The 144,179-nt window shown below is 39.1% G+C and overlaps 1 protein-coding gene across 1 annotated transcript; it reads right to left on the bottom strand.

Moving 5' to 3' along the window:
• Positions 1-50,215: 50,215 nt before the first annotated feature.
• On the bottom strand, positions 50,216-97,206 carry LOC134210006 (uncharacterized). Its single transcript, XM_062686032.1, has 4 exons — positions 97,090-97,206; positions 70,786-71,179; positions 50,863-50,962; positions 50,216-50,322 (listed from the first exon to the last, which is right to left on the bottom strand). The coding sequence occupies exons 1-4, from the start codon at positions 97,185-97,187 to the stop codon at positions 50,216-50,218; spliced, it is 699 nt and encodes a 232-aa protein (XP_062542016.1). The 5' UTR covers positions 97,188-97,206.
• Between the last annotated feature and the right edge of the window lie 46,973 nt (positions 97,207-144,179).

Raw genomic sequence — 144,179 nt, 5'->3', positions numbered from 1 at the left:
TTAAATGTTTATACTTCCATATCATTTCTTTTTATCTGTTTTCCAATCAATATGTCATCAGGTAAAACAGTAACACATTTGAAGTTTTTTTTTATCTAAATGACAGTATCTACTGTTGATAGAAGAGATTTAAACCTATAGAATCCCATAGTGCGCAAAGACATCTACTACGGAGACCACTGGCGTTCGAGTTGAGTGGTCTCAAATATTGACACTTGAGCTAGAAGGTTGTTGATGGCATGAAAGTACCAAGCTATTTTTTTTACTTTTCTTCTTGTCCATAATAGACTTTCCATAAAGTATATGAATGGTCGCACGAAAAGTACTTGAAGGTTGAAGCCAATGAACGATGCGATGTGAAGGTGAAGGACGTGCCAATCAATAGTTTACGACCCGTTAGCATCACGTTTCTTCGTGGAGAGTTTTTGAATATATAAAATTATTATCTGAATATTTCTAAAATAAGGCAATGTGTCATCCGATTGACACCTACATACGCAATATCTCCGTTGATTCTGTTACACATCATTTTTGTAACTCAAAAAAGATTTCAATTCTTGTTTCCCCACAATCAACTTGATGAAACCCGCTTAATAATCATTGTCATCTGAGTTCTCGTAAAACAGCACCCTCTGATTGAATTGTGAACAAACCCATAAGCTTGGTTCCATGAATCTTGATTTTCGCCCAGCTTCAAGCTTTCTTCACCTCCGCTGAGAAAATGTTTATTCCGAGGGCAATTAGACCATGAGAAGTAAAATTTCCGCGCGCTGATGTTGGCGGATTTCAAGGACGCTAAATGTGCTGCTGGGCGAGCATTAACTTTGTGCGGCGGATAAGGAAAGGGAAGATGTTGAGTGACTACGCGACAAGTCATATGGAACGAACACAGCCCGCTCTCATTAATCATTGTCATCTTCGTTGGTGAAAAGTTTACGAGGAAGATTTATTTGCCTGCCTGCCGAAATTGATTGTTCTTTGCGGGGTGAACTGACCTGGATAATTTGAAATAGAAACATTACTGGCAACTTTTAGACACATTGATTAGAATCAAGGATTAAGCTGGCGGGTACATGAATCCATATTGCTTCTTCACGCTTCATCTGACCAGCATATTTTCCCTATCCCCAGTGATGTCGCCTTTCTCGTTCAGCAAGGATGAAACGTCAAAAATCATCAGTTTACCCGTAACGGTGCTTTTCTTAATTATGACTATTAACAATAAACATATTATGGAATTAAAAAGAAAATACTGATAGGGAACACATTCCACTCTCATTCGACACATAGGAGTCCAGAAGCACAATTTCAACCAAGAAGTACAAGACAACATTGGAAACCACTTTAGCATTTAGTCTGTGCGTTGCTCTTCTTGTTCTTTGTTGGCATTACATCCCCCTACTGGGACATTATCGTCTCGCAGCTTAGTGTTCATTAAGCACTTCCACACATATTGTCACCCCTGTTGACGATTGTAATGATCAGCCCATCAATGGGATAAAGAATATAAAAAAAAAACAATTGGATTTGTGTCGTCAAAAACGAAAGGTGATAGCTGATTGTCGTGCTCGTCGTTAAATATTTTCCAGCATCAGAACCAGAAAACTACAACAAGGAAGCACACACCCAAACAGCGGATGGCAGATTTAAACACAATTCTGCATTAGAACCTTACAGAAACTGTAAAATAAATTGTCATGTACAATTTTGGAAGATTTCAATACAATCTCTCAATTTTTATACAATAATTTATTGCAAGATTTGTTTTTTGGCGTACATACACCCAAAAAACAAATCTGATATTAATTGTATAAATTCTGTAAGCTTTTTATACATATATTGTATTAAAACTAAACAAATCTGTAAGATTTCAATACAACAATTGCATTAAAACCTCCCGAAATTGAATATGCCAAATTATTATACAGTTTCTGTAAGGTTCTTAATCTGAACTGTATTAAAATCGGCCATTCGCTGGTTGGATGTTAAATCGAAGTAGTCGTAGTTCCAGCTAATTTTCTAGATTGAATGCATGGTGGAAAACTGAGACAAGAAAATACGATTTTTCTTTTTCCTTGCTTTGACCCTTGTTCTTTTCCTCTCAGTTGGAGTTTATTTTTGAACTTATATATTTATCATCAAGCAAATATAGACTATAAAATAACTTACATGATTAACTTACATTCAATGCATTATTTCATTGTATTTTTTTGTTCACTCATACTGATATCAATGACTTCACAATTTTGATTATATTGGGGCATCATTCAACTAAATAATTAATTTTACAAATGATTTGATTTGTATGTTTGGGCAAAACATACTTTTGCATATAAACGATAAAGACGGATCCATAAAAAAATGGAAAACGATCCATAAATAACATCTGAATGTTCCATAAAACGCTATCATAAATCCATAAAATAGCTCAGAAGATTCCATAAAGAATAATTTTTCGATCCATAACTAAGTCAAAATTTAGCAACTAATAGGGAAATATGTTCCATTAACATGGTCAAGAAAAACAATACAATTCCTGCTATTTTCCCATGAACGTATGATAAATGATCCATAATTGGAAAATTATACATAAAAAAATATTTTGATCCAGAAAACTACAAATTTGCGCATTTTTCATTGTGGTGATGTTCCATTATTTCAGTAATATGATCCATAACTTTAGTCATATGATCCATAATTCTGGCCATTCGATCTTGCCATTTGATCCATAACTTTGTTCAAATGATCCATAGTTTTGGTGATATGATCCATATCACCAAATAAATGATCCATAGATTTTATAAAATGCGTGGATCAATTAATATAGTTTCATTGGCCTTCTTTCCAAGCATTATGGATCACATTATCAAAATTTTGGATCATATGACCAAAATTATGGATCATATGGCTGAAATTATGGATCATCATTAGGATATAAATTGCGGATATAAATTTGAAATTTTATGGATCAATTTATAGTTTTTATGGATCATAAAAATATTCTTTATGGAATCTCTTGAACAATTTTATGGATTTAGCGTAGCGTTTTATGGAACATTCAGATGTTATTTATGGATCGTTTTTCATTCTTTTATGGATCGTTTTTCAACATTGAACGGTGCAAAGTAAGGGCCGCCGTATGTTTTGTATTCTGGTGAATGAAATCCCAAAAGTAGTGATGTTGTTTCAATACCATGAGAAATAATGGAACGTGCTTCATGATGGTAATTTAGTTTTCAAACAGCATTGAGAAGACATTTTGCTTTTCTCGTACACAAAGTATACGTAAAGGCTTTAGGATTATTCCAGCACCGAACTTTTGATACAAGGTCCTGAAACCCATAGCGTTATATATCAATCATAGTAGTATATATCAATCAACTCAGCTCGACAAATGGTAGTGATGTCTGTATGTGTAGTTATGTTATTCTGACCAAACAGCAAGGAGCTTGCCAGCTAGTAGCGTCTGATGATGGCTGAAGCGTAATAATCTGAAACGCGTAATAGCCTATTCAGATTGGGCTATTTATGACTTTGTTAAGTGAGAGGGTATCCAATTATTACGAGGTGTTCAGACTGCAGCAAGATAATATATCTTGACGTTTCCATGTTTCCTCATTTGCACGCTAATACAGGGTTGAATTCAAGGAGAGTTTTAAAATTTAATTTGCGAAATCAAGCATTTGTGTGGCGACAATCGAACATTTTTTTCTGAACAAAGTTTCTACGAAAAAAATATGAGAAAAAATATGAAAAGGGATTTTCGAAGAATATTTTAAGCTCTCATTAAGGATAATGAGCGAAGCTACATTCATTAGTTGGGTGCGCCGTTCTTCGGGGAATCAGACTATTCCTCAATTTATTTTTAAGTTTAAAAAGTATTTTGATTCTGTACTATGATCGAACGGAGATTTGATAGAAAAAATTAGATACTTTTGGGAATTCTCACAAATAAATAAAAAAAGGACGATTGTACCAATTTTCAAGAAATATTATCGAACTAAAATGTATTTCCATGTATGAAGGGCAACTCAGCAATTTATTTTTTTTTTCAAAAATGGAAACTGAACCATTGCGTTCTACTCGACAATCAATGATACAGCTTCTAACAAAATCGAATCGTTTGAATGTGATATAATTTAAACTGGATTTTGGATGAATTAATGCATTACCAATCCATGTTTTATTTAAGGTTATTCTACTTTATATATACATACATCCCATTCAAATCGTACAGTTGTCCCACGTGAAAAATGTTGAAATCCAAAGTATATTAAGCCATTCAAGGAGCAGAATTGAAACAATTTATGAAATCATGTTTATTCATCAAATATATTCGTTTTACAACCATTCCTACGTTTTAAATTGTCTTCCGTATTGGTCCTTGATCTTTGAAAATTTATTCGATTTGTTCTGTTAAATCTAGGTTTAAGTTAAATACTTCATGTTTATTCTAGAGAGGATCTGTTTTTTAAACAATTCATGTTGAATAAGTGGAGAATAAATAATTATCATCATTATTTTTCATCATATAAAATGCTTTCCACAAAACCATCACAATCCGAGTTATTCTTTAGCGCTCAGAAGATTTCCATCTAACATGCATTCGACCCTGCTGCGACAGAAAGAGCATGACTGTCAACTACGAAACGAAATGAAAACAGAGAGAATTTTCTCTCTGGCAAAAAGAGCGTGACGCTTGTCAGTTTTGTTTTGTTGAATTTCTCCCTGTATCCCAGTTAGAACGAAAGCTCTTTCGTAATAATTGTTCGTAATAAATTCTTCATGACTCTTTTTAGCGGGTATCTTTTGACAGCGCAAAATGTATGGAATATTACGTAAATAATGACATCATAAAGCGTATTTACCCTGAAACGCCAATTATTATGTCATTAATGGCGTAATCTGAATAGGCTATAACGCTAAGTTCCTGTCTTGATTTATTTTTCACAAAAACAACCAATTAGAACAACAACAACAAAAAACTGCTCATTTAGATAGAAAATCAAGCAAATATGGAACTGTTGTGAATTTATCGACAACTAGTCGACCCGGCAGACGTGGTCCTGCCTAGTAGGCGGAAATGCGTGTGCTATGAACTGCTCATGCAAAATTTCCATACGAATGTTAATTTTAGTTTTTCATGATTTACTTAACCCTGCCCATGATTTTCACATGAGGAAATGTCATATAAACCCGTCGGAAACTATAATGAACGTTTATGCTTAAGGAATAAAGAAAATCTATCCAGCCGTTTTCGAGCTATGCGGATACGAACACAGACAATTTCATTTTTATTATATAGAAGATGTAACCCATGGCTAACATATGACTATTAGAAGATACATGAACGAAGCTAGAACGGGAGAGGCTGAAGTAGATTTCATGTATGTATTCTAAATTCCAATTTTTTGTTTTCTCTACAACATACCTACCCACAAATTTCTCGCTTCAAGAACTTTTCATGGAAGTTCGTTTTCCTTTGCTCAAGCAATTGCTTGATCGATTGAAAATTAGGCTGTTGCATTTGAGACAACACTTTCTGATTCGCCTTTTATAGTAATCTTATGTGGCTCCAAAACTGATGAAGTATTCGCTTGCTACACGCTGAAAACGTATTATCTTACCATAGAACGATTTGTTTGAGTGCTTACAAGCATTGCAGAATCCTTTGTCAATTTATAATGAACGACGATAAACAAAAAGCATAAGCCTTTATCGGTCATAACAAGCCATAAAAACAAATTTATCTTCATCTGAATCAGGTCACGATTACATATGCGACTCGGATTCTGATGGCTTTTCCACAAACGTGACCTTTAAGTGGTCTTGTTTGTTGTGTAGGGGTTTCCAAGCAACCATGAAGCTATATATGCTTGTTAAAAATACAACCCTTAAAGTTAACTTAAAGTGAAAAAGTTATAAGTGCCCTCGAATTAATTATTCATTACTTTGACATGTGGAAATAAACCAACAGTAATGCATCGCTGAACTTGTAGTGCTGATTTAAAGTATCGTTTTCTGACAGTTGATAAATAAATGCAACTTCACATCGTTCAAACTGATCTAATGCAATAAGCATTTAGCATGCCGATTTGTGATTGATATAGGGAACTGTTCCGATCTCCATCTCACTGTACATATATCCATCTCATCGCTAAACAAAGAAATACGGCACCAAATTCGTCGCTCTTTTTGTCAACATGCGTGCTCACTGCTGAAAAAACCACAAAAATAATAAACAAATCAAATTCCTTTCCATTGCTTAGTTTTTGATGGGATGGAAATAGGAGCTATGAGATGAAGTGGCAAACCGTTCCCCTATGTGCAATAATGTAATGCTTGGTGTTACTTGGGTTATCACGCCTATCTAGAGAGTAGGAAGTTGAGGGTTCGAGTCCTTCCTAGACACGTGGATTCTTTTTCGCAAATTTCATAACAATTTGTCCATTTCGAAACATGTGCTGTGCATATGCACAGCCAAGATATTAAACAAATTCGTACGGCCAACTCGGCCGAATAATATGAAATTAAATGAGAATCTGAGAAATATTCTCCCCATTTATGATAAAGCGCTTCGTTCTAGTTCATATATGTGTAGGGGAAGTGGGTGTAGCACGCCCATAGGGGTTAAAACGCGCCACCCCTGAATAAGGTTAAATATCCCCATTTTGATTATTTTCAATAGTCTATACGATAAAGCAATGAAAAATATTGCCATTGGATACATATATTTCATGATTTTTCTCTAGTTATACATGAAAAACTCAAAACGATTTTTGCGTGTTTTGATGCAATTCTAGCTCGGTGGAATTTAGTCTTTCTGTCGCTGTTATACATTGATAAATTAATAATTGAGCCATGAGCCATGCTGCTTACTCGTGTTCTTTATGTTCCACACGAAATCGTCGTCAAAAATGGTTTTAAAACGATTTAATGGGCCTTCAAACTTAGGTCGGTGTGGGGCATTACGCCCATGCTCATTTCGTATGACCGAAACAGCTGAAACATTCGGTTAATTGCCTTAATGTAGGCAATTAAAATGAAAATCAGTACGATAAGCACATGCGCGTTTTAACCCATCCACTGGCGCATCTCACCCCGCATGGTTTCAAAATCTTTTTTTTTCGGGTGCTTTTTAAAAATCAAATTTCTGTGCAATAAAATGGACAATTAGATATCTGTTATCGGTAGTCAGTCGCAGATATGCTGTTCTTCAGTATGCGCTGATGAAAACTGGCTGAAATGGTGGTTTTCATTGATAAAAATGGCATTTTCCTTAACGTGGGCGTCCTACCCCCAGTTCCCCTAAAACTGCAAAGCCGACAAAAAACAGGTCGAAATGCATTATTAGCACAAGTTCCACAATTGGGGGTCGTTCAAAAATGATGGTTTTGAGGAAGGAAGGGGGTCTAAGATTAAGTGACACTGCATATACTATATATAATAGCCCTGTTTGTCTGTCCGGTGACTAGCCAACCAGACGCAGCACGCAGGGAAATTCTCACAAAAAATAGTAGTATTGGACACTTCAATTATTTTTTTACTATCAGATGCAGAAAACAAAACCAGTGACATCCTAGACCTCAGTATTTGATGAAAAAAATCACAGACAACAGATGTTGAAAATTTTGATTTTTTTTTTCAATGCATGAATTAATGAACCGTTTATATTGAAAAAAAAAAAAAAAAAACACTTGCCACGGGCGCCACAGCGTCCACAAATAAACTAGTGCTAGGTATAAAAAATAACGTGACAGAGAGGAGAGGGGGGTCTAGAAATCTCAAAAAGTAGTGGACGTCATATTTGAATCGCTCCTTGCAACTTTTCAAAAGAAATTTATGATGGAGAATGTCCCAGCCTCCCATTCTCATGTCGCACTTTTTTCTAGAGCGCACAATTGTCTAGAAATTTAATTGTAAGATAATCGTCAGAAAACCGTCGCTTGATGATCGTCAGAAAATCGCCAGAAAATAAATCACCAGAATGACAATCGCCAGAAAACCTGCTCTGATATTTCCGAAAATACGATGCAAATTTTGTAATCATAGTTAGATTCTCGAATTTTTCCATAAAAGCAGAATCTTTGTTTGCTTTAAACCGAGATTTGCTGTAAAGATAATGCAAAATAACGGGATGAAAAGTTAGCAACAAAATTGTCTTCTTTTTTGTTGCTGATAAAAATTTTCCGGATCTTTGTCATTATTATCTCCGACAAAAACAAAGCTTTGTCGTTGGTTCTCTTTAGTCGCTTGTTTCGTATGCGCATCCAAACAAAATGATTCCCTGGAGACGTTGGCTGCAAAAACATGGAGTCGTGCCACCCACCTGGTTTCAATCCGCCCAATATATGGACGAGAAGAATGCGGGGAAAAAATCATTTTCGGTGCAAAACATAAACAAACCGGCTGGCTCTCCCATACTAAAATCCAAGATGGCTGAATCGTGAATTTGGCAGATTGAAGCACCTACACGGGTAAAAATCCGTTCCCGGAAATGAGAAAATAATTCATGATTTCATGAATCCAACGTGTTTTCATTTTATGAAAATACACCATGAATATAGATCATGATTTCATGATTTATTTTCGCGTAACGCAACCAATGCGTTACGATTTGGTTGTTGAGATCGAAAAATAAAAAAAAAGGTTTGACAGGGGTTTTGAACTCGAGTACACCGTCCGAGTCCGGCGTGCTACCTTTCAGCCGTTCTCACTTCTTGGGAAGGGAGTGTTCGAAGTATAACCGGTTATGCATTTTGTCGACTGTTGAAGATTGCGTAGTACCATGAATAATGGTACGAGTTGAACCACACCAGGAGAGCACACACGATAGGAGGCTAGGGACCGACCAATTAGGCATTAATGGGAAAGGTGTAGAATGGTAGGAGCAAAGAGATAGGCAGACGATGAAAGCGAGATGAACACTAGTGTTTGTAGGGGAGAATGGTCCAAAATGCACCCCTTGGGCAAAATGGCCTCACTCATAAAATCACTCATATAATCTGTTGTAGTACATTTATGAACGAATATTACCATTACAATTCATAATTAGTTATCCCTCATTGAGCTCCATTGGAAAAAAAAATAGCAAAATCCCTTCATATTCACTCAAATTTAACGATTTACTATTTTTCCACCACATCCGTAAGATTGTAGTTTAACCCATTAAGAAAAAACAAACAACCATGCGTTCACCATCATTTTACATGCAATTGAGTCATTTTAGACCACCATTCGGGCGTTTTTCTAAACATTTTTTAAATGCGTTAGAAAGTCATGAAGTATAGCATAGTATAGTATAGTATATGTGATTGTACAAATCGTGGGTGGCTATACAATGCTCAGTTGAGCAATCTACTGTATATTGTCGCAAATTGGTACTTGGGATTAGTACCTTTTCCTATACAGTAGCAGTTGTATACCTGGCCACGTCCTTACAATCACGGAAGGAAGGGAAGGAATGTTAGTTCAACATCTACTAGTGAAGATGCAGGAACCCATACTACCTTCATAGATGTCTCGGGAAGGAAAATTTGTGTTAGTGGGAAAGGTGAATAATGTGGAGCTCTATTCGACAATATAGAGCGTTTGTCAATAACAGTATATGCTGTAAAAGTAATAAAATATATTCATCAATTTACTTACGAACCGTCCTAAGGGAAAAACAAAACAAAACACAAAATTTCGGCAAATCGCGCGATCGTTCTGCCGTCCGAAACAAGAGCCAACACGCACTGAACTAATTAACTTTATTACCGGCCGCGCAATGTAAAACACAAAATTTCGGCAAATCGCGCGATCGTTCTGCCGTCCGAAACAAGAGCCAACACGCACTGAACTAATTAACTTTATTACCGGCCGCGCAATTCAAAACACAAAATTTCGGCAAATCGCGCGATCGTTCTGCCGTCCGAAACAAGAGCCAACACGCACTAAACTAATTAACTTTATTACCGGCCGCGCAATGCAAAACACAAAATTTCGGCAAATCGTGCGATCGTTCTGCCGTCCGAAACAAGAGCCAACACGCACTGAACTAATTAACTTTATTACCGGCCGCGCAATGCAAAACACAAAATTTCGGCAAATCGCGCGATCGTTCTGCCGTCCGAAACAAGAGCCAACACGCACTGAACTAATTAACTTTATTACCGGCCGCGCAATGCCATGCGTTAGAAAGTCATGAAAACCTAATTTTTAATAGGAGATCATTGTGGAATGTAGCTGGGATTGTAAATTTTGCATCTATACGTTGAAATGGTTTGATATTTTTGTTAATATGGGCGAAAACATCGAAAAAGCTTATGGGGTGCCTTTTGGACCGTTCTCCCCTAAATTGAAAGCTCTAATAAATTCTGGATAGACGCTCCGTTGTATTTTTGATGTAGTGGAACGTTTCAATAAACACTACCGGCAATAAATATATGTACTCTACTCGTTATTTGTGAAGCTGATTGAAGATATTTAATGTAGTACATTTTTCTATGTAGTTTTTTTGTAGTATTTTTCTACTGGGAAGGTTGGCTCCGAAACCAACCGGGCAACTCTCTAATTCGACAGAATTGTGTTTTAGAGGTTTTTTTTGATCATATTTTTGATCGTGTGACTTTAATTTGCCACCAAAATCTTTGCAATATGTTTCAAAAAATCCTTAATAATTCCAAGAAAAATCACATGGTAATTATTATATATACGTTAAACATTTAGGATTGTTGCAAAATTGAGAAATCGTGTAAAACAGAATCAATCTTCAAACCCTTATTTTATTTTTACCCAGTCACAAATTTGAAGGATATCATTGTTGGAGGCTTTGTCAACTGAAGTTTCGACCACACGAAAAAAATATGTCATGTCCATTGTTCGGTAGACTAAAATAAGGCAACTGGAAATTTCAGTATATAGTTCCCGAATCTCGTCCCTTTCTTTGGTTCACGGTTGGATCAAACAACACAAAATTTGAGTTGGTTTAGATATGGCATATCATTCATTCCAGCAGTTGTTATCAAACACGGAGATAGAAAACTACATAAAGATAGCAGTTCAATGTGGAGGAAGCCAACGTTAGGTTTAACGGATTGAACTCAAATAGCCTTTCGGTACAACTTTGTTGCACGAGAAAGGCAAAACAAGTATTTTGGCCATTATTTCTAAAGTGATAGTCCTATCTGGTCAATTTCCATAGTCAAATCTGCCAAAGTTTTGATAGGAAACAATAGGACAGGATTCTGCGTCGAATACAACTTGTTGCAAGTAAATCGGTTGATGATACGTGCATTAAAAGACGCCTCCGGTTGAAGAAGGGACAATCTCGTCTCTTTGCATTGTACTGGGCAAACGTGCACATTGAGAGGGCATTATCTTCATCATTTTCCTTATACCAGACAGACGCGTTTTTTAAAAGATGTATTATCTTTTCTAGCTAAATTTGCGTACCGTACCGTACCGCGGAAAAAAACAGCGGGAAGTTTTTCGACGAAATGATACACCGCCTAGGTTATTGTATAAAAAAAACCAGATTAATCCACCTTGCGGTGATGGAGCCTTTTCCGTGTGTTGTAAAAATAGTATTATAGTATTTTGGCCCTAACTCCTAAACTTATAGTCCGATCTGGCCAATTTTCAATATGAAACAATGGGACAGGATTTTGCGTCGAATTCTCTATCTGCGAGCAAATCGGTTAAAGGTAAGTGTCTAAAAGTCGGCGAGATTTCTTGCGCATACACATCCCGGGTAGAAGTGAATAACAAACAAATAACAAATTTTGCTGTTATATCAGATTTAGTTATTCTTATGTTATTCATAAATAACATAAAATAGCATTCCAACAGCAAGTTTTGTTACAATAGTAAAATTTGTAATTTATATGTTATTGTAAGAAAGAGTAGAACAACAAATGAAGAACACATTTTGCAATCATAGCAAAGTTTGCTATTCATTTATCATTCGCATTTTCAACATATCAATAATAACTGATTTTGATATTTTCTTTCCTTCAAATATTTTGCTATTGGTTTGTTATTATAATAGCAAAATGAGTTATTAATGAGTTATTTGCTAGAGCAATGTGTGTTATTAGTTTTGTTTTTAGCAACTATATCAAACAAACTAATATCAAATTTTGCTATTTAGTTATTCATATATTAATAGTAAAATTTGATATTATTTTGCTGTTTTCTTCTACCCGGGATACTACGCGTTTCTGGCGTAAAAAAAGTATGTGGCCATAACTCCTAAGTCCGATTCAGTCAATCATATATTTTATAGCCCTGTTTGTCTGTCCAGTGACTAGCCAGCCAGGGAAATTCTCACAAAAATAAAATATTTGACACTTCAATTCTTTTTTACCTTAGGCAACCAGACACAGCATTTGATGAAAAAAATCACAGACAACAGACGTTGAAAATTTTAATTTTTTTAAATGAAGAAAAGATCTATCACTCTTAAAAATTGAAAAAAAAATTTACAGGGGCGCTATTGCGTCCACAAATAAACTAGTTTTCAATAGGAAATAATGGTACAGAATTCCGCGTCGAATGCAACTTGTTACGAGTAAATCGATTAATGACAAGTATCTAAAAAGTTGGCGAGGCTTTCACGCGTCAAAAATGTGTATTTTAGACATAAATCCTAAGTCCATAGTCCGGTTCGGCCAATTTTCAATAGGAAACAATGGGACAAGATTCCGCGTTGAATGCATTTTGTTGCGAGCTAATCGGTTAATGGTAATTCGTCGAACTGAGTCGATCGGTATATAATACTATAGGTCTCTGAGGCTCCTATAAAAAGTTCGTTTTTGGAGCGAATATATAGCCTTTACGTATATGTACTTAGTATACGAGAAGGGCAAAAATGAAAGACAGTTTGATGTGTCTCTTTTTAATTCCTTTTTCAGCTGTAAGAGCACATGTTTGCAAAACAAAGCGTTGAAATGGTTGCTTTATTTGTTTTTTTTTTTTTCGAGAAAAGAAAAATATGTTACATTGAGATGTATTTATGTTAATGAGAACTCTTCCCCAATTTCACCAGAACCAAATTGCTTATTATTAAAATTTTACCTAAGATATAACATCAACAATACTGTTGATTAATATATATTTTGATTGGGAGAAGAAATCTTTAAGGTCACTCCTGACGGAATCCAAGTTTCAAAGTGCTCGCGTTTTCGGGGGCACACCACTCGATACGGAGGCGGCGCACAACTGTCATTTTTGTTGATTTAGCTTTGCTGCGTCGCAGCATGCGTGAAACAATAAAAAAGACAGTTGTGCGTTGCTTCCGTGTCGAGTGGTGTGCCCCCGAAAACGCGAGCACTTTGAAACTTGGATTCCGTCAGGAGTGACCTTAAACGAAAATAATCAAAATTGTTTTTTGGAGAATGTTACATTCTGGGATTTTGTTTTCTGAGAAACGGTAGCGTATTTAATGGACGTTCACTTTAGGTAAGCAGACTTTCGGTTTAGTTGGTTTTGCAACGTTAACAATGTGAACACGTGACCCCTTTCAGCCACCAGATGAAAATCTTCCAAATTTTCCTGAAAATTTTGAATATTCAGGTAAAGTTTATCTGAACAGCCATGGAATATTTTATTTCAGGAGAATTAGGGGACTTCCAGGGGAAGATCCTCCTAATTTTCAGAGAAAATTTCTCAAATTTTCTAGCCGATTATTACTCTGATTTTTTTTTGCAAATTTTTCCCTAAATTTCCACTGGCAGTTCTTCCGCATTTTCAAAGAATTTCTTCTGAATTGCCACAGGAAAACAATAGAAGTGTGACTGTCACCAAATAGTTTGGAAGGACCTACATGTGAATGGTTATTTTTCATGTGATTCGTATAATCGCTCGCTGAGTTCAAATCCTGGTGAAGGCTAATATTTTTATAAATGCGTAAATAAGTCGATAAAGAAGATTTTACTATTTTGATCGGTAAAACAGTGATGGCTGCTAACGAAATGATAACTAATGTTGATATTGGGTTAAATAACATGTATAACTAATTATTGGTATCAATGATAACTTAATAAGGTTTCATCTAGTTATTTTAGGAACGAAATTCTTTTATCATTTTTGTTATGTTGGCTGTTAATTCATCCAAAATGAAACAAGTTCAGTTATCGAATCGTTAGATAACCGGATAATGAAATTTGTTATCAATAAGTTATTAATTTTTGTTCGGCCACACTGTCTTCTTTTTTGTTTCTAAGAGCACCTCTACGGGAGTCCCCATCTGGGTCCCTATCGCTATTTCCGGGCCCTTTATAGAGACCCACTTTAACACCGGCGGTATCTAAACGGGAATCTTATTCTTCTTCTTCTTCTTCTTCTTCTTCTTCTTCTTCTTCTTCTTCTTCTTCTTCTTATTCTTCTTCTTCTTCTTCTTCTTCTTCTTCTTCTTCTTCTTCTTCTTCTTCTTCTTCTTCTTCTTCTTCTTCTTCTTCTTCTTCTTCTTCTTCTTCTTCTTCTTCTATATACATAAAAATGAATTTCTGTCTGTCTGAACCTTATAGACTCGGAAACTACTGAACCGATCGGCGTGAAAATTTGTATGCAGAGGTTTTTGGGGCCGGGGAAGGTTCTTAAGATGGTTCGAGACCCCTCCCCGCTTTGAAAAGGGGGGCTCCCATACAAACGAAACACCAATTTCTTCATATCTCGAGAAATAACCAAGCAAATGGAACTAAATCTGGCATGTGGAGGTTTTGGAAGGAAAGATATGCTTCTGTGGTGGTTCGAAAACCCTCCTCCTTCTGGAAAGGAGGGCTCCCATACAAATGAAACAGAAATTTCTGCATATCTCGAGAATTAATCAGAGAATGAATTAATTTTAGGCGAAACGAAGTTCGTCGGGGCTGCTAGTGAAAAATAAGAACGCAACTCAAAATAAGCCGTGAGTTTCCAAATTTAGCGCCCCATACTGGGTTGCTAAATTTCCATACAGAGTTGCTATTTCGTGAAACGTCACTTTGGTATTGATAAAAAAATGGCAGAAAATCTGTTTTTCTTTTTCAGAACAATTTCGGCGTAAATTAAATAACAAGGGAAATATTCAATTGTTTTGATCTAGCGCCCCAGTTTAACTCCGCGAAGAAGTAATTACATTAGTGGATCAGGTATGAGGCGGAGCGATGCGCACGGACGACCGCTAGAGTCCGAAATTTTCATGGATTTTTCGCGATAGAAAATTCTACTGTTTTTCTTTTGCAAATTTTTCCAATAAGGAAGTATTCCAGAAATCCCTCAGAAAGTTGCTTTAGTAACTATTCAGTATGTTCTTAAAGTTGATCTTCCAGAAAATCTCCCGCAAAGCTTCTCTTTTCTGTCATTCATTTAAACATGATTTGCTTTGGAAATTCATCATAGGATCCCTGGAAGATTTCTCCGGGAGTTCCCAAGCAATCTTTGAGTATTTTTGAATGAATCTTTAGCAGTTGTCTCAGAATAGTTTTAGGATTTCTTCCAGAATCTAGCGAGATTTTTTTATTGGAACTGCCCTATAATTTCGTCTGTGGTTTCATTTGAAAACTTAGCAAGTTTGTCCAAGAGAATTCTCCGGATTCTTTCGGATGTTGTTACAAAATTGTCTGTCCGGGACATTCTTCAGAGAAAAAAAAATGTGGAAGCATTCTGCAGGTGTCAAGTCAAAAGATTCATGTATGAAAACTTTTGGGAATTGCAAGAGGAATTTCTTCGACTGCAACTGCAAGTATAAATCCCCGAAGGAAATTTCCAGGAGTAAGGAAGTCCAGAAGGAATAACGGTGATGAAAAATAAAAAAAAGGTTGATGATGGGTCTCCAGCTAGCCTTACGAGCAAAAGCCTAGAATTGCCCTCCTGATTCCCGATTCGGTCAAGAATGTTTCCAAGTGGGCTCCTTGAGCATAGTTGTCACACAAAATACATACTCATGCAATGGCGGGCACAGAAAAGCTTTCAATTAATAACTGAGGAAATGATTATAGAATACTAAGTAGAGCAGCTAGCCAAGTTCCAGTTGGAATGTAGAGCCATTGAAGAAGAAAATGACTACTTTTAGCAACTCCAGGTGAGAACTCAATATGTTTACGAAGTCGCTAATCCTAAAACAGAAACCACCGGTGGGAAGGTGGGGCGCTATCCTAAAATAGCACTGGAGAGGGAGCGCTATAATAAGAATAGCGATGAGGACTTTTGGCATTTCGAGACTGATTCGCGATTTTGACGTAACTTATTTTGTAAACAAACATTGAAAGGCAAATACCTGTTAAAAAAAGCATTTCCTGAATAAATCACGGTATGTGTGCGACATGATATGCTTTCCTGTATCAGATAAGGAAAATAGTTTTGGAGAAAAACGCTTCATTCTACGGAATCGATAAAACAATGTTTAATTACAAAATAAATTACGCCCAAATTTCAGATCAGTCCCGATTTATCCTTAGTCGATTTGCTTGCAAAAGGTTAGAACAGGAAATCCTGATCCATCGAATCTTATTGGAAATTGGCTGAATCGGATGATGGGCTAAGAGGTTATGGCCAAAATACTATTTTTATTTTAAAAAATCACTTTCGAATGTTTAGCTAATTTTGAGGCACGTACACTTATCCGATTTACTCATAACAAGTTGCATTCGACGCGGAATCCTGTCTTATTGCTTTCCGTAGGAAATTTACTGGATCAGACTGTGGCCTCAGAATTTATGGCAAAAACACTATTTTTTAAACAAAAAAACGCGGGGATAACTAGCTATTTTTTTGGCATCTTTTCTCAATCGATTTGCTCGCAGTAACTTGCATTCGAATAGGAATCCTTTCTTATCCGGAAATGATATCATCAGATGCTCTTTCCATATTAAGCCTCCGATTAATAACAATGGGATAGCTATGTAATGAAAACATTAAATAGAAAAACATACCATGTTCCAATAGTAAGGTAGCGCTATTGAATTGAAGAGAAATAATCCAGTTAAACGAGTTGTTCCGGTGCATGTATGAATGGGTGGCTCGAGCCAATCAGAAAATAATCAATGTGAGCCAGAACGTAGCGCATAAATTATCGTAATTTTTATATGCGACAACTGTTGTGCCATCATCGAGACCTAGTTGACATCGATGAGCGAGGATATATTCGGGACGCATATTGATGGTGACAGTTGATCATGATGGCAATCAATGGCATGGCGATAAAAATTCATGACCACGTAACGAATGACAATTAAGGACCACTGATGGATAAGTTTGGGTGCGATAAATGTGTGCCAATTTGGTGGATATTTTAAAATTATTTATTAACACGTAGAATTTATTTTTAGCATACGACTGTCACCTTGATTTGAATGCAATATTGCCTTGCCGTTTTTAATGCAGGTATTTATAGTTTTTGTATGTTTCGACAAAACAACTTGAATAACCTCTAACGTAATAAATATAAATCACATGATAAAGCCCAACCGTAGAAAGCAATTTATTCAAGAGACAGTGCTACTGATTATTCGATTCACGATTATCAATAATACCTTGTCTAATTAACCAAACATCGCCGACCATGGGCGTAGCCAGAAGTAGGGGGGCCGTCGCCCCCTAAATGGTGGAAAGATTGAACGGGTACTGAAATGAATTCGCCTCGACATGTGCACTTTACGATCCAATCATATTCAGAAATAGGTTTTAGGGTATCCAGGATCCATACTATATGAAATATCAAAACAACTCGAAACATTTCGGGCTCAAGAATTCTCCTAGAAATCCTTCTAGAAGCTCCCCTGGGAACTTCTTAATTCCGGAAAATTATCCACAAATTCCTCTGAAAATCGTTTGAAAATCCTTCTCCTGTAATTGTAATTTTTCCTTATCTTCTTCTTCTTATTATTGGCATTACATCCCCACACTGGGACAGAGCCGCCTCGCAGCTTAGTGTTCATTAAGCACTTCCACAGTTATTAACTGCGAGGTTTCTAAGCCAGGTTACCATTTTGCATTCGTATATCATGAGGCTAACACGATGATACTTTTATGCCCAGGGAAGTCGAGACAATTTCCAATCCGAAAATTGCCTAGACCGGCACCGGGAATCGAACCCAGCCACCCTCAGCATGGTCTTGCTTTGTAGCCGCGCATCTTACCGCACGGCTAAGGAGGGCCCCACATTCCTTATCTAGAAACCCCCAACTAATTTTGTTTTAGGAAATTCATGTGGAAGTTTCTTGAAGATTTATTTTCTTCCCTTCAAGTTTTACTTCTAGACATTTCTTCGGCTATTCTTGCAGGAAAATCTGCGACATTTCCTTCAGGAATGCATTCTAGAGTTCCTCCAAGAATACATACGGAATTTCCTCCCAAAATTCCACTAGAAGTTTCTTCAGTAGTTTATGACGGAAATCCTCCGATTTCGCTCCATAATTTCATCTGCTAATCTATAAGGAACTGCTTTGGGCATTCCTCCAGGAACTCTTCCTTAAATTCCTCCGGGATAAAGGTAGCCTCACACCTCGGGAATTTGATCCGCGGATTTTTCCCCATGTATTTTTGCATATGCGATGTTTTCGGGATTTGGGCACGGAAAATCAAAATCCCGGACATATTTAAAAAGCACGGGGACCAAAATCCGGCGGAAAATTTTCCCGAGGTGTAAGGTAGCCTTAACTTCCAGGACTTTTTCCGGGAATACCTCTATAAATTCAATAGCGAAATCCTCTAGAATTACATTTTGGAATTCTTTCCGCAATTATTTCAGAATATCCTTCAAGAATTCCTCTAGAAATTTCTTTAGGAATTTCTCCAAGAATTCGTCCAAGTATTTCCCCGGAAATTTTTCTCTTCCTTCAGGAATTTCTCCAGATTTTTTTCCGCGGAATTGTTCTAGAATTCTTTCCGGACTTCACTCGGAATTTACTCCAGAATTTCATTCGGAAATTAATGTTAGAGTTCCTCCAAGATATCTTCCAAGAGTTCTTCCAGGAATTTCTTCAGAACAAACAAAGAACAGCAATTCATCTGGGAATACTTTCTGGATTTCATCTGGTAATTTCTGCATTAATTCCTCCTGGTATTTTTTCGGGAATTCCTTCTGATATTTCTCCAGGAATTCCTTCATGAACTTCTCCAATAATTATTTCAGTACTACCTTGTGAGAAATCTTCTGGAAGTGCTTGTGGGAGTTCCTCCGGGAGCTCCCCCAGGAGTTTTTCCAAAGGTTCCTCTAGTAATCTCTCCAGGAGCTTTACAGGGGATTCTTTGAGGATATTTGGCAGGAATTTCAAGGGAAATGGGATTTCGGAAGTTCCTCTCGAAATTCAAATCCGGGTATTCCATCAGCTGATCCTCTGAAAATTTCTCCGGGAGTTCCACTAGTAGTTCCTCCGGAAATTCATTCAGACTTTCCTTCAGGAGTTCATTAAGGCTTTCTTTGGGAATTTATCTACAAATTCCTTCAGTAGTTTCTCGGAAAATTTCTCTGAGAGCTCCTCCGGGAGGTCCTTCAAGAATTCTTGCAGGAGTTTGTCCTGGAATTTTTCCAGAAGTTCTTACGAGAGTTCCTCCAGGATTTCCTCCGGAAATTCTTCCTGTAGTTCTTCAATAAATTCATCTAGAAGTTCCTCTGGCAGTTCTTCCGAAAATTCCTCTGATACTTTCTCCGGGAATTCCTCCGGAAATTACTCCGAATGTTCCTTCTCAAAGGAACTGCTGGTGAAACTTCCGGAGAAATGCTCATAAAAACTGCTGGTGGATCTCCCGGAGGAATTCACGTAGGAACTGCCGGAGGAGCTCCCGTAAGAACTCCCGGAGGAATTTCAGGAGAAACTCCTAGAAGAATTCCTAGAGGACCTCCCGGAGGAACTCCCAGAAAAACTATCGGAAGAACTTCGGGAGGAATTTCCAGCTAATTTTCTGAAGAAAGCCTAAATGATTTCCTGAAAAAAGCCTGAATGATCTCCTGGAAGAGCTACTGGTGGAATACCCGGAGGAATTTCTAAAGAAACTCCCGGGAGATTTTTTAAATGAACCTCCGGAGGAACTGCCAGTGAATCTACCAGAAGACTTCTCGGAAAAAATCTTGGAGAATTCATCTTATAGACAAATCTCATCTAGCTGAAACCTTTGTAGGGGTATGTAGCAGGACCATCGTCATCATCAGAGGACCTCCCGGAGAATTCCTTGAAGAGCTCCCAGAGAAATTCTCGAAGGAGCTTCTGGAGGGATTTCTGTATAATTCCCGGAGGAAATTGTGGAGAAATTCCCGGAAGAATTTTCAGAGAGCCCCCGTAGGAACTGGCGATAGAACTACCGGAATAATTCTTGGAGGAAATCCTGGAGGAATTCTTGGAGGATCTGCAAGTTGAACTCCTGGAAGAATTCCCGGAGGAATTTTCAAAGGAACTCCTGCAGGATGTCCAGTGGAAATCTTGAAGTTTCCACCGGAATTCTTTCTGGATATCTTTGGGAATTAATCTAGGAACTCCTCCAAAAATTCCATTGTTGATTTTATTTTCGGTATAATTTCTGTATAAATTTTCGGTGGAATTTCTGGAGAAATTTTCACAAGAAATTATTCGAAACTTTCACGGAAAAAATATGGAATTTACACAAGAAGTTCGAAGATTTTCGCGGAATTCTCAGGAATGTTTATTGGCAATTCTGCGGAATTTCCACGGAATATTCTTAGGAATTCCACGCTGCAATTTTTCAGATTTTTTATGATAAACAGCACGAATGAATTATCTGAAGAATTCCCTGCAGAACTTATAAGAGAATTCGTGGAGGATTTCTTGGAGTAAATAATGGTGGAATTTTCGGTCAATTCCCGGCGAAATTGATGGTGGAATTCCTGAAGACATTGCCGAAGAAATTGCTGGAGGCATTCCTGAAGAATCCGGGCGTGAATGCGTCACGTTTATTGGCATTACGCGCAACGCGCTGTTGAGATTCAGCCTTTACTGTTGGTTGTGGATTTGGTTTCAAAGTGTTTGGAGCTTAGAAGGAAAAAGTACCAAGCACTAATATTCATGTGTTTTTATAAAACAACGATTCAGAAGACCTAAAAAAGTTGCCCCCCTAATCGAAATCCTGGCTACGCCCATGTCGCCGACAAGCTAGTCGTTGCACTTTGCATATTCTGCAATGTTGACACCTCCACTATCGGATCAACAGTCGATGATAAATGCGACATTCATTGACCAGGTCTCAATCGCAAAATAGGCACCAATTAGAAGAAGATTCACATCGTAAATGATGTTCTGTAATTAGCCAGTCCCGTACCACCTCGCTTGCCCTAACGATCACTAGCAGAAGCAAGAGATACTATCGGATCGTGCTTGGCCGTTTGCAAGGATGACCATGCTGTCCATGTAACCTGTGATGACCGAGCCAATACCACTGGCACCTACTGAACCAAACTGCATTGGATGATTGGACGCGCAAATAATTTGCAAATGACCGCCATGTGGAGCCAGACGTGTTGTGATGTGCATCGCTCCTTTTTGATACTTGCTTGTTTGCTGATTCCGAATCCAAACTCTGCAACAAAGCCCATGCGCGGGCGTAGGTACTTAGAGCTGTTTGGCAACAGCGTTGCATTTAAATAGCCACCAAACCAGGGCAGAACTATTCGCCACCGTGTCTCATCAAAGCCTTGAACGATGACGATGATAGCGAACAACAACCGCTAGAAATATGTGTCGTGGACGAACAACCAATTAAGCTCAATAGTAAGCGTAATTTATCGGTGCTTTGCGTCAGATGACTCTGCTGGTCTAAATGCACTTTCCTCGCCCAAACCCAGTCCAAGCGTGCTGTCAGTGGCGTTGTCGCCGTCTTCGGCATTGTCGTAGATTTTCGCAGAAGGAGTCGTGTTTGCAAGATGTTTACCAAGGATTTACTGGTTGTTCGCTCACCCATAGAGCACATTGCCCGCCGCTGCCGCCAACTGGTTTACTGCTTTTTTTCTACCAAGAGTCGTCAAGTGCACTTGACTGCACTGCCATGTCCTACAAACGAGCAGAAGCGAACGGGCGTCGTGTTTCCATGTCCTGGTGATACAGTTGAGTTATTATTTACGAGTCCTGTTGTGCTTGTAGTTTCTTCGAAGATGCAACCAGCCGGCAGCAGCAGCAGCATGAATGCTACTTGTGAACTTTCTACAAGGTACAAGGTCCAGTAAAGTTCGGTATTAACTCGGAGTCAATGAGCATTATTCATCATGAGATGCACCAAGTACTACAACCATGTATCTTGAAGATGATTTCAAATCTATGTGGTTATTAAATTATAGTTTTCTATCTATGCCATGCTACGGGAAAATGGTTCACGGGCAATGATGTTTCAATGATAAAAACTGCTTTGAAAGGATTAGAAAAAGAAGATGTTTTTCCTTAATTAATCACAATTTATATATTCGGAGTTCCGTTTTTTCCTGTATGTCTGGTTTTTAATTAGTAAAGCTAGCAGAACAAATCAACAACTTTATTTTCATTTTTCATTTTTAATGAGAAATTGAATAAATAGTCAACAATCATACACAAAAACACTTAGAATTTCACAATTTTGTACGATTGTAGGTTTTTTTTTCAGCAAGCCCAACACCCAACATGAGGATTGTAGATTTTAATATATGTCTGCATTGGAACCTTGCAAAATCTGTTCAAATTTTTGGCTTATAGCTCATTCTTCTCCAGTAGCCTCCATTGTAAATCCGGTGATGGCGATTTCGGTTCTTGGTCCAGTCTAGGATGTTTTCGGGTGGGAAACATTCTCGATTCCCTAGGCATAGTGTATCCATTGTACTTGCTACACAAGATACATAGCTATGCAATGGTGGGCATAGAAATGCTTTCAATTAATAATTGAGGAAATGCTAATAGTATACTGAAAAGCAGGTCAAGTTCCAGTTGGAATGTAGGACCCTTAAAGAAAAAAAACCTGATTGATCCACCTAGCGGTGCTTGTGCCTTTCTCGTTCATCATATATATTTAAAAAAAATGAGTGATAATTTCTTAGCGTGTTTTTTGTATATAAATCATATTTTGGCCACTTTTCATCCTATAGTCCTATCTGGCCAATTTTCAATAGGAAACAATGGGACAGGAATCCCCGTCGAATGCAACTTATTGCAAACAAATAGGATCAAGATAAGTGCCTAAAAGATGAGTGAGTTTTATTTTGCGCACATACATACACACACGCACACACATACACACAGACAGACAGGGGGGCAGCAGGGATTTTGTCCAAGGGCTTGACGACCCCTCCCCATGGCCACTGCGAGTTAGACCGGGACCATCGTCCCTAACCCCTAATCCCAAGGCGTCAAGCGACCCGTGCCGAGGGGATGCATGGCCAGGGGGGTGAAATAATAAGCTAGGCCTTTAACGGAGCCTGTGAGGTACCTGGGCACCCTCCACAGTAATTGTCCCTTACCGCGTCATGCTGGGCTCTGGCGTGGTGGACCTCTTTTCCCGAGCAACTCGTGGGACCAAAATGGAAAACCAAGTCAATTCATCAATTAGTGGTAGTAGTGTAGGCGACAACCCCTTCGCAAGAGGTGGGTTGTTCAGGTCTCCGCCTAGGAAGCCAGAGGCAATAGTCGGCAGCTCAGTGCGCAGCGCCAGCGTGGGTCACTCAACCTTCCTCTCGGCTAAAAAAACGCCAATAGGGGTTATTGACGGCCCATGGCTTGTGGAGGCGATGAACCGTAAACGCGATGGGCTTTCGGCCTTCGAGGTGGCGACGGAACAGCTGGACGCCATCATCGACTTTGCGTCATCGAAGCATAATATCAGCAAGGACCTCAAGAGGAGCTTGCAGAAACTTCGAAAGTCGATGCTGGACGCCAAGCTGGAGAGGGCGGTTGGGACGGCCAAGTGTAAACCCGTGAAATCGGTGGAGTCGAGGTCGACCCAGACTGAGGCCCAAGGATTCGCGGACTCGGGCAAGGTCGAATCGACCGAGGGCTTGCCAGCAAAGACGGTGGTACCAAAGTCTACCCAGACTGAGGCTCTAGTATTTGCGGGTACGTCGGGGGTGACTGCTCCAACGAAGCAGACACAAAAACGGGGGAGACAGTCTCCAGGGGATGAGCTCCCTGGGGGCCCCTCCAAAGAGCGGAGATTTACTACCCCGAACAAGGGTAGTGGGGCTGGGAAGCTGAACCCCGGCCAGGTATCTCCAAAACCGGGGGAGGAAGGACCTGGAAAGGTCCGTCCACTCAGGAAAGACGGTGGTAAGGGGTTACGGCAGGCTGAAAGTTCTCAGCCGCACCAGACCAGGGAAATAGAGGGGGATGACGCCTCCTGGACCCTGGTCAAGAACAAGAGGAAACCGAAGACGTCAAGGGCCGAAAAGAAGGCCCAGGCGAATGAGGGTAGCAAGAAGTCTAGGGTAGGCGCCAATCGCTCCAGGGGCGATGCCCTAGTCATCACGGCGGACGAGGCTAAGTACTCGGACGTTTTGAAGGCGATGAGGAGTGACGTCAAGCTCGGTGAACTCGGCGCCGACGTACGTCGAATAAGACGTACCCGGATAGGCGAGATGATCCTCGAGCTGAAGCGGGGCGTCTCGCAAAAGGGCGCCGCCTACAAGAAGTTGGCGGAGGAAGTCTTAGGCGAGACGGTCAAGGTGAGGGCACTCACTACGGAGGTGAATATAAGGGTTAAAGACCTGGACGAGATCACCGAAGTCGAAGAGCTCGTCACGGCACTGCGGCGACAGTGTGAAGTGGAGACGCCCACCGCAGTCGTTTGGCTACGGAAAGGTCCGGCAGGGAAGCAGGTGGCATTGGTTCGGCTATCTGCAGCGGACGCCTCCAAGGTAGTCAAGTTAGGGAGCGTCAAGGTTGGATGGTCGGTATGCCCTGTGGGCATATACGAGCAACCCATAGTTTGTTTCAAGTTCCTGGAACCGGGGCACAAGCAATGGGACTGCATAGGCCCTGACAGAAGCAAACTCTGCCGACGCTGCGGATTGGAGGGACATAAGGCACAATGCTGCACGAACCCTTCCAATTGTTTGATTTGTTCCAGGAAAGCTGTGAACAGCAAGCACCCCATGGGGGGTTCGATGTGCTCGGCGTTTAAGAGTGCTGCAAAATCACAGTGCAGGTAACGCAGCTGGCTTGCTCGGCCTCGCCCGAGTGTTTGGTGTGCGCAGGTTTAGAGGAAACGCCGGAGCACGTGTTGTTCAAGTGCTCACGTTTTCGTGCAATGCGTGACCACATGCTTGCCACATTGGACACTACCCCGGACAACCTAGTTCGGAGGATGTGTAAAGATGAAGTTGGCTAGAACGTCGTTTTATCGGCTATCGCCCGAATCGTCTCGGAGCTACACAGAAGGGGGCACGTGGACTCAAGGATGGCTAGTTCAGGCGCAAATAAGAGGTGGTCCAAGGAATCGGAGTCGGCTTCATGGGTCATACCGGTGGTCATGCTCTGTGGTCGAACTCGATCCTTTTATCGAACAAGTGGCCGCGCCAAGGCTGGGACAGGCGTAGGCACCGCGTCGGCAAGTCCCTCTGTGGGTTGGCGAATAGACCCTGTCGCAGAGAGGTCAATTTGGGGTGCACGCGGCATCATCATTCTTGATACCAGTCGTGCAGAGGGAAGCAGGCGCGAAGTCGACCCTTCCCACCTTCCGAGGACATAGGGTGTGGTAAGGCCACCTGGAAAGCCGGCAACGCGCTGGCACGATACCATGGTGTTCTTCTAAAAAAGCGAGTTACGATGTTCGGTGCTGCAAGGACACGCAGCTAACCTCGAGGGTGCGTTGTGCACTGGCCCCCCTTTGAAGCATTACTTTCTGGTTGTACCGAAGGGACTATGGGCTTGGCGGCAATGGAAACGGATTAGCGGGTCGGGGATGTAGTCCTGCCTCCCTCGGTGATCCCTAACCCCGCACTTCCTGGTCAACCCAGGATGTCTGTTGAGCAGATTCCCCCTCCATTGTTTAGGAAGAAAAAAAAAAGGCATCATCTCAATTCGTCGAGCTGAGTCGATTGGTATATAACACTATGGGTCTCTGGACCTTCTATCACAAAATCATCTTGGAAGTGAATATATAGCCTTTTCGTTACACCTTGGTGTACGAGAAAGGCAAAAAGAAGAAGCTCATCCTTCTTATAAGCTCGTTCTTCTCATACGTTATAGAAGTTCTTCTTATGAATGGAAGATCAATATTTGAAAATGTAATTGAAACGGGCGATAATTTCCAATCCAATTTCAGTCGATTGAGTTATTCCAACTATTAATAAATCAATAAATACTTGATTAAACATAAAAGAATTACTATGTCTGAAACTTGATTATGCATATGTACAACATGTGATAGTTTTAGTTCGGAAAAGGTATTGGAGGGTAACCGCCCCTTCGGTGGGGTTTGATCCCACGACCCCAGTTCGCATGACAGGTGCTTTCCCTACTAAGCTACGAAGGACCTCCGTCGTCCACCGCAGCTTAGCGGGTACTGATGAAACCAAATTCCCAGCACCAGGTACCAGCCGATCTCTCGCAATACATTTTCAGAACTAACTCTCTCAAATGTATTTTTGTACACAATGTCAACCAAGTAGGATGAGTATTTAGTATTGTCCGGCTCCTACACACTTGCTTCATCAGCAACGGCGCTCAATGAAGTAGGGTTGTGTGAGGTTGTGCCAGTTTGGTCGTCAGATCCCAACACGACCACACAAGCGAAGAGAGATCGCCACTCGAGATCAGTACATTCAAAGTTAATTGCCTATATGCCGGGTATTAAGCCACCCGGAGTGGAAATTAATTACTATGTCTGAAACTTGATTATGCATATGTACAACATGTGATAGATTTAGTTCGGAAAAGGTATTGGAGGGTAACCGCCCCTTTGAATGTACTGATCTCGAGTGGCGATCTCTCTTCGCTTGTGTGGTCGTGTTGGGATCTGACGACCAAACTGGCACAACCTCACACAACCCTACTTCATTGAGCGCCGTTGCTGATGAAGCAAGTGTGTAGGAGCCGGACAATACTAAATACTCATCCTACTTGGTTGACATTGTGTACAAAAATACATTTGAGAGAGTTAGTTCTGAAAATGTATTATGAGAGATCGGCTGGTACCTGGTGCTGGGAATTTGGTTTCATCAGTACCCGCTAAGCTGCGGTGGACGACGGAGGTCCTTCGAAGCTTAGTAGGGATAGCACATGACCTGCGCACTGCGGTCGTTTTATCAAACCCCACCGAAGGGGCGGTTACTCTCCAATCCCTTTCCCGTACTAAATCTATCACGTGTGGTCCATAGGCATAAACAAGCTTCAGACATAGTAATTAATTTCCACCCGTGGCTTAATACCCGGCATATAGGCAATTAACTTTGAATGTACTGATAAAAGAATTGATATAACTTTTCAGGAGAGCTCGACTATGATGGTGATATTTGAGGTTATGGCTTTCTGTCTTCTTATGCTCAAAAACGGGTTTTACGTTTTTATCCGACGTTTCGGTTACATATATTGTACCTTTATCAAGGAGTTAACTAAGTCCCGTTTTATTGTTACATTGTTTTAGCATAGAACGTTTTGTCACAACTTTATGTTAAATCGCCCCTTCTATTTTTCGGTAGGGGCTGCGAAATTTGAATTTATTCGGGCACCAGGAACTATCGTGTAGTACGTTTTTAGCGCCACTTTCATTCTCATTCTCATTCTCATATTTAATAGAAGTGGCGCTAAAACGTACTACACGATAGTTCCTGGTGCCCGGATAAATTAAATTTCACAGCCCCTACCGAGGGGCGATTTAACATAAAGTTGTGAAAAAACGTTCTATGCTAAAACAATGTAACAATAAAACGGGACTTAGTTAACTCCTTGATAAAGGTACAATATATGTAACCGAAACGTCGGATAAAAACGTAAAACCCGTTTTTGAGCATAAGAAGACTGAAAGCCATAACCTCAAATATAACTTTTCAGTTTGTCCAAATTAACAAGTTTTTGCCTTTCTCGTACAACTAAGTTGTACCGAAAGGCTATCATTTCACTCCAAATTAGAACTTTTGATAGAAGTCCCGGAGACCCATAGTGTTATATACCAATCGACTCAGCTCGATGAGCTGAACAAATGTCTGTCTGTCCGTGTGTGCGTGTGTGTGTGTATGTGTGTGCGTGTGTGTGTGCACAAAATGCCATAAAAAACATTAGCCAAATTTTCACTTAGAAACTCTTAACCGATTTCCTTGCAACAAGTTGCATCCGACAGAGACTAAAACGCTGTTGATCACTATTGAATTTCATAATAATTGTAAATTGCAAAAGATAATATTAAAATAGTGATGAGATATAGTCACATAGAAGAATAATGTGTTATGGAAAATGCCTTGTATCTATGAATATTTTTAAAGTTCATCCGTGGTCTGCTTCCATTAAGAGTTTCATAGTACTATAAAGATGCTCGTGTTGCACGCATTTAGGCGTAAGTATGCTCTTCGTTCAGTTTCATAGTAATATGAAACTGTCCGAAAGTCAAAATTCGAACATAGGAAATTCGAGAAACTTTTGGCAGCGCCATCTGTCGTCTACTAGTGTAAATTTTCTATCATAAAATTAGACGGTGTAACTGTTTTGCCTTTCTTGTACATCATCGAGGTGTAAGCGTAAAGGCTACATTTATTACCTTTTGCGCGAGAAAGGCGCCATCACCGCTAGGTGGATTAATCTGGGTTTTTATCATATTTCTGACGTTTTTTTTGCAATGTGACGTATGCGTCGAAATGTAGGATATCTGATTTCTATTTTTCCTTAAAAATATTAGATAAAAATTATTGGTACTCGTTAATACGAATCTCAGAGAAATATACGTCAGTTTTTCAGATAATGGCAAATCGAGTCTCAATCATAATTGAAGCTCAGCTATGACTGTTAAATAATCCTGTAACACAAAGTCGTTCAATCCTTATGGGTAATTTCTATTCAGTCATGCACCAGCACTATTTACGTTTCCCAAGCGAATCGAATATAGCACGACCTTGATACCATATGCCATGCGATTTTACATCGCTCCAGCGTTAATTCATTGTCGTCAATGTTGCCGGCATCATCCGCCGCATACGGCCTTAGTGCGATGCAAAGCACACGCAGCAACCGCTGATGAATAATTAATCAGACTCATCGAGAACGTGTTGGGTGGCGATGGTTACGGCCATTGCAAAAATGCCTCTGCCTACTTGCTAAAACGTGTGCGGAGGGCGCGCAATTTTACATCGAGCGACATAGATTACCACATTTCCACACCACCTTCCGCTGCTGTTGCCATCCGAATATTATTGTGAACAAAGATCTCATTCAGTCAACGGTCCCGGGCGATTAAAAATCAGAGTGCTGTCGAGATACCTACCAATGAAATCGTTCGGAATGACGATATTGTCAGTGAGGTAAATGGACACTATTCTACTGAATCTCCAGGGATGGATATCATAGTTTTTTTTCTACGTTTTTCTGCTTTGAAGTGTGGATTGACATTTCTACTTAAAAGTCTAAGAATCATAAGATAAATTCTTCGGAAGAATTCCTTCCCGGTATTTAAAAGAATTCCTTCCCCACATTCGGAAAAAATCATTCCCGGAATTCGAAAGAATTTCTTCCTTGCATTCAAAAAAACGCCTTCCAAGAATTTGAAAAAATTCGTTCCAGGAATTAAAAAAAAAATCTTCCTGGAATTTCGAAACATTCCCGAATTTCGTAGCATTTCCTTCTAGAATTTCAAAGTATTCCTCCCCGAAATTCCAAAGAATTTCTTACCGGAATTCGGAAGAATTCTTTACCGAAATTCCTCACCGGAATTTGAAATAAAATCCTTCCCGAAATACAAAAGAAGTCCTTGTCGGAATTTTAAAAAATCCCTTGCTTTAATTTGAAGAAAAAACTCAAATTAATTACTATAATACTAGAAAGAGAGGCATTTAAGAGGATTAAAAAAATCGAAAAAAAATTATGTAGTACCATAAAACTTCAAAGGATATCAAATATTGATACGCTGCAACAAATGTCCCTATTTTATTTCCAATTTAAGACAAAAATCGTTGCAATGTACTATTAACGCGATTACTAAAATTACAAAAATATATTTATCCCGTCGATTTCGAAAGAATTCCTTCGAGGTATTCCTTTCCGGAATTCGGAAGAATACCTTCTTGGAATTCGAAAGGTTTCCTTCCCAAAATTCGACAGATAACCCTTCCAGGAATTCGGGAGAATTCTTTCTCAGAATTCAGATGAATTCCTTCCTGGAGCTCGGAAGCATTCCTTCTCGCAATTCGGAAGAATTCTTACTCGGAACTCGTAAGAATTCCTTCCAGAAATTCGAAAATCCCTTCCCGGAATTCGAAAGAATTCCTCGCCGCAGTTCAAAAGAACCGAAAAAAATGTTCTAAAGTTCGATAGAATTCCTTCCTGGAATATGAAAGAATACTCTCCTGAATTTGGAGAGTATTTCTATAAATTCCCGGTATTCCAAAAAATGTCTTCCCTTAATTCGAAAAAAAATCCCTCCCTTAATTCGAAAAGTATTTCTTCCCGAAATTTCGAATAATTCCTACCCTGAAATTCGAAAATTCTTTTCCGGAATAAGAAAGAATTCCCTATTGGAATACGGGAGATTTCCTTATCAGAATTCAAAAGAATCTGTTTCTGGAATTCAGAAGAGTTTCTTCCTTGATTTCAGATTAATTCCTACCCCGATTCGGAAGAATTCCTTTTCTGAATTCGGAAGAATTCCTTTTCTGAATTTGGAGCAATTCCTTTTCCAAATTCAAAAGAATTTCTAACCAAAATTGGGATAATTCCTTCCCGGAACTTGGAAGAATTCCTTCCCGGAATTTGAAAGAACTCCTTACCCGACATCGAAAGAATTCCTTCCCAGAATTCGGAAAAACTGCTTCTCGATATTCGAAAGAGTTCCTTCCCAGAATTCGAAAGAACTCCCTTCCGGAATTTGAAACTATTCCTTCCCGGTATTTGTAGGAATTCCAAATTCGGATAAAATCTTTCAAGGAATTCGAAACAATCCCTTTATAAAATTTCAAAGAATTTCCACCGGCAATTTTGATAAAATACTTCCCAAAATTTCGAAGAATTTCTTTCCTTAATTTCGGAAAATATATCTCTCAATAAGGAAAAATTCCTTCTCGGAATTTAAAAGAATTTCTTTCTGGATTTCGGAAGAATTCCTTCTCTAAATTCGAGAAGATCCATCCTGGAATTCGTAAAAATCCCTTTTCTCAATTCGAAAGAATTCCTCTCTGAACTCGAAAGAATTACTTCAAATAATTTGAAAGTGTTTCTTTTCTTCCCTGAATTCGGTAGAATTCCATCCCGGAATACGAAAAAGTCCTTCCCGGAATACGATAGAATTCTTTCTCGAAATTCGGAAGAATTTCTTTCCGGAATATGAAAGAATTACTTCTCGGCATTAGAAAGAATTTCTTCCCGGAATTTGAAAATTCATTAAAGAACTTCGTAAGAATTCTTCTCCGGAATTCAAAAGAGTTTTACTTGAAATAATTCGTTCCTGAAATTTCGAAGAATTTCTTTCCTGAAATAAGAGAAATTCTTACCCGGAATAAGGGAGGATTGGCCCCCAGATTCGGAGATAATCCATTTCCGAATACGGAAGAACTCCTTTTCAGAATTCGGAAGAATTCCTTTTCAGAATTCGGAAGAATTCCTTTTCTGAATTCAGAAGAATTCCTTTTCTGAATTCGGAAGAATTGCTTCAACGAATGCGAAAGAATTTCTTCAAGAAATTCGGTAGAATTCGATCCCGGAATACGAAAAACAATCCTTAACGGAATACAAAAGTATTCCTTCTCGGAATTCAGAAGAATTCCTTTTTGGATTTTGAAAGAATTCCTTCCCGGAATTCGAAAACTCCTTTCCGAAATTCAAAAACTCCTTCCCGGAATTCAAAAATTCTTTCCCGGAGTTCGAAAATTCTCTCCCGGAGTCCGAAAGAGTTTCAAATTCCTCTCCGGAGTACGAATAAAATCATTCCGGATCTCGGATATCCTTCCTAGAATTCGAAAATTCCTTCCCGAAATTCGAAAGAATTTCTCTCAGGACTTCAAAAAAGAATTCCTTCCTGAATTTGAAAGAATTTCTTCCCGGAATGCGAAAGAAGTGCTTCTCAGAATGTGTAAGAATTACTTCCCGGAATTCGGAAGAATTACCTCCCGTGATTTGGAATTCGGAACAATTTCTTTCCGGAATTTTAAGAATATTTTCCCAGAAATAAGAAAATATCTTTCGCGGTAAAAGGAAGAAATTCCGTATAGGAATTCAGAAGAACTGCTTACTGGAATTCACAAGAATCCCTTACCGGAACTCAGAATAGTTCCTTCCCAGATACGGAAGAATTTCTCTTCTGAATTCGGAAGAATTACTTCTCTGAATTCGGAAGAATTCCTACTATGAGTTCGAGAGAATTCCTTCCGGAATTTGAAAGAGTTTCTTCCCGGAGTGCGAAAGAATGAAATTCGAAATTCGGAAGAATTCCCTATCGGAATACGGGAGATTTCCTTATCGGAATTCAAAAGAATCCCGATCTGGAATTCAGAAGAGTTTCTTCCTTGACTTCGGAAGAATTCCTTTTCTGAATTCGGAAGATTTCCTTTTTTGAATTCGGAAGAATTCCTTCTCTAAATTCGAGAAGTTCCATCCTGGAATTCTGAAGAATACCTTTTTTCAATTCGAAAGAATTCCTTCTCTGAACTCGAAAAAAATAACTTCAAGGAATTCGAAAGTATTTCTTCCCCGAATTCGGTAGAATTCCATCCCGGAATACGAAAAAATCCTTCCCGGAATACGATAGAATTCTTTCTCGGAATTCGGAAGAATTACTTCCCGCAATTTGAAAGAATTTCTTCCGGAATTTGAAAATTCATTAAAGAATTTCGTAAGAATTCCTCTTCGGAAAGTTTTACTTTAAAGAATTCCATTCCTGAAATACAAGAAATTCTTACCCGGAATAAGGAAGGATTCCTTCCCAGATTCGGAAAAATCCATTTCCGAATTCGGAAGAATTCGTTTTCAGAATCCGGAAGAATTCCTTTTCTGAATTCAGAAGAATGTCTTTTCTGAATTCGGAAGAATTGCTTCAACGAATGCGAAAGAATTTCTTCAAGAAATTCGGTAGAATTCGATCCCGGAATACGAAAAACAATCCTTAACGGAATACAAAAGTATTACTTCTCGGAATTCAGAAGAATTCCTTTCCGGAATTTGGAAGAATTCCTTCCCGGAATTTGAAAACTCTTTCCCGAAATTCAAAAACTCCTTCCCGGAATGCAAAAATTCTTTCCCGGAATTCGAAAATTCCTTTCTGGAATTCGAAAATTCCTTCTCGGAATTCGAAAGAATTTCTCTCCGGAATACAACAAAGTTTAACTTAAAAAAATTCGGAAGAATTTCTACCCGAAGTTCGAGATAATTTCTTCTTGGAATATGAAAGAATTCTCGCACGGAATGCGAAAGAATTTCTTCCCGGAATTTGGAAAAATTCCTTTCCCAAATTTGGAAAAGTTCCTTTCCCGAGTTCGAAAGAGGTATTCCAAAAAATTTCTTCAATTCATTATAGAAAAAATCCTTCCTGTGATTCGGAAGAATTCCTTCTGGAAATTTCGAAGAATTCCTATCTGGAATTTCGAAGAATTCCTTCACGAATTTTCTAAGAATTCTTTCCCTGAAATTAGAAAAATCTTTCCCGGTAAAAGGAAGAAATTCCTTAAAGGAATTCAGAAGAACTGTTTACTGGAATTCAGAAGAATTCCTTGCCGGAACACAGAATATTTTTATTAGCTATATTTGTGTGTTTCTTCTTATGATTCTAATGAGCTCGAAAGAATTCCTTCCAGAATTTGAAAGAATATAATTCAATTCAAATAAAATTCAAAAAAAAAATATTTTCCGGAGTATCAAAGAATTCCCTATCGGAGTACGGGAGATACCCTTATCGGAATTCAAAAAAATCCCGTTCTGAAATTCAGAAGAGATTCTTCCTTGACTTCGGCTTAATTCCTTCCCAGATTCGGAAGAATTCCTTTTCTGAATTCGGAAGAATTCCTTTTCTGTATTCGGAAGAATTCCTTTTCTGTATTCGGAAGAATTCCTTTTCTGTATTCGGAAGAATTCCTTTTCTGTATTCGGAAGAATTCCTTTTCTGTATTCGGAAGAATTCCTTTTCTGTATTCGGAAGAATTCCTTATTTTGAATTCGGAAGAATTCCTTTTATGAATTCGAAAGAATCGGCCAAAAATTCCGTGTGTTGGAGCGCATCGAAGCCCACCTTGCGTGCACCTGGACGGAGACTACCATAGCGTAGTGCCCATTCCTGGACCAGGTCCGAGCGGCGGAGAACCTACAGGAGTGTTCCCGGCGGCATTGGTAGTCAGCGGGTAAACCCCCTGCTGGTCGAAATTTCGTCGGAGGTAACAGTTCCCGATGATGATCAAGTCAGAGAGCGGGTAGAACTCTCTACTTAGATTCTCGTTCGGAGGTAGCAGCATTAGCTCCGATGAGGAGCTTTGGTTGTTCTGGTCGCGACAAGTTCCTTCCCAGATTCGGAAGAATCCCTCTTCTGAATTCGGAAGAATTACTTCTCTGAATTCGGAAGAATTCCTTCTATGAGTTCGAAAGAATTCCTTCCGGAATTTGAAAGTATTTCTTCCCGGAATGCGAAAGAATTCCTTCCCTGGAGTTTGGAAGAATTATCTCTCATGTTTTGAAAGAATTCCTTTGCGGAGTTCGAAAGAATTCCTTTCAGGAATTCTAAAAAGTCCTTTCTCGATATTCCGAAGAATTCATTCTCTGCTTGGTGGAATTCGAAACAATTTCTTCCCGGAATTTCACAGATTTCCTTCCTGGAAGTCGGAACTTCGAAGAATTCGTCCTCTGAATTTCTGAGAATTCTTTACTGGAATTCAGAAGAATCCCTTACTGGAATTCGAAAAAAAAATTCCGAAAATCGGAAGAAATTCTTCCTGGAACTCAGAAAAATTCCTTCCTGGAACTCAGAAAAATATTTTCCCAGATCTGGAACAATTCTTTCTCTGATTTCGGAAAACTTCTTTCCCGGAAAAATTCTTTTTCTAATTTCGAAAGATCTCCTTCTTTAAATTTAAAAGAATTACTTCACGAAATTCGAGGAAATTTCTTCCAGGAATACGAGAGAATTCTTTCACGAAATTCGGAAGATTTTCTTCCTCAAATTCGGAGTTCCTTTCCGGTATTCCAAAATAAAAATCCTTCCCTGAATTCAGGAAAAATCCTTCCCGGAATTCGAAAGAATTGCTTCTCGAAATTCCGAAGAATTTCTTTCTTGAATTTCGGAAAATTCTTTCCCGAAGTACGAGAGAACTCTTTATCGGAATTCAGAAAAATGTCTTCCCGAAAATCGGTTGAATTCCTTCCCAGATTCGGAAGAATTCCGTCACGGTATACGGAAGAATTCTATATCTGAATTAGAAAGAATATTTTCCCGGAATTCGGAAGAAATCTTTTTCGGTATTCGAAAGAATTCCTTCTCAGAATTCAAAAAAAATATCTTGAAATTCGAAAGAATTCTTCCCCTGAATTCGGAGGAATTCCTTCCCGGAATCTGAATGAAATCCTTCCACAAATCAGGAAGATTTTTCTTTCGGAAATCGTTAAAAAAATATATTTAAGAGATTTAATAAAATCTCAGAAGAATTCTTTCGTGGAATTTGGTAGAATCCTTTTCATATATTTCGAAGCGTTGCTGTCATGAACTTCGATAGACGGGGATACCTTCGAGGTGGTCGAGGAATTCGTCTACCTCGGATCCTTGCTAACGACTGAGATGGTGTTCGCTTCCGATCCGGCAGGTACGAGACGACGGGGAGCGCAGCGAGCGAGATGGGCAGACCAGGTGCAGAACGACTTGACGAGCGTGGGGCGTATTCGAGGATGTAGAGATGCGGCCTCGAACCGTGTATTGTGGCGTCAAATTGTTGATTCAGTGTTATCTGTTTAGATGTAGACTAAATAAATGAAAAAAATGAACTTCGGTAAATTTCTTCTCTGAATATGGATGAATTACTTCCCAGAATTCAGAAGAATTACTTCCTAGAATTTGGAGGAATTTCTTCCCTGGATTCGGATGAATTCCTTCCCAGGATACAGAAGAATTCCTCCTATGAATACAGTAGAGTTCATTGCCGGAATTTGGAAGAATTCCTCCTCGAAATTCTGGAGAATTCCCGGAATTCGGAAGATTTTCTTCCTGGAAATCAGGAAAAGTGTTTCTCAGAATTCGGAATAACTTATTCTCGAAATTTGGTAAATTTGGTAAAAGACTAACCCGGAATTCGAAAGAATTCTTTTCCGGAATTTCGAAGCATTACTTCCCGGAATTTAGGAGAATTCCGTCCAGGAATATAGAAAAAATTTGCAGAGTTTCTTCGTCGGATTTCTTACCTAAATATAGAACTATTCCTTCCCGGAATTCGGAAGAATTGCTTCTTGGAATTCGAAAAAAAAAATCTCTCCATTATTGGGAAGAATTGGGCGTTTCTGTAACAGGTTTTTACACTATTTTAAATTTCAAAATGGCTCGCTTGAGTTAAAAAAGTACAGAAATTAAATAAAAATTTGGCACGATGAATCTTTGTATATCAAATATTGTTATGGCTCAACTTCAGAATGTTTAAACAACTGGGTAGTACACTCTGGCGGCCTGAAAAGAAGGTGATTTTTTAAATGATAACTATACTACGGCTAACCGCAAGTCGAGCACATCTGTATATGGGCCTCCATATACAGATGTGCTCGACTTGCGGTTAGCGGCAGTATAAATGTATGACAATATTGGAATAGATACGTTTACTCCACAATTTTTCTGGCAACAAAAACATTGCCCACTGGAAGCCGAATATACCTCTGCATTTATCTTGAGTTCATGCGGAATTTGTTGGAACTTATGGGTTGGGTTCGAGGGGCAGAGGCTCGTCTTGGGTAACGAGTTGCCAATATGACAAGAAAGCAAGCTATGGTTTTCTAATTGGATTTTGGGGAACGGGCTTTTCTTCGTTCATTTCCAAATCAAGCAATGGTCAATAGTCAAGTCGAGTCGAAGGGATAGGTGGCTGATAGAAATGGAAACGGTATGGAAGCCGTTTTCAGTTCTAGCGATTGCTCGAACATGGAACATATAGAGAAATGGAACTTGCAGATATTAGACGAATGGAACGTGTCTGGGATTGAATCCACGTCCTTCTGCGCATGAGGCAAAAACGGTAGCCATATAACTACCAAGCCCATCTTGCTCAGAAGAGTAATTTTCCAAAATCAATAAAAAAAAGCTACGTATAATGGCGGAAAAAATTATATGGAATTCAATAATTCATACCGCGTTTAAATCGGACGAATTTTTTTTAGTTATCATGTCTGCCAACTTTTAAAACACGATAATTACGTTTCGCTAGGAGCGCTGTGTTTTTTTTGCTTGTAAACTTAGAACGGAATATCTCATGAACTTCGAGTGAAGTTTAGGGGAAGGTGGGTAGACTTGATCCCGGGGAGACTTGATCACCCCCTGTTTTATCGAGGATTAAAGTAGTTTTGTTCTAGCGTATTTTTTAGTATAGATCCTCTAGACAAATGACCTTTATGTGGTGAGTTATTTTTTGGATTGACAACCTTATTTATTCTGCAGGGCGGTTTGTATGTTTTGACCTTCCTAAAGATTTTTTTATTGGCCAAGCAAAATTTGAACAACTTCATGACAATGACTAAATGCTTTCGTATTTTCACAGCACAAAGGCATAAATATGCTTCATGATCTGTACTGTTGAAAATGTTAACATTCCATCAAAGTTCTAGGGTATTTGGATTTGAAGTTATTGCCTCAATATAAGGACACTTGATCCCCCATTAGTCACCCATACAAAAATTTGGCGAAAAAATTTAAAAAAATATAAATCTATTCTCAGGCATCTAAGATTTTGTAGATTTGATAGATTTGATGAAGGGTTGTCAGGAAAATATTCCGTAGATATCATAAAAAGGGGATCAAGTCTCCCCAAATTTTAAAATTGCATGTGCTGTCGAATTTAATAACATAAATCGTTCACGTATACGCACAGCAATTCGAAAATTCCGCGTATTTTGAAGGAAAAATATTTAAAAAATCTGAGGGCACCTTTCTAATTTTATCGAAGCAAGTTCTTGGAGAGGGATCAATTTCCCCCGAATATTTAAAAAGTCGATTTTTGACAGCACTCCAAAAAATCGATTGTGTATCAATAACAACAACAATTTAAGGACTGTCATACATCAGTAAAGGTAAATACTATATTTCTTAGAGAGTCTGTGTGGACATTTATTTTTGGCTGTGATACATCGGAAATCAGAAAAGGGGATCAAGTCTACCCAGTCTCCCCTACGATTAAGTAGACACTCAAAAAAAAAAATTTAAGCCAAAAAAAATACAAACAAAATGTAGTACTTTGAATGTCAATTAGGGTGGCTCAAATCAGTAAGAAAAAAACTTTATTCAATTTTTTTGATACTCTGAACAAAATTTCAGCCAAATCGTTAAACGTTTGGGCAATGCTAAACTTAGGAGTTTATATGGCTAAATGTATGGAGAAACATCGAAAAACATTGATTTAAACCTGTCATAAGACGACCCAAGTAACATTTTAAGTATTATAACGCTCTTAGAGACCATAATTTACACTACCAGAGAGTTACTAGGGGAGTTTAGTACTATTAATACTATATTTACTACTGTATAGTCTGGTTTTTATTTTGAAGTTTCTGTTTTCATTCTTTGCCGTTTTTCTCCTAGAATCCTTTACACACCTCAATGAATTCACAGACATCATGCGTTACCAAAAAAATGTGAAGAAAGTTTATTACATGAAGGTGAATAGCATGACGAAAGCTTTAAAAATTGTTAAAAGATTTAAACAAAGTCCAACTCACATTCACTTTATGACTAGATTTGCCTTTCAATTTATCAAAGCGAATAAATAACGTCCATACTCGGCAAATAGATGCCTTCTCATCTCTACACGTATCCCAAAAGAACGTGAGAAGTCTTGGCCACTCTTTGTTGATTGTGATCACACAAGAAATTCGGTTACACTTGCTACTTGTTGCCATAGAAGGCTTATTTCTCACGTCGGCAGTTATATCCCTCCGCTTATTTTTCACGACGGCAAGTTTTTAAATAAACTTCATCGTCTGCTTTCGTAGAAACTTTGTCGTCTGGGTTTTCAAGTTTCCGGATGGGTTGCAATTGGGTAGCCAACATCGCCACCATACAAATGAGATAAAATTGTAATCATTAAATAAGGAACTGATGTACTGAAGGGGTACACAGTAAAATATTGCAATCAACTGCAACATTCGGGTGTAAACCTCTTTATCGTGTTTTATTTGATGTAAATGACAAAAACATAGAGCATTATTTAAGTTTCCATTATGACATTTAAGTAATATATATATATTTTTTGGAATATATTGGAATACTGACACACACCAATGCTGTTTTTAAGCGGTTGAAATTAATTAATTTCCCAGCTTATTAAATACCACTTAAATTTTCTTTGTGTTATTATATTGCTTTATTGCAATTGTAGTTGTGCTATCTATATAATTCCACTTATACTTGATGGTAATATTATTTCTAAAAAGGTTCATAACCCAAATTATGTGTTTACCCTTAATACATTTTTACTGTGTAGGTAACGATAAAAGTTTTCACTTTCTTAATAATTTGGAACAAAATGGAAGTTAATTTGCAAAGTAAATTGAAGCAGCAAATTAGGCAGTCCTTTATGAATACACAACAACATCAACCAATCAAGGGGTCTTTACTTGACAAACTAAACCACCGCCCACCATCACATCAATCTATAGGCAAACAAGCGAGCTAAATTTAATTCAAACCGCTCTCATTCATTTCGCTAACCGCAGTGAGTTCCATTCCACCATTCAATGGAACATTCGCTCTCTGACTGTGCGGGAAACCCACCATGAAAGCAGGCCCACCTGTTGTAAGTACTGGTTGCTTCCACCGCAACCCAATCCAAAAGAAGCTCTGTGGCTTACATGCACGTACTACACCACAAGTTGAGAACCCGGCAAAATGTTTTCTATAAATAAACTAACGGAAATGAAGGGTGTCTTTCTTGCTGGTCCTACCGTCTGGTAGCACACTACTGTTGCTTCTTCCTGATGTATGAAAGCCGGAAATGATCACAGTAACTGGTCCCCCCATGTTCATGAATCATTTTGAGACCTGTATGGGCAAACCAATGCTATTAAAAGTGCATAGGTACTGTCTCCCATAGGATGATGAAATGAGTACAGTCTCAGCCTGTCTCAGCCAGCGAGATAAACACGTCTCGAGTGCTTATTTTCTTCTCGACAGCAATCAGGAGAATCTGATCGTGGGATTATGAATGCATGAATAAATATTTCGCTACGTCTTGTTATACACCCATTATAAAGTAAAATGACGTGCTTTCTCAGTAGAATGGTTGAGCCTAAACATGCAGAACAATATAAGATGTTACCATTTCGCTTTCCTTACTGAAAAAAATCCAATTTTCAAACGAAGATGTTTCGTTATAATTTCTATTTTTTCTCACCATTCAATAAAGGAAAAGTAATTAAAATGTGGATTTTTGATAAGACCTTTTTTAATTAACTGCCAAAACTGCCACTTTGAGAGAGCAGGGAAGAAAATTCCGAAAATTGCATTGATCATCATTTTTTTACAAATACGATTATTTATTTGATTTCGGTAAATCCGTTCGTGCATCGCAAGCACGGACATCACATTCGTGAAACTTACGAATATGGCCAGTGTTGCCACATTAACAGATTTATCTTGATTTCAAAGATTTTTGTCAATTTTTTCAAAGATATCTATAATGATATCAAAGTTTTTTTAGAAAATCCAAGATTTTGAAGATTAAAGACAATTCTGGAACACAGTCTTACAATCTTACATATTTTTTTGTCTTTATTTGAGAGGCTTTCAGCCCTTTCTGCTCACCTCTTAAGATGAAAGATTATATTGAATATGGCGAAATGATGTTGAAACCTATGAGTTTTATTCCAGAAACAGCTCACAAAATACTTTTATATGCTTCTCAATTAAAAAACATAATACCAATTTTGTGAATCATTTTGAAATGGAATTTAATAATTTTAATCGTGAACACTTTAATGCAGTCATTGGATTAAGAAAACATGCAGTCAGAAAAACGTTCATTATCCATTGAGTTGAAGAAAACTCAAATTATTTCCAAGCTAAACAACAAAATAGATTAACCATATGACGCATTTGGGTAAGTTGAAAGAAGGTAGAACCCTCCACCTTCTGTTGGAGCATGGAACTGGAGTTAAACCACTACACAATGTTCGATTACTGGAGGGGAGGTTCTTAGAACCTTTGCGGTAGCCCGTCTGCCTCGGTGAGCGGGGCCCGTGTTGGAGTGCCCGGGAGTCCATCCCGAGTAGACGAAAATAGCTCAAAATAAGATATGGACATGATTGATATAAGAGATAAAAGATCAGACGACAATATCAATATTTTGAACTAAAATATCATGAGGAGATCAAGTTATGCTATATCATGTGCAATTAGTTTTTTCCATAGCATATGTTGATATTTAAATTATATTTCGGTGCTAATTTTTGATATTGTTGCCTGTTATATTATCTCTTACATCAATCAATTCCATATCATGTTTAATTATTCTGTTCATGGCTTTTACCCGGGATGTTGGCGACTAAATTTGATGGTACACCCCTCCGTCATTAAGAGGACATCAGCCAGGGTACCACGGATGCTGGAAGAAACCCGTAGTTTGAATGGAACGTCATATTTCGGACACTCGCAGATCACATGTTCAGAGGAGTTTAACATCTCGCTGTTTTCACAAACGATCCGGAATAGACCATCGCTAAAGTTGTGTGAAGAGCGGCGTGGCCGGTACGGAGACGGGAAATGGTCTGTTGATTGTTGTGGTTGGGCATATTGATCCAGGATGATGTTGTCCCCCTTGCTTCGCGAAGTTGTGTTAATTTTTATTATAACAGCTTTGCTACGTCGCAGCGTGCGTGAAATAATAAAAATGACGGTTGTGCATTGCCCTTAAAAAACGTGAGTGACATTAGTTTTGGATTCCGGGAAGCTTGTCCTTATAGATCAGCGGCAGTCCCCAGGGGGTACCTCGGACAAAGATACGTAATGACGGATATTTTACACACAATTCCAATCGAAACTTATTGATAAAGTTTTGATAAATGTGTGGTGTGTGTGTTTTTATTTCAAAACTTTGTCTTGTGCATTATATGCATGGCGATCACTAAATTGAAGCCAATTGAATCCATAACCAGCACATCGTATGAAGGGCTGCAGGACAAGATACCAAAAGGACAAAACGTCGAATTGACAAATGAATCATTTGTTTGAGAAATATATCCATTTTACACAATTTCGAGAAAACAACGAAAAACTGTTTTTGAACAAATTGGCATCAAAACTTTCGATTTCTTCGATACAGATCAATAGTTTTTGGTAAAACTCAACACCATGGGAAACTTCTGGTTTTTGAACTTTATTCACGTATTTTTTTGTGGATTATCTTTTAAAGGCACTTCTAATTCGAAAACTGCAAGCAGAACTCAATAATTAGTCTTCAAAGTGCCTGTACATATGTTCCTCAAACAAACAAAAAAACACATTTCCGATCAAAAATTTTGTTTTCGTAATTTTTGCCAGAATTCGTATTTTTGGAACAGGATTCAGAATATATGAAAATTTCATTTTGGCAAAAATAATGACGCATACGCAGTTTTTCAAACAAACGGTTCAAACTTTAAAAATGTAATAATATGTAAAGAATCTACTTCTGAATGGGAAGAGGTGAGCCAGCCTAGGGCTTCAAACCTCTATAATAAAGATATAAAAAAAAACTTTTGAACTGAAATCTAGACTCTAAAGGTTTCATTTGAAAGGCATGAAGGTTTTTTAAGTAGATCAGAAGCCCCCATTCAAGAGGCTGGGAAGCCTCCTTTCAAGAGGCTCGGAAGCCTCTTTTCAAGAGGCTCGGAAGCCTCCTTTCAAGAGGCTCGGAAGCCTTCTTTCAAGAGGCCTCGGAAGCCTCCTTTCAAGAGGCTCGGAAGACTCCTTTCAAGAGGCTCGGAAAAACGAAAGCCTCCTTCCAAGAGGCTCGGTAGCCTCCTTCCAAGAGGCTCGGTAGCCTCCTTCCAAGAGGCTCGGTAGCCTCCTTCCAAGAGGCTCGGGAAGCTTCCTTCCAAGAGACTTGGAAGCCTCCTTCCAAGAGGCTTGGAAGCCTCCTTCCAAGAGACTTGAAAGCCTCCTTCCAAGAGGCTCGGAAGCCTCCTTCCAAGAGGCTCGGAAGCCTCCTTCCAAGAGGCTCGGAAGCCTCCTTCCAAAAGGCTCGGAAGCCTCCTTCCAAGAGGCTCGGAAGCCTCCTTCCAAGAGGCTCGGAAGCCTCCTTCCAAGAGGCTCGGAAGCCTCCTTCCAAGAGGCTCGGAAGCCTCCTTCCAAGAGGCTCGGAAGCCTCCTTCCAAGAGGCCCGGAAGCCTCCTTCCAAGAGGCTCGGAAGCCTCCTTCCAAGAGGCTCGGAAGCCTCCTTCCAAGAGGCTCGGAAGCCTCCTTCCAAGAGGCTCGGAAGCCTCCTTCCAAGAGGCTCGGAAGCCTCATTTCCAGAGGCTCGGAAGCCTCATTTCCAGAGGCTCGGAAGTCTCCAATAATTATAAAAGCCATAAACGATGATGAATTGGAAAGTTTTTCGAAAAAATAACCCTTTTTCAAGAGGCTCGAAAGCCTTCTCTTAAGAGGCTCAAAATCCAGCCTTCTTTTAAAATGATAAATTGGAAAGTTTCACGAAATAATGAAAATTTCAGCCATCTTTGTGGAGAGCCATATACCCGATTAGTTTTGAGGTCTATTTTCCATATATCTTAAGAGTTACGGCTAATGTTATTCACTATTAAAAAGGGGGTACCTCAATTAATTCAAAAGTTGGAAGGGGTACTTCTCAAGAAACAGTTTGGGAACCGCTGTTATAAATCATCCCGTCGGTAGCGGTCTCATTTGTATTAGTGATGGCCTTTGATTGCGGTAGAAAATTCATTCGACGCGGTAGCGTTTGTAGCTATTTGGCGGTAGGAAGTTTGATTTCGCCGGGAATCGCACTCAGCCACTTTCAGCATGGTCTTACTTTGTAGCCACTTTGTAGCACCGCACGGCTAAGGAAGGCCCCAACAGATAACACTGATATTTTCTTGAAAGATAAGTTAGGCTTGCGAAGCAAAGAAGTAGAACCATTCCTTCTGCCGAGCTCCCAATTGAAATGGAGGAGAAGATTAATAACTTGGGAACAAATCTCTGTTCACTGGCAGAAAAGTAGATATTTAGACTTGCTCCTAGGGGAACTGCTCCTGGAATTCATCTCATGGTTCCGATATTCATCCCATCACAAACAAAGCAATGGAAAGCAATTTGATTTGTTTCTTATTTTTGTGATTTTTTCAGCAGTGAGCACGCGTGTAGACAAAAATAAGCGACAAAATTGGTGCTGTATTTCTTTGTTTCGCAATGAGATAAATATATGTTCAGTGAGATGGAGATCGGAACAGTTCCCCTATACCGTCGCATGCTAGAAGGGATTCATCTACGAAGAATTTTCATCTTATAGGTACTATTGCTAATGTCACTAGACCAAATCAAGACAAAATTTTCAAAACGACTTATCTGCTTTTGTAAACAAAGATTCAAACGACGATTTGACGAATCTGATAGCTCTTCCACGCAAACCAACACCATCAACAGGTAGCGGAAGCCTTCACCTACCTATTGATGGTGTTAGTTTGCGTGGGAGAGCTATCAGATTCGTAAAATCGTCGTTTGAACCTTTGTTTACAAAAGCAGATAAGTCGTTTTAAAAATTTTGTCTTGAAATGCGTGAATAGAGCAACATTAGGGTGATACCAATATTTAAAAAAGTATGTTTCTCCCCGCTTGGTTTTTTATGCCCAAAAATAATAAATTGAGTAAGCAACAATAAAATTTATGGAAAATTTTGAAGATTTTCAAATTATTTTAAACAATTCTAGAATATTTTACCTATAACCTTTAACATTAGAAAATCATTTTAATTAAATATTTGTGACGGTTTTATTTGGTTACATGAAAAAAGTATTGTGTGATTCAAATTTCTACTCTCCGCACTGCACTATGGTCCAGGATACAGATTTACGCGTAAAGATGGATTTTACGCCAAAACTATATTTTTTAGAAAAACCTGTTGTTCTACAAAATTGTTCGAAATAGTAAGGCGGTTCTACCAAAAAATAGGGTGGCCCATCATATGAAATAAGTTAGAAGATATTTTTTTTATTTCTCGGAATATTGACATGTTATGTTCTACAAAGTTGTAGCGTAGCTTATTCTAATCAATTTTGCCCAGAAAACTTTTTCTGTACCTCTTAAGTTGGCTGATTTAGAGCAATTTTATCTAATTGGATTAGGGTGTACCTCAAAAAACTGTATTTTTGATCTACTGTTTTTGTTTTACATTTCTCGAAAAAGTAAAATTGCTCTAAATCAGCCAACTTAAGAGCTACAGAAAAAGTTTTTTTGGCAAAATTGATTGGAATAAGTTGCGCCACAACTTTGTAGAACATAACATGTCAATATTCTGAGAAATAAAAAAAATATTTTCTATTTTTTTTATATGATGGGCCACCCTATTTTTTGGTAGAACCTGGCCTTACTATTTCGAACAATTTTGTAGAACAACAGGTTTTTCTAAAAAATATAGTTTTGGCGTAAAATTCATCTTTCCGCGTAAATCTGTATCCTGGACCATAGTGCACTGTTTAATGAGCAAAGATTCATTTGTTTTCCTATAGTTGTGGACTATTCCTAATGAACCACGAATTGCATCGTTAAATCCACAGACACACAGACAAATCGAGATTATTTCATTGTTCATTAATTTTCCGGTTGATTCAAACTATCACTAGTTGCATGATTGTTCATCCATGGCGCGCGAATTAACCGAATTTGTTCTTTTCAACCATAAGAAATTTATCTCATGAGTTTAAGGCTTCGCCACGCCATCTCTGAAAACTTCATATTGCCAATACTTCATCTTTTTAAATTGATAAATTAGACTGTTGATAATATATCAGTTGATATTATCGAATCAGTATTACTAGAAGGAGATAATTTAATTACATAGGAAGATATTAACATTATACCAGGATGATTTGTTTGTGCCATTCGGCTATCTTACTATCTTCTTTAATACAAATTACCCTGTTAATGTTCTTTCGATGGGGTTCTTCTTCCGTCATCCAATAAAGTAAAAGTGGAGTCGATAATGTAAGCAGAAGGATGCCTTCAACGCCCCTCTACATGTGCGGTTATGTCTGCCACGCGAGAGGCTTCTCCGGGAAAAAAAGGAATCCACCCGAACGACTAACATGCAGCTAGTAGGTAGAGTGGGTGCCAAGAAAGCCGACTGACGCCTGCCACTGGGGGAGGAGATGGAAAAGCCAAAGACGGAGTAGGAATATCGGGAACTAAGACAGATGAGACGAGGAAATATGATTCTTTCGCCCACATTCACTGGGTCGATCCCAAACAACACTCTATTACTCTGTCGAGTGTTCGGCGTGCTATCGTAAGAAAACCACCGAACCGATGGTGTGGTAGAAGCTATTCGTCAGTGCGGTCGTTCGAGGGTGCCAAGAGGAAGCGAACGTTGGAAGCCAGGAAGGAAAACTCATTTGAATGTCAAAGTAAACACTTCACCCATCCAGTCATAAATAAATTGATTTTCTCCGTTTCGTTCTTCATCTCCTCGTAACGTCACCCAGCTATGATGCACACTGTCGCAGAACTATGGTAACCATTTTGAGAAAAGCTTCCAGGAGATCCGGTGCCTTTGGAAACCAGCTACTGTTCCCAATAAATATAAGCAGTACCTTTTTCGAAGGCGAGATTGAACTGAGGAAACCACAATCAATTGATAGGTAGACATCACATATGATATCTTTCGTTGTCAGGGTACAACAATTGTGTCGCGAAGACATTGCTTTCAATTTTTTACTTTTCGAATTATTGGGTTCTGTCCCATTGTGCCACAACACATAATACTAACTGTGGTGGAGGCAGCTTTTGTTAGACATACATAAATGCGCTTGCCTTGTGACGGTAAGATTGCAAGGCCAAAAACCTCCAGCCATGTGCTGTGGAAGGCCTTGAAAAAATGACATTAAAGAGGGGAAGATAAATTTGAATGATCACTTTGGTCAGTTCCGTTTTTGTAAGACTTTGAAGAGTATGCTATTTTTGGAGCTTGTCAGATGGAAGGAGTGGACTGACGCGATTTTGACAGTTGGAGTGAAGCATCATTCGATTTATGTAAACCGAGGGGATTTTTGAATGCAGTAATCCGAAGAAGCAAGCACTATGAGTTCTACTGTCTATCCTTCCTTCACCTCTTCTCCAATAGCCTTCCTTTTGAACCTTGGTCAGCTTTTCATTTTAGTATTTTACGGTGGTTTTACTTCCAAGTTACGGTGAAGATAGACGTGGCCAGGCGTAGTAGTCCTCATGATTTTGTAATTTTTATCCTAAATTTAAATCAAGGACCACACCCACCTTGATTGCTGATAGCAATCTGGAAAGAGATTACTAGTGTCCAATCTACGAAGTACATCGTAACTATATGCTATTTCCAGTCAAGAGAGATTTCCACCAGTAATCATTCTATACCGGATCGACAATGAAGCTAACCTTTTCCAGATTGGCATTCTTTCCTGGTCAAATTGATCAACTCTTAGTATGTACATACACAGCTGATCCCATGATAGTGCCGTTCTTCTGTACGCAAGATCTCCTAATAGCGCTTTCGAGTGCAATGTTGAACAATAAATTCGAAAGTGCATCACCCTGCTTCAAATCCGTCTAAGGTCACAAACGAGGTTGACACTTCGTCTGCAATCCGAATATTTGATTTCGAGCCATCTAGCGTCCTTTGTTTTGACATGATGGCCAATTATCAAAAAAAAATCCTAATCATGTTCTTTGTAGAAATATCAACGAAAGAATTCATCTGAAATTCATTGGCCTAAATAGAATCAATGTTCATTAACGTAAATTGACGGCAGCTAAAAAATTTCAATTCCCCTCAAGAACTCCGAAGTTTTAATATTAGATTCAGAATACGACGTAAACAAACAATAGTTACGCAACAGCTAATGTCAAAGGTGGTTGGGTGATGGTTTGCCTTAAATTTTCAAACCCCTTATACATGGTATACATATTTGGGCACAAGTAAATCATAATATCTCAATTTTTTTTTAATCTTCAGAGGTGGTGAAGGAATTCTTGATGAATTTCCTTGAGCTTCTGAAAGAATATTTAGACCAAGATGAATACACCAATAGGTATTCCAATCTGCCAAATTCACGATTCAGCCATCTTGGATTATAATATGGGAGAGCCAGCCGGTTTGTTTTCTTTTCGCACTAAAAATGAGTTCCCCCAAACCCCCCCGCCTTCTTCTCTTCCACAAACTTGACAGATTGGAGCACCTAGTACTGTATTCATCTTGATTCAGACCTATCATGGGAAAGAGAAACTTCATACGAGCTGTTTCGAAAAATCCTTTATGAAACAACTATCTACCTGAGCACCTTTGGAATGAATCTGCTATATTATTGGGAAGGTGAGATAAATTAAACTCCCACTCAGTTCGACCTAAAATTAATGTTCTTTTCTCAGAATCCCTCTCAACTTTGGCTGCTGATAAGCTTTTCATATCACCCGCGTCGTTGTTGTTGCTTGGGTTGTTAACGAAAAATCCCGCTTTATGGATAATGCGCAAAAGCAGTGTTTGCGTGTCATCTTTTCATCATTCGTTGGAGATAACGCAACGTTGAGTGCAATGCTCGAACAACACTTGAAAGTCAACAAAGCATATTGCGGGCACATTATCACAGGACGCCTTAATTGAAAATGAAGAAAGTGTTCCTTTGGAAAATGTTGCGTCTCACGAAGTATCTTTTCTCTTTACTGAGACCGCATTTCACAACTGGTGGATTGCCGCTTCGCATTTTAGTAGCGGGGGCCGTGACGAAATCACCTCCCGGAATGAGATAAAAAATTCTTATTTCTACTGCAGTTAAAATTACTTCACACAGTGATAAATTGTAATCCAAGAAGCTACTCAACCCTGAAAAATGAACCAGAACTACAGATAAGTAAACACCTTTTCAAAAGAAAAATCTATGCCACCATTACAAATTAAGATTTTTGAAAAAAAATCTCAATTTTGGATTGAAATGTTTAACCTCCTGACATGTTTTAACTCTCTAACGCTTTTAAACGGGCTACTTTGATTATTTTTCTGTAATTTCCAATTGTTCACATTTTAAAATGTTTTTGATGTAGATCAGTAATATAAACCTCAATACATTTTAAAATGTGGTTTAAAGCTAATTTTCAAATTTTTACACATTTATAAAATAATAATGAAAATTGAGTAGTTTGTTGATCCTCCGTGTTTTCGCTCGTGTACCTTTGAAGAGTAAAATATTTGTAGTTCAGTATTTTTCCACAATATTTTCAATAGAAGGCTATAGTGGTGAATGTTATACTCTAAAATATTCGTCCAACTACTTTACATAAAAAATAAAATTCAACCCTGAAAATTTTAAAATGTCAATAAGTCAGTATTGAATGAGAATTTTTCAACTCTAAATATGTTGCAAAATAATTAAAGATGAATAGATTCGAGAAACTGTTTTATTGGACAAAAACATCGAAAAACAAAATTCTAAAAAATTAAAATGTGAAGTTGATTGAAACGTATTCAGACCGTTTTTAGAAAGCAGCATAGTGATTTTGAGCGAAATCGAAAATTTAGGTTATAGAGTTGGGCCCTCCAGTTCTTTTCTTACAGCTGAAAGTATTACCTGTAATAAGTTTATCCAGTTTCACTTGATTTAAATAAATCATATAAACTGTGCTAATCGCCTACAAATTGAAATTAGTCCGAAGAAAAAACGCGAGGTGAGGGCTTGGACGGCCATTGTGACAGATATTTTGGACCCTGTTTTCATAAGGAAAACTAAACTAGCTTCGCCACTTTAATTTAGCTTCACTCCTTCTTTTCCTCCCACTTTCTTAATAGCTAGCTTATCTTAACCACTATTCCTTTTTCTCCTTCTCCTCGTTGCTTCTCTCCTGCTTCGGACCCGTTGAGGCGCTTCAACCACGTCTGGTCACGCTCCACGAACACTTTGAATCAAGGATGTTATCGATCATTTAGTAATTTGCGTTCGATCATTTAGTAGTTTGTCAATATCTCTTTCCAGAAGCTGAATTTCAAAATATGTTATATGGTTGACTTCTAGTGCGAAGGTTTTGCTACAACTCTATCTAATGGTTCGTTGTTAGAATTCAACTAGTAACGGAGATATAGCGCTAGTTACAGTAACTAGAACTAAATGATTGGAATTTTGTTATCATTTAGTCTAAGTTACTGAAACTGTAGCTATAACTCCGTTACGAGTGAAATTCATACAACGAATCACTAGGCAAAGTTGTAGAACAACCTTCGCTCTAGAAGCCCACGCTTTTTGAAATTCAGCTTCTGGAATAAGTTATTAACGAACTACTAAATGATCGAACACAAATTACTAAATGATCGATAACATCCTTGCTTTGAATACTAAATCTCATTTACACATACATGAGCATGAGCATGAGATGACCGTACAATTCGTAGTTGCTACTCCATGATTGACCAGAACTAGCGGAGTTGCACAGGGAACCAACAGATGAGCCATCGGATTAGCACTCCATCCTCAATGTGCACGTTCCGAGAGCTCAACTTGTAACGGGTCAATACCGGCGCCTGCCACGTCCTCACGATCATCTAGGGAAGGGAAGGAATGTTGGTGTAACAACTGTTGTTTTAAGGACAGACGAATCGTCTGCATCTCTACTAACAAGCTCACGGAGTATTTTTTCGTGATCAACAGCCACGGATTCGGGAACACAGTCACGTTTTCTGGAACGTTCTGGAAAACGTGACTAGTGTTCCTGAATCCATGCATTAAGTCACGGTGTATTTTTCCTGGTTAACGTGTAGGAAGATGAAGTGTCATTACTTAGAACAGGATTCACCTTGGTAAGTGATATAATCCAAGTAACTAGCATGTTAATGTTGACGCGAGAACAAAGTATAGATCAGTTACGACATATTTTGTTGTGTTCTTGTTCGCCCAACGTAAGGGCAGACTACAAACCGCTCCGATAAAGCCATTGTTAATTTATGTTTTAACCTTCCCGATCATCAATTATCGCACGCAAAAAAAAATGTTCATGAATTCGTGAACTAATAAGTTCACGGTGTATTTTTTCGTGAACAACAGCCTCTGATTCGGGAACACAGACACGTTTTCTGGAACGGTCTAGAAAACGTGACTGGTGTTCCCGAATTCATGAATTAAATCATGGTGTATTTTTGCTGGTTCACGAATTCGGGAACGCCTCTTTTTTTGCGTGCGTGATTAGACTGATTCAAATTTTGACTTTTTCGCTCCCCTATGCTTAAACGATGACATTTGATGTTTTATTAACCCTCCTAAATTTTTAGCTAATTTGGATGTAACTAGACTGAGCACGCGCAGTTTGAAGTTTGTATGGAAATTAGTATAGGAATTGCCACATAAGTGAAAAACTGTTCCGTGTTGCAACCCATTAACTATTCAAATGTAATCGACACGATGCTTTCATAGAATACTTCCTAAGCGAGAGGCCAGTTGTTGTTGCGAAGCGATTTGACTTTTGTAAGCAAAGTTATTAATGAAACAAAAGTGCTCATTATTGATATTGATGTTATTCTTTTACGTGTTAAATTGAATTTACCACGATTCAGTATTTCTCTAATAACTTATCTTGCAAGCATAGAATCGTTTCGCAACAAAGACGATCAGTTTCATTGCAAAATTTTCTATATTGGCAACATATTTATATGTTTTTAGAGCCTAATGAGCAACGTTGCGGAACGGTTTTCCACAAAAGTGATTGTTTTCATAGTAATTTTCATACAAACTTGAAACTGCGCGTGCTCAGTCTAGTTACATCCAAATTAGCTAAAAATTTAGGAGGATTAATAAAACATCAAATGTCATCGTTTAAGCATAGGGGAGCGAAAAAGTCAAAATTTGAATCACTCTAGTGCGTGATTGTTTTATATTCATCTAACGCGAGGAAAAATAATCAATATCTTAGCGATACACTTGTTTATTTGTACTTTGGGTTGACCAACTAGAATGATTATGAATTACATCTGTGTTTCCAACGTAATTTCGAACAATCATTCGTTCGCGGTGAGTGATTATTTATTAGTGTTTCCGACGGAAACTTTCCGTTAAACTGTGGCGATGTTTTTAGATACTCGGTAGTTATTTTCTCAACTCGAACGCAAACAATCAATCGTTCACGGAAAGCTATTGTCTATGCCTATTCTGAACTAGTCGATTTCTATTCAATAATATAAAGTTAATAATTACGACGATATTACGCGATATTTCAAAACTGTTTAGTTCATTGTTATGAGCTAAACAGTTATTGTTAAATAAAAATTGAGAATTTTTATAACATGCAACCAGGGGACGCACTGTGGTCGGATATCATGAAATCATGGCATTAATAAATAACTCCTTAGGGTTGCCTCATAGAGGTTTGGTGTCTTCCACAAAGTTGTTGCTTGATAAGTAGGCCTAAAAGATATTTTAGTTACTAGATAAAGATTGTCGCTGTCGTCGCTGTCCGGAACATCTTTTGCTGGCGAGGATAGGGAGCTAAATGTCAAAGAAGGAAAATCCATACGATTTGACAGGTATGTACCACACATGTTTCGGACAGCAGAACAAAGGGAACAGTAGCGACAATCTTTATCTAGTAACTAAAATATCTTTTGTAGGCCTTCATATGGTAATAAAAATATAGTACATTCAAAGTTAATTGCCTATATGCCGGGTATTAAGCCACCCTGTGTGGAAATTAATTACTATGGCTGAAACTTGATTATGCATATGTACAACATGTGATAGATTTAGTTCGGAAAAGGTATTGGAGGGTAACCGCCCCTTCGGTGGGGTTTGATCCCACGACCCCAGTTCGCATGACAGGTGGTTTCCCTACTAAGCTACGAAAGACCTGCGTCGTCCATCGCAGCTTAGCGGGTACTGATGAAACCAAATTCCCAGCACCAGGTACCAGCCGATCTCTCGCAATACATTTTCAGAACTAACTCTCTCAAATGTATTTTTGTAAACATGTCAACCAAGTAGGATGAGTATTTAGTATTGTCCGGCTCCTACACACTTGCTTCATCAGCAACGGCGATCAATGAAGTAGGGTTGTGTGAGGTTGTGCCAGTTTGGTCGTCAGATCCCAACCCGACCACACAAGCGAATAGAGATCGCCACTCGAGTTCAGTACATTCAAAGCTGCGATGGACGTCGGAGGTCCTTCGTAGCTTAGTAGGGAAAGCACCTGTCATGCGACTGGGGTCGTGGGATCAAACCCCACCGAAGGGGCGGTTACCCTCCAATACCTTTTCCGAACTAAATCTATCACATGTTGTACATATGCATAATCAAGTTTCAGACATAGTAAATAAAAATATAGTTCGGAATTCTACCGCTAGGGCGGCGCTTCAGCTAACTTCTTATATAAGCATGACAGGATGATGGTGTCTTCTTCAAAGTTTTAGAATTTAGTGTTATAAGCAACTCTTGCGAAGAAACCATCTTTGAAATGGCTTTTGATTCTGAGATAGAATGCCTTTTTTGTATAAAATGTGCTTTTATTCCCAAAATTTGATTGTTTTTTGTCTAATTTTGTATCTATGTTCAATATTTATTTTCGCATAAACTTTCTGTATCCCAGAGAGCAATATATGGTAGGGTCTGACCCGATTTAACCGACAAACAACCTAAAAAATGTCTTAATTATTGTAAAATATTGAAAATATATAGAAAAATCGGTTTATTTTCCCACTCCCTCCACTTCCCACCGAGATTTTATCTCGGAGAGAATCTTTGGTTTGTAAAGAATGAAACGGAGGGGAATTTGGTTGCAGAAACTTGCCATAACTCTCAAACGACCTTTTAGTATTTATTTAACGTTGACATACGAACTGTTTATGCTGAACATAATACGGATACAAAATGTTTTGTACATTAATCATCTAAGAAAGTAATTATCTTTTTTTCAGAACTAGGAGCTGTTTTACAATTTCCGGTGAGGTTTCATGAGAGCCCATTTTCAACGATTTAGATATTGAAGACGAAAATAGAATATGTATCGCCAAATATACTGACACCAGATGGTATTTCTGACGAATCTTATGAAATCCACATTTTCTATTTTTTATGATTTGCACACTCCTTGAATTAGACATAGATTCACGAGCAACGTTAATTAATTTACGTTTTGATATGAACTAGTCAGAACTCGTTAAGAGTATGGTTAAAATCAAACCTTCTTGTTTAGAAATCCGCCCAGAGTGTACTAACATTAACTTCAAGGGAACCAAATCTGTAGTGCCATAAAATGATTTCTAAGCTCAATTCCATACCAATATATTTTAAAATAATACTGCAAAATAACCAAAACGAAGCCAATAAAGTTTATGTGCTCATTATAATATGAATTTTACGGCCTACTTTGATTGAATGACAGGTTTCACATGTGGAACTCAATAAATATTAAGAAACTGTGGAAGATTTACGGAAAATTTCTGCAACCGAATTCGCGTCCGTTACATTCTTCATAACCCAAAGATTCTATCCGAGATAAAATCTAAGCGGGAAGTGGAGGGAGTAGGAAAATAAATCTATTTTTCCTCATTTTTTTGAATATTTTACAAAAATTAAGGCGTTCTCCAAGTTATTTCATGGTCAAATCGGCTCAGACACTACTATATATTACTCTCCGAGATACAGCAAAAATATGTGACAATAAATATTTCACATAGGTACAAAATTAAACTGAAAAATATCAAATTTTGGAAATAAACTCACATATTTTACATAAAATGCATTGTATCTCAGAAACAAAAGCCCTTTCAAAGATAGTTCCTTTACAAGAGTTGCTTATAATACTGAATTCTTGATTTTTGCTGAAGACACCATCATCCAACCATGCTCATATGAAAAGTTAGTTGAAGCCCCACCCTAGCGGTAGAATTCCGAACTATATTTTTATCACCATATGAAGGCCTACTTATCATGCAACAACTTTGTCGAAGACACCAAATTTCTATGAGACAACCCTAAGGAGTTATTTATTAATGCCATGATTTCATGATATCCGACCACAGTGGGACGGCAGATTTTGATACAGTTCCGCATAAGAATCCGTACAAAACCCCGGCATACACAAATATGGAAGACTCAAATACAAACGCCGCACAAAAATCTTAGATCTCAATACAATACAATTGTTAGATTTTTTTTTGTGTTTTTTTGGTTGTTAAATACTGTAGATAGTAGTAGATTTTTGTTTTGTGATCGTGATCATAAAATGTGTTTGGTTAAGGTTACGCGTGTTTCATCTAGTTAGCGAAAAGTTGGAGTGTCATTATTATATACGTCAATCATTATTATTTGAATCATTAGTGAAGTGAAGTGTAAACCCGTTATTTTGAAACATTCAGTTCAATCAATTTCCAACAGTGAGTAGGGGAACTGTTCCGTTTTCCATCTCACTGAACATATATTCATCTCATCCCGAAACAAAGAAATACGGCACCAATTTCGTCGCTTCTTTTTGCTAATATGCGTGCTCAAATACCTTTTCATTTCTTTGTTTTTCGTGAGACCAATATCGGAGCTATGAGATGAAGTCCAGGAGCAGTAACCCTATATAAAGATTCCATTTTTACATAAAATTTTACAACCTATTTCAATCTCAGCTGACCATGGACGTTACAACGGATTCATCTGGAAACCTGTACTGGTTATGGTTACTTTTGATTCCGGGAGATGGAAATTGCTTATTTGGTTCAATTGTGCATAAATTGTATGGTGTGACTCCCAATGATGATTTTTTTCAAAACCCATACCCTGCAGTTGCGAGCCGCTGCTGTATCGGAAATAGAATCCAATATGGATGTTTATTACGCTCATCTAGCGGCAATAGCGGATGAGTTGATCGATGGATGTATGACTATTCCTGAAAATGTGTTACTATATCTATAGTTGAAAACTTCTTGATATTGGGGCGGAGCTGAATGCATATCTGCCATTGCAAACCACATGAACGTTAAGCAAGCACAGTTTAAATTTATTTCGATTTAAAAGCATAGTAAAATCGATTAAATGTTAAGTTTATTTGCATGCTCCACAAAACCAAAGACTTACACAGAAAAAATGCTGCTCTACTTAAACACCGTTATAAACTTTTTGCAATGCAAATATTGTTATTGGTGTTATTTATTGGACCACATGATATCCAGAAATTATGGCTTTGAAAGTAGAACTTATTACGCTTTTCATCACAACCGTAGCCCGATCAAGTATGCATAACAAAAATATAACAAGGGGGGTTATTTATTTCAGAAAAGCAATGTAACAAAATGTGTTTTAAATTTGGCTGGTTAGTTGTTGAAATAACAAAAATTGCATCAAAACTCCAGAAACTAGCCGTAACATAATTATATCAGAGGTTGTTACCTTCATTTCAGCATCATAATAACCGTTGTTATGATTTATGAGGTATAAAAATCTACTTTCATGGTAATTGCCTACATCGCGTAAAAAATGTGGTACACTACAACGCCGGATTTCCATCCATAATGTAGGCAATTAACTTTGTACTAGCTATATCGAACGTAGATTCAAGTTAAGGTTCCCCCAAATACACGCGACGCGACAGTGGCGACGCGATACTATCGCTTGGCGACAGCGATTCTGTTGACGTTGATATGGAAGGGTAAATTGATCATTGCCTGCAGCGACCAAGCGATAGAATCGTGGCGACAAGTTATCGCCGTCGCTGCGATGAAATCGCTTAGGTCTGGGGGAGCCTTTAAACTGGAGGTGATCACTTCCGCTTTTTTCCAATATCTACAAAAAATTTAGGCAATTATTTTGTGTAAATATACATAACTAATGTTGTTATAATTTTATAATAAAATAAAACTGGCCGAAGACACACTTCTATCGAATTAACTAATTATAACACACTTTGTTTCAAATAACAACCATTGATAGAATTGAGTTATAATTTTGTTATGGATTCCTGATCGGGTTTATTTATATTTATAACAATAATTGCGACAATAAAACTGAACAACTAACTATGGTGATTGCTATTATAAATCCGCTATAAGTATTAAATAAATCCAAAAGCATGGAAATTGTTACTTGTGCTGGCATCTAAGGACATTTATCTGGCCTGATGGATTACTTAGTCTGAACTCCAGAACGATTTGAACAACTTAGGTCGTCCGATTCGGACAGATAAAACGGTTTGACCCCAGGAGGAATTTCTCGGCTCCATAAAGGAATCTACCCAAGCCCCTCGTGGCTAGTCTTGAGTCAAAAGCCGCTTTCGAGCTGAGCACCAAAGATCTTCTTCTGTCTCCCGGTTTCCAGGGCGTGTTTTGTAGAGTACTCTTGGCCGAAGCGACTAGTGGACGGTATTCTATCAGACGTATTTTGATGACGTTGCTGATGCTTTGTGATGCGAGGTGTTGAAGGAGGTAAAGGTTGCTGAAGCTGCTAGAAGAAACATCGCACCAACAACAGACACACCAGATTAAGGTTAGGTCAAGCAACGATCGACAGTCGACTGCTTTATGGCCTAGAGATAATCTGCACTGCTCTCATTCGCGTCCTTTCGCCCGTCTTCAATACATATGTTCGGCTAGCCGCCGGTTCCTTCCAAATCCTGCAGAATCGGTCCTGTTCGAATCAGGGTCCTCGCGGCTATCTACTGCAAAGCTGCCTCGGTCACCGCCGCTACATCAGGAGGGCACACCAGTGGCACGGTTTCACTGGCACGGAGTGAAAAGCTGGCTGATGCCTCCAGCCAAGGTTGATAAATTCATCGCCGCGCCACCCATTTCCAAAGGGGTGATAATACCGAGGAGCTGAGAAAAAGATATGCAATCAAAGATAACACAATTTTCTTTAAATTTCGAATGTGTCCGATTTACCTAATAATATATTTTAAGAACTTTCGCTACTGCTTTCGATTTGACAATATTCAAATTTACTGAATGTAAATCCACTCGATTTTCAAAAATGAAAACCGAAGTTCATTCAATCCACACAATTTTCGCAATTTACCTGCCACAGTGCCCACAGTTTCACGATTTCTCCAAAATATCCAGTTGCTATACAATTTGCTCAAATATGAAATAATAACCAGCTTCAATTTTTCATGTGGTCTAGTAAATGTTTTTCTTTACGGCACGTTCCCAGTCCATGATACCTTGGTTATTCGATTGGCGGTACGAAATAGCGTAATCCAAAGTTTCAACAACATTATACTTGTCGTTGAAAAGTAGATAACGTACGAACATATACATACATGATTTTCTTTATATTTATAGATACATCCTTTGTTTCGCACTTGTAAGTCTTGTTTCCAGTATTAAAAATAAAGACGTTAAGCATAAGATATAAAATTCATATGTTGTTCATTACATCCTGTATAAACATGTGCCGCCATAGCAAGACGTCGAAGAAACACATTTATCTCTTGACATTATCTCATTGAGAAGGGCACGCAGAGGGTGCTCCGCATATAGCGAGGAGTGTCTGTTGTTGTTGTTGCTTCCACACGGTCTCGATTAATCCTCTTGGCATGTGGGATGTAAGCATCACTCTCCATGTTGCGCGGAAAATCTTTGTAAATATTTAAATGAGGGTGACTTCACTAATCAGTTGATTGAGCGTGGCGTAAATATGCAGCACTAACAAACAACTGGCAAAGATGCGTAGTTTGAGATTTCAACGAATGTTTAGACGGAACCTTTAGTTTGTACTATCGACATTGTCGAATGGTCCATAGACTTGGCAGAAACATTTCTCGACAGCAAGTCTGCTGATTGATATATAGTGAGCGAAATGCCAATTTTGAAAATGAATATAAATATTATATTAAACGTAGGAAGGATCATGCTATTTGCGGATACACTTTTTTGCATGACGGTTATTTCGGGAAAATGACGAAATCACTGCATTAGACAACGATGAGGACATATGTACAACATCCAGTGGAGTAGTGCAATGGAAACAACAAAATAACCACAATTCAGCTTCTGTAGTGAGTTGCTAGTATTTGAACCAAACTCTAACTAATTGATTAGAACCATCCCTGGTGCATATACGTATATTGAAGGGTAGGACGTAATGTGTTGACGATGACTCGTCTGTTTCAACTTGTTGATTTATCACATCGTAACATCGAAAACCTTGTTATATAATTCTCATACACAAGCTTTGGCCACTTTCTCCGCTTTGTATACATAATCACGTAAGTTCCTTTTGAAACTTTTCCCATTTTCCGGTCATACCGCATGAGAAAATCACATCATCTCAAAACGGACGACTAATGGAGTTTTACAATCATGTCTACCCTTTCGGTGCGAACGAACTGATGGATGTCATTCAATCGAAGGATTGGCAAAGTAAGAAGTGTCAAGAAAACTTCCCCGACAGTTTCGCAAAGCTTTCTTCCAATCGCAGTTTTCCACAAAAATATTCAGGTAAAGGATCTCTTCTAGCGATACAAGAATAGAATCTGGCAGGTATGAGTGTGGGTGGACCCAAAAATGTCGAAGCAAGGCACTATAACAAGTAGATATTTTATAAACAAACCCTGTATTTAATTATTTCTTTTTAATCCAATATCACCTAAAACAAAAAATGACAATAATTTGGCCTAAAGCATACTTTGTTGAATACATGTTCATTTGAAATACTCGGCGATGCCTATGTTCAAGAGGATAAAGGTCTCCCTAAAACACGCAACGTCAACTGTGGTTCTGTCGCCGTTGATATGATGGAATATTACATGCATCGACCCAGCGATAGAATTGCGGCTATATTACTCCTCAAAGCTAATAAATAGAATTGATGTTAAATCTGCAGTTAAGTTATCCATATCGGGATTAATTTATTGGCTTTTTTCGGTGATAATTATACTACTCAAAGCGAAAGGGAGTAAATGAAAGTAAGGAAGATACAGACTCGATTGACACCGCAAGCGAGCGGCAAGTGTGAAATGAATAGAAACTGAAGATTATCAGAGGGTTAAGAACAGAGAATAAGCATTGCTGAAATCGCTGTCATTCTGCCTAACGTCCACCCATGAATGGGTTGGATAGTGACGTGGTGATCACTGTACGAGAGCGCGCTAAATCTCTTCACGCATAACTCTCGCAAGCCCCTACTTCGCCCAAATTGAATATTATTTGAACTGTAATTCACGCGGTTATCAAAACTATTTTAATTAGATTATACATGTGTTGGTTTTGATCAAGACTTATATAAGACATACAACCTTTAATCCTAAAAACCCAGATAAATCCACCTAGCGGCGATGATGCCTTTCCGTGCATCATAAAATGTATTGAAAAAATTACATTAGAAAGGACAAAAACCCACTTTAGGAGTCTGTATCGCATTTTCTATCATTTTGCATGTTTTCGCTTTAATTAATATTTTTTTCGGTTTTGAAATTTTTTTCTCAAGGAAGACTTAAACTAACGCATTTTAATCTCTTCTATTTGTTCGCATCACTGAAGCTTATGTGAACATATTAGAATTAATTTGAAAACGTATCCTCAAACCGAATAAAAAATCACCTCGACCCAAGAACTTCTAGCCGACCGTGCTGCCAAAAGGCCAGGATCCATTTTTAGTATGAATATGATCATTCATCGTTAAGAGGAAAACTGTTTAATACGTTGACGCTATCATGTTATTTAGAAATTCTCTCGATTTCAAAAAGTGAAAAAATATTGTTTTTAATATCTTCTTAACCAAAAATAAAAATTATTATGAATAATACCATCTGGCAGCACGTTGTCGTCGAGCGTGCATATTTTTGTTTACGTCGCATTTTCTACCGTCCCTAGAGAGAATGAGAGACTAAGATGTTGAGAGATTGAGTGAAAATCGCTTATGCTGGGAATTGAATTGATGTATCCCGGAAAAGCAATCGCTGTGGCTGAAATACTTGCTACACCTCGTTAATTTAAATCAAATAAAAGCTTTTTAAACGATGTTTAGCATGAATAGTTATGTTTTAAATAGAAGTGAACCCCATTGCCGTGTACCACAAAATTCAAGAGTATTTGCTTTCTGTCATAAATATCAATTAAATAATGCAGTCGTACGCATGTTAGGCCGGTAATGAGGTAAGAAACCCTACGAGAAAGGCACTCATCGAATATTCTTTCGACTGTTCAGCCATTCGTATCATCCACAAAAAGACAACTCAATGTTTCTGTGGTCTCAGAAAAATAAAATTGATTAATTAATATTAAGTATGTCACATGGAAAACTGATTGCCCAGGGCTGCGATACAACTTCTAGAAAAACAAAATTTGTATCTCACATCAATCTTTAAATAAACGAAATCTCTCATATTCATTACGGAGGACTAAAACTATACGACCGTAACCAATTTGTTCGAATTGTTTCCTATTTGATTATGCTAAAATAAATGAGAATGTGGAACAATCTTTCGAATTATTGTTTTGACGTTTTCAATACTTGGTGTGTTTTTAGCGTGTTAATCAATAGTACCTTTATTATGCAATTTAGCGTAACAATGCCTTCTAGACATTTTATCAGTAACTTGATGCGCTTCCTTAGAGGTATTCATCTTAATGATTAATCCCCCTATAAGTAAGTCTTCACAATAGTTGTAGCAAAACTTTCAAGTTCGAAATTTGCCTACAACCCCTTAAAAATGTATTTTCATTAAATCTTTTTTATTAACATTTCTAAATTTTTTGCATGTTCTATGAAGTTCCAAATAATACTAAATTACGCCATTTGGTGACTGTTGTGTTTTAAAAACTTGGAAAACAAAAAAGTTATAACAGTTTTATGGAATTTATATTTGATAACTGCAACTTGACATTTGTTGCAGACAACCTCATACGCATTTCAAAGTATAAGTAATTGACTATGATTGAATACCTGAACTGTCAAGTTGTAAACGGATATAAGGTATCCGAATTTAAAAGAACTCGCGTTTTCTAGGACACCCCTGGGAGGGAGATCCAGATACTACACACGAAATAACAATAAAATTAAACGCCATGACGCAAGAAAATTATTGACCAGCAAAATATACCAAAGCGAGCGTCACACGGACTGACCAATTTTTGTTTTGCGTGTCATCGATGTTTTCGTTGATTTTGTTGAAGCCGGTGCGTGACTTTCTCGAGTTTCAGATAACGTTCCGAGTGCGGGAATTTGAAATATGAAGTGTCTCGCGAAACTCTCTCTCCCGGAGTATTGGATTAAGAAGTATCCGGAACGTAGTCGTTTTTCGCTTCCCTATAGATGGAATCACAAATTGCGTTGGATTAAATTCAGTATAAATGAAACACAAATCTCGCTTAACTTTTCAAAAGGACCTAAGTAACATTTTTTCATGAATTAATTTGAATAGCGCAATCAACAGAACAACATGAAAGCTATTCATTGCAGTATTCAAAAAAATTTACTTAGGTCCTTTTGAAAAGTTAAGCGAGAAATCTCTTGTTAGCATCTATCTCGATCAACTCAACAACCAAAACTCATTCAAAGTCATTTATATAAAATTTGATAATTTTGTCGACATTTCTTCACACAAATTTATTCCTAATAATGATATAAATTTCAATGAATCGTTATCTAAATTCTCGTAAAGTATGATATCAATGCAATGATATAGTTTGAAAAAGCATTTTAAAGATGAACACCGGAACATCTTTACCACTTCGCAATAACGACATGAGCATTCATGAAACGTTATCTGATTTCTAATAAAGTATAATATCAACGCAATGATATATTTTGACAAATAATTTCATAAATGATCACCACTACACCTTTATCCCTTTTTGTTCATCAAATCATCGGTATTTTGGCGTTTGTTTATCTCCAGAAGTTTATATTCTTTAGATAAAAATTTATTGAATGAAACGACATTAGCTTTTTGATTATGAAAGGATAGCATTGTCGTCATGAAGAACCATTTCACAAGGACATAGCCGGTAATTGATGTTTTGGGGTAAGGAAAATAATTCCCCTACATATTGACTATATTTGAATAAAAATTATATGGGATAGAATGTTAATGCAATTTAGCTATTACCAATCAAAACTACATGTGGTCTAATGATTAAGATCTCTGAGCAAAGGTTCTACAGTATTCTTTCTTCCTGGTTCGAATCACGATTAAGCAAATAAATAAATAAATTAAAATTCGCATAAAAGAGAACTCTCGATGTTCCTCTGAAGAACCTAAAATTAAAGTTCTTATCAAAAATTCTGACAGATCGCTAAAGTACCTATAACGGTGAAAAATCATATCGTTTTAACCCTTTTAACGGTATCGATATTTTGGAAAGATCCTTTGCATTTTTTTGAGTAATTTAAAATTGTTTATGAAATGCATCGATCGCTATCGATGGTTCATAAGAAAACTTTTAAAATTGGATATGAAGAATTTTGAAGAAACTTAAGAGCCAGTTCGCGAGAAGCGCGACCCCCTTTCCAAGAGAGGTTGCAACGATGTTCTCCGATTTGGATGAAATTTTCAGGGTTTGTTCATATATGTAAGAGAAGGCATTTTGCAAATTTTCAGATTTTTTCATTGAGGGGAAGTGGGTTAAAACGGCCCTTCAAAAATTATTGTTCAAAAATCGCCAAAACCAAAAAAAATCAATAACTTTGGCAATGAGTGACCGATTTTGTTTAAATTTTGCACGCTTTTACTACTCAATTAGTACTTTATACCAAGTGGTTAATAGGGTTATAAAGTTGTTTACTTTAGGAGAAAATTGACTTTTTCGATAAAAAATGGTCGTTTTTTCAAAGGGAATATTTTTCACCAACAGATCTAGGATTAAAAACTAAACCCGTAAGGCAATTAAGGAACTAAAGAGCTTTCATCTCATATATAATTCAGAAGCGCCAACTCAAGAATTTCTAAGAAAATCGTAATTTTCTGCAACACTGTTTATTCAAAAGAAAGTTCACACAAATTTCGATGTTTCGATCTGGTGAAAACTGTCCAAACTTTTTGTCGAAGTTGAAATTAAAAATCAGAATTTTCCATTAGGGGAGTGTAGGTAAAATAGTCCTTTAAAATAAATGTCAAAAATTCATCTTTTTTTATGTGAGTTCTAGCAGAAAATACATAAGTTTAAAAAACTGTTTCTTCTTCCTTTCAATTCATCTATATTTTTGTCTCAATAGATACGTATATCCTTCGCTGATCTACATTAGATAGCAAACTATTTGCAGAACAATGTTCAACAGAAGTAAAATAGGACCAAAATAAGTACCTTAAACATTAGTACGTCTTTCGCAAACTGAAACAAAAATGAACGAATTCGGCGAACGTGCTTGTTGATATTTTTTAAAATAAGCTACAATTAATGTGGGTACCGGTAGTGATGTTGCTTTTACAGCTATACAATTATTCTTAATGACAAATGAGCAATTTTGGTAAATTGGGTAAAAAAGTCTTTCATATGTGAGCTCAAGCAGAATATTCATCAAACTTATTGAAATTGATTTCAGTGCGCCGACTTAAGAATAATCAATCAAATTATGAGTTTCTGCACATTGCACTGTTGCAAGCCAGTTTGTGAGAATCGCAACTCCATTTTATCGATGTTTCAGCATCTGGCTGAAACTTACAAGATTTATTTCTATATGTAGATGAAACTATTTGGCAAAATATTGGGATGGGGAGAGACGGGTAAAATAGATCTCCAAATGTAAATAATGTTACGAAACAAGATAATCGTAACCACACTTCATAGATTTGATTATTCCGACCCAACTGGCAACTAAACTAGTGATTTTGCTAGTTTGCTTCGAAATTCTTCCAAGCTTAGTATTTTTATGGTTTTTTATCTGTCAACAATTAAATCCTTCACAATCTCTCAATCTCAAAAAATAACGTGAACTGGTCAACTAGTCATGTCATTTCTATAATATTCCGGCGGAGGTATTGTAAACTTAGCGCCGTCTTAAACTCCCGTTCAAAAATATTGTTCCACCAAAATATATTCCCACCAGTTCCTCCATGGTGACGTCTTAATTGCAAGAACGATGCATGGTTCAAGAACGACGTAAAGCAAAATCCAATGCTTTAGCTAGTTTCCATCCATTCGGAAGTGAGAACATTTGTTTTGGTACTTCAACACGGTAGTCTATTCCTCGGTGAAAAAAGCAATAGATAGACTTCTCAAAAAGTATTGCAAGCTGTTACTACCCAAGTACTACTTCCTAGCAAACCCCACCTTATGGTTGGTTGGAAATATGTTCATATAAGGTTAGTAAAGATTTCAAGAGAAAAGGGCTGATATTTAAGGCATCCTTTTTACAATCAACTACACAGTCTTGTTGAGGTACTCAAGCACTTTCAGGTGGTGTAAATTAGACCGAGAATAGAACAGTTTTGCTTGGTAATCTTCTAATTAATTGATTAAGCGATCTACAATATATATACTTTATCTATGAGTGTAGAAACGTGTATCCTAAAATTTGAAGTATTTTCATGGGGGGTGTGTTTTCAAATCGTCTGACAATTGATACTCTATCCTATTCAATAGTGTAAAATATAGTGTGTGTGCTCTCCGTGTCGTTGTAGAAAAAAAAGGTTTTTCCCGTATTGTGCAAAATGAATGCAACTTTGTTAAACTTTGGAGTGTTTTTCACACAGTTGTGTAAACATAGAATCGAGGGTATTCCATTACCTATGAGATAAAATTGTCCAACCCTTGAAAATGTATACACCCGATTAGAACTGGTATAGTCCATTCAGTCAACGCTACGAAATTGCTCATTTGCCGTTAAGAATAATTTATTGTTTTTTTTTGCATAGCTGTAAAAGCAACATCAGTACCGGTACCCACAGTAATTGTAGCTGATTCAAAAAAATATCAACAAGCACTTTCTTCGAATCCGTTCATTTTTGTTTCAGTTTGCGAATGACGTGCTAATGTTTAAGGCACTTATTTTGGTCCTATTTTACTTCTGTTGAAAATTGTTCTGCAAATAGTTTGCTATCTAATATAGATCAGCGAAGGATATACGTATCTATTGAGACGAAAAATATAGATGAATTGAAAGGAAGAAGAAACAGTTTTTTTAAACTTATGTATTTTCTGCTAGAACTTACATAAAAAATGATATATTTTTTGACATTTATTTTTAAAGGACTATTTTACCCTACACTCCCTAATGGAAAATTCTGATTTTTAATTTCAACTTAGACAAAAGTTTGGACAGTTTTCACCAGATCGGAAAACATCTTGAGTAGGGTCGAAATTTGTGTGAACTTTCTTTTGAATAAACAGTGTTGCAGAAAATTGCGATTTTCTTAGAAATTCTTGAGTTGGCGCTTCTAAATTATATATGAGATGAAAGCTCTTCAGTTCCTTAATTGGCTTACGAGTTTAGTTTTTAATCCTAGATCTGTTGGTTTTTTACCCCACTTCCTCTCAATGAAAAATTCTGAAAATTTGCAAAATGTCTTCTCTTACATATATGAATAAACCCTGAAAATTTCATCCAAATCGGAGAATATCGATACAAGAGGGGGTCGCGCTTCTCGCGAACTGGCTCTTAAAGAAATGGTTGGCAAAGATTGATTATACATGTTGGCAAATGTGTTTTTGTTTTCCTTTGCATTTTGAAGTAGCTTGTTTCATAACGGGTGGGAAAAGACGGAAGTTGAAAGCCAAATCTCTCTTCCATGCACCATATATGCCAGATTCGAACGATGAACACTTTACGTATTTTTTTCAAAACGTCAAAACTCGACTATTCACGTTAAAAATCACGAAAAAAAATTTACTGTAGCTGCGGATTGGGTTGACTTTGAAGAACGTGAAACAAGCGATGCAGATAATGAATTAATAAGCGATGAGCAAAAGTAAAAGAAGATGAATTCTAGACGTCTCCTTTTCTCTTTACAATGGACACCATTTTCAAACAAGTTTCACAGTTCGATTGTATTAGGCTTTTTTATGTTCACAACCGTCGTTTCAAATATAGATTGATAATGTTCAATATAATTTTCTGCTTTTTATAGTTTTCAAGCAAATTATCAGTATCGATACTCCCCATTTATTAAACATTTTCAGCTAGGTCTGCGGTGACGTTTCATGACAGCTAAAGTTAGGTCTGCACTGACATTCATATTTTTTTAATCTGAATCTCCCTCCCAGGGACACACCACTCAATACATAAGCAATGCATAACTGTCATTTTTATTATTTCAGCTTTGCTGCGTCGCAGCATGAGTGAAATTATAAAAATGACTGTTGTGCGTTACTATGCCCAGGGAGTCGAGAATGTTTCCCACCCAAAATTATCTTAGACCGGACTAAGAATCAAACTCGCCATCTCCGGATTGGCAGTCCTACGCCTTTGTTCGCAAGGCTAACTGGAGACGTAGCGGCCGTATATAGCATCCTTCAATAAAATTCTATTTTTTATTTATTTATCACTTATCAATTTTATCAATTTTAAATCCGATAATGGAGACGTGAGAGCAAAATTAGTGTCGAATGATATTATTGTAATGTCATTTCATGACCTTTTTGTAATTTCGCTCTCGTGTATTGAGAACACAGTTTGTATGTATATACAGGGTGTCTGCAAATTATCCGTACAACAAGACAGGTTTTTATTTTTTTTTTTGGAATAAATTAAAGAACCAGCATGCATTGCATGTTATTATAATAGGACTACATAAACCAAGCTGAATTTGTTCACATTAAAATGTAGCCTGGGTTGTAAGCCTTCGATCGTGTTGAAAAAAAATCACGATGGCCGCACGTTTCTATACAGATACTTTTCACACATTTTTGACGATTGTGACATGATTTCAATTACCTATCTCGATAATATGTTCGGTGTTTTGATGACTGTTGATTTCAAGAGAGACCATACCGAGTGATAAATTCAATCCAAATCGGGTGAGTAGGAAGGCAATTCCTTTTTGTTCAGAAAACCAGAAAAAAAAGCATTCACAAAGATTTTTTTTTATACATGAAATGACGCTCAGTGTTCTCAGAATATACATCTGTTACAGCCTGCTGAGTTGTTATGCCCATATAGCTACCGATTCAGTCCACTATTGTCTGTTTTTGATTTGTAGAAGCAAACTATCAAAGTCTGTACAAATAATTTGCAGACACCCTGTAGAACAATGGTCATATGCAATTTATATGCAATATTATGCATATTTGTCAAAAAATCCCGAATTGTTAATAACTGCTGAAAAAATGTTAGCCAATTAGCAATCCCATGGCACCGAAATGACATTTTGGCTGCTGGGAGGTGCCTTGAGGAATTCTATAACGCTTTGTTTCTAGGGCCAGAACAGTGATGGTTAAACAATATTCTGAATTGTTTCTCAGCCAAGCATCTCAGGTTTCAAGTAAAAAAAAATAATTTTTAAATCCGAACAAATCATTCAGTTTCCAAAAAAAAACGCCCTAGTGCCAATTCCATATAGTTAGCTTTGTATTTTATTTTCATAATTGATAGAAAATAATCTTTTTCTACCAACCGATAGAATCCGAGTTTCTGTTCATTTTTCCGACAGTTGGAAAAAGGCAGCTTGCTAGACATGCCTAAAACAAACATGCTTTTCAGTTTGTTTTGATATTCAATTTTTCGATTCAAACATATTATCAAGTTGGAAAATAAACATGCACTTATGCATTTTAATCAAATACATGAAATTTGTTTCGCTATACAATAAGTTCTATACAGTTTCCAACTGCTTCCCAAGTCAATACCACGCAATTCTACAAAGCTATTCAACTGCAAAGTTAGATCCTTCATGAAATTGCTGATGTGCACCGGAAAACATGCACACGTATACATAATCAGTATAATAAACAAACTCTCGTCTGAGTGGGTACTCAAATGGGTGTGTTCCAGAAAGTACACACCAGCAGCAACGTCTGCAGCCCAGATCACGGATAGGGTTGCAATCCAGCCAAAGGAGTTGTAGGTGTTTTCCAGTTTTGCGTTGCACGTGGGACGACCGTTATTCAGAGTGACATTATGTATACAAATAATCCCCCCGTCCAAACTGTTTTCGCTATACTGCACGTCGCGTCGTGTTGATAGTGAATGACACGATAACGTGCTCCCAAGGGGCACCAACTATGGGTCTGGTCTGGTGCTGGCACTAGGATATTATTCGGTATCCAGAAAACACCACCTCCCCCCGCCAAAGGCAGGGGAAGCAAAACTGACCTTGGTGTGGATGTCACACGTTTTGCGTTTTCTGAATAAAATTGAACTCGGCAGCTATTATTTTGTTTTGTGGTTAATTGTGTGCGCATTTTCTGAGGAAAATTTTCAATATTAATTAAGCTTATTCTCTTCTCCCATGGCTCTGCATTCCAACTGGAACTTGGCCTGCTTTGTATTCTATTAACATTTGTTCAGTTATTAATTGAATGCTTTTCTATGCCCGCCATTGCATGAGTATGCATCTTGTATGACAAGTGCAATGGATACACTATGCCCAGGGCGTTGACAATGTTTCCCACCCGAAAACATCCCTTGACCCAATCGAGAATCGTACTTGCCATCTCCGGGTAAGCAATCCCATGCATTTGCTAACAAGGCTAGCTGGAAACCCAATATTAAGTAAGCTTTGGATATATGTATTATTGTGATCTAGTTGGTGATAGAAATTTCTACAGGACAATATATGTAATTTTATTTCAACAAGAGTTTGTTCGACTACAAAACGTGTTTTCCATAATCCCACAAAATCATCATTTCAGTTCTAGCAAGCAATATTTTATATTTAATTCTATGGGTTAAGGAAAATGTGTTTTGGTTGGTTACACTGATAGGATGCTATCATGCATACCTATTTCTTTATAAAAATTATGCAAGGCAAATGGCCTGCAGGGTATCATGCGTCTCCATAAAAAATGTCAGCTAGTGGGTGTTTTTTGTTCCATCAGAGTAGGGGAGGAGGCCCCAAACATAAACAAAAACAAACCGCGTAAAAAGCGACCCCACTAAATTTTATTTTACAGCCTTTTGATAGAGAACAACAAAGAATCATGAAGTCAATTGATGATTCGACAATGAGTTCAATAAATTTTGAGGCGTTCTGGAATTCAATCGGGAACGAGAATTTGATTTTTTCCCAATAACTGAAAATTACTATAGTTAATATATTATGTCGGCTTGAGTGAAATATCATTGAAAAACATTACAATGCAAGCATTAAGGCTGCTTTTATCAAGATAGGGATTATCAAATAATTTAAAATGTCCCAGACACATCAAACTTTGGATGGTTGGAAAATTTATCAACATTGTTAGTAATGGACAGAATTGTTATTGTTGCGATAATTAAAAGTTTCTACATACGATATTTGTTTCTAACACTTGAGCACGCATATTGTTTGGATCGGATTCAATTTTTAAAGTAATTCCTGACTTACCAAAAAATCATCCCGCTCGCACTCTATCACAGGCTGGTTCAGGTGGTGGTTGTTCTTGCTGCTTTTACTGTTCGGCATCGAACCTTGCTCGGAGGCTACCTCGATGCGGTTCCGTGTCGTGAATGCCAACGGAGGCGGTTGTGTCGTTGGCGTCGATGCTGATCCACCCGTGGTGGCTCCGGGTCCCGAAGCCAGTGCCGGAGTAGTCGTCGTCGAGAGGCTGGGGGTGGTGGCCACACTGCTAAAGCTACCCGTCGTCGACGGGTTAAAGTTCTGGTAGATGGTGTTGCTCCCGAAGGGAGTCGTACTGATTGTGGAGGGCCCATTGCATAGGGTTGGAGCACGATGCGTAGTGTTGTACAGGGGACGCTGCACACGGTTGAAGTGATAGATGCTGTGGGCGGGTGAAATACAAAAAATGCAAATTATAACGTTGTCGGGAAAATGACATCACCGTAAATAACTATCATATCGATAACATATCAAAGACTCACAGAAACAATGAGTAAATACAATGAATTGGTAGAAATACTTGTGTAATGGTAAAATAATTATATTATATTAACATCGAAACAGCGGAATAGTGAAAATTGTCGCTCTCCTTCATCAAGCCTTCGACATTTTGAACTGGGAAGGATTTCTGGAGTTTTTTGACCAACAGCTGGAGCCATTCAGATTAAGAATACATACATAAAAAAATAAAACACAGCCGAATAGGTACAACAGATTCGCATAGGAATAGACAAAGTTATCTCTAGTGATGTTAGACACCAAATGCTGTCTACTAAAAGTTTGATACTACAACAAAACGGTAAAAGTCTGTTCACGGGATCAATGCGCAGTTCTTCATAGGGGTTATCATGGTGAAACAAACTCTTGGTAAGTAGCTAAATAGTTTCAAATATACACTGCTACTGTCGACAATGCCTGGAAAGTTTCTTTCACTGTAGAAAGAACTTCAGAAAACTAAAGAGCGGATCGCAAGGAACGGATGGAAGATTATTCGCCTTCTGTTGGAGACGGACGTATGCGTGAAATCACTGTATTTCTACATGACGAAAGTGGTTATACAATCCATCCCGTAGTGAGTTTCACATTTCAGCACATGCTTCCCTACTATTATTTCCAGAAGCCCAAATCTGATGTAATAAGGTTCGTTTAGAGCTGAAATTAAAGTCGATTGGTCAGCATAAGTGAGCAAATGCACTATCAAATGTTTGATCGTTGGTTCTATCAACTCGTGCTCTTGAACAAATATACTGGAAAAATCTGAAGGGTTATGTACAAGACACGACCGCCCAACGTAAACTACGTAGAACAGTCTGGTTCATTGAGGAATGTAGTCATATTTTAAGATAATTCATTCGATTACTCATGTCACTGGTTTAGAGCAAAATTACCATAACTTAAAATATAAAAAAAAACCCAGATTAATCCACCTAGCGTTGGTGGTGCCTTTCTCGCATTTAGTTAAGACACCAACCTTATATGGGGTTTTTATGGTCCGATGTATCATTTTCTTCATAACTTTGAAACGCAATGACCGATCGTTATAAAAATCAATAGTGATCAACAAGGCTTTGTCCCCTGTCGAATGAAACTTGTTGCGAGAAAATCGGTTAAGGATTACTATACGAAAAGTTGCCTAATGTTTTTTATAGCTTTTGTGCATACACACACATACACACATACATACACACGGACAGACAGTCTATTGGTATGTAATACTATGGGTCTTAGAGGCTTCTATAAAAAGTTCGTTTTCGGAGTGAAATGATAGCCTTTCGGTACAACTTAGTTGTACGAGAAAGGCAAAAATGTTGGATACCGTAGTCAGGGGTGAAGTCCGAGCCCTCACCGACAGTCTGGAGGTCGGATAACAAAATCGTTCAAAAAGGTCACTTATAATTCAGTTTTATTGTTCTCAGATACAATAAATCTTTTCTACAAGCATTCTATGTAGTTGAAACAGTGACGCATTCTCACCCCCATTTGACCCGTTGTATCCCCGACGACGGTACGATAACATAAAATTTTAACTTCAAAACCCCAAGTGGTAATAATGCTTTTCGCAATTCCAACTGTTGCATTCGACTTAGAGTAAAATTAGTAGGGATTCAGTTTCATTCCAAATTTTCGCCCACTATTCTAGTTTATTTGTAGTAATATATAGGTGGATATAGTGGAGTATGTTTATTAAATAATACTATTCTGAAATAAAAATAACTCACTAGCGTTACATGGTTATGATATCCCAAGCAGCACACGTTGAGCCAATCTTGTTGAAGTAACCATATTGTAAGAGAATTCGGGCATATATAAGTTACTGTGATCGATGTGCAATATGTTTGTTGCTGGGGGTGTATACTGGTGAGTGCGTGTACCACGATTTAGCGATTTTACGACAGACAGAAGAATCTCTGCTCTGGCTACGGACAAACAGGTACCTCTGCCCAATGGTAGTCAGAGCATCGAGTCATCACTGGTGGAAGAATACGAGCCTTGGACCTTTTGCAGAATCTCAGCCTTCTGTTATTTGGAGTGACCAGGAATAGTTGGCAGAGAAGGGATAGTCGTATTGTTGAGTCCGACAAAGAAGCGCGAGTCGATAAAACCCGGTTGCGCCAACTAGAAATCAACAAATGCTAGCCATGTACCGTTTTGACTCAAATTCCGAACATGACTCATATTTCGAACTTTAGCTTTTAAAAGCCCATTTTAACTTTATTCGTGTAATTTTCTCCACTGCAGTTTGAATTTGTTTGTTATCTTGATCCTCAGTGCGGAAAACCAATGACAGTTTTAGTTTTAGGGCGCTAAAACGTCAGTGTTCGGAATATGAGTCAAACCAAGCCATTCGGTTGAGATGCGCCAGAGTAGTAAACGCTGCTCTGGCCCTACTTTTAGTGGCAAACTGGTGCGAAGCACCGCACAAAAAGAAGAGCCCAAAAACCAACTACACTGAACGACGGCCGAATGAGACTCACGTTGCAAACAGGAAAAAGAGGTGCTGCCAAAATGGTCCAATACCCTACTTTAACGTTGATAATCAAATGTTACAATATAACTGAAAAATTGGTGGAGAGTTTCCGAGTCGATTGATATATAAATCTCAAAAGTCCATTGAAAGATGAATGCTCTATTAACGTTCAAAATCTTACATGATTTCGTGACGGTGTCGGATTTGGAAATTTTCATTTGTCACCCTGTATCAGAGTCTTCCCCTTAGACGTAGTTTACGTCAAAAGCACTTAGTTTCCAAGATGGCCGATTTTGACTTTGTTGTATAATCACCTGAAGATAGGAAGTGGGCTACGAAATGGTGAGTTGACATCTGGGAAGGGGCGACAAAAATAGCGCTGGTCGTCTTCTTCTTATTCGCATTACATCCCCCACTAGGACATTGCCGCATTGCAGATTAGTATTCATTAAATACTTCTACATTTATTAACTGCGAGGTTTCTGAGCCAAATTATCTTTTTTGCCTTCGTACATCATGAGGTTGACACTCAGAGCATGAGAATCAGATGAGCGTTGTGGAGTAATATCGACTTTTTGGTCATCGACAAAGAAGAAAGCATGAGTATTGGAACTTGTTAGGACAAGATGCCCTCCTTATCCATGCGGTAAAATGCGCGGCTACAAAGCAGTGTCCTCAGAAAATTTGAGCTGATTTGGGTGCAAACAGATTTAGAACAAGCCGTTTCAAGTTTACATGGAAAATAGTACGGAGAAAATAAATTTTTCATTATACTAATAATAGCGCCTCCCCACTAAGCGTAGGCGAAGAGAAAACATACAAAGCTGAAAGGAACATTCAAGAGCTTTCGCTCAACGAAAACCGGATCTTAATTAGTCGTTCCAATAATTAGTATTCTAATTTAATATTTATCGTAGTTTTCTGTAGCTAATCGCAATACTACTCAGCAGGCAACATTGCTGCTCCTGGCGTGAAATATAGCAGACACAAATTCAGGCTACTATGTTGCAATGCACGTTTCAGTGATGCGTTCAGAGAAGTTTAATGATCATAACTAAAGTTTCGCAATTTGTTTCAAAATCAATTAGGGTAAAAGTTCCGATATTCGTGGGTGCTCCTATAGTTGCGGTAATGTATTCATTCATTTATTTAGTCTACATCTAAACAGATAACACTGAATCAAAAATTTGACGCCACAATACACGGTTCGAGGCCGCATCTCTCCATCCTCGAATAAGCCCCACGCTCGCCAAGTCGTTTTGCACCTGGTCTGCCCATCTCGCTCGCTGCGTACCACGCCGTCTCGTACGTGCCGGGTCGGAAGCGAACACCATCTTTGCAGGGTTGCTGTCCACGAGGCCACGGCCCAACACCCCCCTCCCCCCACCCCCCCTTAAATCCGGCCCTGGTAGCAACCCACATTGTTGATCAATAAAGTGAACTGTCACGGCAACAGCTCATGAATACACTCGAAATCGGTAAATAAACCTCAAATGCCTTATTCTTCACTCAGTTCACTCAGTTAAGGGTTGCGTACTTAGTTGGTACTGTAGGCTGGGCACTGTTGTCCCTCTGACATCAGCTAGAGTGAGAGGGTGCAACCTGGGAGCATGTCTAGGATGCGTTGGGGTTTGACAGTATGTATCCGCAAACTATCAAACCGATTGTGTGTGGCTCAAAGCGCACTAGCATAGTCCTGGAATGGGGGGACTTTAATCATATCTACATGAGCGTCTGTTTCTCATGTTAAACGTGGCCCAAATCAGCTTCTGACCCGTAGCGGGCGGCTGAACAAGAAATGCGATATCACGTCAGCTATTCCTAAGATGGCAGCTCCATCACGGGGCTAGGGATTGCAGCCCTGGCGGCATACCGAAAAACCACCAATCAACCCCGAAAAATACAGGACTGAACAATCGGCAACGGACACGACAATTTTCTTCGAAAACTGATTGGAAACTCGGTACTTGGAACGTTGGGACCCTGATGGAACCTGCACGAATTGCCCTACTTACTCGAAAGCTGCAAAAGGTGAAGATGGGGGTTGCAGCACTTTATGGTCACTCCTTTCGGAATCCAATTTTCAAAGTACTCGCGTTTTCAAGGGCACACATTCGATACGGAAGCAACGCACAGCTGCCATTTTTATTTTTCAGCTTTGCTGCATCGCAGCATGCGTGAAACAATAAAAATGACAGTTGTACATTGCTTCCGTATCGAATGGTGTGCCCTTGAAAACGCGAGTACTTTGAAAATTGGATTCCGTCAGGAGTGACCTTATGAGGTCCGATGGCGAGGAACAGTAGAACAAGAATTCCGCGCAGTTGAGCCAATTGCGGGTACCTCATTCAAGTATCACATCTATTACAGTAGCGGCAAGAGAGCGAAGCTCGGAGTTGTAGTGCTTGGTAAGCGTCGAATCATTTGCAGTTGGGGAAATTCTTCAACTACAGCTTGACCAATGCATATGCACCAACCAATGACAAGTCCGATGATGTGAAGGACGAGTTCTATGAGCATCTAGACAAGACCTACGGAGAATGCTCAAAACATGACGTGAAACTCATCATCGATGACGCAAACGCACAGGTCGGAAGGGAAGAGTTCTTTCGCCCATTCAGTAACATTTGAAGTTTTATTCCGCTCTAGGAATGGTTTTCAAGATCAAATTATAAGATCTAACAATAACACCCACTATTAAACGGCAACCTTCTGATCACAACTATAAGAGTAAGATATAACCAAGTGGCTCTCTCTAGATAACCACTATAAAGCTATTATAAGAGTATTCAGGCGAGCTCGCCCAGCTCTACGGCGAACCCAGTATCCAGAAGGTAGCTAAAGCCGGAAGGGTACGATGGGCAGGACATGTTGCAAGAATGCCGGACAGCAACCCTGCAAAGATGGTGTTCGCTTCCGATCCGACAGGTACGAGACGGCGTGGAGCGCAGCGAGCGAGATGGGCAGACCAGGTGCACAACGACTAAGCGAGCGTGGGGCGTATTCGAGGATGGAGATATGCGGCTATGCGGTCTCGAACCGTGTATTGTGGCGTCAAATTGTTGATTCAGTGTTATCTGTTTAGATGTAGACTAAATAAAAGAAAGAAAAGAAAGAGAATTTGGGCATCCTTTTTAAACTGCCACTAAAAAAGGGGAATTTGACTACGACAGCTGTCGTCGATCGGTATATAAAACTATGGGTCTCCGGGCCTTCTATAAAAAGTTCTTTTTGGAGAAATCGCGTAACCTTTCGGTACAACTTTGTTGTACGAGAAAGGCAATACATTGATGATGCAAATCAATCTTGTATTGTTTTAAATTTATATTTCGATCAAAATTAGGCGCACGTTGAATTTTATGCTGAAAGCTAGTAAAAAAAATAAGATTGAACACCATGCGCTTCGAAAATATTGTAGTTTTGGGCGTTCAAGTAAATTAATTATAACAATAATATCATAAAACTCCACTGATCCCATCGATATTAATATTTATATTATACTAGCAAAAGAAACCCAGCTTTGCCCGGGTGTTGCAAATGTCACAATGAACTATTTGCAGCACCGCACTCTAGATTAATTTTCGTGCGTTTGTTTTGTTTTCCTCAACAGCTGACCCAAAATTGTATTTTAATGATTTTTTACGATTCCCCGTTAAATTCTTCAACTTTTTGTATATACAAACCTTGCGGATCCCAAAACGAATCGATTAGGGAAAAAATCTTGCAAATCGGTCAACCCGTTCGCGAGTTAAATCGTCAGGAAGGAAAACTCAACTCATTTTTATTATATAGAAAGATTTATATGCAAATAATGAGTTTCAATGATAAATTTCACTAAATAGACTTGAATTCTCTATTTTTAATATAAATATCATAAATTTCTTCAAGAAAAATCATGCTCTTATTAAAAACCGTTTAAAACTCTTTGCAATACAAATATTATTATTGGGGTAATTTATTTGACCTCATTACGACCAAAAATTATAGCTTTGATCGAGCTTTAAAAATAAGAATTACCATGCTCCTTATCACAACCGTAGAGTGGCTCATAATTAGATAAATGACGTTTAGAGCTTTTTCAATATGCTGAGGTTTATTGATAGCAATAAGAGCGACAATAAGACTGAGCAACTAGCATGGTTATTGCTATTATAAATCCGCTATAAGAATTGAATAAATTCAAGAAGCATGGAGTTTGTTACTTGGTTTTGGAAAAGAGAGCCTCCACGCAATTATTGATGACAACGGTCTGAGGCTAGTCAATTTTTCCGGAGCCAGAGGAATGACTATCTGTAGCACCTATTTTGCACGCAAGCATCACCGGTTATAGGCGTGATCGTGAGAGAACCATGCGGCTGAACATACAGCGACTGTCGAGTGAGGGCGTTGCGGAGCAATTCGTTCATAAGTTCGACGAAAGAAACGAAGGACTCCAAACTGGAGAAATTTTGAACGTATTGTGGCAACAAGTCCAGTTCAACAGAGGTACTTGGTACCACACGAGTAAGTCAACGGAAAGGTTGATTTGATGTGGAGGGCCAAAGAGCGACAGATAAGAAAAACCATCGCATCTCCTTCCGACAGCTCTGTCGTATGACAGTTTGCATGATCAGCTCATTTCGAGTCGAGATGCGCAATGTCACCCTAGACCAGGAAACACATGCTACACGGCAAAATAGAGAACGATATAAAGAGCTAAGGACAGCTGAGAAAAAACTGCACCGGCGTAAGTAACAAGGGTACGATGAAAAAGTACTCTCGGAAGCAGAGGGAAGCTTTCCAGAAACGACGAACGGAAAAACGATCAACAACATGCGCACGAAAAGCGCACTTGCGCCAGTCATGATAAGTAACGGCTCTGGAAATCTGTTGACCGACCGAGCAGGGGTGGTAGAAGGAGTACTTTGAGTTATTGTTGAATAGACAATCGGACAGAGAGGGCACAAACAGAACAGGATTGCGTATGATTGATAAGCAGTGGAGCCACCAACGCTAGACGAAGTGACTGTTCGAGAGCTGAAGTAGACCTGTGCGCCGAAGTATTTGTGAACGGCGGCGGCGTAAGGCCATTTTTACACCGGCGGCGGCGGCGTCGGTGGCGTCACGCCGCAAGCAATGTTCGGCGGCGGCGGCGGCGGCGTGATTCGGCGTGAAGAATTTTTAGCTGAGTAAAAAAGTTTCACGCAGCCATATGATGCTCTTTATTATTTTTATGTACAATTACTAGCTACAGTCAGACTGATGAAGCGAGCCGAGTCCTCTCTGGAGTGGCTTCAGCCATCTCCAGCTCCTAGGGAATGTGATATGGTCGGTGGAGAGAAGAACAAGCACCACATTACTCATCCCCTATGAGAAAATAAATGATTTACTATTTTAATCATTTATTTTTTCGGATTAGCTGCTTCTTCAGCTAGGAATTAATGACTAGGTGAATAATGGTAAATCAAATTAGCAGATTGGTTATTTTACAGATCCTGCACTACAAAGGCACCTCTCAAGGCACGGCAGTGAACAAAGGGTTGTAATAACGACTTCGTCTCGAGAAGGATCATTACACCCTGCAAAACACCTAGAGTAAATACAAAAAAAACAATTAATTCAATTAAAGGCACCTCGCCAAGTTAATCCGTCGCTGATAATTGGATGCGCTGCTGCTGGACGATGTGGACGATGTCCTGCGAACTGCTCAACGCATCCCACCGCTGCCACCAATGAAGCGAGCCAAGTCCTCTCTGGAGTGGCCTCAGCCATCTCCAGCTCCTAGGGAATGTGATATGGTCACCACACTAATGAGGTGAACATCCTAATAGGTGTAGCTTATATGTCCACAGCAAAAGTTTACATCACATCCTCCACTAGGATATAGTCGCTTCACAGCACATAAGTTCATTGGGAAGTAATTTGGATACTAATCCAGAAATTCGTTTGGAAATTCCTTAAGATATTCCTCAGAAAATTCGAAAAAGGAATTTCCCTGATGAATTTCTTCAGAACTTCCTCTAAGAATTCCCTTAAAAATTTATTTGGGTATTTCTTCTTCTGAATTTTAAATAAAGGATTTTTTAGTGGATGTCCCAAACAAATAGCTATTGGAATTTAAATAGAAATTCCTATATTTATCTAAGAATTTCTTCTAAAATCTAGAGAGTAGTGAACAAACAAACTCAGTTTTGACTCTAGAAACAAGACTACATGCCAAGAAAAACTCCCAAAATATAAGAATTCCTTGAAATTTACTGCAGGAGTTCCTTCGAAAATTTCCACAGATTTTTTCGTAAATACCTTAAATAATTCCCTAGAAAATATATTCAGAAATAAGTTCGGTAAAACATCAAGAAACTCATTCTAATATACCTTCAAAAATTCTGTTAGGAATTCCATCGGGAATTTCTCTAGGAATTCCTTCAAAAAACGTCCACAAATGAAACCAGCTTTTTCTTTGAAATTTCCCTTAGGGGTTGCTTCGGAACTTCTTAGGATCTTAGGAATTATCTTAAGGAACTCTTCTGGAAATTCTTATAAAAATTCTTCTAAGATTGATTTTGACAATTCCATCAGGAATTCCTTCAGAAATTCTTTTTGGAATTGGAAATAAAAATTTCTACCAATGAAGATGGGTACACTTTCCCACAGTTGTAATGGATTTGACGCACCTTCCTCAAAGAAGCCAGCCCTCGAAAACCTCAAAAAGGATTGCGAATCTATTTATCAGTCTGTTGGATTACACTGTTGAAAGGAGATTCCGATGGCTTCGCGTAAGTGTCTCTGCTTACGGGTCTGCCGCCTCCGTTTTTTGCCCTTCATACAGCAGTGCATTGAAAGCAGAATGGTATTTGAATTCGATAGTAATTTTGGGTGGAGCCGCATGCAGAGCAAGACTCAAGCCAGAATGATGGATAACTGTACATACACACATACTTTTGTTAAATTCCTTCGGAAATTATTTTAACAATTCCTCTGAAACTTTTCCAGGTATTCCATAAGGCATTCCATTCCCTTGGAAATTCTTCTAGTAATTCTACATTTCCTTCCAAAATTCTAGAACAAATTTTCAGATGTCAGATATAATTTCCAAAGGAATTACCGATATTCCTAAATTCCTTCAAAATGTTTTTTGGACATTCCTTCTGAATTTTCTCCAGGGATTCCTCCAGAAAATCCTCCAAAAAATACTACGAAGATAGATCCAGAAATTCCTCAAGACTCTAAGCAATTTCTTTAGGTTCATTCCTTCAGAACTTTTCCAAGACTTCCTTCGGAAAACATTTCAAGTAAACCCACAGATTTATTTGAGTATTGTTTTTCAAAATACAGTATTGCGTATTTATTTATTAGTCTGTGGGATTACACTGTTGAAAGTAAATTCTCTCTATCCCTCGTGCTTCGCGTAAGTGTCTCTACTCTGCCTCAGATATTCATCTAGTATTTCCTTCGGAATTCTCTCCGCTATTTGCTTCCAAAATTCTAGGATGAAATTTCGAATTCTCCGTACGAATTCCTAGAACAATTTCCAAGAGAACTCCTAAAGAAATTCCCGACATTCTTAAATTTCTTTAAGAATTTTGTTGGACATTTTTCCTTCCAGAATTTTCTCCTGGGATTCCATCAGGAAATCATTCAGAAATTACTACGGGGATGAATCCAAAAAATCCTCAAAACTCTAAGCATTTTCTTCAATTCTTCAAGCTGCGTAGCCGATACTTCGTAACAAAAAACGTTCCTGACAGGGACATACTTCGTGATTTCGAGTTGGAATATAAAGCTACCCACGAAAACTATGTGCACAACGTTCAAGCTTCTGTGAAGGAGAATCATTCCCGTTTCTGGAACTATCCCCAGTTTGGTGAAATTTAATGAAACTACTTCAAGATCAAGCAATGAAGCAGGTAACCTTTCGAAAGTATAAAGTATTTCCGTATAGCATCTCCTGTCCGTCGCCAGAATTGTTTTGGTCAAATACCTTCCTACAACATCAGCTTACCATGCTTTCAGTTTTCTCCTGATGAGATTCGAACAGCTCTGGATGATCTTGACACATCTAAAGGTCCAGGAACAGACCATCTTCCTCCTGCATTTTTTAAGAATTGCGCCGCCACGTTAGCAACCCCAATTGCTGCAGTGTTCAACCGCTCGCTCCAAGACAGAGTGTTTCCATTTGCTTGGAAAACCGCGTCCATAATACCGATCCATAAATCTGGAAGCCGAAATTGCGTCACTAACTATCGGGGAATATCCATCCTCTGCTGTTTAAGCAAGGTTTTTGAAAAGCTGATCCACGCAAGATTGTATAGAGCCGCTGCACCGATTATCTCGAGCTGCCAGCATGGATTTATGAAAACCGCTCAACAACAACAAACTTGATGTGTTACGTGTCAAACATATCTCGAGAGCTTGAAGCCAAGCGACAAGTTGATTCCATATATGTCGATTTTGCAAAAGCTTTCGACACTGTACCCTATGATACTATTATCGACAAACTGAATCACATAGGATTTCCAGCGTGGATCACAGAATGGCTGCACTCTTACCTATCTGGTCGCAAGGCTTTTGTGACGGTGAACTGCAGGCGCTCCAATATCTTTTCAATGACATCCTCTAATATTTGTCATCTACGTTAACGACCTCGGTTTAGTGATTTCATCAAGCAAGATTTCATATGCTGACGACCTGAAGTTTTCCGCGTAATTGCATCTCGTGCTGATTGTGCTGTTATTCAGGACGACATTAATCGTTTGCTTGTTTGGTGTGGCGACAACGGCATGCGCGTAAACAGTAAAAAATGCAAGGTCATAACTTTCACACGTTCCGCCAACGCTATCCTGCAACATTATTCCATTGGACCGGACGACTTGGAACGCGCCAGCTCTATTTGTGACCTAGGAGTAACCATCGATGCGAAGTTGAGATTTAACGAACACATCAGCATCATAACATCTAAGGCATACACTGTGCTGGGATTTATCCGTCGCACTGAGGAGTATTTCAGCCCAAATCCTGGCCAAAAGTCAAAAACAAAAATTTTGGATATTTCCATATTATTTTTCGTTTTTGAACTCTCAAATAGTAATACTAATTTGCCAAGGGATTTTTGAAACAATATTGTTTACTTGTAAGCAATGCCGACTGTCAAAACTTCACCATAATTTCAATGCTAGTTTAGTATCAATTGTGCATAAAAAAATGTTAACGTTTTTTCGTGTTTTTCTTGGTTATTAGTGATTTTGAAGATGAAAATCAATATAGGTATCAATGATGAGAGTATGTAAAACGTTTTCAAGCATGTTTCGATTTGAAACCGTTTTTAGGTGATCCATAATCATGAAATCATTTGCTAGCTTTTTTCTACCTTTTTTACAATAATATGTTTTACAAAATAAAACTTTTAATTAGGTTCCAAACTCGTCCAAGCAACAAAATTTTCAGCGTTGGAAAGATTGGAGTTTCCCTAAAAAGCTCCACAAAACACATTTCACGCATCCTCACGCAATCGTGATTTATTTGTATTTTAATAAAGTGAAGTTTGCTAAAAAGCTAGTCAAAAAGATAAATAATCTTGGTTTTGAGCCACAAAGCACACATAAATTATGTTTTGCTTCCAAAAAAGAGTGAGGCCAAAATTTTTTGTAAGTAATGATAATCAAAGAATGAAAAATAGCATAAGAAAGATCATACTAAATGACGGATCCAGAGGTGGGCACCACTCGTCGCAAGCACGCTGTAGTTCTCAAAGGCAGCGTTCTTGCGCCAAATGATGCTCTATAAAATAACAATAAATGACACCGCCAGTGGTCATACTGCACTGCTATGAATGCAAAAAGCATAAATACGAAAAAATACACTTTGCTGTGCATATTTAATGCATTTACAGACAATAAAATGATTGACATAGTTTTGGCCATGCTTTTACTCTGCGTACTGCTATGTGCGTCGTCATGCTGCCTGCTTCAGCGATGTTTACTGTATAAAAACACTGTTCTGCTCATTGGTACGGAGCATTTTAGAATACGCTTCATCAGTTTGGTCCCCATGTTACCTGATCCATACGCTGGCGCTCGAAAGAATTCAGAAAACTTTCATTAGGTTTGCTTTAAGACAGCTACCTTGGAACGAACCATTTTACCTCCCGAGCTATCCAAGTCGTTGCAAGCTGATCGACTTGGAAACGCTTTCCGCCAGGCAAATGCAGAGATTGTTTATCTTCGACCTCCTAACAGGGAATCTGGATTGTTCCAAGCTATTGGAGCTCGTACGTTGGAATGTTCTCTCACGCAGATTGCCAAACTCGCCTTTATTTGTGATCCCTTTTCACAGAACAAATCTTTGGCTACAATAATTGTTTTGATTTGTGTTTGCGTTCTTTTAACGATGTTTGTAACAAGTTCGATTTTATTCTGTCCAAAAATGTGTTTAGTGCTATGATTAGAGAATTAGAATAATTTAGCTATTAAGGAAGCAATCTGTGCGACATGGTCGAAGATGGTGTACTAATAAATAAAATAAATAAATTATTCCTTCAGAACTTCCTACAGGATGTCCTTTGGACATTATTTAAGGAAAATCAAGAAATTTCTTTGAGCATTCTTATCAAAATAAATAAAACCCGTTTTTTTTTTCAGAGCAATTCTAGCTATTTAAGTACAAGGAGGAGTGAAGGAAATGTTCAATTTGATGCGCCACGTGTCCCATCGTGCTCCAGCTCCAGAAGCCAAGTTACCATTTTTGCATTCGCATCTCACGAGGCTATTATAATGATAGATGCAAACACACAACATACTGTGATTTTTGTGTTGGCCAATCATCGGCGTGAAGTACGAAATTCGGCGGCGTGGAGCCACCCGGCGTATGGCGCGCCGCCGACACCTTGACCGGCGTCGGCGTACGTCAATAAGTGTCGGCGGCGGCGGCGTGGCGCGGCGGCGCACAGGTCTAAGCTGAAGATCGGCAAGGCAGCTGGGAAGGACGGAATCCCGGCCGAGCTTCTAAAAGTTGAGAGTGACCGGCTGGACGAAAAAATCCACCAAGTGATTGAAGTGATTTGGGCTGGAGAAGAAATACCTTCGAGCTGGCTTAATGGCCGTCCTATCTGCATGAAATACAGACTCGATTGTATTAATTATCTTGAGCTTGAGCTGCTGATAGTAGTTGCTACTCCATTATGACCAGATCAGCTATTCTTGCACAGAGAACCAACAGATGTTTGCTTGGGAGTAGCACTCATCTTCAATATACAAGAACTGGTATCTTATTTGTTAGGTCACACTGGTGCCTGCCACGTGTAAGTCAATGTAGGGAAGGGGAAGGAAATGATGGTGCAATCACTCGCCCACTGCAAGCCGAATATACCTCTGCACTTGCCACGAGTTCAAGCGGAATTTTATTGGAATTTTTGGGTGAGTTTGATGACGGGCAGTGGTTCGTCTTGGTTAACGAGTTGCCCAGCTCATGTGATAGGGAATTGATGGAATTCTAGTTGGATATAGGAAACAAGATTTTCCGCTCATTTCTAATTCAAGCAGTTACTACTAGAATAGTCAATTTAAAGGTATGGGAATAAAATGGAACGGTATGGAAGTCCATTTGCTGTTCTAGTGATTGCTAGAACAAGAGAAATATAGAGAAAGATACAAAGTAGGAAGAAAGGGACGAGCCTGGGATTGAACCCATGACCTCCTGCGTATGAGGCAGAAGCGATAGTTATATGACTACCAAGCTCGTCAGACTCGATTGTGCTGATTATCGAGGTATAATACTCCTCAACACCACCTACAAGGTAATCTCCCGAATTCTGTTTAGCAGACTGCGTCTGTATGCGGAGAGCTTTGTTGGTGAATATTGAGGCGGTTTTCGAGAAGGTCGATAAACAACGGACCAGATGTTTACTCTTCGACAAACCCTTGATAAAATCCTGGAATCCAACTTACGGACTCAGTGAAACGGAACGCACTGTGGCATATAATGCTAGAACATGGCATTCCGGCAAAGCTCATTAGGCAGATTCGTACAACGCTGATTGGATCCAAATCAAGCGTCAGAATATCTGGAGAGACATCCGATTCGTTCGTGACGTAAGATGGATTGAAGAAGGACGATGCGCTTTCAAATCTGCTATTCAACATAGCTCTTGAAGGCGCAAATCGAAGATCTGCTGTGCAAAGAAACTGCTCCTTTGTTTTGCGTATGACATCGACATCATTGGTGTAGATCGCAGAGCAGTGGAAAAGGCTTTCGTGCTTTTTAAACGGGAGACTGAAAGAATAGGACTGATCATAAACTCTGTCAAAACTAAGTACTTGATGGCTGGCAGACAACGTTACAGTTCAAACGGTGTTGGTCCCGAGGCGGAAATGGATGAAGTGCGATTTAAGGTTGTTGACGAATTCATATATCGACGTGCCGCAAGGTGAAAATACGTGTTCAGGCTGTAAGTAGCACTTTCTATGGTTTGCGTAGTCAGTTAAATCGCAGCCTACAGGCAAGGACAAAACTAGCTGTCTAGCTTTATCGTCCTGTACGTCCATGATGCATGAACGTTAAAAGATGCAGACTACTGAATTCTCGGAGTGTTTGAGCGGAAAACATACCCAGGTAATCAGTAAGCATTATATAAAGCATTTAAGTGGCATTATATGCGCCTTTACTGCAAAACATTAAATGCCAATAAGCCCTATAGTCGCCTTTAATGCTTAAATGCTCAATCCTACTTTAGCATCCGGAATGCTGAATAAATGCTTAATTTTAAAAACAAGAAAACAGGTTTTTTTTAATGGCATTTTTTTCTAATTTGTTTATTACATACTTTTTTTTCATATTATATCGTTATTGTTTTCTCATATTTGAAATGGAACATAATTTTTACTTTCTTCGAGCGGGATTCGAGAACTAGCGGCTCTTGCCACTCGACGCTGTAGTTGTCATCGCCCTTATCAGCTGGCCCATAAGAGAGAGATGGTAGTGGGAATAATTTTTCCCAACATAAACAACACGCCCCTTCAGGAATATTGAAACTTAATTAAACTTATCTCAGAATGCAACCACTACAAACGTCATACCCAGGTGCAATGAAACAGCTACAGTAGTGCTGCTCTAATGCATCCATCGAAAATAGTGCAATGGAATAAAAAAAATGTAGCTAAACTATGTAATTAGTGATAGGGTTAGGTTGACGACAAGTACTCCTGTCAATGGTCGGAATGGAATAAACATTCTGCACGTAACGATTTCTATTCTCAAATGTAAGTTCATTGAATAAATAGTCCCCGCTTTATGATTGGAAAACGTTTGATGTATGAACACTACAGGCCTTAAAGTGGCACTAATATAGCTGTTCCATTGCACTTAACGAAAAACAACATTGTGCATTCAAAATGCTATTATAAGACTATGCCTTTCATGATTGCTTTGAGAATGCTTATTTAGAACAGCCAGGTTTTCGGGGCCCTCCTTAGCCGTGCGGTAAGACGCGCGGCTACAAAGCAAGACCATGCTGAGGGTGGCTGGGTTCGATTCCCGGTGCCGGTCTAGGCAATTTTCGGATTGGAAATTGTCTCGACTTCCCTGGGCATAAAAGTATCATCGTGTTAGCCTCATGATATACGAATGCAAAAATGGTAACTTGGCTTAGAAACCTCGCAGTTAATAACTGTGGAAGTGCTTAATGAACACTAAGCTGCGAGGCGGCTCTGTCCCAGTGTGGGGATGTAATGCCAATAAGAAGAAGAAGAAGAAGAAGGTTTTCGAAATGCTTATTTACAGCATGGAGCATATGCAATTTATTTATTTATTTAGCAGCAACTGCCAACAGGTGAAACATACGCTTTGATACGGTATACAAACAAAAAATTGAATGCACTATATCTAACACAAAATACTCTTACATCTATTTTTATTAGTTATACGAGGAACATGAAAATCAAATACATTGTAACACCTATTAAACACGCGACACATGCTTTTGATGGGCTCATTGATTCCGTAGTAGTTAGTTCTAGAAGCACGAATACACAAAAATGAATGCGAGCGAAGACTACGATTTCGCGTGTTTACTTCATTTTTTTCAAGCAGATCAGCAGATCAGATTTTGCTGGCTGTTCGGGCCACATTGAGAGTTGACGTAAAGTCAATGTCAACTTCTCCCCACGAACAGCCTAGATAGCCGTGTGGTGTCGGCAGCCGGTTGTCTGGCTAAGAATAACGCTACGGATTGCCTGTTCCAGTGGTAAAAGTCCACCATACAGGTGACCCCTAATTCTTGGTGTGATGCGGCTTTATGCTTACCGTGCCTATGAATGAATGGTTAGGGGGGTCTAAAAAAACCTAACCGCTAACGGAGCCTGTGAAGCACCAGGGCACCCTTCACAGTATTGAGCCCTTATTGCGCTAACCGGAGCTATGGCGTAGTTGACTTTTTGCTTCTCCGGAATAATCGGCTACTCTTATTCAATCTCAACTTGAGGTTAAATAAGGGTGGGGTTATTATTTTTCATCTAATTGTCACCTATATGGATTCGCTATATGCGTTTTTCACAGTGTACTCTGTGTTTCGTCTTTGACGTTCTTGAAACGATACCGACTTGGTTTCATCGTTGCTGTTCACATAAATGTTGAAGTTGTGGAGTGTATTATCGTAATTCACAATGGCTACAGTTAGGATAGCTCAAACCAATCTTCAGCACAAAAGAACAGCAACGATTAATCTTTGTAGACTTATGCAAAATGGCAAATCCCAAGTGGCTTTGGTGCAGGAACCCTATTTTCGCAAGGGTAGCTTTTACCTAGGTAACCTAGTGAAGCTTTCAGTAATAAAATGGCAAACTCTCGATCAATGCCGCATGCATGTATACTTGTTAACAACGCTATCGTTGCTACCCTTATCTCTGAACTAACAACCAGAGATGTATGTGCTGTCACAATTGATGTAACTGGTGTAACCCCCGTCAGAAAATACGTCTATTGTTCGATTTATTTTCCACATGATGAATCTTCACCCACGGATGCTTTCAAACAATCAAACAAGTTGTCATTTATTGCACTTCAAAAGGCCTTCCGCTAATTGTCGGCTGAGATGCTAATGCTCCTCACATCATCTGGGGTAGCTCGGGTATTAATCTAAGAGGCTCCAGCTTGATGTAATACTTAAATAGTACCGAACTTGGTTTACTTCACATAGGCAATGGCCCAACCTTTATAGAGCAGAAGTACTAGACATAACTCTTCCAATACAATCAGACAGGAGTTGACGAATTGGCATGTGTCAGATGAGGAATCCATATCTGACCATCGCTACATCTATTTTGATCAGTTGAATGTTTCTTCACAGACCTTGCGTTTTAGAAATCCCGTTCAACCAACTGGGATCTCTATACAGCGTTGCTCTCGACAAAATTTCATGGATATCTACCACCCATTGAAACTCCTACCGACTTGGATGATGCCGTTGATACTACAACGTTGCATATCGTGGAAGCTTTTGAAGAAGCTTGCCCTTGCGTTCTGTGAAAACCTCAAGAGGAACCCAGTGGTGGAATTCCGGTTTGGCTATGGTCAGAAAGCAGTGTAGAAAGAGTTGGAACAGACACCATTCAGCAAGGACGGATTCTTTCAAGTTGGCTCGGAAAGCATACAAGAAGGCTCTATGATCTTCTGAGCGATCCGGCTGGAAAACCTTTGTGCAAATGTTTCCAAATTGAGTAAAACCAGTCGATTAAATAAAGTTCTAGCGAGATTCAAGGATTTCCAAGTTGGCGAAATTTGCAAGCCAAATGGCGACTACACTTCTTCTGACCAAGAAATGTTAGAGCACTTCCCTGGATGTGTCGATGAAGCATCTTTGGATGTTCCTGATGTCTTTTCTTGTAGTTATGGGTCTTGTGCTCAGGCTCGTAGAATTATAACTACTCAATCGATTCAATGGGCATTTAACAGTTTTGCTCCTTACAAATTTCCAGGGAAGATGGGATCTATCCCGTTCTTCTTCAGAAGGGTTTTGAGCATATCAAACATGTTTTGAAGAAGCTTTTAGTATGCAGTTTTGCTACTGGGTATATTCCCATATCCTGGCGGGATGTCACTGTAAAGTTTATCCCAAAAGGAGGACGTGCTTCGTATGAAGAAGCAAAGAGTTTTAGACCCATCAGTCTGACCTCATTCCTTCTGAAATGCTTAGAACGTATTATCGATCATCACATTCGTGATGAATGTTTGGCAAACATGCCTCTTCATGTTAATCAACATGCTTACCAATCTGGAAAGTCCACCGTGACTCTTCTTCACAAGGTTGTGTACGATATCGAGAAAACATTCGCTCAAAAGCAATCATGCTTGGGTGCGTTCTTAGATATTGAGGGTGCTTTTGACAACGGGTCTTTCGATGCAATATTGGAAGCCGCACGATGCCATGGGCTACCTAATATAATTACCAAATGGATTCACCAGATGCTTAAAAACCGACATCTCTACTCGACATCACGTCAAGCAGTGATTAGGAACTTAAGTGTCTGCGGCTGCCCCCAAGGTGGAGTTTTATCTCCACTTTTGTGGAACCTCGTTGCAGATACGCTATTGAGATTACTCAATAATGGCGGTTTTCCTACCTATGGATTTGCTGACGACTATCTAATATTGATAGTCGGTTTGTGTATTACTACTTTATTCGACCTGATGCAAAACGCTCTTCAGGCAGTCGAAAGTTGGTGTCGCCAATATGGCCTTTCGGTTAATCCGAATAAAACATCTATTGTTCTTTTCACGGAAAAACGTAACCGTAACGGTATTCGCCCATTACATCTTTTGACTCTGAAATCAATGTAACGGATCAGGTAAAGTATGTGGGACTAATTCTTGATTCCAAGCTCTCCTGGACTCCTAACATTGAGTTCAGAGTCAAAAGGCGTGTATGGCTTTCGGCCAATGCCGACGAACTTTTGGTAAAACTTGGGGTCTTAAACCTAAATATATCAAATGGATTTACACAACAGTTGTACGACCAATTTTGGCTTATGGATGTCTTGTGTGGTGGCAAAAGGGTGAAGTGAGGACAATTCAGTCTAAATTAGGCCATCTTCAAAGGATGTGCCTAATGGCAATGACTGGTGCGTTCTCTTCGACTCCCACGGCTGCTCTCGAGGTTCTTCTCGACGTTGTCCCACTACACATACATCTCAAACAAGAAGCACTTTCTTGTACTTACCGATTATGGGTTCTCGGTTTCTTGGAAGAGAATCCTGTAAACCGAAGTTCTACACACACTTCGTTGTTACAACTCATGGTTGATTGGGACAGAACAGTCCTTGCTCCAAGTGATCTCACACTCGCTAGTAGTTTTCCTTATAGGACATTTTCAACACAATTCCCCTCGCGGGATGAGTGGACATCTGGCTATTTGGAGAGAAGTATGTCGGACAGCATTGTTTGTTATACTGACGGCTCCCTCTTCGAAGGTAGAGCGGGTGCAGGTGTCTACTCGCGTGAGCTAAGATTGGAACAGTCACACTCACTGGGCAGACACTGCACTGTCTTTCAAGCGGAAATATTTGCCATTATGTGTGGAGTGCAATCTGCACTTCAGAAACACATAATGGGCAAAGTAATATACTTCTGTTCAGATAGTCAAGCAGCTATCAAAGCCCTCGCTTCGGCCAACTCAAGGTCGAAGTTAGTAATCGCATGTCGAACTCAAATAGAGGAACTGAATTCAGTTAATACATTGCACCTTATATGGGTACCTGGCCATTCGTCCATAGCTGGAAACGAATTGGCTGATGAGTTAGCTCGCACTGGAGCATCACAAGACTTTTTGGTCCTGAGCCAGCTATTCCAATATCTAAGTGTTGGGTGAAGCGTTTGATTAGCTCTTGGGCTTCCACTCAGCACAAACGGTATTGGAGTAGTTTGGATTCATGTCGACAAACAAAATTGTATATCCGAGAGCCATCTCCGGTAGTAGCTAACTATTTAGCTAATCTGTCTAAACAGAATTGCAGTGTCTTAGTCAAGGCCTTGACAGGTCACTGCCGACTCAACTATCACATGGCAAATATTCAACGTGTTGAATCCTTTGTCTGTGATGGTTGTGAATCCGATTATGGAGCTTCTTATCATCTGATATGTAACTGCCCAGTTTATGCGCAACTGCGTTTCCAAATATTTGGTAAACACTTACTAAGTGAAATTGACTACAGAAACCTGAACCTTCAAAGCATTCTGTTGTTCATAACCCGTTGTGGTAAGGAGCTATGAGCTTTTGTACGTGTTGTATACGTTATATGCCCTCTTCAAGGGTACCTTTCCTCAACTTCCCATTTTTCTCCCATCCATATTCCTTTCTTTTTGTTCACTTCCTTTTCCGTCAGGTGCGTGATGAGAAAGGCTGTGAAGGCGATGGCACAAATCTCCCGAATTGAGGTGAACGTGCCCCTGGAGCCGACGTTCTGATACCTGATACCTGATACGAATACACAAAAATGAATGCGAGCGAAGACTACGATTTCGCGTGTTTACTTCAATTTTTTCAAGCAGATCAGGACAATCTGTATGGCCTTGAAGCAAATTTCCTATAAAACAGGCTTTTGCAACGTTTCGTCTAGCATGAAGCGTTTCCAAGTTTATAAGCATGCATCGGTTCTCATATCTTGGTAAATTATAGGAATCTCGCCAATTAAGGAAACGGAGAACAAAGCGGATGAACTTGCACTGAATTGATTCGATTCGTTGAGTATCATTCTGATAGTATGGTGCCCAGACTGTTGAAGAATATTTTAATATAGGACGGACTAATGAGCAATACAGTGCTTTTAAGCAATAAACATCTCTAAATTGTTTAGCAAAGCGAAAGATAAACCCTAATTGTGATGAGGCTTTGGACACAACATACGATATATGATGTTTAAAAGTCAATTTGCAGTCTAACATAATGCCTAAATCCTTTACGGTCGTTTCACGTTTGATGATACTATTATACAACAAGTATTCATGTTGATATAGAACATGCTTCCGTCCGAACGAAACAACGGAGCACTTGGAGACATTGAGTACCATCCGATTAAGCTGACACCAGGCTGCAAAAACCTCCGAGTTGCCGCTGCAGAAACGTAGTATCGCTTGGCCATCTTATGACATAAACGTTTTAAGTCGTCAGCGTACGATAGAGTTAAGCAGCTTAGGATAAAATTAACATCGTTCATATAAAGTACAAATAAAAACGGTCCGAGATGGCTACCTTGTGGGACGCCTGAGCTAACGGAAAACGGCGACGAAACATGATCCCCGATTTTGACAGCCATTTTGCGATCGGTCAAGTAGGATCGAAGCCACTTGAGTATAATGGTACTTAAGCCTAGTTTTTCAAATTTAGCAATCGCAATACCGTGGTTCATTTTGTCGAAAGCTGCAGACAAGTCTGTGTAGACAGCATCAACTTGGTAACCTTTCTCCATTTGGCTGGTGACGAACGATGTAAACATTGCTAAATTAGTGCTGGTAGAGCGTTTGGCGATGAATCCATGTTGGTTCTGGATACATAATGAGCGCATGTATGCACAAGCTTATCAAGTACGATCAACTCAAATAATTTGGAAATCGCACTCAAAGCAGCTATACCTCGGTAGTTGACGACATTTCGTTTACATCCTTTCTTATGCTCGGGAAATACATATGAGTTCTTCCAACTTGACGGGAACGTACCAGTAGATAGCGAGGCGTTGAAAATTGCGGCTAGTGGTAGCGCTAAGGATGACGAACACTTCTTGAGCAGAATCGATGGAATGCAATCTGGGCCACAACCTACTGAACTTTCCAGTATTTTCAGTGCGCGTGAGACCATGTCGGCTGAAACAGTCTATTGCGAGGTTACCAAAGAATGTTGAGGAACGTAGTTTGTGGTGGCTTCGATGTCATGAGCGCTGAGCTTTTCGTCAGAGAAAACGCTGCTGAACTGGGAGCGGAACAATTCGGCGATTTCCTTCACAGTACTAGCTTCTGCATTGCCGTTAGTCATTGAGGACGGCAGACCAGACTGGTGTCGTTGATTATTTACGTATTGCCAGAAACCTCGTGGATCCGACTTGAGACGGCTTTGAATTTGAGCTTGATGGATGGCGAACAGATGCTCGTTGAGCCTAGAATATTGTTGATTGGCCTCAGCATAAGCAATTCTAGTTGCATCAGTGCGGTGTTTGCTGTGTCTTCTCAGAGCAGCCCTTTTGAAGCGTTTTAGACGCTTAAGTTGTGGATTCGACCATTCCGGCTTGACAGGTTCGCGACGAGTTACTTTCGGCACAAACTGTTCGATGGCGTAGAGTAGGATGTTGGACATCAAAGATGCAGCATGATTGACTTATCGAGGAGAATTTCTGTCCAATCTACATCGCGAAGAAAAGCATTCATTCTTTCGAAATCGGCCTTGCGGAAATTGTAGAAAATGCTGTCGGATGTGTCGTTAAATTGAAACTGGGACCAACTGTTCAAATTAACAAGCAGAGGGGGGTGATGCCTGCAGTTTTTCACTAATGGTAACGGTGCCCGCATGACAGTGTAATTGTCACAAAAATCTTCGCTAGCGAAGCACAGATCCAGCGCTCGGTGATTGTCGTTTAAAGTTGAATTGAGCTGTTTGAGTCCCGCAGTGCAGTATGCATCAAGAAGGCATCTAGATGCCATTGTCATGGAAGAAAGAGATGGGTCTGGAAATAGAGTACCATTCGAGCCGCTCTGCCAGGTTATGCCACGGAGGTTGAAGTCACCCACAATAACAATGCTATCATTAGGGCCCATTTGATTAACGATCCATTCTAGTGACGCCAAATGTGTGTCAATCAGAGAATCGTTATTTATCATGTCAGGCGGAGTGTAAATCACACATAAAAAGATTGTATTCTCTTTGGCAGTGATTGCAACCCACAACTGTTCAACTGCCAAATATCCAGGAGGACACAAAATGCGCGACTTGATGCAATTACGAACAGCAAGTAATACTCCCCCGCCAGAGTTTTTTTTTGCTGTTTGAGGACGAGCGATCATGACGATACACTGAAAAGGAGCTGTCGAAGAGCTGACAAGATTCGGTGTGATCGTTGAGCCATGTTTCGGTGAAAGCGTAGATGTCGTAGCTAGCATCACTGACCGCCAACTTATAATCTTCAAGTAAGCAGTTCATACCTCCGACATTTTGGTAGTAGACTAGGAGAGATGAAGCAGTAGTCGAAGTGTTCTTGATCTTTGGCGATGTGTGTACATCCGGTAGCATTGATTCAAATGTCGGAGTAAAGGCAGCGGTGGATTCATCGTTGACATCGCTCAGAATGGCGCCGTTGCTTTTGTTGCCTGCGTATGGAGTTTGGAAACCCCTTTCCCTTACATCGTATACAGGACCGGGACGACTGCAGGACGCTGGCGAGACTGGCTCGACTGTAACGAGAGGGTATGGGGTTTCCAAGAGGCTTGCAGGCATGCGTCCCGTAGTAGAGAGTGTTTTCGGCAATCGTTTTGAGCTACGAACACAAACGGCATCAGGGCAGGAATTGAACTCATATTGACGGTACTTGCCTGTATGCACAGGCTGGAAGACCCCTTCACCGCACCCATACGCAGGACCAGGACGGCTGTTGTACGCTGGCTGCACAGACTCGACTGCGATGGGGGGCTTCGGGGCTTCCAAAGTGCTTAGTGATTTGTTGCGTCCTGGTTGTGGAACTAATGTCTCGGTGTAAGCAGCGGAATTAATTGTTGGGCGTTCCGAAATTGAAAAAATGTTCGATGAGCTGCGGGCGAAAACGGCATCAGGGCGGGAATTGAACTCATATTGACGGTACTTGCCTGTATGCACTATATGCCAGTATAATGCTACTATAGTGCACATAATGCCAGTATAATGCTACTATAGTGCTTTCTTTAATGCTTATTGGTTACCTGGGTAGCGCTTGCAACTTGGCGACGTGGTGGAAAATGGGGAATGGCTCAGATGGTTATGTACCAAGTGTACTAAAATGCAGACATCTGCAGGCTGATATAATACGGTAGATTACAGAGGGCTGCACATGTAGTGCATATGCCGGAAAAGAGGTCAGCAAAAGTCATGTTTAGCAGAGAACCTGGAAGAAGACGTCGGACCCCGCACTCACTGGCTGTGTGCAACCGAGGAAGATGCGCATACGGCTGGCGCACAGTGGGACCAATTCCAAAAAGACCGTCAAAAATGTTAGAAGTGAACAAAATGTTCTAACAGCCACATAGTGGGATATTTTATTGAATATATGGTTCATCTTCTCGGCATCACTGAATCGTAAGCTAGAGTTTCACGCGCTATAGTTCCCGAAGACAGTGTGCTAGCACCAAGTAGTGCCCCATCAAATATCAATGGCTGACCCCACCAGTGCAGAGTTCTATAAGTACTTCCACAGGTATTAACTGCTAGCTTTAATCTCGGCGGAACCTAATTTCTGCAGGATAGGATTCTTGACAAAAAATTGTCAGTGTGAATTTCATTTGTGATTATCGGGGTACCCTTTTGAATTTGACAATGAATACAGTAAGATGATAATACAATAATAATAAAGACTGAGTACTTCTGTAAGATCAAAAATAATTTACGAACGTACTTTGTGTGGCTTTATTAGTTTTAGGACTACACTTTGTAATGATGCCAAACATAAAAGGTTTGGGTGATGTATACGTTGTGGTCACCATAGTTAGATAAATGTTACAAGATTTAACAGAATTAAATATCCACACCATGCTCAACTTGTATTGAGTGTAAACGTAAGACTATTCGATTAAAGTGACTCAAAACTGTGTTTACATCATCGTCAAGTATCACTTTGAAAAAGTGGTTTTTGACCGTCTTTTTAAAGATTGGTCCTAATGTGCGGGGTGCAGAGAGGGGGAGACTGGCGACTGACGGCCCAAGAACCAGCGACCTGGAATAATATTACATTCGGTTTGGCTCCGATGATGGTCTAGAAGACAGGAAATATATTCTAAAATGTTTTTAAAACATTTACTGAAAATTTTTCAATACTTAGGGTTAGGCTAGTTATCAACATATGGTCCGGAGACCCATAAATATACCGATCGACTCAGCTCAAACCTATACTAAATGTGAACAGAATTTGTTATGTTCTATGTGACAAGCAATTTTATTCACGCAATCAGCTCGGCAATTGCCGGTCTAGATTAATCCGCAAAGTAAGAAAACCACTATTTCTATGAGTATTTAAAAAGTGCTGAATTCCTCCACTATTAATTTACCTTAACTGCGATATTACAGTCTTTTTTGCAAACCAATCGATCCGCGGCTAAAGTTTCAGCAATTTTCCTCAAGGACGAAAACTTACCTTGGTGAATCGAAATCATTCCGACTGCTCTGATGACGCTGTGCGATGGATGACATTGCCCGGTCACCTCGGGCCGCTGCCATCATGTAGGTCCACATATCGAATCATTTCATCAATCACTTGCAGATATTAGAAAAAACTCATCTCACTGGCGAGTGACGATGCCATTACGCTTCGGGCAGGCAACACGAGAACGCTCTATCCCATTTACACCTACACGTGATTGGCGGGAATCTATCTAACACTGGGTAACACAAGCCCACCCTCTTTCACATACACACAAACACAGCGGCAAAGTTTGCCTATTAATTTTCCCTCCTAGATCACAAAAAAAGCTTTTTTTCCCGCGCAACACAAATCTGTGAAACACAGAACAGTAGGAACAATTTTTCCCGTTACCCAACACGGCTCTATATTTTTCCGACAGCGCCCGTCACTCCACTTGCCTAGTGAAAAAATGAAACTTTTCCTTTCGCTTTACTTTGGAATAGATTTCCGCAGTATCACATCCCACCACACTTATTCCGATTGACACAACGGTTTGATCACCACTGATCTGTTTCTTTTTTTTTGTGGGTGGATTTCCGTAACACTAGACGTAACAAGGCTTTTTGCGCCTCTTCACGGCCACAATGTTCGTTCGCTGTGTCGTCCGTTGATAGTGAAGTTTAAATTTGGTACATCATTTTCACCCACATATCATCGTAGCAAAAAAAAAAGTGTCATACAAGAGGCTGCCTTTTGCAGCCCTTGAACTGGGTAATGTTACCACGTATAGGTCGATGTCGCCTTCCGAAAGGTGGATATATATAGCGGCGGAATTGGGTCAAGGTCTTTTGAGATGGTGTGGTATTTCGCACAACTCCACTTCACGTTGAATGATGCGGGCTCCTCCCGGTGGTCTAATGGAAATGCAAAGTTAGATGGGTGGCTACAATCAAGCCGGGGTACCGGTTCGTTAGCCAAAGTTGGTTTGTGGATCCCCTGGCCAATGGGGTTTCGAGATAGCTAATCTGGAAAATCGAAAGAGATGAAACAAGGAAATGAATTAGATTGAGTTCGTTTTGTGAGTGGAAGGAATGTGATTTGATTGGTGCCTGATAATTTTATAGCTGGCAGTGTTTGCCTCGGTTGTCAATGGTTGAAGAATTCTGTCGACATTTTTACCACGTTTCTTTTATTTGTCTTTATGATTATGAAATACATAGTAGTTTGTGCAACTAGTTGCAAAAAGATGATTTTTTCAGCACGAGTTGTACGTTCTACGAGTGCTGAAAAAATCGAGTTTTGCAACAAGTTGCACACGCTATTTTTTGCAATGACTAAAAATGAGCTTAAATATGATAAATCTGTACCAAAATGGTACAATTTAATTTACTTAACATGACCAATCTTGCTAAAAAATCATGTTGGTGCAGAAAACAAACAGATTCCATGTGATCGAGCCCCATGGTGTGTTCGACAGACCATAAGGCGATAGATAAACCTGCCTTTGGAGAATTTGATGTCGTGCTCATTAAATGATTTTATTTATTACGTAACACAGAGAGCCACTATTTGAACACTCACCCAAGCCAATTTAGCTAAATGTGGTCATGTAATTAATGTTCTAATGCTGGTTTTCCATTATAGCACCCAAATGAAAGCTTTAATGGATTTTATGCAACCCATTTGAGTTGCATAATGTTCATTAAAGCACCCATGTCATTGGTATGGAAAAGTAGGCCGTTTTATCACTCAAACGCCAACTGTAAACCAAGTATTATGACCAGGAATTGCAAAAAACTTTTTGCAATTCCGGAGATTGTTTAACAGTTCCTATTTGAGCGACTAGTAGTTTCCATATAAAAGAAATGATTGCTTGAATGACTATTATAGCACTCAAATAAGTTGTATAATAATAATTTTGCACTTCCGGATCAGAATATCCATCTTGTTTTTGCTTTTCGAGCAAAACCAATGCTAACCGGTAATAGGTTTTGTGGAACAATTAACCTAATGCCTTCATACATATTGCGTGGTTATAGTGCAGCGTTTTTTTCTTCTTTTTACGGAGTTGACGGAAATCTGCAACCAGGCACCTGGGAAGGCGTATACAGGTAGTTTGGGGATGGGATCACCACTTCCGACGCACTAAAACCAACTCCTACCTCTCCAGTCGGGGGAATCCCACAATTGAGCAATACTTAGGGGGATGACTATCGGGCATTGCGCCCCCTACATGACGTGCACAAGTGCACGTATGCGCCTCAACTCTCTTGGTACTCCCCTTGCACCACATGTTCACAAGACATACTGGCACTACATGTGCCCCAACACTCACCTGCCTATGCCGCTTGAATGACAGCAAGAATCTTGCAGGTACCCTGCAGGAGGTACCCCATGCTGCCATGTCACAACACAAACAGTCCTCATTCAGTATGGTGGTCACCCCATCCTGGAACAGGGTGGAACCAATTGTCTACCAAGCCGGAGACGACCCTAGGTTGGTGGCTCCTATGCCGCTCATATTTCAGCTACAAGGCAGACCCACTCATCCTCCTCGTCCTGTCGTGGCAGACAGCGTGGTCATTGGAAGGGGCAGGCCGCAGAAGCATTAACCCCCCGACACTCCTGCCAAGCATAGCAATACTTTCGTGTCCCCTAACTCTGAGGTGCCGCAGGGGTATCTGCCCCCCGACACTCCTGCCAGGCCTCACCAAACTTAGTCATTTTAACACTCACTTGTCATAAGACGAGTTTGTACTATCCCATTTAATTTCACCACTTGATTGTACCTTGACAGATACGTATTTGGACCTCAACAGTAAGGTCTTCTTCAGTGTCTCGTACTTGACTCGAAGTCAAGTCAAGTCCCTAGCAGCACATATGTTCCACATAGGCTACTGCAACTCATATGTGACCAGATTTAGTCACAATCGAGTTGTTGCAACCATTTTTGTCTGATTTGTGCTTCTCGGGGTACGAGACACTGAAGACGACCTTACTGTTGAGGTCGAAATACGTATCTGTCAAGGTACAATCATGTGGTGGAATTAAATGGGATGATGGCTGATGGCAATCTCTCACGTTGACCGTTGGGGTGCTCAGGACTGATGAATGAGTAAGTAAGAGTGAAATATTTTGGCATTAGGTAATCTATTGAAAACCTCAAAGCGAAGGGTTTAGCGCAAAAAATTGGAATGAAATGTTTTGATTTAAATGAGACGAATAGTGGGGATAGGAGGGTCGTATGAAAAGGGAGAGAGGCATATTTATGAAATGAATAGGCTTGCATAACTATTTAACGCATGGGTCTATTTAAATCCAATTTGGAACAAATATTCCCTATCATAAGAAGACGATCAATGAGAAGGTGTGTTAGGCATAATGGACGTAAGTATTAATTTAATTTTCTTTAGTTCATGCGGGGTTCTTTGAAATTGTACAGATCCCCGAAAAATAATTCCACAAATTCATGAAAAATAGCAAATCTTTGAAAATTTATTTATTTATTTATTACCAGACTAAGGCCAGAGTGGCCTGTGCAATACATAAAAGACTTCTCCATTCAGCTCGGTCCATGACTGCACTTCGCCAACCACGCAGTCTGCGGAAGGTCCGCAAGTCGTCCTCCACCTGATCGATCCATCTTGCCCGCTGTGCACCTCGCCTTCTTGTTCCCGTCGGATCGTTGTCGAGAACCATTTTCACCGGATTACTGTCCGACATTCTAGCTACGTACCCGGCCCACCGCAGTCGTCCGATATTCGCGGTGTGAACGATGGATGGTTCGCCCAACAGCTGATGCAACTCGTGGTTCATTCGTCTCCTCCACGTACCGTCCGCCATCTGCACCCCACCATCTTCAACCATCGATTTCGTCTCCACCGATAGAAACTCGTGATGGGTGGCTTACATTGACCTCTCTTGAGCCTCTTCTTATCATGTACTTCGTCTTCGACGTGTCCAATCCGTTTAGCTTCGCTTTTCAGTCTTCCTCCATCCTCTCAAAGTTACGTGCCATGATATCAATGTCGTCGGCGAAACCAAATAACTGGACGGACTTCGTGAAAATCGTACCACACGTGTCAATCCCTGCCCTTCGTATTTCTCATTCCAAAGCGATGTTGAATAGCAGACACGAAAGAACATTACCTTGCCGTAACCATCTGCGCCCCTCTGTGGTAGAACGTTCACCCATAAATCCCGCCTGGTACTGTCCCACGAACTCTCTTGCAATTGGTGTTAGTCGGCGGCATAAAATTTGGGAGAGTACCTTGTAGGCGGCGTTCAGCAATGTGATTGTGTGGTAATTGCTACAAGCCAGCTTGTCGCCCTTTTTGTAGAAGGGACACGCGATACCTTCCATCCACTCCTGCGGCAGAACCTCATCCTCCCAAACCTTGCTAATTACCCAGTGCAGCGCTCTAGCCAGTGCCTTACCACCGTGTTTAAGCAGCTCTCCTGGTAGTTGGTCAACTCCAGGCTGTTGTTTTTCAGCCGGCCGATCTCCTCCTGGATTTCCTGGAGATTCGGAGCCGGAAATCGCATGTCCTGCGCGCGTGCTCCTAGGATCATTTCCATACCGCCACCGTTGTCTGCCATATCGCCATTCAGGTGCTCTTCGTAGTGCTGCTGCCACCTTTGGATCACCTCACGCTCGTTTGTAAGAAGGTTCCCGTTTATGGCGCTGGCGCTTTTTCCTCCGAAAAATCGAGTTTTGTCTATTCCGCGCCTGTTTGTATCGTGCCTCGTTCGCCCTCGTGCGGTGTTGCAGCAATCTCGCCCATGCTGCATTCTTCTCCTCAACTAACTGCTCACATTCGCCGTCATACCAGTCGTTTCTCTGATCCGGGGGCACCGTGCCTAATGCAGCGGTTGCGGTGCTTCCAATGGCGGATCGAATATCTCTCCAGCCATCTTCAAGAGACGCTGCGCCTAGCTGCTCTTCCGTTGGGAGTCCCACTTCCAGCTGCTGCGCGTAGACTTGGGCTAGTCTACCGTCTTGTAGCCGCCCAATGTTTATCCGCGGCAGACGACTCCGACGCGTGTTGTACACCGTCGATAGTTTTGAGCGCAGACATACTGCAATGAGGTAGTGATTGGATTCAATATTCGCACTGCGGTAAGTGATGTCGGAGAAGAATTTAAGCCCCAAACGCAATATAATGGAACGGCGACGGAAACGGCAAATTTGACATAAAATATATGGGCTAAAGCCCCAAACACAATGTTAGCGGAACGGCAACGGAAACGGCAAATCTGACAGAAAATATATGGGCCAACTGTCAAATTTGCCGTTGCCGTCGCCGTTCCGCTGACATTGTGTTTGGGCCTTAACTGTCAAATTTTCCGTTTCCGTCGCCGTTCCGTTGTATTGCGTTTAGAGCTTTACTGTCGAATAGAACGTGGTCGATTTGGTTTTCCGTTACTTGGTTAGGTGATTTCCATATGGCCTTGTGGATAAAGAACCCAAGTAACGGTAAGCTTTTAAATGCTGCTTTAATTCAGCTTTATAACTGCACGTAATGCTACCCGTTAAATGCTTATCAGTTTTCAGTGCAGATACAATGCTGATTTAATGCCGGAAAAGGCGAATTATCATGCTATTGTAATGCATATATGAAAGCTCAATTGCTGCATTAGTGATGCTAATATAGGGCTGATAGAGAAACGTCAGATTTTTTTCGCCCATTTTTTCGGGCACTTTCGAAGAGCTTTTGCGGGCAGCTGATCAGCTGTCTATATTTAATACACAACTGACGAATCACGACTAATGATACGAATTAGAAAACTTGGGAAAACAAAAATAAAACATTATTAATTGGTGATTTCAGTTATTAATATTATTTAGCAAGTTATGCTGATGTAATCGTGTTTTGTATTTTTTTTTCGTCGTCGATGTCTTAGAATGTTCTCATATGGGTCTCGAACGTAGCATGGCACAGCTATCACGAAGTAGTCCTTCCTTGCTCTGTCGGCCACGGATGCGATTTCATGTCTTGCTGCCGAAAGGTATACTTAAACCATTATCTTTTTTATTGGTAGAGATGTAATGCATTCATCCTAGAAATGTCTCACTACAACATACAGAATTTCCAACTGATTGTTCTGTCAAAATTTTCGACTGCTTTTATTACGCATATAATGCTAATCCCTAGTAACATTTTGATTTTATATTGGTTTTATTACACTCTTGAAGAGTAAATTATGGTCTTCAAGAGCGTTATAAAACTTAAAATGTTACTTGGGAATGTAATGCTAATTAAATGTTAACAAACATTTGATCTTGTAGCATTAACGATGCTGATATAATGATGAATAAGAGCTTCGAAACATTTGCAGGGCTGATATAATGCTTTGAGGCATCTTTAATGCTGATTTAAAGCCTAAAACTAATGCTTACGGTTACTTGGGAATATCGGGGGAAGAAAGTGCTTCGGACCACCATTCCGCGGGGGCTGCAAAGTGTATGCATCGTTGGTCGTTGTCGTTCGATACGGTATGCAGACTATCCGGTCCGATGACCGGCCTATACATTTCCTCCCTTCCTACCTGAGCGTTCATGTCACCGATGACGATCGTATGTCTGCTCCAGCTGTGCATAGAACGCTTCTTTCTCGTCGTCGGGTTTCCCTTCGTGTGGGCAGTGCACGTTGATGATGCTATAGTTGAAGAAACAGCCCTTTATCCTCAGCTTGCACATCCTTGCGTTGATTGGCCTTCACCCAATCACGCGTTGGCGCATCTTTCCCAGCACTATGAAGCCGGTTCCCAGCTCGTTGGTGGTGCCACAGCTTTGGTAGAAGGTAGCCACTCGATGCCCGCTTTCCTGCAGCGCTACGACGTCGAAGTTGCGGGGATGTAATTCGTCGTAGATTGTCTTGTAGCAACCTGCGAAGCTTAGCGATTTGTGATTCCTTGTTCTAAGCTTCCAATCGTGATCTTTGATTCGTCGCCTAGGTCGTTGCCGATTAAATCGAGTCGTATTATCTTCTATGTTGTTCGTAATGGTTCATATTCTCTAAAAATAATGTTCTCTTAAAAATGATATTTCCTCAAAATTGATATTTCCTCGAAAATGTCATTCCTCCGAAACTGACATTTCCTCAAAAATGGAATTTCCTGAAATATGATATTCCCGAGAATATCAATTGCTTGAAAATAACATTTATCCGAAAACGATATTTCCCTGAATATGACGTTTCCTTGAAAATGACATTTCCTTGAAAATGTCATTTCCCCGAAAATGGCATTTCCTTGAATTTGACATTTCCCAGAAAATAACAGTTCCACGAAAATGAAATACGAATCAAACTGTCAATTTCGGGCAAGGCCGGATACATGCAGCCAGTGCAATAATAATACAACCCGAAAGACCAAACTCTTCAAGATGGCGAATTTTTAAATTAAAAAAAAACTAGCTCTGTTCGCTTCAACCGATGTGAAATTTTGAGGCAACACAGATAAAAATATGTTGTGATTTTAAACGTATTTTCATGCACATTAGAGTGGCTCAAATAAGTATGGGAAAAACTTTTTTCAATTTTTTTTTGATGGGCCGCAAACTCTAATCTTCTCGCGGTTTTCTGCATAACATTCTGTATTAAATTCTTCAAGATCTAAATGAGTATCATAGTTCTTCGTCGTAAGTCCAACTGCAAATCACTGTTTTGGATGTTTCTGCATACATTTTTCCATTTAAACATCCAACGAGTTTAGCACCGCCCAAACGTTGACAGATTTGGCTGAAATTTTGTCCAGAGCATCAGGGCATCAAATAGAACCGAATAAGAGGGCGGCCCATCAAAAAATTTGAAAAAGCGTTTTTTGTGCCACCCTAATGCACATATTTGGAGCATGCAAATAAGCTTAACATTCAATTGATCTCACTTTTCTTTTAAATAGAAATAAATGTAAACGGTACTTGTTTGTAAAATTCAACCAAATTTAATAGAATATCGAAAGTTAATTCGTTTGATGGGATAAGCTGCAATTTTACACGTCGTTGAATTTTCAAAATTATTTGCTGTGAAGGTTCAGTTTTCATTCAAGTTCCGAGTCCACTTTGAGTGGTGTCCAAATTCCGGATTGTTTCGGAATCATTCCAGATAGGGGAAGTGTACCGGTCTGGCCACCTTAGTGCCTAATTTGGCCAACCCTGAAAATTGCTTATTTTCCAATAACTCTCGATCAGTTTCCACAGCGAAAAAGCGTAAGGGATATATCTCCTGTTACAGCTAATAAAACCCTCGGGAATTACTTTATTTTCAGAGTTATGCGAGAAACTTTCCAAATTAGGAACATGGCCAAAACTGGTACAGTTACCCTATGGCGTTTGATGTATTTCGATGACTTTTTGCCTTTCTCGTAATAAGTACGAGTAAAGGCTATACATTCGCTCCAAAACCAAAGGGGTCGTACACTTATTACGTAAGCAATTTATCTGGATTTTTTGACCCCCCCCCCCCTCCTCTCATGTACGATTTTTTTCATATAAATGATTTTTCATTTATATGGAGCGTAATATATTGACCGAGCCACCCTCCCCCCCCATAAGTGCTTACGTAATATGTGTACGGCCCCAAACTATGGGCCCTGAGACCCATAGTGTTATATACCAATCGACTCAGTTCGACGAATTGAGGTGATTTCTGTGTCTGATGCGTGTGTATGTGGTGGTGTCTGTGCGCAAAAAAGTCTAGCACACTTTCCGGGTACTTACCCTTAACCGATTTGCTCATTACAAGTTGCATTCGACAGGGAATCTTGTCCCATTGTTTCCTGTTGGAAATTGGCTTGGAAGTTATGACCAAAATACATTTTTTGCCTTTCTCGTATACAAATTATAAGTAAAGGCTATATATTCGCACTGAAAAAAGGATTTTTTTAGAGGGCTTGGAGATCCATAGTGTTATATAACAAACGACTCAGTTCGACGAATTGAGGTGATGTCTGTTTGTGTGTATGTGTGTGCGCAAAAGTTCTTGCTCATTTTTTTCGTACTTACCCTTAACCGATTTACTCGCAAAAAGTTGCATTCGACGCAGCCTTTTCAAATGTTGGTCCACATTTATGTTATATTATGCTAAATTGCTTCCTAAACAAAATTTTATCGTCCAAAATGTGTCGTTGGCTTATGATAGGCTGCTAAACCTATATTCGGCGCTGTATGCATACAACACGCTGATAAATTTTCATTCAATATTGACATGAAAAAAGTGTTTGTAAGAAAAACTTTTTTTCCTTAAATATGTTACAGGAATATTATTCCCAGAAAAGTTAGATAATTGAAATACCCATCTGCAAAAAAAAAATTCATCGATTTCTGAGATGAGGTTTTATTGTAATATCGATTTTAAAATTGAAAATTTTTTTTTTCGGTGTAGAAATCGCTTTTTTATTTTTTTGGTGTTTTTCCAAAAAAAACTTCTGGAAATTTCACGACAGTTCGCCTTACAATACTTTTTTGTAAGTCTTGTCATTTGAGAGTCACATCGAGTTTTTATAAAATTAAAGAAAAAAATTAAGCCCTCATCAAATGTTACTCTTGACAATTTAAAAAAAAAAACAAAGTATGCAGAGTGGCTTAGAAATTCTATATCTTTATGTTCACCAAGTTTCATTCGATTCTGAGATGGTGCTGCCAACCGCTGGTCGAGTTGGCGCGAAATTCGTCCCCATTTGGCATCCACAAGTTTGATACGTCGCAAGCCTGGTTTCAGAATTGATCAGGGGCTCCAGGGTGTTCCGGAATGTGACCAGATGGACTAAATTCCCTCAGAACACATTCCTATGAAATTGTTTGCAAAATCATGAAGTTTGACACGTCGCACTGAGGAGTATTTCAAACCAAATTTCCAAATTACTTTTTGTTTTTGTACTCTCACATAGTAATACCAATTTGCCATGGGATTTTCGAAACAATATTGTTTACTTGTAAGCAATGCTGGCTGTCAAACCTTCATCATATTTTAAATGCTAGTTTTATCACAAATGTGCATGAAAAAAATGTTCACGTATAACCGTGTTTTTCTTGGTTTTTAATGATTTCTAAGTCGAAAAACAACATAGGTATTATTAATGAGGGTATGAAAAACTTTTTTAAGCATTATTCAATCTGAAACCGTTACCAGGTGTTCCTATCTTTTTACAATAAGCTCCACAAAAAAACATTTCACGCATCCTCACGCAATCGTGACTTATTTTTATTTTTATATTTTATGGACAACACTCTTCACAAGCACACTTTCGATCACAAAGGCAGCGTTCTTGCACCAAGTGGTGTTCTATCAAATAACAATAACTGACCCCGCCCTCCGGTAATACTTCACTGTTAGATGAATGCAAAAAGCATAAAAACAAAAAATCCAGATTACCTAGCGGTGATGGTGCCTTTCTCATGCGTTAATGAAATAGTATTTTGGTCATAGTCCGATCCGGCCAATTTTAAATAGAAAATAATAAGGCAGGATACTGCGTCGAATACATCCAGTTGCTAAGAAATCCGTTGAAGGAAAGTGCAAAAAAATTGAGCTGGCCTTTTTACGCGCATTTTTTATGAGAATAAGTATTTTGGCCATAGCTTTCAAGCCCATATTCCGATCCGGTCAATTTTCATTAGGCAACACTGGGGCAAGATACTGCGTCGAATGCAACCTGTTGGTAAAAAATCGGTGCAAAAAAGTAAGCTATAAACTGTTTGCTCTTTGGTGCGCACACACAGACATCAAAAAGTTTGTTTTGGAGCGTACATACATCTAGCCTTTACGTATACTTAATATTCGAGAAAGGCAAAAATTCACTTTGCTGTTTATATTGAATGCATTTATAGAGGACAAAATGATTGACATAGTTTTGGTCACGCTTCTACACTGCACACTCCTAAAAAGACAGGATCACTGTCTTCGACCAGAGGTCACACAGACTGAACAATCAACATCTAGCATGAGACAACGGTCAGGACATTTTACACAACATCCAATGGACCAGTGGAGAATTTTTTGCTTTACGAAAAGTTTTCTCCTTACCAGGGCGTGAATCGAACCCACACTCCACAACACATCCTATGTGCGTCCGAAGTCGTTTGTGTTTCCGGCACGATCGAGAAGTGGCAATTTTTCCAGGACAGGAGGTTACCCCAGTACTCCCATCAATATCTCCTGAACCATGTTCTTTTTCAAAACTATGACCAATGTAAACTATAGGAACTATTTTCCATGAAATTGGGGGCCAGGTACGGCCAGTCCTCGTGATTTTACATTTCATTTATGCTACACTTTTGACAGTGAAGGTCAACTGTGCAATGGAATAAATTCTTCCTACTTTCACATAAATTATTCTACTTCTATACATTTTCCATTGGATCTCTTAGCTTTATGGCTTTATTGCTACAATCATGTTCCCTCGTTGCCACAATGCGGTGGCACAAGAAGACACAGAATGAAAATGGCAATTAAATTATCATTTCAATTTTATTTCTTCAACTCACTCCCGGGAGCAACTCTCTGTTGGAGTGAACCAAACGAGGTTGGCTTTATACATCAATTTGTAGTTGACGACAATCTCAGTGCGGAGATTGCTTTATGATGAAAAGAAAAAAAAACAAAGAGGGAAACGTTTAGTTGACATAAGACTATGTAAATTTATGTGTTTTGCATTTATACGTATATCATTATAACAAATCTTTGAAACAAATTTAATCCGCTCATTTAAAAAATCACCTTTGAATCATGCATTTGAAAAACATAATTATGCATTTTCAGAGTTTCCTACTAGGTTTTCTATTATTTACCTGAATGTGAAGATCTACGTCAACAGAATAGGAGAAACCTGTGGAGAAACTTCAAGTGCCAAGAAATCCAAGCCACTTTTCATTCATTCGCCTGCTGAATTCATGTTGGAAGTACCCACAGAAGTAAAAGGATCTACGAATGGCTAAAAGAGATGCTTGTCGATGTAATAAAAACTTAATCACCGTTCATGCGAGTGAAATGGATGTGGACAGTTTCTTACGGCTTGCTCAAGAGCAATAAAAGCTCTCGCGTCTCGTTAGAAATGTTTACGAAGATGCCGTACAAACTTTCCAGAGCACCAATCGATGCGAAAAAAACTTAATCGAGGATAAAATAAACTACTGTACCTAAAATATGGAGTATATCGGGTTGGATCGCAGAATAACTTAAAACCCATTTCGAAGAATCCAGGACAAAGAAATTAATCATGACAAACAGTGCGCAGACAAACAATAATTTCGAATGGATTTGGGTTCGATCATGGCAGAACCGATGCCAACTTTCCGACCGCTTCAACTGCACACGCTCGTATATTAGTTAGGTTATGGCATCGATTCCCAAATTAGGTGCCACGGTACCCGGATGTGTATCAACGGTTTTCTATATAGATATGCCGTGAGTTCATTACAAGCATAGACGAACCAGTCGGTGTGTGTTAAACCGACCGTCATCCTGCCGACAAATCTACGCAGAAGCGATGTCGGCAAAAGAGAACAGCACAGAGAAGCTGTCAATTTTTAGAAGTGAAAAAAGCTTAAACAGACATGAACAGTGGTTTATCTTTGAGAGTAACGCTCATGAACTGAATTTTGATAAAACCTCGAAAACCCTAGTAAAAGGTTAGACAATGTTGGCCTAATCATGGCATTGATTAGCAGAGACGATGTGTACATGGTAGGCGGCATAATTAGGTGTGGTATCATGACGCTAACATGATTCCCAGTGAGGTTGAGAAAATATCCAACACTAAAATTTCCTAAACTAGACCAAGGACCGAAACCAGCCACCTTCAGCATAGTCTTATTTTGAGCCACGATCTTCATCGCTACCCTAAGAAAATATTCCATTTGGTTAACTGATACATATTGTAATAATTATTCGAATTGTATTCGAGAAGAATGTTTACATCTAAAAGATTTTTTTCCTGTTCAGAAGTTATAAAACAATTATAGCCCGGAATGGACAACATGATCCTTGAGGTAAGGGATCTTACACGAATTACGTAAGCACTTATAGGGGAGGGAGTCTGCCATTTTCTTACGCTCCATATAAATTTAAAATGATTCGTATGGGAAAAAATCTTACATGGGGAGGGAGGTTGAAAACCCAGAAAAATTGCTTACGTAATTAGTGTACGGCCCCTAACCATGAGCAATGTAGCAAAATAAAAACAATTGTAGTGTTCCCAGTAACTCCAACGCGTGCAACGAATGCGAAGAACATTGAGAACCACTAGATCACGATTTCCACGTTCTACTAGCGCGCTGCCGGCGGGAGGGAAAGAAATTTTATTTGTTATTGCAGCATCCATTGCACCGCAGGCGAGTTATGAAGGAGCGTGTACCTATCCTGATATCCTGATGCAGCAATAACAGTCCCCCAGCATTGGGCGACAACCTATTTCAGCAACACGGACGGGTACACTCAGCGAACTGGACTATCGAAATTCATAACTGGCGCCTTATGAATCTTCGACTGATTATTCCACCAACAGTGCTTCTTATACGCAGTTACCTTCCAGAGTAATCAAGCGTCGATGGGCGTGTGGTCTACATACCGGCCTCCCGACCCCGACGTCCATGGTTCGAGCTCAGTCTGCCGCACTTTACTTTTTTCAAATAAAAATCGCCATTCATAAAGGCAAAATGTTGAATTTCATACCGCTTCCTTGTGGCAAATTTTCATAAGGCGTTTAATTGAAAATCATACTTCTATTTTCCTCAGTGTACGATGATCCGGTGTAATAATTTGCCCAAGTTTTTGCTTCGCAGGGTATCTGGGGCAAATCGTTTCACCCCCATTCTCCTTGCTTGCTGCTTTTAGTTTTAACGATGATTTTATGTTCTGCAAATTGCTACATCCATCGGAGGCAATGATTTATCGTTTTAATTTACAAGTTTTGAGGCGATTTATCATGAACGAAAAAAGAAAGCTTTGCTTGAAATATGTTCTCGACGCAATGTCAAGCACTTGCTTTCTATCATTGGGAGAGGAGAGCTCTTCATTAAGAATATATATTGATGTCATTCATTTAGCAAATCAGATCAATCTTCCGAATCGACAAATAAGTATAATGGATTTTCTTTAGAAAATCATTTTCAGCATTTTGAAATATTTGTATTTCTATGACTGATATCTAGCCAAAAACCAGCTGGAATTCAAAAGCAATTTAAAAAACAGAATTCAGTCGAGTTGGCAGCAATTCGTTCCTCTAGCTCTGTATCTTCTCGACCACATCTCTAGAAGATAAGACTTGCTGGCGTCAACATTCTATTCCGTTTGGCGTGTTAAGCTCGTTTGCTGTGCAATGCCGAACCCCCCAAACTCTTCCGGACTTCCTTTACCCCAGCATTGTCACCATTAGTAATGTGCAACTGCAGAATTTAATTTTCAGTGCACGCCTCATGCTCCGAATGCCACCCACTTTCCCGACTCAGCACCACACGGCAAAAATAAAATAGCTTCGTTCCATTCCATTCGAAGCATCATTCCGCCTGGCCTACCGACAGCAGTTCCATTCATTCTTCTTTAGCAAGACTTTGCTTTTGGCCACTGTGGTCGAAAATGTCTAATCCAATGACAATTTGGTGTTTCATCGCTCGAATATAAAGAGTTTTTGCCATGTTTTTGGATATCTCCAGAACACACATGGCAACGGCTTTGATTAATAGAAGCTTGATCACATTTTAAAACATCACTATGTTCCAGGTGTGCGAATTCGTGATAATAAAGAAAAACATAAAGCTCGTCAACAGATCACCTACATGGACTACGTAGATTATTTATTCAAGCGATGATTTCTCCTCTTTTGTAGTACCGTGCCTTTATATCAATTCCTTTGGCTGCATTACACAAAATTACTAATGGTGACAATGCTGTATGAACGATGATGCTGAGCAGTCAATGTGAAACCAACGCAACATATTTGGATTAGTTCTCTTGATTTTGGAAAAATATTTTTTACCGCTAAAAGACCATGAAAAAACTATTGTGCTTAGTGTCACAATGTTTTCGTACCCTTCTTAAAAAAGAGCATTCTTCTAGTTCAGTTCGGCTTCGGAAAATTTCTAGTCATTATTAGAAATGATAACCTTTTTAGAAACACATATTTTTACGCCAGCTCATATGATATCTACTCACAATTATGCAGCATATGTTCTTGTTTCCAATCAAGTTTTCCACATACAACTTTAACTCACACGACGATAGATTCAATTTTTCAGAAAATACGTAAATCGTTGTTTAGGAATTCAAAAAAAATGGTACCTTGAACGCTTCCGGAAATTCCTACTACAACTCTATCGGTATATGGATTCTAGGATGCTTGATAGGCAACAGCCGTCGAAACACCTAAGCCTGGCGTATTGTAGAGTTCCATAATCGTCGGTCTTGGGCGATGTTCCTCCACATTCTCCAAACGTTTAGGATTTCCGGTATTTGCAATTAGTTTAAAAAGTCCTTCCTAATTCTTTTTGGAATTCCTCCAAGTTCTTCAATAATTTCTGGAGTTGCTTTGGCCTGGCCTGGTGCTTAGGACCATCTTTGGCGGTGTGCAAGAAGACGGTGTGTGGCGGCGAAGAGATGCGGCCTCGAACCGTGCATTGTGGCGTCAAATTGTTGATTCAGTGTTATCTGTTTAGATGTTAACTAAATAAATGAATGAAAATTATGCTTTGGCCTACAAGATTTCTATTGAGATTTCTTTCAGTCCTTCAGAAATTTATCAATTTTTCCTTCACCAATTTTTTTATGATTTTATTAATGAAATCGTCAAGAATGAAATTGGCACTTCCTCCAAGAAATCTCTATTTTTTTCCAAAAGTTCCTTCAGGAGAAATTCCGAGGAAATTTTTGGAGAAATTTTAAATTAAGTTTCGGTGGGAATAACGAAGGAATTTTTGAAAAATTTTCCACGGTTATTGTATTAGGTAGGTATTCCCATTGGAATTTTCAAAATAATTACCAAAAGATTTTTCAAAATAAATTGCTGATGAATTTCTGGGAAACCTTTTGGAAGAATTCCTAGAGTAAATTTTCTGAGGAAATTCTTGCAGAAATTTCAGGCGGAATATTCGGAAAAAAAATCTCAGAGGAATTCCCTGAGAAATTTTTAGAGGAATTTCCGGAAGAATTCTAGTAAGAATTTTTAAAGGAAAATCCCCAGGAATTGCTAATCTCTTATGAAATTTCTTGATAAATTTCTGGAGGATTTGTTGGAGGAATTTCCGAAAGATTTTCTGGAAGAATTTTTGAAGAAATTACTGAAGGCAGAATTGAAAACTTATATTATTTTTGATGCGCGGCCACAAATCAAAACCATGCTGTTTAGGTAACGTTTCAACCTTGATTTTATTATTGGCAATTTCTTGATTCTTAATGGGAAATTCCTAATTCTACTTAGAAATTTCAGTTTGTTGCCATTTCCAGGAGGAACTTGAGGAATGTTTTGATTTTAGAGTTTTACCTATACTAGCGTAGTGCTGGATAGCAGCAAGCCATGCGCGCGGATGGTTGCTTTCAAATTTTGTGTTATGTTTTTGTTCGTTCGTGCAAGTAATAGATTCGGCTGATGTTTATATTTTGCATATGTACTAGAAAAATAAATCATAGTGATCTGACGATTGAAATTGAAGCGTTTGGTTACCTTTAATAAAGTTTTATTGAGTGCGCGAAGTCGTTTGTGTAGTTTGTATACGGGGATGTCTTTGGTGAAATATGTGTGGCTGTGTGATAATATCAGAAATACATGCATCAATAACGAATGTCTCAGAACAGCTCTAGATGGATACACAGCTAGGTGTTTCAACCTGCCAAGTTTATGGACGCGAAGAAGGCGGGGGTGAAAAATTCATTTTCGGTGCAAAACATAAACAAACTGGCTGGCTCTCCCATACTAAAATCCAAGATGGCTGATTCGTGAATTTGGCAGATTGGAACACCTAGTGGTGTATTCATCTTGGAACAGCTCTAGATAGAAGGGTGAAGTGAATTGTTCGTGGACGCTAGAAGTGATCTTCGCTTACTCAGTTCATTTATCCGGAATTGGAATTGGATTTGATGAGATTGTGTCAATATGATTTTTATATGATTCCAAAACTAAATGCGCGCTTCATTTAAAAATCCGGATGTTTGTTTATGGATTCATTATCCAATTGATAATGGCGGGGCCTAGGATAGGATGCGACAATTATTCATTAAAAATCGTACCGATTTTCTGTCACAATCGTACCGGTTGCTGATTGGTTGGAAATGACAATCGATTACTTCGATTGGCGGCGGCGCGTTTTTCGTAGGGCAGCATGTTGTTAATTTGGCCGTGTTGCTGGTTTGTAAAGTTGGTATTAAGCAATATACGTGAATGTTTGAGTTCGAGTTTTTTGGCACAAAATTAATTTATATTAAACTGCAAACGCCCTATAAATTATTTCCAAGGGTTGTATAGATTTAAAACTGTTGATTTTAGGCATTATAATTCACTTTTCTGTCATTTTAGATCTAAAACTCTTTTTTAATTAGCAAAAAACTTCTATCTGCTAGTCTTTCGCTTCTCTTACATAAATAATGGATAGAACGGAAAGAAAAACATCAAGTTTTGATACATGATATTTGGAAGATTTTGTACCGAATTAATTTGGCTGCAGTGGCGACCACCTCGTCAGAGCAACCGACCAAAGAACAACAAGGCAGTGTCAATTGAATTGTCACATCCTATCCTAGGGCGGGGCTTGTTGCAAGTGACCTCGGACTGGACGTGAGTTACCACTTACCAGGCAGTCTGAAAAGGGTCACTGGAGCTGCAATAGACCTAACACCTTCTCTAACTCCCGGGCTAAAGCTGACTTTATTGCAGACAGGTTTCTTCCATAATACCATAATAATAATTATGGTTAGATTGAAGATACACACATACACACAAAGCGTTGGGTGCAGTAAGTGTTACGATATGTCAATTGTTTACACCGCGGCACTCTAGATCGATTTCTATATGATTGTTGCTACTGTCGGATTTACTTTCTGCTGGGACCTCCGCTACTGGCGTCATCGGTGACAGCTACTCGCCGCTGCTGCTGGTCGACCATGCTGCTGCTGAACATAGAGCTATCGCATCTATCATTAAGGTTGAATGACCTGCAGAATCTTGTTTGAACTGAGGATCAGATCAAAACCCGCATATGTTGCTTGACTTTGATGTCTGTTCTTACGATGCATGTACGGGATTGGTTGTTTTACCTTTTTTCATAAAATTTTAACCGATTATCGATAATAAATAGTTGAAATTTATATTTTCATTACAATACTAAGAAGCACCGACTCTTCCACGATCGAATGTTTGAAACAATTGAGAAATGGCTGAGATATTAACGTTCAAAGTCTATCATATTTTCGTGACAGTCTCAGATTTTTAGAGTGTTCTATAGTTCATACAAGTCAGTTAGACCTCGAAAAACAAGGGTATATGTCTCAAACCTAAGCCTATTGTGCTGTGGTTGAGCACATTTATTGTTGTAAATCTTCATTTATTGAAGCTTTAACCAAAATTAGGCTATCAGACGGGTTGCTCACTTTTGGTTAGTACGCCAAGTAGTCACAAACAACAATAATTGTGCACAATCTTTTATTTAAGCCACCAAAAGTCTCGAGCGAAATGGATTTTTTGTTCGGCACATTTTCCTAATCTTAGCTCTGATAATAATTGGGAACAATTGCTTCTAATATTGTCCCAAAACGTGTTGGTTAATCATGTAGCTATACTAATGAAAATCGTGAATTGAATATGAAATGCTTAAAGAGTGTAATTGATAGAAAACATAACGAAAACAATGTTCAACAGCGAACCGAATAGAGGCCGGCGGCTCCGTTGACGGTTACGAACACGCTGGCTGCACGCGGTGGAATCGGACCTGGGAACACTAAACATTCGGGGAAACTGGAGGAATATCGCCCTTTTAGAGGTAACGCTAACAATGCACCACTTTGCTTCCACATCCACACATTTTTGTGTCCATTTTCAAATAATGTCTGCTTACCAAACTCGTCAAAGGTTGTCACGTGCATGATACTGTGGAACCAAGTTTATCGCACCAAGAAATCAGTCATTTTCCAAAGTACTTACTACTATTTATATCCAGAAATCTCGGTATCCAGGAAACCGGAAACAACCGGAAAAGTGTTTGAGAAAATGCCACAAAAGTTGGAGTAAACTTATTTTTATTTAGTATCAAAAGTGCGAAGAAGTTGCCACAATAATATGTTCCCCCTGGCGTTTGTAGAATTACAAATATTACCGTACTGCATATAAATTCTGTAATTAATTGAGCATCGTGAGATGAGTTACGAGGATGGCCCAACATAAATTGTTTATACTTCAAAGTGCTCAAGTAATTTGAAAAAAATAAAGGTATCTCGAGAGCACGGATCATTCCCATCACTGTAAATCATACGTACGATGAGTTTCGAACTATAACTAATAGTTACCTATTATTAGCACATGGCTCTACGCTTGATTCATGATAAATGCCATAAAGAGGAATTCCACTCGAATGAGTTTTCTGCTCCCGACCAACTGCGACCGTACGGTGTTGTTATACGCTTAGCTGTCACATGTAGATAGAAGTTCAACTAACCGTTATGGACAAAACGTCAAATAGGGGAGATACGATCAACATGCAACACCCAATAAATATCTACATTCAACTTTCCAACTTGATGTAAATTGGGTGGAAACTTTTTTTTCATTTTGTGGAAAAATGTTGAGGAAATTACAACAAAAGCTACCAAAACACCACTCTAATTAATGATATTTTAAACTTTTTTTTTCATTTGACATACGACACGCTTTTTTAGCATTACATTTTGCAACTGAATTGGGGCTATTAACTATAAAACTCTGGTCACTCGTTTTGCCCAACTCGCGCATTTCAAACCGACCCCACTACCTATCTAACGATAACTCTGAAATTCAGTACGTACGGTGATGCTGCGGTGGGACATATCCAACAGGACCATGCTCATGCTCCATCGACGTTGGGTCGCAGGCATGATTCTCGCCGTATTTTCAACGAACCCCTTCCATGGAGCGGTTCAGGGCAGCGAACACGGATTTTATGTGTAGGTAGGAATAAACACACATGATCCGTGAACAAATTTTATCTGAATATTCAAAGAGGATATCGTGAGCAAAGGGACTGAATGCCCGACGCGGCGCGACTGCCGTCGGCTGGGCACATGATGTTGGCATTCCACTGCAAAATAACTACATTTCTCCTACCGTTATTGTGTGGGTAAACAAAAGGTGGCAATTATGGTTTCGACTATGAGGTGCCACATCGACAAGCAGCTTGACCGAATTATCCTGTCTGTATGCATCTGGTTAGCGGAGCAAACCTACAGCTACTAGCTATATGTAGACAAAAAAAGTGTTCAGTCAGGCAACCTGATTTGTTCCCTAAAAATCTCCTAAATTATTTCTTTACCTGATAAGGTCTGGATTCTTCAGATAATGTTAAAATGCTTCGATGTGATAAGTCCACAGATAGAAAAATCCACTGAATTTTACGCTAAAAATCATGCACATAAATGGAACGTCATTACTAGCGTAATTCCACACGGGATATAGCCTAAATGTATACAATATTTAACGTGAATCGTCTATATTGCATGCAAGTTGTAAGCAATCTTGTTAGGAAGATGACCATTTCAGCGAAGAATAGCGTAAATTTCCGCATGGCGAGTTTTACGCGCTGTTTACTTTTCATAATTTTTTTCTGTGTCATAAAGCCGTATTCAGTATCTCGTAGTTTGATCAAGTATGAGTAAAACATATCGTTTTTGATGCTAAGTTTGTAATATATTTGTTGACAAATAGCAAATACAATTATGAAATAGGACTTAATGGAAAAGTATGATTCTGTCTTCTATACTGTTTTTATTTTATTTCTTCAAAAGTAGCGTGGCCCGGAAGCATATTTGCCATAGTCACAGAAAAAAATAATGAAAAGTAAACAGCACGTAAAACTTGAGACGCATCAATTTACACTGTTCGACGCGGAAATGGTCCTCTTCCTAACAAGTTTGCTCACAACTTGCAAGCAATATTGACGATTCACGTTTAATATTGTATACATTTAGGCTTTATCACGCGTGGAATTACACTAATAATGGCGTTTCATTTATGTGCATGATCGTTAGCGTAAATTTCAGTGGATTTTTCTATCTGTGTAGGGGAGAGATGTGTGGGCAGTATATATGCCCTAGGTAAGCAGACTGACTTAATGTCTTAACTGTAACGGTTTTCATGGGTATTTTTACCTCATGCAACAGTTAAATAATATAGCTAGATGATGCCATCTTAAAATTATAAAGAATCTCAATCATATTAATTATATTCACATTTCAAAAAAGTGGTGATACATATTTCGTTGCCGTAAAACTCATCAGTCATCAGCATTCTGTTTTGGACAGCGCGTGAGGACGCGTAGTACATTGTAGGTTAGTCCCTCTAGGGCGTTTGCCTCTACGATATATTAGATGTTTTACCAAAATGTGGAAAATTTGAGATTTTCCCATCTTCCTATCTATTATTTCACCACTTTTTAGGTCTAGTTTTGTTTCGGCCATCTCACGGTAAATATAAAGAAACACCCAAACGGCGTATTGCATCGAGGGTGCGTTTTGGGGCCTCTTCCCCTACTTCTAACATTGCATGGCAATGACGTTTGAGGCGAAACAAGCAAAACGGCACATTATTGATGACATTACCTCCCTCTCGCAATAAATTACAAGCAGTCTTGAGAGCACCCCCAACAGGAAACCAAGAACAACTAGACAAAACCACAATCCAAGGTCACTTGTGGTCTTGTGGAGAATTGATTTTTAGATTTTTTTCTCCTTTTCTCAATGTGAACAATGTCGTGTCCTCCCATAGTTGCCTTTTTTGCGGAAGGTATATGGTAGGTACATGAACATGTTCAAACTTTTTTGGGGCACCTCCAGCAAATTATTCTGTCATGGTAAACCTGGTGCTTTTGTTCAGATTGAATCACCGCGAGGAACACGGGAAGCCAGATTTGTTCCAGCTAAAATTTAACCAAGTTGTTTCGAGCGTAAAGTAAACGAAAACGTTTTTCATTTCCTCCTGTTTTTGTTCCAACCCCACGTAGATATGCCCACAACATGACTGTTGTTGTTTGGTCTGCCGAAGGGATAAGTGGGTAGCATTTTGTGGGTTTCTTTTCCTCTGGTGGCAAGTTCTCAGATAAACGAGATTTTTGAAGTAGAAAGAGTTCTTTCATTGCAGCGTTCTTCTTTGGACACCATTGGTGAATGTTTATGTTTGACAGTTGAATTTTCCACTCTGTCGCCTTCTTGAAAACATCCAGCACTGTCTTCTTGGCTCTTGCCACCTAGCTTACCACTAGAGTAAACTTTTGACAGACTCCTCAGATAGCCCATTCGTGTAGAGAAGTTTAACTGTCGAGTCAGTGTGAAGCAAAAAATGTTCCCAGTCAAGTATAGTATTGAATCAAAACTATTATATTTTAATCATTTATGGGCAAGGTGGCCTGTGCAGTAGGTAGAAGATGGTAGAAGTCCTCTCCATTATGTAAGTTTCATAGTCGCACGTTACAAGTCACAAATACCTTCCACTTAATCGATGTAACTAGAAGTGGTTGACATGGCAATATGCCTTGGATCAAGGAACCATACACTTGTTACGCAAGGGATTTTTCTGGGTTTTGTAACCCCACCATGTAAGATTTTTTCTAAACAAATGATTTATTTATATATTGAGAAAACAAAAATTTTCCGAGAACATTCGGAAGAATATTCCCTGATAATTCGAAAGAATTTGCCTTAGAGAATTTCTCGTGAAAATTTATAAACAATGCAATTATTAACAAATTCCATATTTCCACACAAAAAAAATATTTCGAGTTTTCACAGGGATTTCTTTCTAAGCTCCTCGAGGAGAAATTCTTTCAATATTAAAAAGAAAATTGGTTTATTCTTCTACGTAAAATTCTTTTGAATTTTACGAGAAATTCCTCTGAATTTATGAGGGAAATTCTCGCTTAACTTTTCAAAGGTCCTAAGTAACATTTTTTTCATGAATTAATTTTAATACAGCAATCAATAGCTTGCATGTTGTTCTGTTGATTGCGCTATTCAAATTAATTCATGAAAAAATGTTACTTAGGTCCTTTTGAAAAGTTAAGCGAGAATTCATTTCAATTTCCAGGAAAGAAATTCCTTATTTGCAATGGAAATTTCTCAAGGGAACATCTTACTATTTTCAGGGGATTTTTCTTACATTTTTCCGCGGGAAATTCATCCATACATTCGAAGGAAATTTTTCGAATCAACCTAAATGCGGAAGAATTTCCCGCAGAAATACGGAAGAATTTCCAGTGAAACTTAAGAATAACGTCCGTGGAAAATCGGAATAAAAAAATCATGTGGAAATTCTAAAGATTTTTTTCGTGTAAATTTGAAACACTTTCTCCAGAAAAGTCGGGAAAAATTTCCACAGAAATCTGAAAAAAAAAATGCTTTCTTTGTTGGTAACAAGATTTCTACGAGAAACTCTCCTAAATGTCCAGAAATTTCCGAGAAATTACGGAATTTTTTTTCGCGGAAAGATGAAAGAATTTTCTGCGAAACTTAGGAAGAATCTTTCGTGGATAAACAATGGATAATTCAGCGGAATTTTCCATAGAAATTTGATAGTATTCCTCGTGGAAATTCTGAAGATATCCTTAAGAAAATTTCGAAGGTTTTCCCGTGGAAATTCAGTAAATTTTCTCGTGGTAATTAGGAAGATTTTCTTGTGGAAATTCGGAATAATTTCCCGTGTGAAAAAGAAAGACACTCCTTTGGGAGCTCGGAAGATTTTTCGGTAGAGTTTTGAAAGATTTTCCGTGGAAACTATGAAGATTTTTCCGTGGATCCTGTGGATATTTTTTTTTAAACATGTGGACATTCAAAGAAATCGAGGATGTTCGCTAGAATTTCTTTGTAACAGACGAAGGGATGTGCGACATAACGTAAGCTTCTAACTACTGAGTTCGCGGCATATGGGAAACTGCTATGTTGTGTGGCGTTTCAAAAGTTTTTAAGGAATATGCAGACAAAAAGATCAATAAGTACGCTATCGATCGTGCAATCACATGGTGCGGCCCAGGAAAAACGCTGAGTGAAAAACAGATTAATCAGTGTCCAATCGAACGTGGCGCAGTCCTGGAAAAACGGAGTAGAGGCGTAGAAAAAAAACATCTGCAGATTAGTCCAGAACGTGATCGATCGTGTTCTTGCTTGGTATGCTCCGGAAAGAGCGCGAAGTAAAAAAGAAGTACGTCATCGAACGTGCTATCGCTTGGTGTGGTCCGGGAGAAACATGAAGAAAACAAAAAAAAACTGCTTCAATAAGCAGATTAATCAGTACGCGATGGATCGTGTCATTGCTTGGTGCAGTCCGGCAAGAACACGGGTGAAAAAATCTGCTTTGATAAGCAGGGTAATCAGTGCGCGATCAACCCTGTTATCACTTGGCGCAGTCCGGAAAGAACGAGGAGAGAAAAAAAAGTTTTCTGCTACAATTATCCTCTTTGTTATATGCCTCAATACTGTATTGATAAATCACTATGGAAGTGATCACTTTTACATTCACGGGTATTTTTCCCATTCAGGAATAGCATTTCTAATTAAATATTACTTTTATGGGAGGAATAGCACAATTTCACCAGCATCCAAGAACACCCTTGTCGAGAAATGTGAGCCGTTTGTGAAAAAGTGCATCACAGTTGCATAGAAAGTGTTTAAAGCTTTCACTCTCAAGCTTGCAAAAGCTTCATATGCCGTCTTGAAGCTGTCCAATGATTTTTAGGTGATATTTATAAGGACAGTGACTTGTTATCAAACCAGTGTAACATCTTAAATCACGTTTATTTAGGCTAAGTAGTCGTAATGTACTGGAAACATTTGGACTAATAAATAAATCGGGGATCTAAAGCATTTTTCCAGTTATTCTTTATCTGTACTTTTTCCCAGTTCCTAATCTCCATTTCGAAAGCACAAGGTGATGGATCGATGAAAGGTTAGGGTCCAATAAACTGTCTACTTGATCCACATGTTGCTAGCTGATCTGCTTTTTCGTTTTCTTCCTATTTCACAAAGGCCAGGAACCCAATATAGATTAACCTTATTGCGATAGAAAGGATTGAATTATAAGTTTTTGTCTTGCTGCTTGGCTGTCTGAACATATGCATTTCGGTAATTTCGTTTTAAACAAATTTCTGCACATTCTAGAATGGCGTTCATCTCAGCTTGAAAACCCGTTGGCCAAATTCCCATTGAAATCGAAATGTTAATGCCAGGACCAGTAGTCCCGGCCCCTGCTATTTGTTTTTTTCTTGGAGCCATCTGTACAAAATATTTTGGAGCCAGTCCGAAACTCTTTATACAATGAAATTAATTGGTCCGTGTGAATAACTTTCATTGATTATAAGTAGATTAGTCAGTACGAGATCGATCATGTTATCGCTTGGTGTGCTCCGGGAAGAACGCGGAGAGAAAGGATTAAGATTTCTGCTTCAATAAGCAGATTAATCAGTACGAGATGGATCGTGTTTTCATTTGGAATGCTCCGGGAAGAACGCAGAGTAAAAAAAATGTGACGTGTTATTACTTTTTTTTCCTGTTCGGGTGTGCAACTGCGACCAATTATTAGATCTATTGTAGCGTTACCCGTATCCTTAGTGTTTAAGTGCATATCGAATTACTCCAGTGCTATTGAGAAGCAATGCAGTATCGGTTTCGATACAGTTGTTGTTTTGTTTTCTCAAGACTACCATGACAAGGTCCCGCTATTTAGTCCCTTCATAGAGAGCAATCCCATTGAAGGCGCGCCCCTTATCAATAGGAAATCAATCCTTTCTTGAGAAAACAGAACAGTAATACTGTTTTTGGCCATGCATCGGAGCCCTAGCCACATCCTTGTCTTGCTTCTAGAATATCACCAGTGAAACTCTTAAAACCCGGGATTTAGCTCTGTCTACAAGACCATTTCAAGCAAGAGAATTTGTTCAGTAATAAGAACTTCCGTGTGTTCCTCTCACTACCATTGTTCACCAGTTCAAGAAGAGTTAGTACGTATTTAAACCCCTAACTTGATTTTTCCAGTAGTCAGTTCAGCCTAGGAACGGGTACCGAGGTTTTTTAACTAATTGCTTGAAAAGTTGTTTCCGCTGTATACAGTTTAGCCTCAAACAAGAGGAATTCGAGTCTTTCAACTGACTGCAAGGTAACATTAATTATGTTTTATTTCTGAGACTGCTATTGGTAGCGAGGACTAAATACGATGAATTCTTAATTACCGCAACTTATTGCCCTAGCTAGAAAAATGGAATAGGCTAGGGCTCTGTTTGGTAGATCTTACACCGCAACACACTACGTTAAAGTGATCTACCGTGTTACGGGAAGTGTTAATACTTGGAGTGGTCTGGATGGAACGCGGAATGGAAAATAGATTGAGGCTTTAAAAATCATACTAATTAGTACACGATCGATCGTACTATAGTTTTGTACGGTGGCTTGTCCGGGAAAAACGCGGAGTGGAATAAAACAATTGTGATGTCGGAATTACAATCGAAATTTATAAATTACAGTCCAAAATACAAAAATAAAACACGGTTAATGGTTTTGTTTCGAACAAATAAAGCGTTTTTGGGAAAAAGTCGATTACCAAGTTGACACCCAATAGTTTACCTTCTTAACTAATAAATTATTCCACTCCAGTGGCATTCATGGAGATGCAGAGGATTCCATGGTCACTTGTAGCAGTGAATGTCGAACAAATTTGCCTCCCTCCTTAAGGACATAGTTGGAAGAGTACCACGATGGCAGTCAAGATGACACCGGACCTTCCACGGGTCAACCCCACACCTCCCGCACCCCTCTCCCATTAGCATTCGAATGCTTCGAACAGCATCGAACAAAAGTTTAATATTCAAATTACTAACCTAACCGTTCACAGCATATTTATTCACTTCCCGTGATAATGAACATGTTTATCCAAAGGGCTCGGCTCGAATTATATCATAAATCAGCAGTTTCGTGCCAAATTATTAGCCGTTCGCGATTTGGTGGGGTTATCACTGCACTTCACTTCTTCTCAAAGGGCACTGGAAAAAACAAGTTTTTACTCACTTCTCCGCGAACACCCCGAAATGTTGATGGAATGCGAATTGAACATCAATTTTCGAAATTAGTCACTTGTTTAAACCGAAAACTTAATATAAACTGCTATTTTTGCCCGAAAAAAACGATTAAAATAAAAACTGATCGCGGAGCGAATGTAAACAACGGCACCGGCAGCAGCAAACTAATAAACAGGGTGGTTCAAAAAATAATTTTGCTCCGCCACGCTCAGTCGATTATGATTTATAATTTGGGTGTTATCCGATGGTTTGGGCTGGTTTGATTAGAGGCTTACCGTGCACAGGTCGTTTCAGGTTTGTATGACAGTTGATATGGCGAGGTTGAATTTAACATTATTCTGATTCTGGCACTCCGTCATTGGGCGATGGCGAGGGGAAAGACCATATGACTGGATAAAATATTCAAGAGCTTCAACTCCATAGACAATTGTTTAATCCATATAGAATGGTCGTTCCAATAGTTGGGAGTCGATTTTAAGCGAGGTTGCGAATCTTTAGCATGATCATTAGGCTTCTCAGAAGGCATCAGTTAAACGTGCAATTCAACAAAATACCCAGAATTTGTCTGTGATATCTATCGCACCAGGGGCAGATACTTCTAGTCTAGTCTAGTCCACACAATCGCGCAAGGGGCAAATGCTTCATACAAAAAGTGTGACGTGGGGGTGAGTGGGGTATACCTGGGAGCTGCGGATAGAGTCAAAATGATTGTCAAAAAATCTCCACCACAAGCTGTCAAAAAGTATCCATCGCATCGAGAGAGTTTGTGAGCATTTTGAGCAACGCTGGGAGAGTACACGTGTAAATCCGCTTATACTAATTATAGTTCATTTCTAACAAAACTCATTTTTCTGGTATCATTTTAAATCTATCGAGGAATTCTATAAAAGTAAACAGCATGGAATAATTTTACAATCGTCACAATAATTTATGCAAGGCAGTAAATCGACGAATTCTTTACAATTTATTCAAAAAAAGATAATAATAATTCAATGTGAGAAAACCGTAACGTGTACATAGAACACTGAGAGGAAATTCGCGGGTTTCAAGCAAACCATCTTGAAAATTATATCGATTGAGTCCGCAGCTCCCAGGGGTATACAATGCTATTTTTGGGTTACATAATCAATGGATCTTTCCTACGGTGCGGTTTTCGTTCAGTGAAGTCTCAGGAATGTTGCTTTCAGTTATGTGGGTTCTCTTTTCGCCAGCGTTTGGAGGGAGGCACTGTAGCCAGTGCAGGCATTGAAAGCGCGAGTGAAGCGGACGAGCATTGATCTAATTCAATCATAGCATCCTACGCCAGTGAGTGAACAGCCTAGCTCAGATGGATACAAAACAACGATTGTAAGCGATCGTTGCTACGTAAACAACGAGCAACAGAGTTCGCCAAGCCAAACATGGTATGGTATCCAGGAAGCTACGATTGGAGCATTTGTATTACGCTCGCTCTACTAGAATACAACCAAAACACATCGGGTGTTTTGCTTTATTCACTCTGCTTTCAAGTAGCTGGGATGGAGGAGAGAAAGTATCAAAGCCTCCCATGCAGTGTATAAGAGATCCATTCTCATATCGTACTTAATTTTCCTAATGTCTGAAAAGATTTATCTTACAGCGTATGGTGACAACACTCATTGTTAGGTTACCAAGTGATTTGCCTCGCTCAGTTGTCTCCCATTGGTGAGCGATGAAGATCTTTAAACATTGAATCAACGAACGCCAGATTTCAACGATCTAGAAAGCATCAGCGATTAAGCCGCAGTAGAGCATCAAGTTGGCATGAATTTAGTCGATTTTTGCTCATGATCTGATTTTTTCAGTGCCTGAGCCAGTGTAATAAAAGGTTTAGTATCCCATACTAGTTTTCATACAAACTTGAACCGGCTTGTGCTCAACCAATTTTTGTTCAAATCGGTTTTTGGATGACACTCGGAGCATGTGACGGAATCGAGTGAGCGTGGTGGTGCTGGGTCGTTTTTTGAACCACCCTACTAATATTCTTTGTTTTCTTATAAATACGACACCAACACTACTACAGTATATGACAGTTTTATTGTACCAATACTTTCAAAGCTTTGTTTTGGTACTCAACCCACCTTCACCTTAATCCTAAAATGGCTGTGGCCGACAAGCAACTACGATGTGTACAGATTGACTAAGCTATGCTAAGCCAAGCTTTCGGTCGTATGCCATTGTTCGACACTCAACCCAAATGCTGTTCGGGGTGAATGTGCCGAAAAGGTACACAAGCTAAAGGAAAGTGTTGCTACATTGCGTACCAAAATGATACTAGCTGTATATACTGTTTATTGCCTAAAAAAATAAGGAGCTAATGTTGTCCGAAATTGTATTCTAATATCGTGAGAACCTTGCCGATGGTCTCCGTTAAATACATTGATTAGAAATTTATGTAATCAATGGATTCAAAAACAGTAGGGGAAGGTGCGGACTGGGGAGAGTTGATCCTCCCCCATCTAGAGCCAAACTAATTTTGTTTTAACATATTTTTTAGTAAAGATCCTTTATACAAATGATCGTTGTTTGATGAGTTATTCTTAGAATAACAACGGCATTTATTCTGCAGGACAGTTTGTATGCTTTGATGCTCTTAAAAATATGGAAAAATGCTTTAAAAATCAGATGATACTTTTTTACTTTTATCACAGCAAGTTCTTGGAGAGGGATCAATGAATAACATACAGTGGCTGGCTTTCTACCCGCCGCTGCCAGCTTCAGGCGCTAACGTATATGTGATAATGAATTTTTGGCAGTGGCTGATTTTCTACCCGCCACTTCCACATCCAGGCGCTATCGTATATGCGCAAATAGCCAGCATGAGTTAACTGCCAGAAATGTGTATGGCGAAAGACATTTACCGCGAGTTTCTCAAAATTAGGAACTTGTCATGAAAAACTATTTAGTACCGGTTATGAAGGATGGTGTCCGCTACTACGCCTACCAAATATTTCTTCGACTAAGGTGCTTAGTTTTGAGAAATCGAGCCTTGGATGCCTTTCACCATACTGATTTCAGAAAGTTAACTCCTAGTGTGCCGCTGTAAGCAGGCTCAAAGCAGGCGATTCATTGCCAGCATGAGTTAACCAGCTGAAGTTTGAATGGCGAAAGACATCTAACGCGGGTTTTTTTAAACAGTAGGAACTTTTCATGAAAATCTATTTGGTTCCAGTTATGTAGGGAGGTGTCTGCTACTACACCTGCCAAAAATGTTCTCGATTGAGGTGCTTATTTTCGAGATATAAGATGCCTTTCGCTATACTGATTTCCGAAAGTTAACTCCCAGTGTGCCGCTGTAAACACACTCAAAGTAGGCGATTCATTCCGCCGAATATTTTTAAATTCATTTTTTGACAGCCTTCAAATAATCGATTGTGTATCAATAACAACAACAATTTAAAGAGTGTCACACATCAGTGAAGTTTGTAGCAAGTACGCCATATTTATTTATTTATTTATTTCGATGTTTAGTTTATCTCTGTAAATATATTTATTTAAATTATAAAACTTTACATCTCCGGTTGCGTCTTTTAGATTAAATCTTTGTGTTGGATCACCGTAAGAATGGTCTAGAAGAAGTACGCTGTTGAGTTACCTACGCTAAGAATTGAGTCTTATGAGTTCCCTGCAGTCAGCTACCAAAGAAACACATGGGGTTTAGCCAGCATATAGCGCATCATGAGGCCAAAAGTAGCGCGTGGCTTGCGGCCAACGACCCGCACGCAGGGTTGCCAAAAATACAGATTAATCTATATTTCTACAGATTTTTAACTTGTTTTCGAACACAGAATCTGTAATACGGATATACAGATTTTTTAATTACGATCTGTATGTACAGATATTTTAAATTTGTATTTACCAGTGCCGTCGTCCGGTGAACAAAATAAGCTAAATGGAGAGAGTATTTGCAGTTTTAAATGTCAAGGTCAAATAAAAGTTCTTATACTTATTTTAAATATTCATGCACTGACAGTTCCTTATGAAATTTGAATGTGGCGGAACTGAAAAAGGGAACGGCGGTCTTGTTTCGTACACATTATTAGGTTTACGCCATATATGAAAGGGAAGTGATGCATTATCTACCTATAGGAAATTTGACCGTTTTTAATTTGAACCCCGTTGATTTGAACATCGTTCGTGAACTTTTCAAAGTTAAAATCTATGTTCGAGCTACTCTTCTTCTTCTTCATTGGCATTACATCCCCCACTGGGACATTACCGCCTCGCAGCTTAGTGTTCATTAAGCACTTCCACAGTTATTAACTGCGAGGTTTATAAGCCATGTTACCATTTCTGCATTCGTATATCATGAGGCTAACACGATGATACTTTTATGCCAGGAAAGTTGATACAATTTCCAATCCGAAAATTGTCTAGACTGGCACCGGGAATCGAACCCAGCCACCCTCAGCATGGTCTTGCTTTGTAGCCACGCATCTTACCACGCGGTTAAGGAGGGTCCCTCGAGCTACTAACAAAGTATATTACGATGTAGGGGTAAGAAGGGGCTCAGATTACGCGTCAATTTTTAGGCGCCTTTTTGCCTTTCTCGTATACTAAGTATACGCAAAGGCTATATGATCACTCCAAAACCAAACTTTTGATACAAGGTCCGGATACCCATAGTGTAACTTATTAACTTATTTTTACTTTAAATTATTTTTTTAAATAATTTTTATTTAAACTTATTTTCTGTCAAATTTGCCGTTTCCGTCGCCGTTCCGTTGTATTGCGTTTGGGGCTTTACCCTTTTGACTGTTAGTTGAAAAATATTATTTTAGATTTATTTTGTTCAAAAACCGACCTGAAAATAGGTTAAAATTGCCCAAAATGAACCTCTTCACATTGTTTCCAGCCTACGAAACCCTCCCCAAACGATTTTTCTGACGTTTTCCCATTTGGAAGACATTTGGTGATGAACTGAAACTACCGGCGGCAGAAGATCCGTTTTTTGCTCGATTTTTCCCACTGTGTGACGCTTGGAAATCAATCATATGCCTTTTTGGGTAGAGATTTGATAGCAAAGCATTTTATTTACACAATATACAGCTCAGTGGCGTAGCCACGGGGGTGGTTTTGGGTATAAAACCCCCCCCCAAAGACAAAATTTTTGGAAGAAAATTTTTTCGAAAAAAAAATGTTTAAAAAACCCGACGAACTCGGTGGTCTAGTGGCTACCACTTCTGCCTTATAAGCAGGAGGTCGTGGGTTTAATTTCAGGCTCCTCCCTTTCCTACTTTGTATTTCTATCTTAGTTCTTTCTGTGTTTCACGTTCTATCAAAATGATTTCCACACAATCCCAAAACCTCCCGTGGCACCTATGAGAGGTCGTAGAGTTCTCTGCATCTTTCTTAAGTAGGTGTCCAACTAACCATCCTTCCCCTTCCTCAGCATTCGCAAGGACGTGGCCAGGACAGATCTCGACTATTGGAGAGTGCGTTGCTTCCATCTAAGAGTTAGTGATTAGTCCCAAATCAATATCTGTGGTAACGGATGAAAATAATGCTACTCTCATACAATAGTCTTGGTTTGTACCACCTACGAATTTGTGCGAATTGCTCAATGCTAATGCTAATGCTAATGCTAAAAAATGTTTAGAAAATCCCCCCCAGATCAATTTTCTGGCTACGCCACTGATACAGCTGTTCAACATGCGTCTTTTTATGAATACACTCTAAATGCTTCTAAATATAATTGAATTCGAAAGGTCGTACAAATGTTAATGCCGCAACATCATGTGAAAACCGGAGAACGGCATAAAATTGTTATAACATCCTTTATATCAAAACCTGAGAATTCCATGCTTCTGTTAAGAATATGGGAAGTACTTACCATAACTTGGGTTCGGTTCATTCAATATTTCAACATAACTTACTAGTTATATCGTAGACACTAGGGTGCAGTCTTGTCACTAACGTTGAAATTATGCGCAGGTTTCTGTATAGAAAATGGTACTAAACACTCTGCAAGTGAAAATATGCTAATAGAATATCCGCTTCGGCAAAATGTTGCTTTCCCCGCCTCACAATGGGAGCCCCCACGAAACGGTGGGAGGATTGATTTCTTCATCGGCCCCATCCCCAAGCTCTTGAGTTAAGCAAACTTGACGTCGTTGTTGTCGGGGCGCCACTTCGGCCAACAACCCACGCAAAGGCGCGGATTCATTCGAAGCGAGTGTTTACTCTATTTTTGAAGCACCATTCGGCAGATTAACTTGCACAACCTGAGCTGGGATATTTTTGGTGGTTGTGGCGGGATAAATTGAGATTAATGCTTTGAAGGCTGTTGATTGAGTGGTTGAAATTTTGGAATTCGGTGTAGCAGAAATTTTAGTCTATTGGATTAGGCGTGAGCTGATGGCTCTCAGGTGAAAATGTAGGATTGATCTTTTGCTGTCTTCGGCAGGAATAATGATCCTTTCCACTTATTCGACACTTCTGCAAGCTGTCTGTCACAGCTGATTCCCTTTCGACGGTTCTGAATATATGGACTTCAAGGAAAAAGGGTTTGCTTTTTTTATTTACCACGCCAACATTATGATGTTGGAGATATCATCAAATTTTATCGAATAGATTAACATCAATTCATTAAAAATCAAAGGATTTGGAAAGTTTTCTAAAAAAAACTTGTCCCCAGTCTTTTAGTTTTTTAGTTTGATTCTCAAGCACCGGTGAATCTAATCCTACAAACAGACACGTTCAGCTCCTCCCAAGTGCATCATAGCTGTTTACATCCATTTCCTGCTCAGACACACTTCATTGAGTGTTGGTCGAAGCGCTTGAATTCCGTTGGCCTTGGCCCAGACGTTGCTTTACTCGCACAGCACCCACCGGAAGCTGTTTACCATCTGAAACCAAGGAGCTACATATAGGTTGCTTCATGCTAAAGAACCCCGCTTGTGGGGGATATGAACATTGTGCATTCCCTTTTTCAACAGACAATCGTCTGGACAACATCCTGCATGACCCAAACCTCTTTGTTTGAATTGGTGTATTCCGAAATGCTGTTTGACTTTTTTTCCGTTTTCTTTTCGTTTACATATACAACTGGTCAATTTCATTCGAACTACTCGTCCATAGCATTAAATACGGCTCCATGCACTAATTACGTAAAAGCTTATGGGGAAGGAAGTCTGGAGATGGTACGTGCTATGAAGTCATGACCGATGAGCGTGTATGGGAAGGGGAGAAATTCGTTACCAAAAACTGCACTTTCGATTGTAACTTTATGCTTACCCCATCCGGTAGTTAACATTCTTAATTGGCTGATATCAACTAAAACTTTTAGAAAACCTTATTAATATTGAAATCGTTCACATTATTTCATAAAAATAGTAGCGATGCTCGGTTACTGAAAAACTCATAAGGAACAATGCACCAAGCGTCTCCTGTTCAATTCGGAGATAGTATGTGGGAGCACTCGATGTGCACGGCGTGCATCATAGGTTAGTGCTAGGAGTAGTATTGTAAAATGTTGTTTGCATCAATTTACATAATTTTCCAAGATCAAATTTGAACAAACAGAAAAAAGAAGAAAAAGTAAATAATCATCTTTGGAACCACTAGAATATTATTAGATTATGTTTTCATCTTCCATTTACATTCACTACAATTACACCCGATTCTTTTTTTACACGGGGGATGCGTTCCGTGTAAAAAAAAATTCTGTTTAAAATTTGAAAATCTGTGCAAAAAAAGTTTTATGATTTCTCGACAAATCATGCAAAATGGAACAACTTTGCAAAAATTTTGTATGGGATTTTTTTCACACGGCCGTGTAAAAAAAATCCGTGTAAAAGCAGAATCGGGTGTATTTATATCAACAGATGCGTATTTCCTTTCCTACTTGGAACTATTTCTATTATAAACACCTAAATAAAGTTATTTATGGGGATCGACCGTTGTTGATCTTATCATTCAAACATAAAATAAGATAAAATTGATATTCATACCTTCCGACTTTTGATTACAGCTCACCACATTAGGGACAAAACCTATTCATTTGCACATCAGAAACTTTTCGAATAACTCGCGCAAGTTTCTTTTTTCTGGACGGTCTTGATTGCTCCGACCCAGACGACAATTTTCCAGTCAAGAAACTGCGCTCGAGAAACTGATTTGAATATTTTATGGCACTCCATGAGCGGCATCCGAAATGGTGATTTGACTTATGCAGATGAATGGAGGTTCGTATTCTCAAAGGGGAAACTTTGAAAGCAAAACATCAATTCGAATCATACCGGTTTTCTATCTTTACACGTGTTATTCGTTATAGTTGAAATTGTTCATGACTACTTTTCGAAGAAGTTTGGCATGACAGCTTACACGTGTTTCGTTGGCAGATTTGTTCACAATCTTCATAATTCGGGACCACTTTGCGATTTGGGTGTAACTTATTTTGTAAACAAACATTGTTTCATGGAATCCATAGAATGCAAGCGATTTTCTACAAAACTAATTCCCGTATCTCATAGAGGAAAGCCTACTCTGTCGAATACATACCGTGGCTTTCTCGGGACATGCCTGCTGGAGCAGGAATTCGCCAACCAATGTTTGTTTACAAAATAAGTTACGCCCAAATCGCAAATCGGTCCCGAATTTTTTTTTTCGAGTCAAGCAAGGTAAATCCCAACGCTGCTCCCGCTTCTGTCGCTGTCAAGTTGTCATAATTTCCTACGAAATTCAAGAATTCAAATCCCCAGCTTCCATGGTAACACTTTTCTTTCAGGTCCTACATACTTAATGCTACTATTGTGGAACCACTTGATTCACAAAGCACAACTATACCGCTCCAGGTACGTGAATCGTTGCTCATATCTTATGGGTCGGTTGGCTTCAAAGAGGCTCCTACTCGGAAGGAGAAATTTCTTGTATGGTGTCTGAAAATAGTCTGTTTGCCTTTTAACACAGCGAGGTGTTTGTATTGTTGTGTGTATTATGATTTATTCACACGAAAGCATCACAATAGGTGGATAAATATAGTTCTAACTGATGTGCTCGTTTTATATGTTTTGTAATCATTGGAAAAGTTAGGACATTTTCAAATGTTACACGGACTGTGGAAAACTTTCGCTGCCAAACCAACTAAATAATTCAATTTCTTTTGAGAGTTCGAGAGTTGCTCGTGTTGTGTCTGGTGCATGTTTCAAGTTTGGAGAGAGGATGCACTACTATTGATGAACAGGTGTAACTAAAATATGCACTGCACCTGGTGTATTATATTAGCGTCCAACAAATTTTCAAGTACATTAATGCTTCTGTTCTCGATACGGCATTGAATCTCTAGCTTATCTTGTGGTTCACCATGTTTATAAATAGCACTCGTTATTGCCGATAACAAACCCCACCTAACTAAACTTCTGGATTCCCGAGATTGATGTACTCTCAGTCTTTACATGGCTTCAAAAAAATAAATTCCTTGTTTTTGCATAGCAATTACAAACAACAAAGCCAAAACACCATATTTGGTTTTTTTATTATATCTCGGAGAAAGAATTTAAAAAAAAATCAAAAATAAGTTTTAAAAACATTTAACTAAATTAATTAGATTCTAACAACCTACGGGTATTTTCAACACTATCCAAATTACTGATTTTTTCCAATATCCACAAATTATTCCCTTTACCTCTCCGAATCCTCGTTATGCTTCATCTGTACTGTTATTTTTCGAGATCATCACGCGATTCATTTTCATTTTCAAGAGACCAAATCAAAATGTATCGGGCTTCCGGTCACATGTCATATTACTAAGCATTTATAATGTGAATGTTGCTTCGTTTTGAAATCTTTTTGCCTTTCTCGTATACTAAGTATACGGTAAAGGCTATATGATCGCTCCAAAAACAAACTTTTTATAGAAGGCCCGGAGACCCATAGTGTTATATACCAATCGACTCAGTTCGACGAATCGAGGTGATGTGTGTGTGTGTGTGTGTGTGTGTGTGTGTGTGTGTGTGTGTGTGTGTGTGTGTGTGTGTGTGTGTGTGTATGTGTGTGTGTGTGTGCGCAAAACTACTCAAAAAATGTCACTCATTTTTCGGGCACTTATCCTCAACCGATTTGCTCACAGCAAGTTGCATTCGACGCAGAATCCTGTCTCGTTGTTTCCTATTTGAAATTGGTCAGATTGGACTATGGTATCAGAAGTTATGGCCAAAATACAAATTCATACGAAAAAATCGCGTAAAAAATTTCACTCATTTTTCAGGCACTTATCCTCAACCGATTTGCTCGCAACAAGTTGCATTCGACGCAGAACCCTGTTCCATTGCTTCCTATTTGAAATTGGTCAGATCGGACTATGGGATCAGAAGTTATGGCCAAAATACAAATTCATACGAAAAAATCGCGTAAAAAATGTCACTCATTTTTCGGGCACTTATCCTCAACCGATTTGCTCGCAACAAATTGCATTCGACGCAGAATCCTGTCCCATTATATCCTATTTGAAATTGGCCAGATCGGACTATGGGATCGAAAGTTATGGCCAAAATACAAATTCATACGAAAAAACCGCGTAAAAAATGTCACTCATTTTCCGGGCACTTATCCTCAATCGATTTGCTCACAACAAGTTGCATTCGACGTAGAATCCTGTCCCGTTGTTTCCTATTAAAATTGGCCATATCGGACTATGGGATCGAAAATGATACCATTTTTGCCTTTCTCGTATACTAAGTATACGGTAAAGGCTATATGATCGCTCTAAAACAAACTTTTATAGAAGGCCCGGAGACCCATAGTGTTATATACCGATCGACTCAGCTCGACGAATTGAGGTGATGTCTGTGTGTATGTGTGTGTGTGTGTGTGTGTGTGTGTGTGTGTGTGTGTGTGTGTGTGTGTGTGTGTGTGTGTGTGTGTGTGTGTCTGTGCGCACCGCCCAAAAATGTCACTCATTTTTAAGGTACTTATCCTCAACCGATTTACTCGCAATAAGTTGCATTCGACGCAGGATACTCTACCATTGTTTCCTATTGAAAATTGGTCAGATCGGACAATGGGCTTGTAAGTTATGGCCAAAATACCACTTTTTTTAGAAAAATTGAGTAAAAAAATGTCACTCATTTTTCAGGCACTTATCCTCAACCGATTTATTCGCAACAAGTTGCATTCGACGCAGAATACTCTCCCATTGTTTCCTATTGAAAACTGGCCAGATCGGACTATGGGCTCAAGAGTAATGGCCAAAATACTATTTTTTAATGCACGAGAAAGGCACCATCACCGCTAGGTGGATTAATCAGGGTTTTTTTATGAAAAAATCGCTAAAAAAATGTCACTATCATCATGAAAATGTTACTTTAATTATCGTCTCGTAAATCCATGTTGTTGATATCTAATCGCATTCTTCCTAGCGACCATCCATAAATTACATAATGCTTATAGGGGGAGGGGGTTGCCCGAAGTGTGACCATCCATACAAAAATTTTGAATGATTCATACCAAAAGTGTGACATAGGGGGGGAGGGGGGCTTGAAAATGATAAATTTTTGCGTTACGTAATTAATGGATCTTCTCCTATCTGTTATCAATTCTTCATATTTCCGGTACCGGTCTCTCAGAAATGACCATATTTTTACTTGTTCTCGATGAATTCGCTATCTGGAGCCAGCATTGGTCAGTGTACTTAAACTGATCCAAAATTTGAAATAAGGACAGAAAACTAGTAGAGTTTCTGCGCCTGATGGTCCCAGTTTAATCAAAACTGGATTATTTCTTGCACAGTAATGTTAATTTGAAATTCGACAAAATTTGAAATTAACATACACTTATGGAGACGCATGGTACATTTGTGCACTGGTGCATCAACTTCTTGTGTCTAAATTCGTTGGGCTTGTTGTTCCATCACATCTGTTAAATGAAATATTGTACAAGTATGCTAGCATTTGCATGGCAATTTGTATTAGGGAATCGCGTAAAAAATGTCACTCATTTTCCGGGCACTTATCCTCAACCGATTTGCTCACAACAAGTTGCATTCGACGTAGAATCCTGTCCCGTTGTTTCCTATTTGAAATTGGTCAGATCGGACTATGGGATCAGAAGTTATGACCAAAATACAAATTCATACGAAAAAATCGCGTAAAAAATTTCACTCATTTTTCGGGCACTTATCCTCAACCGATTTGCTCGCAACAAGTTGCATTCGACGCAGAACCCTGTTCCATTGCTTCCTATTTGAAATTGGTCAGATCGGACTATGGGATCAGAAGTTATGGCCAAAATACAAATTCATACGAAAAAATCGCGTAAAAAATGTCACTCATTTTCCGGGCACTTATCCTCAATCGATTTGCTCACAACAAGTTGCATTCGACGTAGAATCCTGTCTCGTTGTTTCCTATTAAAATTGGCCATATCGGACTATGGGATCGAAAATTATACCATTTTTTTATCAGGCACTTTTCCTCAACCGATTTGCTCGCATTTGCATTCGACGCAGAATGTCTTATATTTTGTTATTGAAAATTAGCCAGATCGGGCTTAGATGTTATGGTCAAATTACTACTTATTGTGAAAAAGAGTTCAAAAAAGTCTAGCTCACTTTCTTAGCACTTATACTTCATCTATTCCCCAAGCAACACGATTTCAACAAATCTGGTTGCAGTAACCATATTGTGACTGAATCCGGTCATATATAGGTTACTGTGATTGACGTGCAATATGTGTGCTTCTCAGGTCACTCGCAACAGATTGCATTCGACGCAGAATCTTGTCCCATTGTTTCCTATAGAAACTTGGCCGGATCGTACAATTGGGTCAAAAGTTATGGCGAAAATACTAATTTTAAAACTACTAAATAAAATGCCATTTTTTGCTCTTATGCTCATCCGATTTGTTTGCAACAAATTGCGTTTGGCGAGAATTTTTGCCTTTCTCGTATACTAAGTATACGGTAAAGGCTTAATGATCGCTCAAAAACAAACTTTTATAGACGGCCCGGAGACCCATAGTGTTATATACCAATCGACTCAGTTCGACGAATCGAGGTGATGTCTGTGTGTGTGTGTGTGTGTGTGTGTGTGTGTGTGTATGTGTGTGTGTGTGTGTGCGCAAAACTACTCAACAAAATGTCACTCATTTTTCGGGCACTTATCCTCAACCGATTTGCTCGCAACAAGTTGCATTCGACGCAGAATTCTGTCCCATTGTTTCCTATTTGAAATTGGCCAGATCGAACTATGGGATCGAGAGTTATGGCCAAAATACAAATTCATTTGAAAAAATCGCGTAAAAAATGTCACTCATTTTTCGGACACTTATCCTCAACCGATTTGCTCGCAACAAGTTGCATTCGACGCAAAATCCTGTCCCATTGATTCCTATTTGAAATTGGCCAGATCGGACTATGGGATCGAAAGTTATGGCCAAAATACAAAAGCATACGAAAAATCGCGTAAAAATGTCACTCATTTTTCGGGCACTTATCCTCAACCGATTTGCTCGCAACAAGTTGCATTCGACGCAGAATCCTGTCCCATTGATTCCTATTTGAAATTGGCCAGATCGGACTATGGGATCAAAAGTTATGGCCAAAACACAAAATCATACGAAAAAATCATGTAAAAAATGTCACTCATTTTTCGGGCACTTATCCTCAACCGATTTGCTCGCAACAAGTTGCATTCGACGCAGAATCCTGTCCCATTGTTTCCTATTTGAAATTGGCCAGATCGGACTATGGGATCGAAAGTTATGGTCAAAATACAAATTCATACAAAAAAATCGCGTAAAAAACGTCACTCATTTTCGGACACTTATCCTCAACCGATTTGCTCGCAACAAGTTGCATTCGACGCAGAATCCTGTCCCATTATTTCCTGTTTGAAATTGGCCAGATCGGACTATGGGATCGAGAGTTATAGCCAAAATACAAATTCATACGAAAATATTGCGTAAGAAATGTCACTCATTTTTCAGGCACTTATTCTCAACCGATTTGCTCGCAACAAATTGCATTCGACGCAAAATCCTTTCCCATTATTTCCTATTGAAAATTGGACAGGTCGGACTATGGGATCGGAAGTTATGACCAAAATACCTTTTTTCATAAAAATCGCAAAAAATGTCACCTATTTTTCGGACACCTAACCTTAATCGATTCACACGCAACAAGTTGCATTCGACGCAGAATCCTGTCCCATTGTTTCCTATTGAAAATTGGCTAGATCGGACTATGGGATCGGAAGTTATGGCCGAAACACCATTTTAGCCTTTTTATACGAAAAGGCTGTATGTTCGCTCCAAAAACCAAACTTTTACAGAAGGCCTGGAGACCCATAGTGTTATATACCAATCGATTCAGCTCGACGAACTGAGATGATGTCTCTGTCTCTCCCACTTCATACGGGAGTTTGGCGGAAAGACGGTCATGAGATTTATATCATAACAAATATTGCCCTCCGCTCGCGTGATGGGAATGACATTTTCGTTTTTTTTTGTGTAGTCGGAGCTTCAGTTCAACTAACATCCAAAAGTGATATCCTTAAAATATATGACTGGGTGAAATAAAACAGGGTTATGTACGTCAAAAAGATTGGAAAAGGAAACAAAAATGTCGAAATTCTTATTAGCATATTGTAGATCAAGCTGAAAACCGAACCGAGGTCCCGCGAAATCGCATTTTCTCGCATTTCCGGATGTTGCAACTGCATCGCGAGTAGTGCGCAACTGTGCCATAGTCGGGCACCACTCGCGATGCAGTTGCGACGATTTTCGGTTTTCAACTGGATCTACAATATCTTCTGCCATAAATAATCTGATTTTCATAGAACGGACAAAGAAATTTGTCTTTTTACTCCTAGCCACTAGCTCATCTTTTTTCAAGCACACATTTTACGAAGGTCGAGAAAGGCACCATCACCGCTAGGTGGATTAATCTAGGTTTTTTATGCATATAAACAAATATGAAAAATAAGACCAATTCACATATTGGTGTTATTTGAGATTTTTCCAAACCTTTTGAACGAACGAGAAAGGCACCATCACCGCTAGGTGGATTAATCTGGGTTTTTTTATTATTGTCTTTATTAATGAGGTTTTCGGCCCTTGACCGGTTCACCTCAATTTTTGAAATCTTAATTCCAGAATAGTTTAATAGATTTGAGCAAACAACGATGACTAGTAGGTAAAATGATTGATTCTCGAATTGGAAGTAATAAAAATACCATTATTTAATCAGAGACAGTTTGTTTACAATGCTTTGATACTTTTTCGTGAAACACAAATCCATGAAAATTTGGCAAAGTTTCTTTCATCGTTTATGAAAGCGAGAGAAAGAGAGCTAAATGTAACTATCGCGTGACTTCTCCCATTGAAAATGAAAATCTCAATACTGGTCAAGAGGCTTTTTGTTTGTTTGTTTATTATTGACACGATTGAACGACAGTTCCCCGAAAACCAATTCCCCGTATGCAATTTCACCGAACAACAATTCCCCGAATGTGACATTTCCCCGAATTCTTCTCGCTTTTTTTGAGTGCGGCACAAAGTGCGACACAAAGCGATGGGTGTCCAGTTAGCCATGCGATCAAAGGTGTAGGATTGCCGATCCGGAGGTTGCGAGTTTGATTCTCGGTTTGACCTAGGATCCATTGAAAGTGGAAATGCTAGTAGAACACAAGTTGAAAAACAGCCCAAGGCGAAGTGAGGAAATATTGCTTTCTATAAATGTATAAGTTTGCTCAGTATGATGTATCCATCCGCCCGGTTTAAAGCAAAGAGAAAGAAAAATTATATTTTCTCAAAATGAACGCATCTGCCCAGTATAAGACGAAGGAAGGAGACAATGCATTTTTTTGATGATAGCATCACTCTGTATTAGGGGGAAGGAAGTGATAATGCCTTTCTCAAATGAACACATTTGCCCAGTATAAGGCAAAGAGAATAGATTGTTCGTTCTTTAAATGAACTCGTTTGTCTTGAATAAAAAGAAAGAGTAAGACAAAGCCTTCTTTAAATTATGGCGTCTGCTCGGTGTAATGCCTTCTATATATAAACTCGTCTCTCTGGTATAAAGCGTCTGTCCGCAATAAGGCAAGAAGAGGAGATAATTCGTTCACTAAAGAAGCGCGCTTGCCAGGTATAAAAAAAAGATTGATATAGATTAATTATATGTTTCAAAACTGCTGCTATGCTACACCACACTTGGATGTATACTATTTGGCCGCCATTAGGCGGAATTCATTTAGAATAATTATCATAGAAATATTTACCGATTTATGCTTCATTACATGCAATCCGGGCTAAATTCTTTTGGATTGTGATTTAAAGCAATGAAAGGAGGTACTGCCCAGTCAACATTTTGGTACCTATATCTCTTGATATAGGTTATTATATAAGAACCAACTAAATCGTATATAATTCACAGATTGGTTATATACGTACCAAAGTGGAGGCGATATAGGTACATGCGAGTTTTATTATACGATTTTTCCCGACATCATGAGAACAGTATTACGATTATACATAATAATATAAAAATTAAAAAAAAAAAATCTCACCAGCACCAAGTCTCTAACATGCGATATTTGGATTTGCAGGCGGATACTCTACCTACACCATACTGCACATCTTGTACTGATTCGAATTGAACCGTTTGTTTGAGAAACTGCATATGTAACATTTTTGGCCAAAATGAGATTTTTATATATTCTGAATCCTCGTCCAAAAATACATATTCTGGCAAAAAAAATAAAAAAAAATTTTTTGTTTAGGAATGTATGAAAATTTTTCGTTTGTTTGAGAAACTGCATATGTCCACGTAATTTGAAGAGCAATTGTGGAGTACTGCTTACATTATTTGCACTGAAAGTGCCCCAGGGTGTTGAGTTTTGCCAAAAACTATTGATCTGTATCGAAGAAATCGAAAGATTCGGTGCAAATTTGTTCAAAAACAGTTTTTTGTTGTTTTCTCGAAATAGTGTAAAATGGACTTATGCAGTTTCTCAAACAAATGATTCAATTTTTGTCTAACATAAACTACACTATTTATATCTTTACAACTGCTTGAAACTTCAACAAGCCGTTTGGACTGAAGTGGTTTCGATTGTATTACGATTCACATAGACATTCATTCGCACTCATATAGGATATTGAAAGGAGTATAAGTCATTACGAGTGAGTTTTCATTCACACAATTACGATTGATTTTTACTACGGAAAAAATTATCGTATACGATGCATTCAATACAACATCCTTTGAAAATAATCCGACAAAGTTTGAAATACAATGCGATTCAGATTTTTGATGGACGTAAATGCGACTTTATTTGCTTATAACGACCGCATCCGGTCGTTATACCACAAAGTGAGGTAACAATACCTTCTTGGAATGGACACGTTTGCTCGGTGTGAAGAAAAGAAAGGAGGTAGTCCCTTCTATGAATTAACGCTCCTCCCGGTATAAAGCAAATTGAGAAAATAATGCTTACTTTGAACAAATGCGTCTACCCGGTATAAGACGAAAGGGGTTGATAATGTATTCTTTAAAAGAACACGTCTGCCCGGTATAAGACGGAGGGAGGGATAACGTCTTCTTTAAATGGATGCATCTGCCCGGTAAAAGGCAAAAGGAGCTGATAATGGCTTCTTTAAAAGAACGCATCTTCCTAGTATAAGGCGAAGGGATAGATAACGCCTTCTTAAAATGGATGCATCTTTCCGGTATAAGGCGAAAGGAGTTGATCATTCTTTCATTAAAAAGAACGCGTCAGCTCAGTATAAGGCGAAGGAGAGGTTTTTTATTGTCTTTATTAATGAGGTTTTCAGCCCTTGACCGGTTCACCTCATAAGGGAGAGGTAACACCTTCTTAAAATGGATGCATCTGCCCGGTAAAAGGCAAAAGGAGCTGATAATGCCTTCTTTAAAAAAAACGCATCTTCCCAGTATAAGGCGAAGGGATAGATAACGCCTTCTTAAAATGGATGCATCTGCCCGGTATAAGGCGGAAGGAGTTGATAATGCCTTCTTAAAAAAACGCGTCTGCCCGGTATAAGGCGAAAGGAGGGGTAATGCCTTTTTTAAATGAAAAAGGCGAAAGGAGCATGAGCATTATGACCGTACAATTCGTAGTTGCTACACCGTGATTAACTGAACTTGCGAAATTGTACAGAGAACACAATGATTGGAGCTTGGGATTAGCTACCCATTCTCAATGTACACTTTTCAGGAAGCTCAAATATTTAAAGTCAATAACGGCGCCGGCCACGTCCTTACGGTCATATAGGAATTGAAGGATTGTTAGTCCGACACTCGTTGCTACTAGAGACCGAGTATAACTCTGCATCTCCACGATTGTCTTGGGATAGGATATCGTTTTAGTTACAAAGGATAATTTATCTGGATTCACTTTGGTAAGCGATGCGATGAATGGGATGGGAAATAACACTAATACGAGTTAAAAAATAAAACATGCACGCCCGGTGGCATATGAAAACTGAGGAGATTCGCGTTTTGGACGACCACACGGAAGCGCAGCACTCTGTACTCACTTGCTCGATAGCTACAGCAAACTATTGAAGAACGCACTTTTTTTTCGACCGCGCGCGACATGCGCATGAGCCACAGAACACAAGATAGATATTTTAATTCTTTCCCGACAACTAAAACACGCACTGCACTTACTTGTTCTATGGCTACTCTTATTACCGGCCACGCAATGCAGAACACAATATTTCGGCCGATCGCACGATCGTTCTACTGTTCGAAACAAGAGAAATCACGCACTGAATTCTACGCCCGGTATAAGGCGAAAGGAGTGGATAATGCCTTCTTTAAAAGAACGCGTCTACCCCAGATGCATCCATTTAAAGAGGGCGTTACTCCTCCCTTCGCCTTATACCGGGCAGACGCGTTTTAAAAAAAAATACATTATCAACTCCTTTCATCTTATACCGGTCAGACGCATCCATTTTAAGGAGGCATTACCTCTCCCTTCGCTTTAAACCGGACAGGCGCGTTCTTTTAAAGAAGACATTATCAACTCCGTTCGCCTTATACGGACAGAGGTGGTCGGGTTTCAGACGTTGAAACCCGAATCGAACCCGAACCCAACGGGTTTGTTCCGGGTTTGATAAAAAAAATATTCCAGGTTCGGGTCGGGCCCGGGTTTGAAAGAAATTTACAAATCGGGTTCGGGCAAAATGCGAAACCCGACCATCTCTAAGGCAGATGCATCCATTCAAAGTAGGCATTTTCCCTTTGCTCTATACCGGGCAGATGCGTTAATTCATAGAAGTGTCCATTTCAAGAAGCCATTGTTTTCTCACCTTATTTCATTATTCAAATCACAATCCAAAAGAATTTAACCCGGATTGCGTGTAATTAGATTGTATAACATTTCACCGAAAACTATTTCGCGGAATTCCTTTTCGCGGTTGAACATTTCGCGGAATAACATTTGGCGGTTTGTAACTTTTCGCGGTACGACATTTGGCGGTTTGTACCTTTTCGCCGAATGACTTTTGGCGGAATGTACCATTTCGCGGAATGCACCATTTCGTGGAATATTAATAATAATAGCCTTTGTCCATTCAGCATTTCCAGAATTATTATCTGCGAGGTTTCTAAGCCATGTTACCATTTTTTTACATTCGTTTAACACGAGATTAACACGTTGAAACTTTTATACCTAAAAAGTCGATTTTTTTTATAAGTTTCCTAGACCGGCTCAGAAGTTGAACCCAGCCTTTTCAGCATAGTCTTGCTTGGCAGCCTTGCATCTTCCCGCTAAGGAAGGCCTCCCAGAATATGTAGAAGTGGTTTTCAAAATTTCAATTGCCCCTTATACCGGGCAGTCACATCCATTTAAAGAAGGCATTATCAAGTCTATTCGACTTATACCGGGCAGATGCATCC

Source organism: Armigeres subalbatus, chromosome 2, assembly GCF_024139115.2.
Source record: "Armigeres subalbatus isolate Guangzhou_Male chromosome 2, GZ_Asu_2, whole genome shotgun sequence".
Taxonomy (NCBI): domain Eukaryota; kingdom Metazoa; phylum Arthropoda; class Insecta; order Diptera; family Culicidae; genus Armigeres; species Armigeres subalbatus.
The sequence above is the reverse complement of the archived record's forward strand: the minus strand, read 5'-3'. Positions and strand labels throughout refer to the sequence as shown.

Coding starts and splice junctions, on each gene's coding strand:
- LOC134210006 (XM_062686032.1), bottom strand. CDS start 97,187: ATGTGGACCTACATGATGGCAGCGGCCCGAGGTGACCGGGCAATGTCA. Junction 71,180..97,089: donor AATGATTTCGATTCACCAAG/GTAAGTTTTCGT, acceptor ACCCGCCCACAG/CATCTATCACTTCAACCGTG. Junction 50,963..70,785: donor GCGAGCGGGATGATTTTTTG/GTAAGTCAGGAA, acceptor TCCCTTCCCTAG/ATGATCGTGAGGACGTGGCA.